Source organism: Schistocerca piceifrons, chromosome 6, assembly GCF_021461385.2.
Source record: "Schistocerca piceifrons isolate TAMUIC-IGC-003096 chromosome 6, iqSchPice1.1, whole genome shotgun sequence".
Taxonomy (NCBI): Eukaryota; Metazoa; Arthropoda; class Insecta; order Orthoptera; family Acrididae; genus Schistocerca; species Schistocerca piceifrons.
This window is the reverse complement of record NC_060143.1, coordinates 256,768,440-256,912,618: the sequence shown is the minus strand read 5'-3', so window position 1 is coordinate 256,912,618 and position 144,179 is coordinate 256,768,440.

The following is a 144,179-nucleotide window of genomic DNA, read 5'->3' as shown; positions in this document are numbered from 1 at the left end:
GTAGAGGCTGTAACATTGTCTAAAAGGAGTGAATAAATGAAATGAGTCTGTTCATTCGATAGCAAATGCGAGGATACACACATATTTCTAATTGATTGAGCTATACATCCTTTCCCTCTGTGGGTAGAACTTGTACATCTATAAGGCATTTGAGGTTTTGCTTTAAACAATATTCGGCAAAGGTTGAATCTGGCTTCTTTAACCTTCGACTTCTATGGTGTTATCTGAGCCCAGTACGGATTGACCACTCAGTCTGTCCTATATAGCAGGATTGACACTCATCGCAGGTGATCTTTTAAACCAACGTTTCATGATGGCCAGTTGTTTATCCTTTGAACTTAAGCGACATCTACCTAACATCTTTGGGACATAAAAAAAAAACACTTTGTCTTTAAAATTTTGTCTTATCCTACTATAAATTTTACCTGTGAAGGTAAACTGCACCGTTTCCTCTTCGGTCTATCTATGTTTTCTCCTTGGTATAGTAGGGACATGCTCCCCTCGGAACACGTGATTTACTTCGACTAAAGTCCATTACCACCGATTTACGTTTGGTTAAGTTAATCTAAAAACCACTTTTCATAACGTTATCATTCCATTGAATTGATATTCCAACTCATTTGCCGTCTCTTACAAAACTGCAATGTCATCGGCAGATGTCAAAGATATTATCTCATCTTCTTAAACTTTAATCCAAGGATAATAGTGCAGCCAAATGTGTAAAAAAGTTTTCTTGAATGTGCAGGTAGTTTTATATTTGTGCGCCTCTAGAGAGCTGTTTTACCTTAAGACATCTTTAGCAGTTGGGGACGAAAAGTCATGGAATAGTTTTATATGTCGATCATGACCAGTCTTAAATGATATTAAAACACACTTCATAAGTAATGCGTACTATACAGTTAAAGATTACTACTTGAACTCAGAGTCTGGGTTAACAAACACAGAGGAAAACTCCAACATCCTGTCATAGTACAATACACTATCACAATATAATCCTTTTTCAGCGCCGTAGAGTGCCTAAGATAAATAGCAAGTAACACAAGTGTCTTGTCATTCTCCTGAGCTCCACACTTATGGGGTGGGGGAGGGGGGTGATGATGGCTCAGTTTTCAGGATGCCTGAGGGTGAGCATGGGTATGGCATGGCCCATGGTAGTATGGTCCTGGAGCCAGTTTCGTAGTGAGAGTGAAGAAAGTAAAAGGAGCATAACAGCTGTTCACGGTGCTGGAGCCGCCAGCGGGCGTCTGAAGCGTGTGGGATGACAGTATACAGGGACCAACGACCTGTCATATCCTCGTAAACATCAGTATATGTTCTATATGTTTGCATACATAAGTTATTTATTTTTGCACTATTACGACAAACGTTACCATGCCTAACAAATAGTACACAGACGACATGGTCGGAAGGTAGTCTAACTTCGCACGCGTTCACATCATGGGTGGACATACAAATGATTAGATCTGCAATTCTCTGTGACATGTAGAACGGCCAGCAGAGTGCTTCAGTGTTGTTCGCGTTTAGTGTTGTTACTACCTCTCGAAGGGTATATAAGGGCGTAAACAGAGTCACATCGATTTTGATACAGGTACAGTTTACATGCACAAACATAAAAATATGTATAATAATTGTAGTTATTTTGCACTCGATAGAACGTTCTTCACAATGATCGAAGGCAAGAATTTCCTGTTATTACTGATAAATACAAAAGCTGTTTATGAATAACAGAAACATTTTTTATATAAGTTCGACGAAATACTGAAGCGAAGTTTGATGTTTTTTGTTTATGTTCCTGTCGAAGAAATTGCGTTTTCTAGAGCTTTATGATAAATCCGTACTGTTTTCTTTATTCTTACTACTACATTCCTCTGTTACACATTAAAAATCAACAATTTTCCAATAAAAACTGAATCAAACATTGACAAATTAAATTTTGTTTTTAGGTAACAGACAGGCGGATAACTGTGTAGGACAAAAATGCTGTAGGTTACCTGGGCCTTTATATGTCGCCAGTTTTCCGGTTTTAGGGGAATCTGGTAAGACGCTGATCGCATATTTTAACAAAGTGGCGATTATGAGGTAACGCGTGATAGTTATGCAACACACCTAACATACAGGTAATATGGATACAAACTTAACTGACCAAAGCTACCAGGAAACCTACTGTGGTCTACGCTTACTTATGATAATCTACAGAAGCCTACAGTGGTTTTAAAACTGTACGTCTGGGGTCTAAAGGCGTCAGCACACGGATGGTGGATTCGAATGTTGAACGTTGGGTGTGCCGAGTTTCTGAGTTACAGCGTGGAAAGAGCACGTTTCGGAGTCTTTCTGAACGTGCAGAGCAATATCTAACACCACAGATATTCTCAACGTGCGTTTGAACGTTGACCAGCGAACGAGAGGAAGAAACGCCACCTACGTCACCGGCGCCATGTCACCTCAGTGTAGAGTTTCGAAACTCCTTATTGGTTTTCAGCTGAAGCCCATACGTATATACGCCATTTCTAAGCATCAGAAAATTGATGATTGGTAATAAAATCAAGGGAAAGTCGTATTGATGGTTAAAAAATTTTGAACTTGTAAAACAGTGTCATATAATACTTACGATCGGTACAGCGCAATGAGTAGCGTCGCTGAATTGTAGGGTATGGGGAGATGTGTTGCTGGTTCATGTCTCACTTATAACAATATGTTTACTTTCGTGCATTAACATACAGCTATAACCAGCGGTGGAAATGCATTTGCAGAGAAAAGCACATAATGATATATATTGTATTTTAGGCCAATAGACATAACTAGTTATTGTAGTGGTTTTTAATGCCTTTACTGGTCAGGAATTTTACGCCGACTGTGTGTGACTGTTTCTTGTTGAATCGTCTGATCAGTCAGAAGTTGCTTTGCAGAGGAGGGTAAATGACTATTGAAAATATAATTGTTTTTGGATAGCGCAACATGAATTTCCTGAGGGACCGACGTTTATCATGCATTTACCAGTAGCATAAGGAGCGGAGAAAATATTTCATGGCGGCCGCTGTGGCCGAGCGGTTCTAGGCGCTTCAGTCTGGAACTGTGCGACCGCTACGGTCGCGGGTTCGAATTCTGCCTCGGGCATCGATGTGTGTGATGTCCTTAGGTTAGTTAGATTTAAGTAGTTCTAAGTTCTAGGGGACTGATGACCTCAGAAGTTAAGTCCCATAAAAAAATAAAAAAATTAAAAAAATATTTCGTCGTATACAACTTCCGTCCGATTTCGACGAAACAGTTCGTGACTTTGAACCATCAAACTTTGCAGAAAAATAAAAGCAAATCACGTACATATGGTCATGAAGTAGTGAGACATAGGTTCTATACTAAATAAATAGTCCATACACAAGTTCCATTTAACTTTGAATTTATGGCAATCAATAGGTAACGAACTTAGAATGCTCTTAAGGTCCAGATACACGTCGCACAATATAGCTTCTCACATAAATCTACTGCTATGCAGTATGGCACTTTCACATTTCACTAAAATAATATTTTTAAACAATAATAATGCGGTGGCAAGACATACGTGTCCGACACAAATTACAAGACACAGAAGAGGGAGTAACTGTTCATCGAGAACATCTCGTACATCAAAGGAATGTGTAAAAGTGTTCTTATTTTGTCCGCCTTTCGCGCAGCGACTTTCAAAGTCAATAGCTCAGTGCATCTCTGACGGCGCCTCCACAATAAACACGTCACGTCACAGGACGTTCGTTTTTTTTACATTCTCGCAGCGTTATTTGCTAACTGCAGCTGTTGCCGAGCGACTGCTCGGTTAGTGAATGATTTAAAGTGGTAGGGCAATCACATAATGTTACACACTGGGTCTATTTTTTTCTTACTGGCTTCCGAGTTTATTAACAGGTTCTGATTTTTTATTGACAGTTTAATAAAAATATATTGTGTAGCATTCGATGTTACGTAATTATAAGTGCGCGCTGTTTCTGGGAATAAGAGCGTTTGATTGGCTTCATCTACCAGACAGCATGCAGTAAGATATTTTGCGCTTTCTTGTTTTAAGTTTTGTATTTGACATGTTGTAAAGATTGTGCTACTGAATAAGAACATTGATCAAGTAATAATGACTTTATGATTTCATTAAACAGTGAGAAAGGTTAAATAACACAGGCCAACGATGGAAAAACTTTTTTGCTGAAAATACCTTATTCTTACGTTTTTTAGGGTGGGAAATCCAAATATGATACTTAAAAAAACCTGTATCACCCACCAGTTCTTCACATTTTACAGTTAAATTTATTAAATTAAGCGATTTTTTAAAGAATTTAACAGCTTTTATATAGTTAAAACAATTTAAAAGGGAGGTTTAATGGTAGATGACGTTGGTAGCACTGCTGAAAAACATTTGCTGGCAGAAAAAGGTCGATTCTATTTTTGTGTTAACAGATGGTGTTTTGTTTACAGTCAACCTAACCTCACTTTCCCTTTTCCTGTACACGTGCTCAATCCAATGTCTAATCGTGGTTGTAAAAATTCTGCTGACAGTTTTTATTATATTTGTGGTGAATTTGTGATTAAAAAACACCACAGACTTTGTAAAAAGGCTTATCTATCATACTTTTAATCTAAACTTGGTGATCAAGATAAATCTTGGGCGCCGCATAAGGTATGCTATGTGTGTGTTGAAGATCTGAGAAAGTGGTCCAAAAATGAGAAAAAGGCCTTTATATTTGTGATAGAAAAACGCTACCAAGGCCGATGGAACACCAGCATGATGGGGAACTACTGTTGGTCACTTCACAGAGAACTTCAGAATTTTTATACTATGTGATAAAAAGCATATTGCTCGAAAACTATGGGTGATACAAAGAAACAACGGCGTGATTTTGATTCAGGTCATAAAAATCTATAAAGATCAGCTATCAAAGTAAAAAAAGATTTTTTCAAAAAAAATCTTTCCTTCGACTGTGTAATTTTTACCGTTTGTGGAGAACTACTGTAAAGTTTTATCGCACCATTTTTAATCGAACTTCTTTAAGGTGATGTCCTTGTTGACTGGGCGTGGTATTGCACTTTCCTTTTTGCCTTATAACAAAAAAGTGGTTCAAATGGCTGTAAGCTCTATGGGACTTAACATCTGAGGTCATCAGTTTCCTAGACTTAGAACTACTTAAACCTAACCAACTTAAGGACATCACGCACATCCATGCCCGCGCAGGATTCGAACCTGTGACCATAGCAGCAGCGCAGTTCCAGACTGAAGCGCCTAGAACCGATCGGCCACAGCGGCCGGGGCCTTATAACATGGTCACAGATACTGACGTTCTTATTTGTGCATACTACAGACGGAGGAACAGGAATAGCATACGGAAAACGGAGGAAATGTACGTTTGAATAGAGGTAAGGTAGGAATTTTATGCCCGTCCTCTCGTGAAAAGTGTGATGCGAGAGTCAGATTCAGCTGACAACTGCCACTGGAGCGTGCTGTGATCGCGTATACCACGTTGAGAACACGTACCGTACGCACAAGCTGCATCGTTTCCAAGCGTTCAGGAGCACACTGAACACGGCACGCTTAACGTTGACGTTCGACAGTACGGTCCCTGTGCCGACGGTTTAAGTCACAATGTGTAGGCTCTACTTCTAGCCGTGCGGTGTCTTCCTTGGGTCGGATACAATAGTAGTAGAAGTAGTAGTAGTAGAGGGTTTTTTGGGGCACACGACAGCAAGGTCTTCAGCGCCCGCTCAGTAACATAGTGAGACGGGTGTCAAGAAAATACTCAGAACAGTAAGATAAAACAGAACATAAAACACAGGTAACAAGCTTGTAAAAATATGTGCCTACCCACACCGAAGCGTGGGATGAAGCATGGCGTCAGCAGTAAAACATGAACAACACAGGAAGAAAGTGGTAGAGGGAGCTAAAACAATGTAGCAGATGGAAGTGGCTGGCTGACCGCAAGGAAAAAAGGGCGGAGCCAGTCGCTCTGCAATACACTAAAACCTCCAGCCTAAAAGTTGAGGCCAGAGTTCAGACACATCCCAAAACTTTAAAACCCTCGACACACACGTCTCATCGTTAGCTAAAACACAAAGCAGATCCCCATCAACTTGTGCTTCCGCACTTGCGTCACGGTATAAAATGCAGTCTGTTAAAAATGTGCCGGACGGAGATGTGCACACCACAAGCATCACAAAACGGAGGATCCTCCCGTCGTAATAGAAAGCTATGTGTGAGAGGACAGTGCCCAACCCGAAGACGTGTGAGGGCCACCTCTTACCGCCTGAACAACCAGCAGAAGGAACGCCACGGCCGAGTTGTTGACTTGACTAACCGCAGTTTGTTGGCCGTCACCGCCAGCCATTGTTCGTCCCACAACTCCATGCACTTCCTGTGGAGTGCAGATATGACAGACTGCAAGGGGATAGGACACTGAACCACATCCTGCTCTCTGCAGGCCTCCTTGGCAGCCCGATCGGCCCGTTCATTGCCCCATATTCCTAGATGACCAGGCACCCAGCAGAAGGACACCTCATTACCCCGCCGTTGGAGCAAGTACAGCTGGTCATACATCAGCTGGACCATCGCCTCATTTGGGTACAGATTCTCTAGTGATTGTAAGGCACTAAGAGAATCGGAGCAGAGGAGAAATCGATCTCCCCGAACACGATTCATCTGCTCCAGTGCCTTCAGGATCGCGTAGAGCTCCGCTGCGAAAACGGTATACAGGGTGTTACAAAAAGGTACGGCCAAACTTTCAGGAAACATTCCTCACACACAAACAAAGAAAAGATGTTAAGTGGACATGTGTCCGGAAATGCTTACTTTCCATGTTAGAGCTCATTTTATAACTTCTCTTCAAATCACATTAATCATGGAATGGAAACACACAGCAACAGAACGTACCAACGTGATTTCAAACAATTTGTTACAGGAAATGTTCAAAATGTCCTCCGTTAGCGAGGATACATGCATCCACCTTCCGTCGCATGGAATCCCTGATGCGCTGATGCAGCCCTGGAGAATGCCGTATTGCATCACAGCCGTCCACAATACGAGCACGAAGAGTCTCTACATTTGGTACCGGGGTTGCGTAGACAAGAGCTTTCAAATGCCCCCATAAATGAAAGTCAAGAGGCTTGAGGTCAGGAGAGCGTGGCGGCCATGGAATTGGTCCGCCTCTACCAATCCAGCAGTCACCGAATCTGTTGTTGAGAAGCGTACGAACACGACGACTGAAATGTGCAGGAGCTCCATCGTGCATGAACCACATGTTGTGTCGTACTTGTAAAGGCACATGTTCTAGCAGCACAGGTAGAGTATCCCGTATGAAATCATGATTACGTGCTCCATTGAGCGTAGGTGGAAGAACATGGGGCCCAATCAAGACATCACCAACAATGCCTGCCCAAACGTTCACAGAAAATCTGTGTTGATGACGTGATTGCACAATTGCGTGCGGATTCTCGTCAGCCCACACATGTTGATTGTGAAAATTTACAATTTGATCACGTTGGAATGACGCCTCATCCGTAAAGAGAACATTTGCACTGAAATGAGGATTGACACATTGTTGGATGAACCATTCGGAGAAGTGTACCCGTGGAGGCCAGTCAGCTGCTGATAGTGCCTGCACACGCTGTACATGGTACGGAAACAACTGGTTCTCCCGTAGCACTCTCCATACAGTGACGTGGTCAACGTTACCTTGTACAGCAGCAACTTCTCTGACGCTGACATTAGGGTTATCGTCAACTGCACGAAGAATTGCCTCGTCCTTTGCAGGTGTCCTCGTCGTTCTAGGTCTTCCCCAGTCGCGAGTCATAGGCTGGAATGTTCCGTGCTCCCTAAGACGCCGATCAATTGCTTCGAACGTCTTCCTGTCGGGACACCTTCGATCTGGAAATCTGTCTCGATACAAACGTACCGCGCCACGGCTATTGCCCCGTGCTAATCCATACATCAAATGGCCATCTGCAACTCCGCATTTGTAAACATTGCACTGACTGCAAAACCACGTTCATGATGAACACTAACCTGTTGATGCTACGTACTGATGTGCTTGATGCTAGTACTGTAGAGCAATGAGTCGCATGTCAACACAAGCACCGAAGTCAACATTACCTTCCTTCAATTGGGCCAACTGGCGGTGAATCGAGGAAGTACAGTACATACTGACGAAACTAAAATGAGCTCTAACATGGAAATTAAGCGTTTCCGGACACATGCCCACATAACATCTTTTCTTTATTTGTGTGTGAGGAATGTTTCCTGAAAGTTTGGCCGTACCTTTTTGTAACACTCTGTATTCATCAGGGAGGCGAAGCCGGGTAACATGTTCACGGAACGCCAAAGAACAGCCAAATAAATTCTCCTGTTTTGGAGGCATCAGTGTAAACGATGGTGAAACCGTGATGCACATCTAAAACGTTAAAAAACAGAGATTGGAATCTAAAATCTGGTGTGCTATCTTTCTTAAAATTAGTCAAATCTAAAATAAGTTTGGGTCTCCGGAGGAGCCAAAGTGGAAATCTGCTCCAACCGCGACGCAAAACACGAAAACCAGCCATAGACATCGCAGCGAGGCAATCCTGTGCGCGAATCCCATAGGGCCGCGTCGCACGTTGCAGGTTATGAATAGGCCGTGCCAGAGGAGGCTAAGCAACGACATGGTATGCAGGTGTGTATGGTGTGGGCAAAGTTTTTTACGCCTGGCGCACTGTAAGTAGCAGTCGCCGCATATGAAGTGGCGGTTCACCAGCCTCTACACAGAGGTTTGGTATGGGGTTAGTTCTGAATGCCCCAGTGGCCAACCGAAGCCCATCACGGTGCACAACGACCAACATCTTTAAATAAGAAGGCCTCGCAGAGCCATACACCGTGTACCCATAATCGAGCCGAGATCGCACAAACGGCGTCGGATACAGATGTTTAGGGAAAGTGGATGTGTTAACGTGCAAAGGTGCTACTTGGAGAGCGTAAACGGCGCCGAGTATTTTGGGCCGCGCCGTCCTGCGCTCAGGGCGCGCGTCGTCCCGGCAGCTCGTTGCGTTAATGGCCGCGTGACGGGCCGCGGCCGGCCGTTAGGACCTCCTGGTGTTGCTTAGGATTACGGCGCGCGATGGCCGAGGCTGAGGCGGCCGCCGCAGGCTGGTCGTTACGTAATCCTCGCACGGCCGCGCTCTCACTAATGAACGGCTGGCCGGTATCACTCCACAAGGACGAGGGATTCCGTCGTTTGGCGCGGAACTGGCTAAGCACCGCGGACCCCGTACATGGGCAGCCAGCGCTCTGTAGCTAACCCGTAGGGCACCGTAGGGCCACAAAGGTGTGCCGTCACTGCATGCCCTGCATCTCGAGATTACTGCGCGTTAATGCTGCAGCCAGCCTGCTCAACGGCGACTTCCAGCTATTCCCCAGCGACATCTGACTCGCTGATAAGCCAACCCATTATAACCACTGTACACAGGAAGATTAACCGCTGAGTATTGGCGTGGTGGACGCGAGACATTGTAAGGAAAGTACAGGGTAGTTCTGGGGTACCAGACGACGACTGCATGAAAACTACAAGGCATACAGAAAAATGACGAACGTAGGTTGTAAAGTGGTAGTATAATTTTGCCACTTAACATACTACACTACTGCCCATAAAAATTGCTACACCAAGAAGAAACGCAGATGATAAATGGGTAATCTTTTGACAAATATATTACACTACAACTGACATGTGATTACATTTTCACGCAATTTGGGTGCATATATCCTGAGAAATCAGTACCCAGAACAACCACCTCTGGCCATAATAACGGCCTTGACACGCCTGGGCATTGAGTCAAACAGAGCTTGGATGGCATGTACAGGTACAGCTGCCCATGCAGCTTCAACACGATACCACAGTTCACCAAGAGTAGTGACTGGCGTATTGTGACGAGTCAGTTCCTCGGCCATCATTGACCAGGCGTTTTCAGTTGGTGAGAGATCTGGAGAGTGTGCTGGGTAGGGCAGCAGTCGAACATTTTCTGTATCCAGAAAGGCCCATACAGGACCTGCAACATGCGGTCGCGCATTATCCTGCTGAAATGTAGGGTTTCGCAGGGATCGAATGAAGGGTAGAGCCACATCTGAAATGTAACGTCCACTCTTCAAAATGCCGTCAATGCGAACAAGAGGTCGCCGAGATGTGTAACCAATGGCACTCCATACCATCACGCCGGGTGATACGCCAGTATGGCGATGACGAATACACGCTTCCAATGTGCCTTCACCGCGATGTCGCCAAACACGGATGCGACCATCATGATGCTGTACACAGAACCTGGATTCATCCGAAAATAATGACGTTTTGCCATTCGTGCACCCAGGTTCGTCGTCGAGTACACCATCGCAGGCGCTCCTGTCTGTGATGCAGCGTCAAGGGTAACCGCAGCCATGGTCCCCGAGCTGATAGTCCATGCTCCTGCAAACGTCGTCGAATTGTTCGTGCAGATGGTTGTTGTCTTGCAAACGTCCCCATATGTTGACTCAGGGATCGAGACGTGGCTGCACGATCCATTACAGTCATGCGGATAAGATGCCTGTCATCTCGACTGCTAGTGATACGAGGCCTTTGGGATCCAGCACGGCGTTCCGTTTTACGTTCCTGAATACAGCGATTCCATATTCTGCTAACAGTCATTGGATCTCAACCAACCCGAGCAGCAATGTCGTGATACGATAAACCGCAATCGCGTTAGGCTACAGTCCGACCTTTATCAAAGTCGGAAACGTGATGGTACGCATTTCTCCTGCTTACACGAGTCTTCACAACAACGTTTCACCAAGCAACGCCGGTCAACTGCTGTTTCTTTTTGAGAAATCGGTTGGAAACCTTCCTCATGTCAGCACGTTGTAAGTGTCGCCACCGGCGCCATCCTTGTGTGAATGCTCTGAAAAGCTAATCATTTGCATATCACACCATCCTCTTCCTGTCGGTTAAATTTCGCGTCTGTAGGACGTCATCTTCGTGGTGTAGCAATTTTAATGGCCAGTAGTGTATTTTAAATATAGAAATTTAATCTCCTCAGCAAGGTAAGGAGTTTGATATTATGCATGCCCTACTTCAAGTAAAATGATACTAATTTGCATAGTACGGAGAGTAATCTTCCCTAGGTGGCCGACACGAACTCGATACTAACAAGCATTCCCTACTTTTCATGTTAACAGTCACGTAATATAGCAATCACTTTGAATTGAAGTGGACGCTGGGAGTTCTGAACCGTTGAGAGAAGTAGGACATGGTACGCATTTCGAGAGGGGCCATAAACCTTCGACCCTTTGCAGCGGTAATGTAGGCACCATTAGCTAATAATGAGCGATTAAGCGAGCTTCTCTGACTCACACCTGCGTGGAATGGAAAGAAACAGCATAGCAGGGCTCTGCGTGGCCGCCCTTAGTGGATAAATAGGGGGAATTCGCATTTACGAAAATTGTTGCGTCACATAAAACAAAGTTAACAGCGGGACAGACTCGACGGGACAGAACAAGCGTAGAAAGACCACACCTGATGCCTGGGAAAGCAGCACAATGGGAGGCCTTTGAAAAGCACGGAAAACATTGTCGCCATAAAAAACAGGCCGCAATGGAAATCACCGCTGTTTTTAACAAACTCTCGCATATCACGTGTTGAAGGCGTGGAGAACACGACGGTGCACGTGGACAGCTCTTGTATGGGCGGAGTCTGAGAGTATAGGAGCGAAACATTAATGCTATAAAAATGGTTCAAATGGCTCTACGCACTATGAGACTTAACATCTGATGTCATCAGTCCCCTAGACTTAGAACTATTTAAACCTAACTAACCTAAGGACATCACACACATCAATGCCCGAGGCAGGATTCGAACCTGCGACCGTAGCAGCAGCGCGGTTTGAAGTGCCTAGAACCGCTCAGCCTCAGCGGCCAGCATGAATGCTATAGGCCAGCCAATACGCTTCTCAAGCTTCATTGGGCCAAGAAACGAGGCAAGTCGTACCACAACCAGCATTGGTGGCTATGACTTGAAGATGAACACAATACAGTGGGAGAAACAAAAAAGATATACAGACTGGGGCCGTGAGTAGAAGAGAGAGATCTCTTGAGACCAGGGCCGTTTGTAGACGGAACATTTCCTGTTGTGTCAGCCTAGAAAAGCTTTTGAGTGGAACATTTGCGATTACAGGATTCGACAATCTCATATCTCTAGAGTGGAGATCGACCCGAGTTAGTTACGTTCTGTGAAACAATTACAGAGGTCAGAGGTGTACACATCACCAAACCAGAGCGAGTGGACATTGCCACTAGAAAAAAAAAAAAACAGTTTTTCGCCTCACGAAAACTCAGGACAGTTTCCGACTGCTTGTACAGTCAAGGCCAGGACAGTATTGAGTTTTACAGGTGCGCACAGCGTCGACGCGCCATCGTCATCATACGCCAGGTCCGACCTCAGCAGCCGCCGACAAAATACAGTAAATATTGCGTTTGCTTAGGCGCTCAGTAACGGAGTCACTAGCTTTTGTGTGCATTTCAGTTCTATTGGAGATTGGAGTTGTGCACGTATTTTCTTCTCATTGCCTTGTTTCCAAGCTAAACGATCGCGTGTATGTTCACAAGGCTTAAAAGTGGAGAAAGGTATCGGTAAATATACGTTATTGTCCAGGTAAAATAGCATAGACAACAGGGCCTATTGAAGTGTTGTGAGTGTAATATTTTGGAGGGTAAATTGTTTTGTGATCATTGTATTGTAAGTTACGCTACGGGTTCTTTCCTCTAGACCGAGCGAGGTGGCGCAGTGGTTAGCACACTGGACTCGCATTCGGGAGGACGACGGTTCAATCCCGTCTCCAGCCATCCTGATTTAGGTTTTCCGTGATTTCCCTAAATCGTTTCAGGCAAATGCCGGGATGGCTCCTTTGAAAGGGCACGGCCGATTTCCTTCCCCATCCTTCCCTAACCCGAGCTTGCGCTCCGTCTCTAATGACCTCGTTGTCGACGGGACGTTAAACAACACTAACCTAACCTAACCTTTTCTCTCGTAGGAACGCTTTTGAAAGGTTGTTATGTGTTCATGTTTATCACGATTAATTTCATTTAGTTTGTGAATTCGTTGACAGGATCTTCCTAATTATAGAGGATTTTCCAGTGTCAGCAACTACAAACTTGAACCCAATGTGTATGGCGATTCTGTAATAAAAAGATTTATTACAGGTAATAGTTGTTTGTGTGTTGTAGAGTAGAGGCTACCCCTTCCTCACTGAAGGGGACATTTTGGGGCATGTATGACGCCTGTTATTCTGATGTCTAATCATGACTTCATCCAGGGATCTCCTTACCTTGCAAGGCCTGGGTTCACAGACACTTTAGTTCTGTCAGGTATCTGCATGCATTGAAAGTGGTATGGACGGGTCATAACAACCAGGGGAAGTACGTTAGAAAGTGGACAGTGCATCTCTCCAAGACTTGATTCACAGGCATGTCAGAACATATAGACAAGTTATTTGTTCTGTGTTGCAGTATCGAGCTACCCGGTTCAAAGAAATTAAAGTGACCATCGCCTCTTTTTGACGTCACAGTGCAACAACCACTCACTGATGCCAGGTGACAGCACTAGCAGTGGAGGGAATACAAGATTAATAAAACCGACAAACTGCAGGGGTGGGTTCCAGAGTAGAAATGGAGGAAAAAAGATCCTTTGGACATGTGTCCGGAAATACATCGTTGCCACGATAGTTGGCGCTGACGAATGAGTGTTCCCTGTGTGTTACAGGGTGTGATTGACGTAGTGTGCTGTAAGCAGCAGAATGGCCCACTACTCATGTCGGGAACAAGTCGAGATGGTGTCTGTGATGGCCAAGCAGATGGAAACGGTCGAGAGGCAGCCCACAGGGGAACATTAGCTGCTGAGAATCCTTGCGTTTGTTACAGGTGATAGAGATAGTAGCAGGATACACATAATCTTTCTTTGGCTTACACCATATAGGCGGTCTACTTGCCTGGAGCTTGTATTAGGGTTCGCCTTAGTATCCTGCAGAACCCGGTCCTCCAGCTCTGGTGTACACAGTTCGCCTCCTCCCTCCAAGTTTGTCTGTCTGAAAGGATCCATGATCACACATACTCCCAAAAAGGACTAGAAATGTTCTGTGATGTGTTTGGTGTCTGTGACATTATTTGTATTGATACAGCCATGCTGCCTTCCGACGTTTTCCATCTGCTTGGCAGTACACAAACACCATCTCGGCTTGCTCCCAACGTGAATAAGGGATCATTCTGCTGCTTACAGTACATTGTGTCAATCACGCAGCCTGCATCAGGCTAGGAACACATGGCACGTGGTGAGAGGAACTTTCATTCGTCAACGTCGTCTGCCGTGGCGACGATGCATTTCCGGTCACTTGTTCACATGATCTTTTTTCTCTGTTTCCAGTCAGGAATCCATCCCTGGAGTTTGTGGAATGTTGACCTTTTATAGAGTATGTCAGGGGGAAGCGGAAAACAGTGCAACCATTGTCGCAAAGCGAAACGGAGCTATTTATCCGACAACCAAAAGGGCTTGATCATTGGTGTTTGGGCTAATGGTGGAAGCACTTCCGAAACGGCTACGTTTGTATACTGTTCGTGTACCGCCATGGTTAAAATATACCGCGCTTGGCAAAATGGCGCTGTGCAAAACCGGCGCCGAGGCAACTGTAGTTCACCACAGACCATAGATGACAGGCGTGAATGACGGCTGCAAAGATGTGTACAAGCGAATAGACGTGCGACAGTTGAGCAACCGACGACCTAGATGAACCAAAGGGCTACCGTCAGTGTCTCCTCAATGACCATTCGGCGAACGTGTATGGGCCTCCACAGCAGGCACCTGTTTCATGCAGCGATCCCGACTGCTGTTCATGGGCGACGATAGCAGCCTTGATGCTCAATGAGTGGCGACGTGCCCTTTTCAGATCAAGGTTTATTCTGTCAAATAGATGGCCGTTGACGTGTTAGGCGTGAATCGTCTGAAAGCAAGTACCCTGCAACAATCTTTGGCTGGGTCCAGGCAGGAGAAGAGAGCGTTACGGTCTGGTGAATATTTTCGTAGCATTCCCTGGGTTATCTCGTCGATGTGGAAGACAAGATGGATCAACACAAGTATGTATATATCCTTCCTTACCAACACGCAGCTTGTTCTTCCTCGACATGATGGCGTCTACCAGCTGGACACACAGCCCGAATGTACGTGTGTAGTTCTAGAGCCCCAGGATGAGTTTACATACTCCCCTGGCCACCAACTTCCGTGGATTTAAACCCCATAGAGAATCTGTTGGACCACCTCGATCGTGTTGTTCGTCCATCGATCCTCAACCGAGAAATCTGGAGCCGCGAGCTACGGCACTGGCGTGAGTATGACTTCATATCTCTGTCGGCATCTTCGAGAACCTCATTGACTCTCTTCCTGCACGTCTTACAGAGGTCCACACTCCAAAAGGTGGTAGTTCGGGCTTCTGGCAGGTGGTACATTAATGTGACTGGACAGTGCTGTTCGCTCCTGCAGATATGTAAGGCAATGAACAGAGGGCGGCTGTCTCACCTTCTCATTCAGTTCGTGTCATCAGATTCAGTAAATAGTGGCACGTCACAAACTGTGCCTATACTGGGTGCGTGCAATGCGAGTTAAAGGCTTGGCGAGATGCTCTACCCACTGATATGTGTGTATTTTCTGCATGTGTTGTCATTTTCATGCTGTAGTCTTCTGAAGCCCTGAAGGTACTTATGAATAGCCCTGACGAATACGTAATCACCTAACAACAATACGAATCGCCAATAGGTTAATCCATTCACTTAAGTGATTCTCGCAAAAGTCAGACTGTTATGGTCCTGCACCTTGGAACGAACATCTCGGAAATGGCATGCTGGTCAGCTGTTCGCGTGTAACTGTCGAGAGTGGAAGTGGTTGCCAGACGGTGAAACAAGGAGTCAGCTACAAGTTGATGGAAGTCGGCGTCTCACCACAGAACGTGCAAGTCGGAGCCCTACCCACTGTTTAAGCACAGTAGGTGGTGACCTCTGCCACATCTGACCACAGAAAAGAATGCCGGTGTAAGCAAATGGGTCATTATGTATTGAATGATCTTTGTAGATACTGTGCGAGTTCGGCTGTTGCTCTGCCCAAATCTTCTTGTTCTGCAGATGTCTCACCCACATGAAACTTCTGGTCGGGGATTGCCGACACACTGGAACACCATTATTCGGCAGCCAGTACTTTTGAAGAACTCTGGCACAGAGGTGGAACGGTTCGAATGACTTATCTGTCATCAAAGCTCAGTTCGACTTGATGTCCAGCAGGATCAGAGCCATTACTGCTGTCAGAAGTGGCACCTCTGTGTAAATCTTCTGGCGAAGAAACTAACTAAAAAACGTGTCGAAACGTCGCACCGAAACTTACGTCTGACTTTCCGGATAGTGCAGTGTGTCGAGAAACTCTACTTTTTCAAATACTCACGCTAGTTATCATACGCTAACTTATAACTTTTTAGCTTTAAATAGACCACAACAAATCATTTTCCACTGTATACACTAAAAGTTTTTGTCCGAGCTCACCCTTATGGGCAGTGAGGATGAAAAATATACAGGGTGTAAAAAAATTAGGCTAACTATGACAGGTCATAGGCAACGGCCTTGCCGCAATGGATACACCGGTTCCCGTGAGATCACTGAAGTTAAGCGCTGACGGGCGTGGTCGGCACTTGGATGGGTGACCATCCAGGCCGATATGCGCCGTTGCCATTTTTCGGGGTGCACTCAGCCTCGTGATGCCAATTGAGGAGCTACTCGACCGAATAGTAGCGGCTTCGGTCAAGAATACCATCATAACGACCGGGAGAGTGGTGTGCAGACCCCACGCCCCTCCTACCCGCATCCTCCATTGGAGATGAAACGGCGGTCGGATGGTCCCGGTAGGCCACTCGTGGCCTGAAGATGGAGTTAACATGACAGGTCGTAGAGGCTGACATACGGGATGTGTTGAGAATAGAAACCGGTGTATGGAAACATCATTCAACAACGCTAGAAAGCGCAGAACATGTAGGAACCAATACCTGCCACTAAACAAACACTTCGACAGCATTCATGAGCTTTTGCTGACTACAGCGATGTTTTCACAGGCGTAGACGCGACCGACGCCACCTGATGTCCCGAACATTGCCACTCCCACTGCGAGATGCTCGACACGCGTTCTGTCAATGTGTCAACTCAGGTTGGCTACCGAAGCGGTGCCCTAGAGGCAGGCGTTGATCACTTCAAATTCTACGTTCTGAAGCGTACGTAGTTGAATGAAGTTTCGCAGTATGAATCCTTACCCTCAATCTTTTCCTGAAGATGTCTCAAAATTTGTCATTATCGTTTTGCTACATCATGTACATATTTCATCCATCATAGCATCGACATCATCATCATCATCATCATCAACAAAAAGAAAAGAATAACAACATCGACCGTTTGAAATCCTCTGATGGGTAAAGGGTTCTAGACTTAATTTTTCATTACTCATTAAAAATATCATTAGAATACTTTTTGAATCAAATTGTCAATAATATATTCACTTTTCTACGGCCTTCTTAGACAATGCTCACATTACTTCCTGCATTAACTTACCTGTTTACGTTGTGGCACTGTGGCGTTTTGCCACACTGCGGGCCACTATTCATTATATCGTTTCGAACTACGTACGCTTCCGTAGCTTTGCGAGCCAGAAGGAAAGACTGACTTCCCACTCCACAAATGACGGATGGTCGCGCCGTATGAACCGACAGTGTGGGAAAGCGATGATAATAGGCTGAGTTGTCTCTGACCGACGAAAGGATGCATATGAATATTTCATGTTTACATGATTACGAAACCAATCTCACAATTCTGAAGACTTCATCCACACTGATTTCTATATAACTACAAGCATAGTTTCAATTATTAAACCTCGACCTGCAAAGATTAACGAAAGAATTAATTTAATATTATGAACGATTGGTATACTTAACTGACCAGTCATAAATGTGTATGAAACGGTGTATCCCCGTACGGAATTTCAAACAAGTCTTGGTGCAGTCAACATGTGGTCGCTAGAACGGTTATTTCAGTTACTTTAAATTGAGTTTAATTTTAGCTTTGCCTCGAGAAACATCTTTATCCATTCTAGTACTGTCATCCAGACTGTGAAGACTGTGAAGATGTATAGATCACGAGTCCCGCATTTCACTTAAGAAAATAACATGAAGTTTTGTTCTGGATTTGCGACGATTTGAACGAAAGATACGTAGAAACAGACGGAGTACACTGTTTTGGGAATATTGTGGTGCTCGAAATGTTGTGATCAAATTCCGCGATCGTTACTGTGATCAGTGAATTAAGACTGGCTCACGCTTACGACTGATGGGCGAACACAAATTTTCCTTAATTATTTTGAATTAATAAATGGAAGTTCATCCCATGTGTCAGGACTTTACTGTTACAATGCAGTAATATCATCGAAGGCCATTCAAGAGGTGTCGTTATATCTCGTGGTATGAGCCCCAAGGGCTACAGAGAAAAAGTTCAGTAGGGACAGCGAGACAGCTTTAGAAGATGTAAGATAAGCAAACTTGCACAGTATTATCTACGGAAAAATCAGTTGCAGATAGAGTTTACCTTCGCAGGTCATTCAACATAGGCCTTCGGATGCAACCTTCCGCAAGCTACGACTCACGTCTTTACTGTGTGCGACGTAGTAATATGAATCACAACAGGAACTTCTTCTCAGTTTAAGACGCGAAACGCTGCGATATGTATTACTATGCAACTTTCGTAATTAGTTTTTGTTTGTGGAAGCACATGAACACATCATGCTTCACATTATATTGCGTAAATCACAAGATTTGAAATTGAAATGAAAGAGCGTCTCCCCCATTAAATGATTGTTGTGCATCAGAAATTTAGTGAAGATATGACGACTGCCGAAATCTTGAGAAAGTGCTCCTTGCCCTGCAGAAGATGTCATCAACGAGACTACTCTCTCAGTTTTCGTTAAGGGAGACAAATCATTTTCCCGCTCTGAAGACGGAGACCACTGATTCACCACAGTGAAATAATTTACGGTCTGTAAGCGATGTGGCGAGGATGAAACCATTGCAAAGAGGCCATAAATACATTTATCTCTCTGATTTATCAACTGAAGTGGAATAAATTGGATACTCAATCATTACGAGCATGTGATAATATCACGTTGAACTTCAAAACCTGTTACAGCATGATTTACGTAATGATGGAGTACCAAATCGCCTAACATTTCCCCGTACGAAGTTTCGAGCACAACCAAAACAATTATTTATCCACTCGTTAGGGTAGAAATTCCTCAGTACATTCATTAATCCAGTATTTACACTTTGTATAAATTCTTTGTGATCTCTGTTAACAACGTAATGATTTTAATTGAATCAACTGTGGGTTCTTGGTGAAACATTCTAAAATAACTAAGCAAACACTGTTTTTGCCTTTTGCCAAAAATTTTATTATTAATGTTACTGTACAACCTAGGTTTAGGGTTATGAGCCAATTTAAAGTAAATGGGCTTATAACCCGAAACCTAGGTTGTACAGCAACATTAATAATAAAATTTTTGGCACAAGGCAAAAAACAGTGTTTGTTTCGTTAACTAATGGTTCTACTGAAGGACTAATGACTAAAAATCCAGCAGCATGATAGCCTGAGAATTTACTAACGCTTATTTTAGTTTAATTTAGTTTAGTTCGATAAGTGAGCGAATGGAAGAGAGACAGGTATAGGGTCGTTGGGCATTTGAATGGTTTTCTCTTATTATTCGGTTTGAATTTCAGATAGTTTAAAATGGTTTCTTACAATATTGTTTCTTACAATATTGTTTCTTACAATATTTTAGTACCATCATTAATAACTTCAATGCTGAGCGCCCTACTACTTTAATAAGGATCGTTACCACCACAGTCATTATCAGTGTAACAGGAGTTCGAGCAATTAGGCTAACGGGAGTTTCAGCATCTGCAGAATTACACCAAAGTACGAAAGGATTACCAATTTGCACACTTCACATGTAATTGCACAAAGCCTAAAGCCTGAATTTTGCCTGCTGGATTCCTCTGAAATCCTCGTGTAAAACAGTGTTAACATCAACCGTATCTTTTACGTGGCCAGTGCTGCAATATTTAGCGGCCCATTTGGCCGAAACATGTTGTTATTTGGAAAGCCGTAAATAACACAGCATTATCGATCTTTGAACATCCGCCAATCCTCCGAAAGCTTGCAGACTGGTCCCCTTTGGCAATAAAGAAGAGGACTTAACGGAACACTTCAGAAATCGTACTTTTGCTTCATAATAAATTTTTAATTTAGAATTACAAAAAATAGATTATCAGGCACATACAAAAACGTTGCAGATTTAAGTAACATGGGCTAGTAAGAGAACAGAACTATTGAGAGGTACTTTAGTCTTAAATGATACTTTTTGTTTTGATTATTTAATTATGTGTTTATCTGCAGTTTCGGTAGCTTCACCTAGTACGTTCTTCTATATTCCTGACTTGAGATTTTAGCTTGTGTTATCCACCAGGAAATTTTTGTAGGAATTACTATAGTCTTAGAAATTACTATTGTGTTATGAAATTTCCCCAAGTCCAAAGGTCAATTGGTATTCAACTTCTTTTTTTTCTCTTAGGAGATTCTATTCGCGATAAGTAACAGTTGGTAGCTAACCATATGAACTTACGAAGTTTTAAGATTTCAATGTGTTGCAACATTCATAAAATTCGTTGAATTGAAACCAGCACAGTAATTTTGTAACCTAAATCTGACTTCAATTATAGGTTTCGTGATTGCAAAGAGTCAGTAGTCAACCTTGTCGCGGTTTTTATCGTGACGTCTGGTACTCAGTGCAGAAATAAGGCGTTCAATATGGACAGACTTGGACGCAACCTGTTGATGCCGCGTGTGGTGTTCAGAAGTGATGCTACATAATAGAGATCTTGATTAACATCCGTCCACATAAGAAAATAGATAAATAAATAGGTTACGTTTCACTGATGAATGAAGAGTTATATGCAACCTTCGATATGACAAGAATTATCACTCATCCAGTGTACTCTACCACATGCTTTGAACACACCTTAATAAATGGTGTAAATCGATGAACGTTTCAGGAAGGACGTAACTGGTGTCCCGCACGTTTAGTGTCGAATTGGGTATTTCATAAGATAAGGGACAAGGATAAACAACTTACATCTTACAGCAATACTTTAACATAATCGTCTGTGAACTACCGATGTTGGATTTTACCACAATGTTTGGTACTTGAAGAGGGAGCGTTACTCGTTGTAGGAACTACTACTCATTAATTGTATAGCGCAGCAAGACACAGGGTCCGGAGAGCCGATGGAATGTATAAAGAGAGATATCTCTACAGACGTGTTCGTCATTGAAAGAAGTTCATCGCTGTTGTTAAAAACTTGATCGTTTCGATTCCTGTTGCACTTGCAAGCGGAAAGATGGAAAAACGACGATCTATATGCAGCCGTACAAGCCCTAATTTCGCGTATCTTGCCTTTGCGGTCTATACGTGCATTATAGGTTGACTGTAGTAGAACCGTTCTGCAGTCATTCACATATGAGAGCCTCGAAATTTTCGTAATAGTGTTTTGCGAGAAATGGTTCAAATGGCTCTGAGCATTATGGGACTTAACTTCTGAGGTCATCAGTCCTCTAGAACTTAGAACTACTTAAACCTAACTAACCTAAGGACATCACACACATCCAGGAGTCGAACCTGTCTTTTGCGAGAAGAACGTCGTCTTCTTACCAGGAATTACCATTTGATTTCACGGTGCATTTTCGTGATACTGCCGTGTTGATCGAAGAAACTAGTTACAAATACATTAAAGTGTCAAATAAACAGTATAGGCATGCGTATCCAAATGTACAGATATGTAAACAGTCAGAATACGGTGCTGCGATCGGCAACACGCACATAAGACAACAAGTTTGTGGTGCAGTTGTCAGATCGGTTACTGCTGCTACAATGGCAGATTATCAAGATTTAGCTGAGTTTGAACGTGGTGTTATAGTCGGCGCACGAGCTATGGGACATAGCATCTCCGAGGTAGCGATGAGTTGGGGAATTTCCCGTACGACCATTTCACGAGTGTACAGTGAATATGAAGAATCCGGTAAAACATCAAATCTCCAACATCGCTACCACCGGACAATGATCCAGCAAGAACGGGACCAACGACGACTGATGAGAATCGTTCAATGTGACAGATGTTCAACCCTTCCCTTCCGTAAATTGCTGCAGATTTCAATGCTGGACCATCAACAAGTGTCAGCGTCCGAACCATTCAACGAAATATAAATGATATGCGCGCTCGGAGGTACTCGTGTACCCTTGATGACTGCACGACACAAAGCTTTACGCCTAGATTGGGCCCGTCAATATCGACATTGGACTGCTGGTGACTGGAAACATGTTGCCTGGTCGAACGAGTCTCGTTTCCAATTGAATCGAGCGGATGGACGGGTGTACGGGTATGAAGACAACCTCATGAAAACATGGACCCAGGATGTCAGCGGGTGAGTGTTCAAGCTGGTGGAGGCTCTGTAATGGAGCGGGGTGTGTGCAGTTGCAGTGATACGGGACCCCTGATATGTCTATATACGATTCTGACAGGTGACACGTACGTAGACACTCTGTCTGTTCACCTGCATCCATTCATGTCCATTGTGCATTCCGACGGACTACGTCGTTTCCAGTGGACAATGCGACACCCCAAACATCCAGAAGTGCTACAGAGTAGCTCTAGGAACACTCTTCTGAGTTTAAACACTTCCGCTGGCCACGAAACTCCCCAGACACGAACATTATTGAGCATGTCTGAGATGCCTTGCAACGTGCTGTTCAGATGAGATCTACACCCCTTCGTACTCTTACGGATTTATGGATAGCCCTGCTGGATTCATAGCGTCATTTCCTTCTAGCACTATTTCAGATATTAGCTGAGTCCGTGTCACGTCGTGTTGAGGCACTTCTGTGTGCTCGCGGGGACGCTACACGACATTAGGCAGGTGTACCAGTTTCTTTGGCTCTTCAGTGTATAACAGCATCTCTGTGAATGACATTGAAGCGTCACTTTAACCCGACCTGTGGGGGATTCTCGAGCAGTATACAAGAATGGGTCACACTAGTGTTGTATACCTGGTCTCCTTTAGAGATGGGTTACACTTTCCTAGAACTCCTCCAATTGACCGAAGCCTACCATTCGCCTTTCATACTACCGAACTTACGTGCTCGTCCCATTTCATGTCGCTTTGCAGCGTTACACCTACATACAGTACTCATTGACTGACGCTGTTTTTCTAACTCGTCTGCGTCACCTTACATTTCGCTATATGTAGAGGAAGCTACCATTTATCAAACTAGACAGAAATTATGTTTGAGCCTTGCTGGATCCTCCAACAGGCATTCTATGACGACACATTCCGGTACGCTACAGTTTTACCACCAAAGAGGCACAGACTACTGCTCTATCTGTCTATAAGATCGTTTATGTGACCAGAAGACTATCGGAAATATGCTGGTATCGGAGCACAAAAAATGAGAAAGTGTTCCTGTGTAAAAGGCTATGGCTGAAAAGTGGCGTGCTAGCTTTCTCATTCTGACTTCCTCTGCACCTTTAAATTTTTCCCAAAATGTGACAATGGGAGCATTTTTTCTGCTGGTTCCCTTCATTTCCCTGCTACAGTAGGGAATGTTACTCACAAGGAAAGAACTATGTAAATATAATATTTTGTTAGTTTACTTAGGTGAAACTGAAGTAAAGCAACTAATTTTACTCCTCAAACCCGGTTTTACGTGCACAAAAATTTTGCGTGTGGGTTTTGCTGAAACATGGGATTCCCAGAATCCTTCCGATGGTAACTGAGACACTTTACAGCATATTTCTCAGTGCTACATAACTTTATAAACTACGTTTTCGCCTCAGACCGGATTTTACGTGTGTGTTCTACGTCTACAACTAGGATAACTTTGAACTTCTATATCTCGAAAACGGATACAAATATTACGATAATTTTCAAGATTTTCGATAGCCGTCTCTTTGGAATACATTGCAAAAAATTGCTGTGTATATCCGTCTTGGAATCCGCGTCTCGGTTTCGGTACCCAAAAACCATGTTTTTGGGGGTGTGTCTCGATATTGGATAAATATTTTTGAAAAGGGGAAGATGGCACTTGTGTATAAATGCCTAGAGAAATTTGAACAATTTGGTGCAATTAGTTATTTAGACATCCGCTGTTGACGCGCTTACAAATGGTGAAAAACGCTTTTTTCTGGTCTTCTCGTGAACCGCTCATGAACTAAATTTGCCTCCATAGGACCCTTAAGGCGCACAGCAGATCACATCCAACGCAGAAAGAACCAACCGATTTGCTCCATTTGCCTAAGCTACTGAAATTGTCTGATATTCAAATGTTGGATAGTAACAGCAAGACGATCATTCTGCTGGGACCACAAATGGTCGCTAACCCAAAGGGTATCCAATACACTTGAAACTACATTGTATCACCTACAGAAACAAATGTATGAGCCCCGGAAAAATTCTGTTTTCATGCGCGGCGTTTTGGAACGTATTAGGTAGCGCATGGTGTCGAATGGACACCGATAACTGCGATCCTATCACACTTCTCTGGGGCACTCCTGTTGATACCTTTGATGAACGCTCTCCATCTAGGACAACATACTGGGTTCGATTCCTTAGATTCACTGCCTTATCTTAAAATAAAACAATTTCCGTACGCTCCGACATTCGTTTACAGTCTGCAAAAGGGCACTATGCCAAGTGTTTTCCAGTAATGTAGGTGTATGGAACCTCGCCGTTGCTCTTCATTCATGGTTAGCGGGATACTGCGGGAGACAAGGGCAAGCTGAGTTTCGTATGAGCGATGATTTCTAAATCCTTGCTGATTTTTGGTCATCAGATTTTATGTCTCGAGAAATTCATTATGTTCAAAATGGCTCCGAGCACTATGGGACTTAACTTCTGAAGTCATCAGTCCCCTAGAACTTAGAACTACTTAAACCTAACTAACCTAAGGACATCACACACATCCATACACGAGGCAGAATTCGAACCTGCGACCGTAGCGGTCGCGCGGCTCCAGACTGTAGTGCCCAGAACCGCTCGGCCACCCCGGCCGGCGAAATTCATTATGTCAGAATATGCTCAAGAATTCTGCCGCAAGCCTATGTTAAGGCTATTTGTCATAATTTTGCATGTTCGTTCCTTTACTCTTCTTATATACAGAAATAACACCCCACTTTTTTCCTGTGACTTGGGACTTCGCGCTGGGCGAAAGATTCTTGACATACTGAAGGTAAGTAAGGGGCCGTTGAGGACCAGCACTCGTTGTACAGTGTGGAGAGCACCAGCAGAGCAGCCGTTAATTCCCCTATCATAAACAATGATTATCGAAAATAGAGCTAAATAATTTCGAACCCGGAGTTCAATTTGCCAATAAATTATTCGGTACTGAGGCTAGTGGTTGCTAGTTTAGTCATGATTATCAGCTCAACAGCTTGATACTAACAGGTAACAAGACTTTAAAGTTGTTCCTATAAGCTGAAAGAAGTTTACGTCAATTGAAATCGAAATATCTGTTTCTGATCATTAAATTCCAATATCTAAGCAATCAGTAATAAATGGGAAACACTCTCCTAATGTTCTGCTAAACACACTGTAAGACAAAAGAAAACGACTCACCACGAAGGCATTATCCGAATGGAACGGAAATCGGTAGATGTGATGTACATGTACGGACAAACAAAAGATTGCAGTTTCAGGAAAACTGGATGATTTATTCAAGAGAAAGTGCTTCACAAATTGAGCAAGTCAATAAGTTGTCGGCCCACCTCTGGCTCTTATACGAGCACTTATTCGGCTTGGCACTGAATGATAGAGTTTTTGGATATCTTCCTGACTGATATCGTGCTAAATTCAGTCCAACCGGCGCGATATATCGTCAAAAAGCGGAGCTGGTTTGAGGGACCTACGCGTAATACTCCAAACGTTCTCGGTTGGGGAGAGATCGAGCGACCTTGCTGGCCAAGGTAGTTTTTGCCAAGCATGAAGACGAGCAACAGAAACTCTTGCCGTATGCGGGTGAATGTTATCTTGCTGAAATGAAAGCCCAGAATGGTTTGCCATGAAGGGGACGAAACGGGGCGCAGAATATCGTCAATGTACCGCTTCTGTAAGCGTGTCGCGGACGGTAACCGGAGTTGTCCTGCTACGAAAATATATGGCACCCTAGACCATTGGTCGTGGGGCCGTATGGAGCGCGACGTTCAGGTTGGTACCGTACCGCTGTCTGGGGCGTCTCCAGACACGTGCCCGGCCTGGAACCTCATTCACTGGAGCAGAATTGTCTTCAGTGCTGATTCCCGCTTCGAACTGAGCCCTCATGACCAGCGGTTACTTGTCCTGAGACGCTCCGGATAGCGGTGGGCTACCAGCCTGACTGTCGACCAACCTGACTGCCGTCCTACATGCGTCCCGAAAACTAGGAGTGATGGTGTGGGCCGCCATTTGGTTTCGTAGCAGGACCACTGGTTATCATCCACGGCACCCTTACAGCACAGCGGGAAGTCGACAATATTCTATGGCCCTTGCGTTGCCCTTCATGGGCAACTTCTTTAAGCTGATGTCCATGTTGATTAGGAATGGTATTGCATTTTCCTTTTTGTCTTATAACATGGTCACAAATACTGAAGTTCTTATTTGTGGCTGGCCGGAGTGGCCGAGCGGTTCTAGGCGCTATAGTCCGGAACCGCGCGACCGCTACTGTCGCAGTTTCGAATCCTGCCTCGGGGCATAGATGTGAATCGTGAATAAATCTTTCACTTTTTCTGAAATCGTAATCTTTTGTTCATATGTACATGTACATGACAGCTACTGATTTAAGTGAGATTCGGACATTTACTTCGTGGTGCGTCGTTTTTTTTTAATTTTTTCTTAGAGTATGTAGAATTTTATGTATCTGGTCCTAAACTACTGGCTTTCGACTTCATAAGAATCGTCAGTCGACAACTGAATGTCGTAAATACAAAAAATTATAATACATGGTGTTTACAAAGGAAAGTATTACTACATGCAGAAATAGTTACATTTTAAATGAAAATAATACAGTTTTTGTGATGATCATTATACTGATATATTGATGAAAAATTAAGTTGATTTTACAATTGTCACTTTATATTTCTATGGCTGAAACTTAATTTAACAGGGGCAGAAAAGGAAATCGAGTTTGGCAATTTGAAACCTTTATCACAGATTTACTGATTTCAAATATTTCCAGAAGTGTCATCTCGCTATTTTTCTCAACAGTGTGTAAAACTTCACATTGTGCAACGTATGGGTGGTTTTGTGTTGAAATATATTCCGCAATGGTTGAAGCTACGTGTCTTCAATTTTTTTTTATTTTTGTGACTTCTATGTAAAATCTGTGTAAGTCGCACCACAGACCACGAGCAACAGTAGCTAAACTATATATGATGAAGAAATGCAATCTTTTGACAGCTGCAGTAATGTTACAGCTCCAAGCGCCTGGTATGTATCAACAGAAGATTAGCATCTCATCGACAGAGAAACTTCTTTTTTTAATACTGTTCCTTCCATATTTTCCAGTCACGAAACGGGAACGTAATTTTTCCAGTATGTCCTGCTAATGATAACATGTGATAATAAAATCTGAGTGAAATGTAATATATAGGATGTTTGGGACGTACGTGCAGATATTGTTTTTCGTGACCGAGGGCAGTGTACTGAACAACATTAGATCATTATTTACTCCATTTGCTGGCTGTTAATTAGAGCTGTTTCGAGTAGTCGGTTCCTTAGATTGGTTAGTACCTCCAAATACACGTGGAAGGAGCAAGCCATTACTGCTTATTTTCCCCTGGGAGCAGGTCAGGTGCTACAGTGTGGACGCGAAGGCGCAAAACAGTTAGTTTATATTGACACACTTTGTGGTGCAGTTACGATAATACAGAAAACGTCAGGTAGTAGACTATATGACATGTTTGTGCAAGACTGTTACATGCAGAGAAAAAACAATAGACTGAAGTGAATATATACTGCATTAAAGTACCGATGATCCTAATACACTCCTGGAAATTGAAATAAGAACACCGTGAATTCATTGTCCCAGGAAGGGGAAACTTTATTGACACATTCCTGGGGTCAGATACATCACATGATCACACTGACAGAACCACAGGCACATAGACACAGGCAACAGAGCATGCACAATGTCGGCACTAGTACAGTGTATATCCACCTTTCGCAGCAATGCAGGCTGCTATTCTCCCATGAAGACGATCGTAGAGATGCTGGATGTAGTCCTGTGGAACGGCTTGCCACCTGGCGCCTCAGTTGGACCAGCGTTCGTGCTGGACGTGCAGACTGCGTGAGACGACGCTTCATCCAGTCCCAAACATGCTCAATGGGAGACATATCCGGAGATCTTGCTGGCCAGGGTAGTTGACTTACACCTTCTAGAGCACGTTGGGTGGCACGGGATACATGCGGACGTGCATTGTCCTGTTGGAACAGCAAGTTCCCTTGCCGGTCTAGGAATGGTAGAACGATGGGTTCGATGACGGTTTGGATGTACCGTGCACTATTCAGTGTCCCCTCAACGATCACCACTGGTATACGGCCAGTGTAGGAGATCGCTCCCCACACCATGATGCCGGGTGTTGGCCCTGTGTGCCTCGGTCGTATGCAGTCCTGATTGTGGCGCTCACCTGCACGGCGCCAAACACGCATACGACCATCATTGGCACCAAGGCAGAAGCGACTCTCATCGCTGAAGACGACACGTCTCCATTCGTCCCTCCATTCACGCCTGTCGCGACACCACTGGAGGCGGGCTGCACGATGTTGGGGCGTGAGCGGAAGACGGCCTAACGGTATGCGGGACCGTAGCCCAGGTTCATGGAGACGGTTGCGAATGGTCCTCGCCGATACCCCAGGAGCAACGGTGTCCCTAATTTGCTGGGAAGTGGCGGTGTGGTCCCCTACGGCACTGCGTAGGATCCTACGGTCTTGGCGTGCATCCGTGCGTCTCTGCGGTCCGGTCCCAGGTCGACGGGCACGTGCACCTTCCGCCGACCACTGGCGACAACATCGATGTACTGTGGAGACCTCACGCCCCACGTGTTGAGCAATTCGGCGGTACGTCCACCCGGCCTCCCGCATGCCCACTATACGCCCTCGCTCAAAGTCCGTCAACTGCACATACGGTTCACGTCCACGCTGTCGCGGCATGGAGCTCCGTATGCCACGGCAAACTGGCTGACACTGACGGCGGCGGTGCACAAATGCTGCGCAGCTAGCGCCATTCGACGGCCAACACCGCGGTTCCTGGTGTGTCCGCTGTGCCGTGCGTGTGATCATTGCATGTACAGCCCTCTCGCAGTGTCCGGAGCAAGTATGGTGGGTCTGACACACCGGTGTCAATGTGTTCTTTTTTCCATTTCCAGGAGTGCATCTTCACCTATACCTTCAACCTGAGGCGTAAGTCTATTATAGTAAATCGTTTAACACGAGAAAATTAGAGCTTCGACTTCGCTGTAGATCCCAGCCTGCAACATCACTTTATAACCCTCCTCCCTCTCCGGCTAATTAGGCTTTTCTATATTACCGTCTACGTAAGGTCCCTAATCTCTCGGGAAAAGACACCTGAAGAATAATGCAAAACCGAAAGAAATAAATGAAGTTATAACCGAATCGCCACTGCTCAGTATTTTAGCAATGACGATTAGAAAGAAAGTTCGGTTTCGGTTAAGTTTATATATTTTTAAGTAAATGAACTAGTTTTTTCACTAACAGTAGTTAGTGGAACATTTGGAAGAAAGGTTTTCGAAGTACATCATTAATGAAATAACCAAGGGTCGGCAGTTCCTTACCGGAACAAGAATAATTAAACTGGAACTGAACTTCATACTCTTAAGCAATCATACGTAAGAATAGTTATTGGAGTCATGACGTAGCAACAGTACCTAGCACACACTTTCAAGTACTTCACACCACACATGTCACAGTAGTCAGATAATAATCAAATAGTAACCATATACAACATATCATATTAATTTTCAAAGATCAATTAAAGTAAGATTGTTTACTGGTTCTGGACAGAAACTTTTTGTTACTTTACTCAGCGTAATACTGACTGGCGTAATTGTAACAAGCAGAAAGATTTTTTGAATGTTGCAGTTACTTCGATATTTCTTTTTAATAAAAGTTACAAATTATGCCACAAGCTATAAATTGAACTGTGCTTTGACAATGAAATCAGTGTCCAACTTACGTAAAGTTTTACTACCAATTTTTTATTATGAAAGTTACTCTATTTTTAGCAAATGAATTAATACTGGCTTTTGCCTCATTCTATTTCTGACATTATTCACACTACAATCAAGCCAAGGATTTCATTTTCATGCAATTGTCGAAAAGATGTAAAAGTTATGTTTTGATAATCTAATAAATTAATGTTCACTTCATTTTCAGTTCATTTTCTGTTTATCTCTGTTCATACAAAGGGATAGGATGGATACTTCTTGAATAAGGACTTAGGAAAATTATTTACTTGACAGCATGAACGAAATACAATGTTATTCAAGCAATAAAATTCGAACTACGCTGGACAGTCTATTACACTTCTAGTTATAGTAGTCTAGATCTTACTTCACTTCATGATGCCGTTGGTTTGCCGAGTGGCTTCATTTAGCTGTAAATAGCGCACAGGATGATCTTCTTGCCAGTCCATAGTCAATAACAAGGGCCCACAGTACTCTTGATGTTAAATGAATTACTCTTGCTGCATTTGTACTGTGCCCAGTAAATGCCGTGGCTTGCCCATATTAAACATCCGCCAAAACAATCACTTCAGTTATCACTGTTCCGCACTTCGGAAACAGACTTTTTGCCTCAGCGCTTTTGCATAGCTGCATCGACGAATACACACACCCAACGACACCTTCGTCTCCTCGCGACTCCCAGCTGCTACTTTTTTGGCGTTCTCGCACGCCCAGCGATAATGAATTTACAATTTATTACACTCTTTGACAATAGCTTTTCCCTGACTAGGCCAGCTTGTCTACTTACAAAATGTACACATCGCATGCGTATTCTCTTTCTTAAATAACAAATAGCATTTGCTACTTGATAACATATTTACAAGAATAATATTCAGCACAACTAATAAAGCAAACTTCGCAAAACACGTAGAAATTGTATGATCATCCACAGAATTGTGGTGTACAACTTTTTTTCTTAGCTTCTGGCTCTTGAATAAGAATGAGCTGCCATTCCTCCAAAGACATTACGGCAGCTCATTGCAAGTGTCCCCAGTAGTGAGCAAGCCGTCATAAAGACGAAGAGCAGACACTTCCCACATTAATGTCCATTAATTGATATCCAGATACTTTTGTTCCGATGTGTTCCTGTTGATAAGTACAGAAATATGTGTATGATTGGTTCATTACTGCGATAGTGTTGGTATAAAGAAAAGTAAGTCTATAGTTGTCGTTGGGAGTTAATTTCAGTACCCCACCCATCAGTAGGCATGTTGTTGTTGTTGTGGTCTTCAGTCCTGAGACTGGTTTGATGCAGCTCTCCATGCTACTCTATCCTGTGCAAGCTTTTTCATCTCCCAGTACCTACTGCAACCTACATCCTTCTGAATCTGCTTAGTGTATTCATCTCTTGGTCTCCCCCTACGATTTTTACCCTCCACGCTGCCCTCCAATACTAAATTGGTGATCCCTTGATGCCTCAGAACATGTCCTACCAACCGATCCCTTCTTCTGGTCAAGTTGTGCCACAAACTTCTCTTCTCCCCAATCCTATTCAATACTTCCTCATTAGTTATGTGATCTACCCATCTAATCTTCAGCATTCTTCTGTAGCACCACATTTCGAAAGCTTCTATTCTCTTCTTGTCCAAACTATTTATCGTCCATGTTTCACTTCCATACATGGCTACACTCCATACGAATACTTTTAGAAATGACTTCCTGACACTTAAATCAATACTGGATGTTAACAAATTTCTCTTCTTCAGAAACGCTTTCCTTGCCATTGCCAGCCTACATTTTATATCCTCTCTACTTCGACCATCATCAGTTATTTTGCTCCCCAAATAGCAAAACTCCTTTACTACTTTAAGTGCCTCATTTCCTAATCTAATTCCCTCTGCATCACCCGACTTAATTAGACTACATTCCATTATCCTCGTTTTGCTTTTGTTGATGTCCATGTTATATCCTCCTTTCAAGACACTGTCCATTCCATTCAACTGCTCTTCCAAGTCCTTTGCTGTCTCTGACAGAATTACAATGTCATCGGCGAACCTCAAAGTTTTTATTTCTTCTCCATGAATTTTAATACCTACTCCGAATTTTTCTTTTGTTTCCTTTACTGCTTGCTCAATATACAGATTGAACAACATCGGGGACAGGCTACAACCCTGTCTTACTCCCTTCCCAACCACTGCTTCCCTGTCATGTCCCTCGACTCTTATAACTGCCATCTGGTTTCTGTACAAATTGTAAATAGCCTTTCGCTCCCTGTATTTTACCCCTGCCACCTTTAATCTCCTTAAAAGTGATAACATACATCTCGTCTGATTTATGTAGTCAGATATGTGGATCTATAGTTGATGTGGACAAGATGTAACTTGCCAGTTTTTGCATTAATATCATTGCCAGAGGCGAACGGAACCGTAAGTGACAGAAGAAACGATTGGACCGAGTGTGGACTGAACTCTGGGCGTTTCGTTTCTTGTCTGACACTTAGCCAGACTGTCATTTTCTTTCTTTTCCTGTGATAGCACATATCGATACCACCTCTAAATCTACATTTATACTCCGCAAACCACCCAACGGTGTGTGGCGGAGGGCACTTTACGTGCCACTGTCATTACCTCCCTTTCCTGTACCAGTCGCGTATGGTTCGCGGGAAGAACGACTGCCGGAAAGCTCAAGGGCTTTGCGAAGTTCGCAACGCATTACAAGTTTCTGTCAGACAGGCAACGCTCTTCCGGGATCCGGCGGACCCAATGGAACCCATCCACTGAGCTACGCCTCCAGCAGCCTTGTACTACGAGCGCCCTCTTCCACTGCAATATAGGGCGGCTGGTGGCAGCCTCTTCAGGACGACACCATCGATTGTGCTTAGTTTAGCGAGAGCCTCATCGTTGCTTGTGTTTTAATAGTAGGATGTATTTCTTGTCACAATATTTGTAATCAGTCTTCGTTCACTTGGAGAAACACAAGCCGAGTAAATCATCTGTTTGTTGTGTTAAGTTCTTCGCTCATCATTTCCTACGACGACAGTAGTCGCTTCGCTCAAGAACTCATCTCTCCTTATTGGTGCATACTAAGTCAAAACAACATTCTGTTCTTTTTGTCAGGCCTCCATCCACACTTTCCAGGCCACCTTTCACCAAAATCACCTTCTTGGTTTTTGGAAAAAACTCCTCTTGAAAATAAAAGTCCACTTCAAACTAAGGCTCCTGCTTTTTTTTCTGCCCAGTAGGCAGGTCTTTAGATAATGTTGTGTCTCCATCATTCTCTGTCTTGTGCCATTCTTTCGGTCATTACATAACTATTTTACAGATTCACCATGCTCTCGCAAGCATCTGTCAGTGAACACTGTCTTCTTATACAGTGTTCTAGCCATTTCTTTTTTCTAGTCTTGCTTCATTATCCCTTTTTAATTCTTCTTCATTTATACCTCTTTCTGTCCAGCCTATCTTTTACAACCTCTTCCATAACCAAATCTCTAAGGCCTCCAGCCTTAATTCATCTTCTTTTTTCATCTTAGTTCCTTAAATTCCAGGTTCCTGACCCATAAAAAACCACGCCCGACAGAAAACATTTGGCTGCTCAGTTTCCCATGCAGAGGCCTCTAGCCGGCCGGGGTGGCCGAGCGGTTCTAGGTGCTACAGTCTGGATCCTCGCGACCGCTACGGTCGCAGGTTCGAATCCTGCCTCGGGCATGGATGTGTGTGATGTCCTTAGGTTAGTTAGGTCTAAGTAGTTCTAAGTTCTAGGGGACTGATGACCTTAGAAGTTAAGTCCCATAGTGCTCAGAGCCATTTTGAAACAGAGGCCTCTCCTTCCTGTTGAATGCTTGAGTATCCACTGCATTTCTGGTTTTAAATTCTTCGGTGCGTGTCCTGACCTCCTTTATTAAGGTGCCTAAGTATTTCAGATATCTGAATCGTTCAGTTATTTCCTATCTGTGTCTTACGGCTGCATTCTTTTCCTCTACATCAGTGATCATATCTTGCCATGAATTCTCATCCCATATTCTTAGCACGCTGGACTCAGACCTTCTATCATTTCGTTCAGTGTCAGTTGACCTTTAGCCAAAAGCTCCGTCTCACCAGCGAATTTTATTCATTCTACCCTTCTCCCAGCTACGGATATGAAAGCAAAATAAAATTATTTTTCAAAACTACAGTCTCTCGGAAACAAAATTTTTTGACACAGCGGAACTTTTTTCGGAATTAAATTCTTCTAAACTGATAATACTTTGGGAAACTAAAACCTCATTGGACAACTTACTCTTTTTGCGATCCAAATTTTTCTTGAAAAATAAAAGTTTGCTCATAGGAATATAAATATGAGCGCCAGTTGCCTTTACTGTTTTAATAATTCAAAGGAAAAATCTACCACGGTGTCAAAAAGCAATAGGCTCTCTAATATCTTCAAAATCAGCGACCCAAAATAGTTTTCGAAATATCTGAAGCTATTTTGCAGCACTCATTCCCCAAAAGTCGAACTATTTTGACAGGGTAGCCGTTTCTAGAATCCCTTCAGGCTCTGGGAAAGTTGTTCCCGCTCCGTAAAATGCAAACAAGGCTCACGTCCAACAACGCGTTGATTCTGATCGCCAAACAACGGCATTCGATCAGGAGTAGAAGCGAGTGTGTGTGTTCAGGCATTCTCTCGCGTCACCGCAGTGTCGTCGCGTTTGTTTACTGGACACACACTGGCCGTGCGGATGAAGTCCGGAGCGGCGCGCGTCTGCTAGTGGGGCCTGTGCTGGCGAAACAAAGGCACGACGCCTCGGCTCTGGCTGCCCACCTCGTTGGTGGCTGTGACGCCGCATCTCGTGGTCACGGCGAGCGGTGTCCTGTGACAGCAAATACCTTCTTTATGCTCTTGAGAGAGAATATAAGGAATTATGTCACAGACCAGACCACAGTGGTAACAGATTCATGATAAAGATGAGTTACATCGGTATATCAGTTAGCGCTTGTATCAATAATTAGTTGGTCCTTTAGTTACATGCTCTAGAATGTTTTTATCGAACTGATGTGGAATTAGTCCGTTTGCAAACTATTTATACATGGTTTGGTTTACTTTTTTCTTAATGCCATTATTAAATTTAACAAAAACGAAGATGTTAGTCTTAAACTGCACAAGTTACTAGCGAAACACCATTGTGTACTGTACGTCTCATGCCAACAATATTAAATACATATTCTTCTATGGAGTAAGAGCAGGTGTGCATAAGAAATTATTTCAGATTACATTTGAAGTTTTTCTTTTCTGTCTGACAGACATTTTATGGTATTGGAAAAATGATGAAAGATGTTTGTAGCTGAGTCACTGAAGTTTCAGTAACGAGTAATGAAGGGCCTTTTTATTGTTTAGTACCTCAGTCGGTAAACATGGAATCCTTATAGGATAACTTTGATATCTGTCTCTCTGTCCGCCAGACTTCTCAAAACCCGTTTTCTCAGGAACTCGTAAACGCATCACGCTGAAATTTATGTCAATATATTAAGGATACAGGGTACTTTTCCGGCTCAATATCATGTAAAAATCAACACCTATTTCTTTCAGGCACTGTTTATAATGTATACGTTTTACAGAGTTTTTGTTGATATCAGGTAATGCCGCACACTTTCCAAACAAATTAGAAGTATTTTGAATATTTTTGAACCTCCTTAGGGTTATTAAAAAAATTAAAAAGACATTGAAGCAATTTTTTTCCAAAATGCTTCCTCAAATTGATGTACCATTAAATCCAACGTTATACATTTGATGGATACTAAATTTTTACGAGATATGCATCAGATGATGGCTGAGGTACTAGGCCTATTTACTTCCACCTATTATGTATATTGCAACGATAAAAAATATCACATCTTACATTTTAATTTTTACAATTCTTTTCCTAATGAAAATGTTATTTTTTCTATCATCTACATTACATATATACTCCGCTCGCCACCAAGCGGTGCGTGGCGGTGGGCGCGATTCGCGCCAAAGTCATATTTCCCCCCCTCTGTTCCACTCGCGGATCGCACGAGTCTGAACGCCTCAGTACGAGCTCTTATTTCCCTTATCTTTGAATGGTGATCATTACGCGATTCGAAAGCTGGTGGTAATAATATATGCTCTACATCCTCGGTGAAGATTGGATTTCGGAATTTAGTGAGCAGCCCCTTCTGTTTAGCGTGTCGTCTATCTGCAAGTGTGGTGGTGGTTAGTGTTTAACGTCCCGTCGACAACGAGGTCATTAGAGACGGAGCGCAAGCTCGGGTTAGGGAAGGATTGGGAAGGAAATCGGCCGTGCCCTTTCAAAGGAACCATCCCGGCATTTGCCTGACACGATCTACGGAAATCACGGAAAACCTAAATCAGGATGGCCGGAGACGGGATTGAACCGTCGTCCTCCCGAATGCGAGTCCAGTGTGCTAACCACTGCGCCACCTCGCTCGGTTATCTGCAAGTGTGTCCCACTTCAAACTTTCTATGAGATTTGTATCGCTCTCGCGATGGCTAAATGTACCAGTCACGAATCTTGCCGCTCTTCTTTGGACCTTCTCAATTTCTTGAATCAGACCCAAGTGGTAAGGGTCCCATACAGACGAACAATACTCTAAGCCTGGACGAACTACCGTATTGTAAGCTATTTCCTTTGTTGAAGGACTGCATCCCTTCAGGAATCTACCAATAACCGCAATATAGAGTTCGCTTTACCCGTTACTTGTGTAACCTGATCATTCCATTTGAGATCATTTCGAATAGTCACAGCCAGATACTTGACTGACGTTACCGCTTCCAAAGACTGATCATTTATTTTGAACTCATACATTAATGGGGATTTTCGCCTTGTTATACGCAGTAGGTTACACTTGCTAATATTGCGAGATAACTGCCAGTCATTACACTACGCATTTATTTTTCTATAATTTAGTTGATTTTGCAATAAAGTTTGGGTCTACTACATAAGTATGGACTATTGCAATTTACAGAAAAAAATCTCAGCAATGCTTTATAAACTTTAGGAAATATTTGTACCTGAATTCCGAAAAACATAACTTGCAGGAAATTGCGAATGAAGATACGAGTCCAATTAAACAGTGCCTCAGAACGTTCCTGAAGCATAGGCTTCATCCTGCAGCATTTCTTCATCTTCAAGCTTCCTCTTGGCATTCCTTTTAGCATTTCTTGCTTCTCTGGTAACTTGAAGAGCGAATCTTTCAGCTTCATGCACCCGTTCTCTATCACACGCAAGCAATTGATCTTCCATATTAGAGCCACATTTTACGCCTAAATTTCTCAGGACATCCAACCTTTATATCACTGTATCATTGAAACATATCACTTCATCTAGCACAACAACTTTTAATGTGTTTAGTCCTACAAAAACATTCTTGGGTAATCTTTCCCATATGCAATGGTCGAAACTTTCACTTGTATTCTGAGTGCCTCCATGAAGACATATACTACGCAAAACAGGGTCACTCAGGTCCCTACAAATTGGTGTTATTTCATTCATAACAGGCTCAGGAAGAAAATGATTATGATGGTGTATTTTACCACTTTCTTTTGCTTTTTGGCAACCACTCCAAGAATCTGCTCCTTTAGAGCAAAGTCCATGAACAGGGTGGTCATCTGTGGATAACTTATGAAAGTAGGTGGCCCATACAGCTTTTCTCATTGCTGTGACATCATTCAGAGGTGCAGTTCATCTAATGGCCAGTCCATACTAACTCTGTAGAAGGTCTGTTTCAATTTCTGTCAATGTGCCTCGGCCAGACAGAGATTTTCCATCAGATACCAACTTTCATTTCTCTTCGTAGCTTCTTCAATCTAGCACCCACCCTCTTTTGCACATATCCACGCACCCCAGTTTTGTCACCAAGATATCACCATAAAAAATGAACTCATTAATTTTACTGAAAGCTTTAGAGTCCCAATCGCCTAGGTACTAGTACTTCGTATAACCAACGTTATAAACGGGCACCGACCTCTGAAATATTTTTAGAACTCCATCACACTCGATACCTCCATTGTAACCATCATAATTTTTAGAACATTGATCTTCAGTATGTCCTTCAGTGTGGCAGTACTTAGATAAGCTACTCAACATCAACAACTTCTCCATTCTACAGAGAAGTAGCACTTACAACACCATTCAAGGAACAATGTCCTCGACATTCTCATGTCCCATCAAGTGCAACAGCAATGTCCCTGGTTTCAATAATATTTACAATTTCTTCTACTGCACGTTTCATAGATGCCTTAGACACAACCCTCAGTGCACTTAATAGTATTTTTATGTATTTGCTGAACCTACTGGGAGGAGGAGGAAGGTTCAGCAAACCACAAAACGTTTGAGCAGCCTTTTTTTTCTTTTCCTATTGCACGCATTGCATACACTAGCTTCAAATTCACATCATATGAATTAGGCACAATGCTCGAAGTCATTTTCGAGGTAGATTTATTGCAGGATGTACACAGAACAACTAATTTTGACGCTAAACCCTTCCTGTTACTTTGTTGTTCAGTTATTTCCAGACAGCCTAGACCATCACATTGTTTACGTTTCGGCACTTCCTTTATCAAAGAATATAAGATGCCCACATCAACAACAACAAATCCACTACAAGCAGCGTCATTGTTAACACAAAAATCTGAATCACCAGCAGGCGTGCCATGTGGGAGTTTCTTCCCTGAATAACTGATACAGAGGTTACTTTCAACAGTGTGGCTTGCTTTGTTTGTGAACTGGTTACCACGGAATTTCCTTTTATTGAATTTCTTAATGCATGGCATACTTCGTATTTATTCCACACTAAAGTATATGTATTTCCACAAATATATGTGGTATTTGGGCAACAAACATGCAATGACCCGTGAACAAACTGCTTCAGTGAAACAAAAGTAAATATTAGCAAAGATAATCAATTACAGGCACTAGAAACCTGCACTGTTACCAACATATTCAATGTTTCATACGTATAATCGCTGGAAACAGAAAGTTCACAGTTCTTTTCGAAACAATACTGATTTCTGTAACAGAAATTGCCTTATCACCTCCAAACCTAATACAGGTCTCTACAGCCAATATGTACGCCAACATCTACATCGAAACTTCGCAATCCACCTTACGGCTTGTGGTGGAGGGTACCCCGTACTACTATTAGTCATTTCCTTTCCTGTTCCACTCGCAAATAGAACAGGCAAACACGGCTACCTGTATGCCTCCGTATGAGCCATAATTTCTCTTATCTTATCTTCATGGTCCTTATGCGCTATGTATGTTAGAGGCTACAGAATCGTACTCCAGTCAGCTTCAAAAGCTGGTTCTCTAAATTTTGTCAGTAGCGTTTCTCGAAAAGATCGTCCCCTTCCCCCCAGGGATTCCCATTTGAGTTCCTGAAGCTTCTCCATAACACTTGGGTGTTGCTCAAACCTACCAGTTACAATTCTATCAGCTCACCTCTGTATTGCTCTGAAGTCTTCCTTCAATCCGACCTTGTACGGATCCCAAACACACGAGCAGTACTCAGGAATAGGTCGCATTAGCGTCCCACATGAGGTCTCCTTTACAAATGAACCACACTTTCCTAGGATCCTCCCAATAAACAGAAGTCGACCATTCGCTTTTCCTACCACGATCGTCACATCTCCGTTCCATTTCGTATCGCTTTGCAACGTTACGCCCAGGTATTTAAACGACGTGACTGTGTCAAGCAGTACACTGCTAATCCTGTATCCTAACAAAACGGGTTGGTTTTTCCAACTCATCTGATTTAACTTACATTTTGCTGCATATCCTTTTAGACTCAGTCGACTTCGACACATTACTGTACGCCACAGCATCATCAACAAACAACCGCAGATTGCTGCCCACCCTAACCACGAAATCATTTGTGTATATAGGGAATAGAAGCAGTCCTATCACACTTCCACTTCCCGGGGGGACTCCTAACGATACCCTTTTCTCTGATGAACACTCGCCGTCGAGGACAACGTACTGGGATCTATAAGAAGTCTTCGAACCACTCACATGTGTGTGAAGGTATTCCATATGCTCTTACCTTTGTTAAGAGTCTGCAGTGGGACATCGTGTCAAATGCTTATAGGATATCTAGAAATATGCCTATTGCCCTTCATCCACAGTTCACAGTACATCACGTGCGAAAAGGGAAAGCTGAGTTTCGCACGAGCAATGCTTTCAAAAACACACTGATTCGTGAAGTTCCGCAATCTCAAGTTGCTTTATTATATTCGAAATGAGGATATGTTCTTGTATTCTACAGCAAACCAATGTTAGGGCTAAGGTATGTAATTTTGCGGGTCCGTTCTTTGGCTCTCCTTGTACACAGGAGTCTCATGCGCGTTTTTCCAGTCGCTTGGGACTTCGCGCTGGGCTAGAGATTCACGATAAATTCAAATTAAGTAAGCGGCCAATGCCGTAGAGTACTGTTTAAAAAATTGAACTGGGATTCTATGTGGACCTGGTGCCTTATTTGTTTCAACTCCTGATGTAAGGAAATATTATTATTATAATAATTATTATTATTAATAAGCATCAGATTGAGAAGGGGGAGCAACATATGCTTGCGTGGCTCCCTTTCCCGTTTAGAAAATGCCGCGTACCATTTTGGAACAGTGAGGCTTTGTGCGAGCGCTGTGCGATTTGAGAAGCGAAGTTTGGTAAGGCATTCCCGGACGTCACTCACACTGAAAAAGTACCTAAGGCCCAGTTTAAAACTGAGTTTGAAGAATATTACTAGGGGGGAATATAAGTTGTATGTTAACGTCGGCCTCGACTGTTCTGTCCACAGGTTCTAGGCGCTACAGTCTGGAGCCTCGCGATCGCTACGGTCGCAGGTTCGAATCCTGCCTCGGGCATGGATGTGTGTGATGTCCTTAGGTTAGTTAGGTTTAAGTAGTTCTAAGTTCTAGGGGACTGATGACCTCAGAAGTTAAGTCCCATAGTGCTCACAACCATTTGAACCATTTGTTCTGTCCATATAATGACACGTCGGATACTGCTGGCTCTGTGAAAAAACTTGGCACATAGAAAGGAAATGATTAAGGTTGTCCAACTACCAAGGCAAACACAAATTTAGAGTAATTGACACTATAATCACGAACTTGGATTTAACATACACATAACATGTTAACACTTACGTCAATAACAATGACAGAGGCTGAGTGGTTTGAAAAGTTTAGAAATCACGTACAAATGTCCATTCATTAACCATTCTGCGTTTTTCACACATACTAGTCCCACATGCAACAAAAAGACAGTATATCTCTGTAAGTTTTAACAAATTACAAATCTATGTAATGTCTTCAGAGTCTGTCTTTAATATCGATGTTTTTGCATGCGCGCTGAATTAGTCCATAGTTTCATTGGCGCTGGATTCATTTCTCCTTGTAAATCGTCAAAATACATCATTACAATGCGTAGTTATATATTACACATTGGCAAATAGATGGCCCTTGGCCTCTTTCATTACTCAGATCAGTGTTTTGTGTGACGAAATGTGGTGGTATGAAAATACAACATTTTAAACTCCTTCAGTTGTTTCTCTAAGCCAGGGGTTCTTATTATTACATCGTCCATAAGTGAGTCTGTTCGATGGTCAAACGACGGCATGTTTGCACGATTCTCCGGCATGAACGATTTCTTGAACGTGAAATTTAAAACTTGGGCGTTCGTTTTGCTATATGCAACTGCCTCACCAGACTGGTAACCAGTTGACTTGATGGAAGCCTTAGACCCAATTAGCGATTTTACATAGGACTAGAATTTTCTCAGGTTCCCTGCCAGATCTTTCGCTAAGGTATGACGGTGGTAGTAGTTGTATGCTTCGCGCATGCCTCTTTTCACAGACGCACAAATGTCTCCTAACCTTTCCTTGACGTCATTTGCACGTTCTCTTTTGAAGAGAGAGTCAACACCCTCTACTTCCTCGGTAGTTTTCGAATCTCGTTATTAAACCATGGTGGGTCTTTCCCGTGCTTAATCCACTTACTAGGCACATATTTAGAATCTGCTTAGACTTTGGCCATAATTCCTCTACTTCCATCTTACTGGAACTAAGTGATGTCATTTCACTGTCTAAGTGAGACGCTAACAATTGCTTATCTGCTCTTTCTAGCAGAAATATTCTGGTAGCGTTCTTGACTGATTTATTAACTACCGTAACCATCATGATCGCTAACGCCCGCTTGTATACTGAGGTTATCGATACTGTCCGGCCTATTTGTAGCTGCAAGGTCTAAGGCATTTCCATTCCGTGTGGACTGCCGAGCTAGCTGCTCAAGACAGTTTTCAGAAAACGGGTTCAAAAGTACTTCTAGTGATGGTCTATCTGTGCCCCCATGCAATAAACCCTTAGACATTCCAGTCTATACTTGGTTAGTTAAAGTCGCTTCCAATTACCACTTGGGTGTTTACGCGCTACTGACCCAGACATTCTGTGAATGACTCTGTAACTATCACAGCAGACTCGAGTGGCCGGTAAAAGCATTCAATAATTAACATGGTTTCACCTAGACCTGTTATAAGCGACCAGAGAACTTCACTGTCTCACTCAACTTCTACCTCAATAGAAACAATATTTTTATGAACTCCAATGGGCACTCCCCCTCCTACGACCTCTAATTTGCTTTCCCGATATACGTCCATGACTCGCTAATCATCTCAGAGCTTTCCACTTCGGATTTCCTGGAGGACAGTAAATTGGGGAACTTGGTTAAGAATACTTCGACAATTTACTGATAAAATTTTGACAGACGAAGTGTCTTTATTCTGAACATTCCCTGACTTCCCTTTCTGCGTGTTGACTGGCGAGTATTTATCAGAGTACCTCAAACTACCGCCTAGTCTAAAAATTCCCCATGTGCCCTCCACAAGTACTCTACTACCGGTGTAGCAGTTTCCTTTGTGTAGGGCAACCCTGGCCTGTGACGGGGAGTCCTCCAAATCCACAACTGATAACGCAGGTCTAGAAATCTGCTGCCAAGAGCGTCACAGATGGACGTATCCTTTGGTTGAGACCCTTCACTCGCCTCCAACACGAAGGACACCGATCAACTCTGGGAACAGTGTTGCAAATTGCGAGCTCTGCTTGCACCCCATGACTGAGGCCAGCAGCCGTCACCGCTTCCGGCAGCGGCCCTGTATGAACTGAAAATGACCTCAGAACCCTTGCGACAGACTACGTTAGTGCCCACGTGAGCCACAACTTGGAGACAACTGCACCCTGCACGCTCGATAACCGCAGGCAAGGCCGCCACCACACCTGAGATGAGACACCCTCGACAGACGTAGCGAGTGCACATTGGCTTTCTTTCCAGCCTTGAACGCTGTCTGCCTAAGTGGCTCCATACCCCGCCAGACGTTGGAGATACCGATAACTACACTACTGGCCATTAAAATTTCTACACCACGAAAATGACGTGCTACAGACGCGAAATTTAACCAACAGGAAGAAGATGCTGTGATATGCAAATGATTAGCTTTTCAGATCATTCACACAAGGATGGCGCTGGTGGCGACACCTACAACGTGCTGACATGAGGACAGTTTCCAATCGATTTCTCATACACAAACAGCAGTTGCCCGCCGTTTCCTGGTGAAACGTTGTTGTGAAGACTCGTGTAAGGAGGAGAAATGCGTACCATCACGTTTCCGACTTTGATAAAGGTCGGATTGTAGCCTATTGCGATTGCGGTTTATCGTATCGCGAAATTGCTGCTCGCGTTGGTCGAGATCCAACGACTGTTAGCATAATATGGAATCGGTGGGTTCAGGAGCGTAATACGGAACACCGTGCTGGATCCCGACGGCCTTGTATCACTAGGAGTTGAGACGACAGGCATCTTATCCGCACGGGTGTAACGCATCGTGCAGCCTTGTCTCGATCCCTGAATCAACAGGTGGGGACGTTTGCAAGACAACAACCATCTGCACGAACAGTTCGACGACGTTTGCAACAGCATGGACTACCAGCTTGGAGACCACGGCTGCGGTTACCCTTGACGCTGCATCACAGACAGAAGCGTCTGCTACTCGACGACGAACCCGGGTGCACGAATGGCAAACGTTATTTTTTCGGATGAATCCAGGTTCTGTTTACAGCATCATGACGGTCGCATCAGTGTTTGGCGACATCGCGGTGAAGGCACATTGGAAGCGTGTATTCGTCATTGCCATAGTGGCGTATCACCCGGCGTGATGGTATGGGATGCCATTGGTTACGCGTCTCGGTCACCTCTTGTTCGCATTGACGGCACTTTCAACAGTGGACGTTCATTTCAGATGTGTTACGACCCGTCACTCTGCTCTTCATTCGATCCCTGCGAAACCCTACAATTCGGCAGGATAATGCACGACCGCATGTTGCAGGTCCTGTACGGGCCTTTCTGGACACAGAAAATGTTCGACTGTTGCCCTGGCCAGCACATTCTCCATATCTCTCACCAATTGGAAACGTCTGGTCAATGGTGGCCGAGCAACTGGCTCGTCACAATAAGCCAGTCACTACTCTTGATGAACTGTGGTGTCAAGTTGAAGCTGCATGGGCAGCTGTACCTGTACACGCCATCCAAGCTCTGTTTGACTCAATGCCCAGGCGTATCAGGGCCGTTATTACGGCTAGAGGTGGTTGCTCTGGGTACTGATTTCTCAGGATCTGTGCACCCAAATTGTGTGAAAATGTAATCACATGTCAGTTCTAGTATAATATAATTGTCCAATGAATACCCGTTTATCATCTGCATTTCTCCTTGGTGTAGCAATTTTAATGGTCAGTAGTGCAGCAACCCCCTCCCACCCGTGCACCTGTTCGGACGCTGTGAAGGAGCGGCCACCTGTCACTCACAGGATGAATGGGCGAGGCTGGAGGATCAGTCTCAACCCTGGCCCTCCGCTTCGAGCGATGCGAACGCGTTACCACTCGCCATTCACTCTGCTGTGAGAAGGGATCCACTGTGTCGGGTACACTATGAAGTGTCTTGGTAGCAGAGCCCGTAGACGAAATGATCGACACCTGAGGTGACCCATGCGACGCGCCAGATTCTCCACCCCCCTTACACCCCTTGCTTGGAAGCAGCCTGAAGGTGACTGACCGTAGCCAAAAGCGCGTTCGGCTGTTTGGGAACTGCGGCCAGCTCCTCCTGCGTCTGCACACAGTATGCGCACATCCTACTTATCCTAGCAAGACTAGCTGAAGAAGTAAATTATCAAAGCAGATGTAATCATAGAGATGAAACCTGTTAACCTGCTGATGTGTAACCGATTGACGCTGATGCCTCGCTGAGCTATGTAGCTGGTGGTTCAGAAGAAACGAAAACTGCGCTACAGACTGTCCGAATTTATGCTTACAAAATGCGAGCTAACACCTCTTAGATGGAAACACGGGCAAAATTTAATAAATGTACTACAAGAAAAAGACAGGAAAAGATGAACACTTAACATGCCGCTCCGTCTATCTGTATCAGCCGAGTGCTGGAGTGTGACGCCTCTCTTCAGAACAAAGCAAATGAGCAACTACTGCCCTAAGACTAAACTAATTTATACTTCCAAAAATCTCTTAAACAGAAAAACACACAAGAAATTTCGTAAGTACGAGGGCTATTCGGATAGTAAGGAACGATGGATCGCGAAATGGAGACCACAGTGAAAATCAAAACTGTTTTATTTGCAACAGTTAGCTACAGCTTCCAGCTACTTATCTCCATAGACGCCCATCCAACTTAGACGTTTGTCGTACGTTGTACCAACTTTTCAGTACCCTCGTTACAGAAGGCAGCCGCCAGTGCTTTCCGCCAATTCTCTACGCTGGCCTACAGCTCGTTGTCTGTGCCAAAATGTTGTCTTCATAGCCAGCGGTTCATGTGAGCAGAGATGAAACTCAGAGACAGACAATTACGGGCTGTATTGTGGGTAATCAAACATTTCTAATTGAAAACGGTGCAGGAGCATCTTCATTGCCCCTGGAGAATGCGGCTGAGAATTGCCTTGAAGAAGAAAACGCACGGCAGTTATGTAATGTTGGCTGCAGAGCTTCAGGCGAAATTTCTCACCAGGTTCTCGTACTTGGCGGGTGACACTACTGTTCTAGGTATCTTAATGCGCTCCCTGTGCGCTCAGAACTAAAGAGAACGACGTAACGCGATCGACGGGCATACTAGAGACACTGCCCAACACACCTGTGGAAAACTTAATCGGATTTTCGTTGTGGTTTCCATTCCGCGACCGATTGTTCTTTCCTTTCCGCATAAACCTCATATATACGAGGAAAAGACAGGAAAAGATAAAAACTTAATTTTCCGCACTGTACACCTCTACCAGCCGACAGTTTGAGCCTCACCCAAGCTCTGACCGCTTACGTTGCTTTACATGGGAAATTACCACGTGAAGATTAACACCATAGCACAACTAAATCAACGGATCAGAAACGCAGTTGGTGAAATCTCTTCAGTTACCTTGAACAGTATATTTTGGTCTGTTTAACAATTTTGTCTCTCCCTAAAAAGTGTATAGGGATTTTATTTTCATCCTATACAGGGAGAAGAAAAAATGCTGCTCTTGGAGGTCGGCAAGGGATTCCTCATCCAGGTTCAGGATAAACGTTTATCTGGCAAAATCAGGTCGGGTACCCTTCGAAAAGACATATATGGAAACGAGGAGGGCAAAAGTCACAATGTATAGAGGAACTAGTCGTCGTAGCTCACTGGGATGCCTGCTGGAAGATCAAACTCTCGTCAACTACGGAGCTATGGTTCGAATCCTCGCCAGCTTATTTTTTATTTTTTAGACGTACATTCCTTAGTTCTCGTCGTTTACAAGTAGAACTCACTTTTTCACGTGACACTACTCTATCACATGATAGTGGCATCCATTAAACTGCATGTAGATATCTACTAGCCACACAGTGCACAACCACAATAAGTCGTGTGAAGTTCATGGCTTCCCGACGGAATACACAAACGATGAATACGTCGATATGCTTTTGGTGCTAGTTGCATTCGATGACTAAGCTGCTCGTACATATTCTGTACAGTACACTCAAAAGTGCCATCCCAGTAATAATGTGTTTCGTCGAATAAGGGACACAGGTCGTCCAAGGACTAGACATATTCCGTGGTTCTTGAAAATATTCACCAGTCACTCCGCGGAAGTTACCTGAAAAAGCAAGGCAGTTCCAGACATCTAAAACACTGGTTGTTGAAGTGTCGCACGGCGAAGAACTGCATCCACATCATTGCACCTTAGCTCAACACCGGCGGCCAGAAGATAAAATACGACGAGTACAGTTTTGTGAACGGATTTTGTATCAAGCGGAAAATAAATAACATTTTATAAATAGCGTGAAATGGGCTGACGAATATAGCTTCACTCGCGAAAGTATTTTCGACTACCACAACAATCATTATTGGTCGGAACACAACCCGCATCCCACCTGTGAACTTGGCTTGTGGGCTGGAATCGTCGGAGGATTGCTTTTGGGCCTTTACCCATATGCCAGACAAGTTGAATGCGCCCCTGCATCGTACGTTTCTATACAATACTTTCTCTGACGCATTAGCAAACGTCCCACTTGGAGTTCGGCGACAGCAATTGTTTCATTATGGTTGTGCACCGCCACACTTCGGAGTGACTGTGTGCTCATACTTAAATGAAGCATTCCGATGGAAGTGGATTGTTCGTGGACACCCAATGTTCTGGCCTTCGCTAGATCATAATTAACTAGATTTTTATTTGTGGGTACACTTAATGGAACAAGTTTATTGTACTCCGCCCACGGATGTACACATCCTAATAGTTTGTGTGCATGTTGCTTTGGCAATGGTGAGTGCAGGTGTATTGCGTAGGGTCAAAGTATGATCGAGCGAGTGGCGAAATGTTCGCAAATGCAAGCTCAACATTGCTCGTGTGTGTACGTACCGGCTCTGTGAAGATAAGGTTCGACATCAAACGTACGGAATACGAATTATTGTGCGTAGCATAATGTGTAATCTAGTGTAAGCCTACCTGTTGTGTTTTTGTAGCTCATTGAATACAGACAATGTTACTGTATCCAGCATTTTTTCCTGTTAGTTTTATTTGTATCATGGACTAAACGAAATGGTCGTTCACGTCTGTAAGAAGTTCATGTTATGTCGCAAAGTTTAAATGAAGCCAACAGTAACAGAAAGAAACACACAGGATACCACACTGTGAGAGTGTAAGCCGGATACAGTGTGATGCTTTAAGTGAAAAAAATTTGCTGCGAACGTGACTCGAACATCGCCGAGTCTGCATGTTGTTCCACATGACATTTCCTCGTCCCATTGAGCTAAATGGACAGCTCGAGCAGAACGAAGACTTCGTGCTATTTCCTCTGTGCAACTCCACAGGTCTGGCCTAAAACAGACTCATGCTTGTGCCTGTGCGATTCCCTGGACATGTAGAGACTGACAATCATTGAACTATATGAGAAAGACGTAAATTAATTACAAACTACCACGTGCACACACTTTATTCAACGTGTAACGGTTCTACATATATTCAGATTTATGTTATGAGATGTTCGATATGCCTGCCACCATTGGCGATAATGTGTCGCGGACGAATAGCGAAATTCTGTATGATCCGCTGAAGTGTCGGAACATCGATGCTGTCGATGACCTCCTGAATGCCTGTTTTCAGCTCAGCAATGGTTTTGGGGTTATTTCTGTGCACCTTTCCGTTAATAAGGCCCCACAAAAAGCAGTGCCACATGTTCAGATTCGGAGAACCCGGCGCCCAATCCACATCCATTCCCGTGGCCTCTACGTTCCCCAGAGCCAGAATGCAGTCCCCAAAGTGCTACTCCAGGACATCAAACACTCCCCTGCTCCGATGGGTTCGAGCTCCGTCCTGCATGAACCACATCTTGTCGAAATCAGGGTCACTTTGAAAAATGGGGATGAACTTTTTGTATTTCGCCTGGAAGGCGGTGCGTGGATCTGCTGTAAACTGAAGGGTAGGACGAATGTAGGAAGTGAGTAGGAGCAGGAAAAGATGAAATGCTTCAGTACAGTGTTTGAATTTAAATCACCTTTACTTTAGGAAGAATAAGAATACATAACTTGGCACTGAGGAGCAGGTAGGTGCGAAGCCGGATGTCTCAAAGGTAACTGAAGTTACGCAGGCAAAATCTGTAGTGGCTACCCACCATGAAATTGAGACAATGCTGCTTGGTCGTCTACTCGGAATCAAAAGGGTAGAATCCGGGGTGGCGCTCGTAGAGCTGCACAGCACCGGCTAGAAGGCGCTGTCGTCTGTGTCGGTGTCGTAGTGCCAACCTACGAATTTACACCTACGCCGTGGCGTCGTAGCTGTCGATACCACAGAACTCCTCTTCCAAAACCATCACGTGCCGTTTGGTAGTCACCGTGCCAACAAGGAATATCGCATCGATTATTCCTTGACTGGACACTGTTCACCACACAGTCACCCGTTGAGGATGAAATGTGGATTCTCAGTCCCATCAAAATGAAAGTTGGCTTCGGCGTTAAACCAAACCACACATGCACATACTAATTCCCATCATGCTCCGCGACCATCCGTCCTAACGCAAACCGTTTAGAAGTTATAATGATTTTATTTCTTATAGTTCAAATGGAGGGATCTGAGCACTATGGGACTTAACATCTATGGTCATCAGTCCCCTAGAACTTAGAACTACTTAAACCTAACTAACCTAAGGACATCACACAACACCCAGCCATCACGAGGCAGAGAAAATCCCTGACCCCGCCGGGAATCGAACCCGGGAACCCGGGCGTGGGAAGCGAGAACCCTACCGCACGACCACGAGATGCGGGCTCTTATAGTTCAATAACTGTCACCTTGTAAGAACGAGGTTAGGGAACCTAGACATAGGACGGTCAATACGCAGACAGAATGCCTCAAACTCTATTAACAATACCGCAGACCAAGTATCCCGAGAAGCACAGGCTCTTATAAACAGGAGAGACCATACGCTAGAATAACACAGCCGCTACATCTGGCAGATCAGCAGAACATAGGAAATGACACAGACAGTGACTCAGATGCTACATCAGACACAGGAAGTGGAGATGAGATACGCATACAAACATAGTAAAAGCAAGCAAAAATGTGAGCTGAAAATGTAACTGTCTCTATAGTTGGTTGTTACACTATTTCATAATATGTAACACTATCTGAAAATGTGACATTTCTTCCCCTTTCACTGCATCATATGTGACTGGCTCGAAGTTTTACCAAAACCTCGCACCTGATGCAGCTGACTACGAGATATTAAAACAACTCCAAATCTCCACTGTTACCTTATGTTCGGACACACGTTGTAACCTAATTAATCAATACATTATTAATTAAGTATTTCACAGTCAAGAAAACATTTCTTACAGATTTTACCAAACACGTAGAAGGTACAAAGGGAAGAAATGCCACATCATATCTAAGCTAAATTTACTGCCATCTCTTATTTCTTCCATTAAATATAATTTTAATTTTAACTTAAAATACATCCACAACACATTATTTATCTTATATATTATCATTATATATATTTACCTTTTATATGTTTTATTTTTTATTTTATCCTATTGTCAAATACTCAAAAAAGTACTAGTAATAAAATTGTATTTGTATGATATAACACGTAAAATCACAAAACGTAAATATATAAATAAAATTCTCTTCTTGGAAAGGCTGCACGCATTTACAGCGTAGCCAGAGCCTCGTTTTTTACGCATTTATGACGAATGGAAAAACTGGCAGAAAGCGACCTCGGGGAAGATCAGTTTGGATTCCGTAGAAATGTTGGAACACGTGAGGCAGTACCGACCCTAAGACTTATCTTAGAAAATAGATTAGAAAAGGCAAGCCTGCGTTTCTAGCATTTGTAGACTTAGAGAAAGCTTTTGACAATGTTGAGTGGAATACCCTCTTTCAAATTCTGAAGGTGGTAGGGGTGAAATACAGGGGACGAAAGGCTATTTACAATATGTACAGAAACCAGGTGGTAGCTATAAGAGTCGAGGGGCATGAAAGGGAAGCAGTGGTTGGGAAGGGAGTGAGACAGGGTTTTAGCCTGTCCCCGATGTTATTCACTCTGTATATTGAGCAAGCAGTAAAGGAAACAAAAGAAAAATTCCGAGTAGGAATTAAAATCCATGGAGAAGAAATAAAAACTTTGAGGTTCGCCGATGATATTGTAATTCTGTCAGAGACAGCAAAGGACCTGAAAGAGCAGCTGAACGGAATGGGCAGTGTCTTGAAAGGAGGATTTGAGGACAGCGTGGAGGGTAAAAATCGTAGAGGGAGACCAAGAGATGAATACACTAAACAAATTCAGAAGGATATAGGTTGCAGTAGGTACTGGGAGATGAAGAAACTTGCACAGGATGGAGTGGCATGGAGAGCTGCATCAAATGACTGGAATGAAGCCCAAAACAACAATGTTAAACCCACTGCGGGATTATGTGTCGCTAGACACACGTTTTCCTTGAAATAGAACGAGGAATCGCATGCCGACCGCAAAGTGCGGCATTTTCTCTTCACCCTGTATACAGGGTGTCCAAAGAGAATTATTCAAGGATATACCAAAAACAATCATTCGAAATAAAATAGTGTAGTAAACACAGGTTCTAAAATGCATACATTAAAAGTTATGAGCACTTGTTCATCTTCGATACTGAGAAACAACTCTCTTCTACTGTAAACTCTTTGTTTTCCATACTTTGGGAGGAGGCAGCTCGGACCAAAACAAGAAAAAATTGTTTAGTAAACGTGGGCTGCACAATGCATATGCATGAGCACTTGCTCAATAGAAGAGATGTGTTTCACAGTAGCGAAGATGAACATGAACTCGTAGCTCTTAACGTATGTATTTTGGAGGCCATGTTTACTGGAATTTTTTACTTTGACCGTTCCTGTCACATCCCTGAATACAGACCATTCCTCCTGGGACACCCTGTATATATATCGTGTGTTTGTAATCAAGATGATGGACTGTGTGTAAAGATTGATGAATGAATGAAGAGACGAAACGCTCGCTCTGTCCATCTGTCACCGAGTCGCCGCTACTCCCCTTGAGTTTTCTGTGACTCCGAAGGCGGCATTGTTCGGCGATTGACGAAACTGCGAAGGCCCGTGGATTTATGGCTCGGGCGCATCACCGGGCGCCCGACTGCGAAGTTTGCTTAGCTTCAGCTTCGGCTTTATCGCCGACATTAAAGTCTGCCGGCGCCATCTGCGCCCCTCACTCCCTAGACGCGTTACGGGCCGACAACTTCAGATGTGGAGGCGGAGGGGGCGGGCGGCCCGCCGATCGCACCCTCTGTCGCCAGCGATGTTTTCTGTTTCCTCCAGAGAAGAACTGCGATCTCCACTTCCGGTCGCCAAAGCAGAAACGTCTTTAATTCTTCAACAGTCATCCAAATTCAGACATCTCTAACGCTCGCCGTATCGCCTACAGAAACTATCGTCGGATTACCTCTTAAGATGATGTTTATTTATTCTGTGCGCAGCTTATATTCGAAACATTGGAACGTCATTCCTGACTGGAATTAGAGCGAAACAGGACCGATCAACATGTGTTCTGAAACGCATCGTTGCCGTTGACGAATGAAAGTTCCTCTGAGTACGTTCCGTGTGTGACTTGTGAGTTGCAGGTTGTGTGATTGATGGAGCGTACTGTAAGCAGCAGAATGGTCCCTTGCGCACGTCCGCAATAAGCTGAGATGGCGTTTATGTACGGTCGAGAGGCAACACGGCTATACCAAAACACAGACACCAACCACCTCACACAAGGACCATATTTAAAAGGATATTGAAACGAACCCTACTACAAGCTCCAAGCAAGTGGCCCACCATCATGGTAAAAGTCAAAGTACGATTATGTGTATCCTGCATGACATCCGCTTCTATCCCTATCACCTGCAATCCCATAGAAGCCACTTTGAACATATGTTGTGACGTGGATGTGATGCAGCTCCGTATTGTCTTCTGGGACGATTTGTTGTCGTTGCTCGCACGCAATCCATTTCCGCATATAATTTCATAAGACTTTTTTCCTTCATTTCCAGTCAATTCGTCACTGCAGTTTGTCGGTTTTTTAACGTCCACCCTGTATATACTGTTTTCGCAAAGCCGGCCGGTGAGGCCGAGCGGTTCTAGGCCCTTCAGTCTAAACCGCGCGACCGCTACGGTCGCAGGTTCGAATCATGCCTCGGGCATGGATGTGTGTGATGTCCTTAGGTTAGTTAGGTTTAAGTAGTTCCAGGTTCTAGGGGACTCATGACCTCAGATGTTAAGTCCTATAGTGTGTGTGTGTGAAATCTTATGGGACTTAACTGCTAAGGTCATCAGTCCTTAAGCTTACACACTACGTAACCTAATTTCTCCTAAGGACAAACACACACACCCATGCCCGATGGAGGACTCGAACCTCAGCCGGGACCAACCGCACAGTCCATGACTGCAGCGCCTAAGTCCCATAGTGCTCAGAGCCATTTGAACCATTTGTTTTCGCAAAAACTGTCATTACTTTACCTATGTAAACCTGGACATTTACTCACTGAAGAGCCAAAGAAACTGGTACACCCGCCTAATATCGCGTAGGGCTCTTGTGATCACGAAGAAGTGGCGCAACACGACGTGGCATGAAATCAAGTCTAAAGTAGTGCTCAGGGAACTGACACTATGAATCCTGCAGGGCTAGCCATAAGTACGTAAGAGTACGAGGGGTGGAAGTCCCTTCTGAACAGCACGTAGCAAGACATCCCAGATATGCTCAATAATGTTCTTTTTTGGGTAGTTTGGTGGCCAGCGGAAGTGTTTAAACTAAGAAGAGTGTTCCTGGAGACACTGTGTAGCAATTCTGGACATGTGGGGTGTCGCATTGTCCTGCTGGAATTGCCAAAGTCCGTCGAAATGCACAATGGAATTGAATGGTTACAGGTGATCAGACAGAATGCTTATGTACGTGTCACCTGTCAGAGTCGCATCTAGACGTATCAGTGATTCCATATCACTCCAACTGCACACACCCCGCACCATTACAGAGCCTCCATCAGCTTGAACAGTCCCCTGCTGACATGAAGGGTCCATGGATTCATGATGTTATCTCCATACCCGAACACGCCCATCCACTTGATACAATTTTAAACAAGACTCGTCCAACCAGGCAACATGTTTCCGGTCACGAACAGTCCATTGTCGGTACTGACGAGCCCAAACAAGGCGTAAAGCTTTGTATTGTGTAGTCATCAAGGATACACGAGAGGGCCTTCGGCCCCAAAAACCCATATCGATGATGTTTCGTTGAATGGTTCGCACGCAGACACTTGTTGATGGCCCAACATCTGCAGCAATTTGCGGAAGGGTTGCAGTTACGTCACGTTGAACGATTCTCCTCAGTCGTCATTGGTCCTTTTCTTGCAGGATCTTTTTCTGGCTACAGCGATGTCACAGATTTGATGTTTTACCTGATTCCTGATATTTACTATACACTCGTGAAATGGTCGTACGAGAAAATCCCCACCTCATCGCTACCTCAGAGATGCTGTTTCCCATTGCTCATGCGCCGACTGTAACATCACGATCAACGTCACTTAAATCGTGATAACCTGTCATTGTAGCAGCAGTAACCTAACAACTGCGCCAGGCATTTATTGTCTTTCATAGGCGCTGGCGACTGCAGCGCCGTATTCTGTCTGTTTGCATATCTCTGTATTTGAATACGAATGCCTATACCAGTTTCTTTCGCGCTTCAGTGTATATCGGTGAGATCCAGTTACTGTGTCGAGGCCATTGCACAAGGGCTTTTTAGCTGTTGCCCTTGATAAATGTAGTAATTCGACCTACGGAGAATGAACCTAAGTTAAGCCATCATCATATTGTACGTAAGACGATGTCCCTATCAGCAAACTTCAGAGAAGTAAGTTCTGAAGTGCCATGGGATAGGCACTTGGATGTATGTGCAATGTAACTTTTATATGTACATAATAATGCTCATTCTCTCGTCTGTCTGTTGTTAGTGAATTTATTCCAAAAAATTCCAGGTGTTGCTAAATAAAGTACTGGTGCAGCTGTGTAAAGTTCGTGGCTGGCTCTTTGGCGGAGTGGTTAGAGAAAATGACTGACATGCGAATGACCCCGGTACTATTAGAGGTTTTCCCTTGGTGGAAGGACTGGATCAGGGTCCACTTGGCCTCATGAGGGCGGTTTAAGGTCTAACCGAATGAGAAGTAGCGACTCCAAGCTCTGCAAAGCCGACAGTGGCCGAGAGATTGGTGCGGAGATGAGGAGGGAGCGGAGCCGTGAGATCGGAAAAGATAGGGCGGAGCCGGTTGAATCTAATAGTAGGGGTGGATGGGTTTCGTTGTCAGCTAGTGGCAGTGTCTCAGAAAAGAGTTGGCAGAGGGTAAGGAGACTGTGGCGGGCAGAGAGTAGAGTTGATGTGCACGGCAGCACACCAAGATTTGTCATGGGGTTGTTAGAGATGCGTTTCTGGGAAGTATAGGCACATTGAGGTGTTCAATGTGGTTGGGGAAAAAAGAGATGAAGTGACGAAGGATTGTCGTACGAGAAAGTAAGTGGAATTAGAAAGCAAGGCGAAGTGCACGACGTTTAAAGATTTGGAGGTCTAGTGGAATGTTGGTAGGGCAGATAATCAGGTGACATTTGCGCAGGAGAGGATAAGTCGTATCATGGTTTTGTAGGTGTGGAACATGATGGAAGCATCCGTGTTCGGTTGGTTAGTAGTTTTAGTCTATTGTGAGCTTCCTGTAGGATGCTTAATACACGGAGTTTCCTCGTTATTTTGCGATCGACGATTAGTTTCACATATTTCAATGTGGTGGTTAACTGGATATAAGTGGTACTAATAGTAAGGTAGCTGTCGTGGATTCGCAAACTGCATGTGGTTCGTCCTATAATTATTACATGGATAATGGAGGGATTAATCACGAGAAGCCACTGGTTGCATCTGGATGTGAATTGGTTGAGATGGATCTGAAGGGAGCGCTGCGACTTCTGGGAGATAGGAAGGCGGTGTCATCAGAATACTGAAGGAGGTGGGAAGGAGGTGCTGGTTTGTGTATGTCACCAGAGTAAGTAATATATGGGATTGGAGATAGACCAGGGCTCTGGAGGGCATCTGCAGCAGGACGAAAGATACGGTAATTGGTATTGTTAATAGAGATAAACAGCAGACCCACACCGACAACGATAGTTCAGGTATACATGCCGACGTCGCAAGCTGAAGATGAACAGATAGAGAAAGTGTATGAGGATATTGAAAGGGTAATGCAGTATGTAAAGGGGGACGAAAATCTAATAGTCATGGACGACTGGAATGCAGCTGTAGGGGAAGGAGTAGAAGAAAAGGTTACAGGAGAATATGAGCTTGGGACGAGGAATGAAAGAGGAGAAAGACTAATTGAGTTTTGTAACAAGTTTCAGCTAGTAATAGCGAATACCCTGTTCAAGAATCACAAGAGGAGGAGGTATACTTGGAAAAGGCCGGGAGATACGGGAAGATTTCAATTAGATTACATCATAGTCAGACAGAGATGCCGAAATCAGGTACTGGATTGTAAGGCGTACCCAGGAGCAGATATAGACTCAGATCACAATATAGTAGTGATGAAGAGTAGGCTGAAGTTCAAGACATTAGTCAGGAAGAATCAATACGCAAAGAAGTGGGATACGGAAGTGCTAAGGAATGACGAGGTACGTTTGAAGTTCTCTAACGCTATAGATACAGCAATAAGGAATAGCGCAGTAGGCAGTACAGTTGAAGAGGAATGGACATCTCTAAAAAGGGCCATCACAGAAGTTGGGAAGGAAAACATAGGTACAAAGAAGGTAGCTGCGAAGAAACCATGGGCAACAGAAGAAATACTTCAGTTGATTGATGAAAGGAGGAAGTACAAACATGTTCCGGGAAAATCAGGAATACAGAAATACAAGTCGCTGAGGAATGAAATAAATAGGAAGTGCAGGGAAGCTAAGACGAAATGGCTGCGGGAAAAATGTGAAAACATCGAAAAAGATATGATTGCCGGAAGGACCGACCCAGCATACAGGAAAGTCAAAACAACCTTTGGTGACATGAAAAGCAGCGGTGGTACCATTAGGAGTGCAACGGGAATTCCACTGTTAAATGCAGAGGAGAGAGCAGATAGGTGCAAAGAATACATTGAATGCCTCTAAGAGAGTGAAGATTTGTCTGATGTGATATAAGAAGAAACAGGAGTCGATTTAGAAGAGATAGGGAATCCAGTATTAGAATAGGAATTTAAAAGAGCTTTGGAGGACTTACGGTCAAATAAGGCAGAAGGGATAGATAATATTCCATCAGAATTTCTAAAATCATTGGGGGAAGTGGCAACAAAACGACTATTCACGTTGGTGTGTAGAATATATGAGTCTGGCGACGTACCATCTGACTTTCGGAAAAGCATCATCCACACAATTCCGAAGACGGCAAGAGCTGACAAGTGCGAGAATTATCGCACAATCAGCTTAACAGCTCATGCATCGAAGCTGCTTACAAGAATAATATACAGAAGAATGGAAAAGAAAATTGAGAATGCGCTAGGTGACGATCAGTTTGGCTTTAGGAAAAGTAAAGGGACGAGAGAGGCAATTCTGACGTTACGGCTAATAATGGAAGCAAGGCTAAAGAAAAATCAAGACACTTTCATAGGATTTGTCGACCTGGAAAAAGCGATCGACAATATAAAATGGTGCAAGCTGTTCGAGATTCTGAAAAAAGTAGGGGTAAGCTATAGGGAGAGACGGGTCATATACAATATGTACAACAACCAAGAGGGAACAATTAGAGTGGACGATCAAGAACGAAGTGCTCGTATTAAGAAGGGTGTAAGACAAGGCTGTAGCCTTTCGCCCCTACTCTTCAATCTGTACATCGAGGAAGCAACGATGGAAATAAAAGAAAGGTTCAGGAGTGGAATTAAAATACAAGGTGAAAGGATATCAATGTTACGATTCGCTGATGACATTGCTATCCTGAGTGAAAGTGAAGAAGAATTAAATGGTCTGCTGAACGGAATGAACAGTCTGATGAGTACACAGTATGGTTTGAGAGTAAATCGGAGAAAGACGAAGGCAATGAGAAGTAGTAGAAATGAGAACAGCGAGAAACTTAACATCAGGATTGATGGTCACGAAGTCAATGAAGTTAAGGAATTCTGCTACCTAGGCAATAAAATAACCAATGACGGACGGAGCAAGGAAGACATCAAAAGCAGACTCGCTATGGCAAAAAAGGGATTTCTGGCCAAGAGAAGTCTACTAATATCAAATACCGGCCTTAATTTGAGGATGAAATTTCTGAGGATGTACGTCTGGAGTACAGCATTGTATGGTAGTGAAACATGGACTGTGGGAAAACCAGAACAGAAGAGAATCGAAGCATTTGAGATGTGGTGCTATAGACGAATGTTGAAAATTAGGTTGACTGATAAAGTAAGGAATGAGAAGGTTCTACGCAGAATCGGAGAGGAAAGGAATATGTGGAAAACACTGATAAGGAGAAGGGACAGGATGATAGGACAGCTGCTAAGACATGAGGGAATGACTTCCATGGTACTAGAGGGAGCTGTAGAGGGCAAAAACTGTAGAGGAAGACAGAGATTGGAATACGTCAAGCAAATAATTGAGGACGTAGGTTGCAAGTGCTACTGTGAGATGAAGAGGTTAGCACAGGAAAGGAATTCGTGGCGGGCCGCATCAAACCAGTCAGTAGACTGATGACCAAAAAAAAAAAAAAAAAATAAAAATAGAGATAAAGAATGGGCGGTTGAATAAAGTAGATCAAGAAGGACGGACATTGGTATTGGTCTGGAATTTAGAAATTGAAGTGCTACATGTGGTCATATGATTTTTCTAGATTAAGAACTGCATAAATGGAGGACTTACGATTATTGCGCTGCTGTTATAGCAGATGGACTATACAACAGATCGTAATCTGATGAGAAATTGTGGCAGAAGCTACTCTGGTTTGTAGGTAGGATTGACTGTAGGTGGCTATTGATGTCTCGAGACGGGATGCGTTTAAAGAGGTTGCTAAACGCTGAGGTGCGGCTGACGAGGCGTTGTGAGTAGGTTCCACTAGAGGGTTATTGGTGGCTTACGGAAGATAGGATTGTGGAAGTTTTACACGGCTGTAACGAGTTCCAGGTGCTGGTAGCAGTCGTGATCGAGGACAGTGTTGCGGTGTTGTGGAGGATTTGTTTAATGTCGTTGATGTGGTATGTTCACTGCTATGATTTGCTGTCGAAGTACTCGAAAGTCGGTTCAGGGGGTGGTACAGAGTTACCTTTACGTAAATAGACTGTACGGAATAGGTGGTATTCAAAATGAAGGACAGAAAAGATATCGGAGAGACAGGATGCGACGTGACAATAGAAGTTAATCTTTTTTTTTTTTTTACACGCTGTGATTCGTAGTGCCATTGTGGACGACCATCCAGACTTCATGGTGGAAGGTACGTAGCTGCTTGGATTCGTTTTAGTATAAATAAACTTTTGGTGTCAACTTCTTAGGGCCTGTTTATCGGTTCGTAAGATATCGCCAGTTGATGGAATGGGTGAGAATGTCATAGTAGCAAGGAACCTCTCATCTCATTCCGATGTCACGGGGAGAATATTGTCCTGCCCAGAGTTCTTATGTGGTACACCGAGATACGCAAAGTGTCTACTTTGTAGTACAGGGTCGTCGTCCGCTTGCGAACTGCAGTATCTTAGAGAGAACAGTAGACTTATATAATCGAAGCTTTGCTGTGGACTTATATCAGTACTCTTTAAAAAAGGAGCAGTTCCTTTGCCATACCAGAATCTTTGTTCCTGAGAAAGTCAGTATGTTTGTGGAGAAAGAAGTGTTTGTCCGTAGTGAGACCCAGGGAATATGCCGCCCATGCAGTCTCAAGTTAGTAGGCATCAAGGGACGTTTCTCGCTGAAGCAGATGGGAGTCGTCTTGGCGGGATTTAGTTGCACATTATTGGTCTCACACCTAGCGGCTGTGGCATGAGTTGATGTACACTACAGGCTATTAAAATAGCTACACCACGAAGATCACGTGCTACAGACGCGAAATTTAACCGACAGGAAGAAGATACTGCGATATGCAAATGATTAGCTTTTCAGAGCATTCACACAAGGCTGGCGCCGGTGGCAACACATAAAACGTGCTGACATGAGGAAAGTTTCAAACCGATTCCTCATACACAAACAGCAGTTGACCGGCGTTGCATGGTGAAACGTTGTTGTGATGCCTCGTGTAAGGAGGAGGAATGCGTACCATCACGTTTCCGACTTTGATAAAGGTCTGATTGTAGCCTATCGCGATTGCGGTTTATCGTATAGAGACATTGCTGCTCGCGTTGGTCGAGATCCAATGACTGTTAGCAGAATATGGAATCGGTGGGTTCAGGAGGGTAATACGGAACGCCGTGCTGAATCCCAACGGCCTCGTATCACTAGCAGTCGAGTTGACAGGCATCTTATCCGCATGGCTGTAACGGATCGTGCAGCCACGTCTCGATCCTTGAATCAACAGTTGGGGACGTTTGCACGACAACAACCATCTGCACGAACATTTCGACGACGTTTGCTCTCTCTGGCTCTGAGTACTATCGGACTCAACTGCTGAGGTCATTAGTCCCCTAGAACTTAGAACTAGTTAAACCTAACTAACCTAAGGACATCACAAACATCCATCCCCAAGGCAGGATTCGAACCTGCGACCTTAGCGGTCTTGCGGTTCCAGACTGCAGCGCCTTTAACCGCACGGCCACCTCGGCCGGCACGACGTTTGCAGCAGCATGGACTATCAGCTCGGAGACCATGGCTGCGGTTACCCTTGACGCTGCATCACAGACAGGAGCGCCTGCGATAGTTTACTCAATGACGAAACTGGTTGCACGAATGGCAAAACGTCATTTTTTTGGATGAATCCAGGTTCTGTTTACAGCATCATCATGGCCGCATCCGTGTTTGGCGACATCGCGATGAACGCACATTGGAAGCGTGTATTTGTCATCGCCATACTGGCGTATCACCCGGCGTGATGGTCTTGGGTGTCATTGGTTACACGTCTCGATCACCTCTCGTTCGCATTGAAGGCACTTTGAACAGTGGACGTTACATTTCAGATGTGTTGCGACCCGTGGCTCTACCCTTCATTCGATCCGTGCGAAACCCTCCATTTGAGCAGCCTAATGCACGACCACATGTTGCAGGTTCTGTAGGGGCCTTTCTGGATACGGAAAATGTTCGACTGCTGCCCTGGCCAGCACATTCTCCAGACCTCTCACCAATTGAAAACGTCTGGTCAAGGTGGGCGAGCAACTGGCTCGTCACAATACGGCAGTCACTACTCTTGATGAACTGTGGTATCGTGTTGAAGCTGCAGGGGCAGCTATACCTGTACACGCCATCCAAGCTCTGTTTGACTCAATGCCCAGGCGTATCAAGGCCGTTATTACGGCCAGAGGTGGTTGTTCAGGGTACTGATTTCTCAGGATTTATGCACCCAAGTTGCCTGAAAATATAATCACATGTCAGTTCTAGTATAATATATTTGTCCAATGAATACCCGTTTGTCATCTGCATTTCTTCTTGGTGTAGCAATTTTAATGTCCACCAGTGTAGAAGGCGTCGGATGTTGGCGTGAATGTGTCACTGGCTGATGAAAAACGCCGTACCATACACACTGTGCAATTTGTACCCCTGTGACACTTGTCGGAAGTTAGTTCTACATCTCAAGATTTCATGCAACTATTATGTGCAAATGTTCACGAGACGCTTACCTGAGTTGCCTGAGGGACAGTATTGAGTCACTTCTCCACAACGCAAGCTGGTTGTTGTAGTGGAGCTCAGTTCCAACTCTGCAACTGAAACATTCCTGTAACGTGACATCATGGGGACTCTGACTGTCTGTGATGTGCCTTCCGTGAAGTGCACGGTTCTTCAAACTGCCACATGAGTCGCTGCGTACCCGGCCTCGGTCGACTGCGGTCGTAAATGCCACGCGCCAGGGCTGGATGCCAAGCGCCCATCGGAAACACGAAAACTCGCCGATTTGCTGTCCGTGCTGCCGTTAATCAGCGCGTGCCCAGCTCTGCCCGGGCGGTAGTACGGCCGCAATTAGTAAACGGCCGTTGAAATGACTGCCAGCTGTAATCAGGCACGAATTACACCCAGCAGTCCGCGAACAACTGCGTAGCTGGGGACTGAGGCACTGCTGCGGACAAACAAGCCTGGTTTATGCTAAATACTGCCTCACATGTCTGTGATAACAGTTTGAAGCTCCTCAACTTGCCCTACATGTCTCACGGATACCGGGAAACCCTCTCTTATTTTTCCAATTGGAATTCTAATAATGACCTCTTAGCATAAGCATATGCACTGAGTTTCCGTCATGCTACAAATTACAAAGCGACTGTACCTAACGGTTGCTACTTAGTAGTTGTTCGGCCTAACAGCCTCCAATACGAGCAAACCATTTGCGACTTTGCTTGATATTGCTCATACCTTAGGTACTTCGAGTGTCCGTGGCTCTGTTTGGCAAGAATAGCTCGATGTAGTCGTAGAGTAGAGCTGTGCACATCTGCTTCCATGCCCCATAGCTAATTTCCTCCATATAATAACATGTAGCTGTGATCACGTTATCAAATAGTCTATGCATTGCCTAGAACTGCCAATTAATAAAATACACATAAATACAAAGTAAAAGTTGAATGAATAATTTAATAACAAGGGTTCAATTCTAACGTCCGTAAATTCTAACGTCAGGAATCATGCTGAGTAATGTTTAATTCAATAAACGACATCTCAAATAAAGAAGAAGTGGTACTACGATATTCAGTTAAAATACAGACTGAAAATACGCTTATCAAATGCATTAACGTTACGTTGAGAACGTTATGAGAGCGGCAACAAAATCCCCATACTAAATAGTCATCAGAGATACGAGAAAATGAAGTCCATTTCGTAATCACAGTACACAAAATATTCACCAGCTCAGAGTTCAACTCTAGGGCGCTGCAGTCATGGACTGTGCGGCTGGTCCCGGCAGAGGTTCGAGTCCTCCCTCGGGCATTGGTGTGTGTGTGTGTGTGTTTGTCCTTAGGATAGTTTAGGTTAAGTAGTGTGTAAGCTTAGGGAGTGATGACCTTAGCAGTTAAGTCCCATAAGATTTCACACACATTTTTTTTCAGAGTTCAACAAGATGATTTACAATTTACAAAAGCGATACACAGAAGAATAACAATCTGTCTGTCCTCAGTTCCGTAACTGAAGCGATAAATTTAGAGTCCTACTCTGGAGCACGTTCAGATCTCTCGCAATATAAAGTCCCTCCGGAAGTTAAAGTATGCCGGCAGCGGTTTACTGCCCAGAATCAGTCACCAATAGGACCGCATCATGAATATTTCTGCAGGCGGGACTTCCTTCTTCAATAACCTGACATGAAGGCTCCCAAACCGCTCCCTTGACTCTTCACTCAAAAATTCCCAGTCTCCAGTTCACTCCGGTAGTCTTCCACTACCGTCCACTTCTCCATTGGCTGAAGGCCGTCTCTTTCAAAGATACGTCGCTCTTAAGCTCTACAGACGTGATTTCATTCATCATGACCACTTTCCCGCACTAAACTAATATATTACAACAATATTTAGGTAAATAAAAGTTATAAACATTCTGTCACACTCAGATAATTTACAGTAATTACAAATAAAAGTTTGTCCGTATATAAATAAGCCATTATTCTTGTGCAGGAGCGCTCACGATAAATGACATAAGATTGACGTTATTTATTATTTAAATAAGTATTGATACCTTATTGACAGATGCATCTTCTGGTTCTCTTCTGAATTTACTGGCAAAACAGTAAACTGTTAATTAAATAAAAATACAAGTTCATTTGTTGTGTAAATGTGGAGAATACGATATTCTGACAAACATTTGGATAATAAAAACGTAATAAAATCAAAAAATAAAATAGATACAGGTATGTAGCTTTCATAGCATGAAGTGACTATAAGTTGTTGATTCAGAGGATCATTATGAAAATGTTTATTCACTGTGAAATATTAACTTCTTTAATTTTAAAGATGTTGAAATATTGTTGTGGTACTGGATATGCCTCATTGTTCTGAGATCGCAAAGGTATTCAGATTTGCATTAATATATGATTTGCAATAATATGTGATTTAAGCAAGTATTCATACCTTCGTGACAGAAGCATCTATTGGTTCTCTTTTGAACTTACTGGCAAAACAGTAAAGTGTTCATTAAATAAAAGCACATACAGGGTGAGTCACCTAACGTTACCGCTGGATATATTTCGTAAATCACATCAAATACTGACGAACCGATTCCACAGACCGAACGTGAGGAGAGGGTCTAGTGTAATTGTTTAATACAAACCATACAAAAATGCACGGAAGTATGTTTTTTAACACAAACCTACGTTGTTTTTTAAATGGAACCAAGTTAGTCTTGTTAGCACGTCTGAACATGTAAACAAATACGTAATCAGTGCCGTTTGTTGCATTGTAAAATGTTAATTACATCCGGAGATATTGTAACCTAAAGTTGACGCTTGAAACCTCCGACGTTCAGTTCCGTGTTGTAACAAACACGGGCCACGGTCGGCGAGCAGCATCTGCAGAGACATGTTTACGATGACGACCGTGTTTACGAGTGTGGCTGTAGTGCACTGTTGTGGTTTGGTTCAAATGGTTCAAATGGCTCTGAGCACTATGGGACTTAATATCTGTGGTCATCAGTCCCCTAGAACTTAGAACTACTCAAACCTAACTAACCTAAGGACATCACACACGTCCATGCCCGAGGCAGGATTCGAACCTGCGACCGTAGCGGTCGCGCGGTTCCAGACTGTAGCGCCTAGAACCGCTCGGCCACCTCGGCCGGCCTGTGGTTTGGGCTAGCTGTCGCAGTGTCCGCATGTAGCGCTTGCTGCTGTTGTTATTCTGCATTCGTCTCCGCAAGCAGACCAACTGTAGGACACCGTGTTACCAGACGTCTGTGATAGTGTAGTGTTGTAGGATCTGTGACCATGGTGTATTCGAACTCTGAAAAGGCGGAGATGATACTCATCTATCGCGAGTGTCGACGAAATGCAGCTGAAGCCTGCAGGGTGTATGCAGAACGGTACCCGAACAGAGAGCATCCAACGTGCCGCACATTGCAAAACATCTACCGCCAACTGTATGCAACAGATATGGTCGTAGCACGCAAACGGGTCCGTAACAGGCCCGTCACAGGAGAAGCGGGTGCAGTTGGTGTGTTAGCTGCTGTTGCCATGAACCCACACATGAGTACACGGGACATTGCGAGAGCCGATGGACTGAGTCAAAGCAGTGTCATGCGCATACTGCATCGTCACCGCTTTCACCCGTTTCATTTGTCGCTACATCAGCAATTACATGGTGATTACTTTAATCATCGAGTGCAATTCTGTCAATGGGCATTAACAGAGAATGTGTTGCAGTTCTACCTGTTTACCGATGAAGCGGGTTTCACAAACAACGGGGCAGTGAATCTACGGAACATGCATTACTGGTCCGTGGACAATCCTCGCTGGCTCAGACAGGTAGAGCGACAGCGACCGTGGACTGTAAATGTATGGTGCGGAATCATTGGCGACCACCTCATTGGTCCTCACTTCATTGCAGGGGCCCAAACAGCTGCAACATACATCGCGTTTCTACAGAATGATCTGCCAGCGTTCCTCGAAACTGTCCCACTGGAAACGCGTCGACGTATGTGGTATCAGCATGATGGTGCACCTGCACATTCCGCAATTGACACTAGGCTGACCCTTGACAGGATGTTCGACGGGCGTTTCATAGGACGTGGAGGACGCATAAATTGACCAGCCCGTTCTCCTGATCGTACACCTCTGGATTTCTTTCTGTGGGGTACGTTAAAGTAGAATGTGTACAGTGATGTGCCTACAACCCCAGAGGATATGAAACAACGTATTGTGGCAGCCTGCGGCGACATTACACCAGATGTACTGCGGCGTGTACGACATTCATTACGCCAGAGATTGCAATTGTGTGCAGCAAATGATGGCCACCACATTGAACATCTATTGGCTTGACATGTCGAGACACACTCTATTCAACTCCGTAATTGAATACGGAAACCACGTGTGTACGTGTACCTCACCCCTCATGGTAATGTACATGTGCGTCGGTGAAAAAGACCAATTAAAAGGTGTTAGCATGTGGACGTAATGTGCTGTTCCAGTCTCTTCTGTACCTAAGGTCCATCACCGTTCCCTTTGGATCCCTACGTAATTCAGTGCTCTCCGATACACACGATCGAACAGCGGGGGAGTGGTACTCAAGCGTCAACTTTAGGTTACAATATCTCCGGATGTAATTAACATTTTACAATGCAACAAACGGCACTGATTACGTATTTGTTTATATGTTCAGATGTGCTAACAAAAGTAACGGGATTCCATTTAAAAAACGTAGGTTTGTGTTAAAAAACATACTTCCGTGCATTTTTTTATGGTTTGTATTAACCAATTACACTAGCCCCTCTCCTCACGTTCGGTCTGTGGAATCGATTCGTCAGTATTTGATGCGGTTTACGAAATATATCCAGCGGTAATGTTAGGTGACTCACCCTGTATATGGCAAAATATAAGGTTTCATGCTGAGTTCACTTGTTGTGTACATGTGGAGAATACGATATTCTGACAAACATTTGGATAATAAAAACATTTAAAAACGTAATATATCAAAAAATAAAATAGATACAGGTATGTAGCTTTCAGAGCATGAAGTGATTAAAAGTTGTTGATTTAGAGGGTCATTATGAAAATGTTTATTCACTATGAAATATTAACTTCTTTGATTTTAAAGATGTTGAAATATTGTTGTGGTACTGGATATGCCTCATTGTTCTGAGATCACAGAGGTATTCAGATTTGCATTAATATTTGATTGTAAATGTAAGAAGCCGTCTTACAGTTTGTCTCAAAGCCTTCCATTTATGGGAGCATAAACGTCTCCCTTAAGCAATCTACGCATCGTCCAGATTCCCAATGCAGGTTTTTCCGGTCTCCAGCCTCATCGCTGGCTGGAACGGCGCAACCGCTGCAGTCCGTACTCAGCCCCGGGCCCAGAAGCGTTAAGCCCTACATCAAATACGCCTTATCTCGTAGCAACGCTGGCCGGCCGACTAGCTCACCTAAATGCGCTTAACGTTACACACCTCCACTTAATGTAGCACATTGGCTTGTTGATTTGGCTCATTAAGTCTCACCAAACTTGACATACTTACAGAACATAATAAACACGTGCTAAACATAGTAGATAGGATATACTCCTTGTTTGTCAGCCCAAAAGTGTAAATAAATTCGTGATGGTGTATGAAACAGCTTATATTTCCTAGAATATGTCATATTATCAGCTTCAATTATCAAAATGTAACACAAATTATGAAATTATGGCACATTAATTAATTGCCAAATAAATACATAAATTTAAATAAACTCCCGAGTCAGCCCTATCTTTTCAAAACGTTTTAGCGTTTTTGCGCTCATTTGGTAGCGCCTTTTGCTTTCACCACATTGTAGCATTTCACTAGCACAAACAGAGCACGTGATCGGTTTTCTGACGTCGAAGTTCAGATCATTCACAGTCCAGCCGCCTCTGCAAAAATTTGTGACGCCCTTGGCCACGTAATGCGCCGGAACATGCGTCGGTCCCATGTTATCGTTAGTGCTGAAGGGCAATAGCTGTCGAAACACGACTGTAGTTACTTACCAACAATCATACAACTTCCCAGTCCCCATAGATCAAGCACTGAACGCCCTCTCCAGTGGAATCGATACTTTCACAAACAGAATAGCAAGTAAAAACTGATTTATCGCACAGGCAAAACGATTCAGCTCGACATTTCAAGCACTCTGTCCACGTTACCACCAGAAAACACTCTTTTCGTGAAAACACGCTTTTCGTGAAAATTGCTCGACTAACATTTTGTCATTTCTTAACAATTTTCTATGTCAAATTAAAAACTTTAAAACTAATATTACCCTGTGCAAAAATCACTCACTTACATCTACTTTTCTCAGTACCTAAACTGCACTATAAATTCATCCATATCCTATTTGCGTAATAAAACCGTCATCCGTAGGATTATTCTCACGACCTCTATAAGAAGTTATCACCAACATTTCCTTATAGAAATATATTAATAGCCCCCTTTCAAAATAGCATACATCATAAAATTAACCCACGTAATACAAAACCTAAATCTTAGCTTATACTTTGCACGTAACTACATGTCTTGCTCCCACAAACAAATAAAATTTTAAGGGGGTCCGATGACCTCCACGCACCTAATTTTGTGTGAAATAAATATGCTACATGCATCACACTAGAAACTCATCCAAAGTACTACATGCAACACATTTCTCCTCAAATCTTATGTACTGTATAATTTATTTCTCTATTTCGCAAATAACGAACTTAATTATGTTCTGCTGACATCCGCGCACCAAGAGTCGTGTGGCTAATGTCGACACTCTCCTTGCTCTGAGTTGCGCCTTCATACTTCTTAAATTCACCAGTTTTACCCATTACACCAAACAGAAATAGCCCCCAAAATGCTTACAAATTAGACATGAAAACACATTTATATTACACACATATTTTTCCACAGCACGTTCTTCAGTCACCAGTTGCAACTCTGCCACTGTTGCCTTTTAATGTATCTCGGCAGTATGAGTATCTTTTAAGTCTCACTTTTTACGTTTTCTCACCTGCTCAAATTTCAGCCCTCTTTTTTCCTTCTCCAACGGATTCTTATGTTTATATACAAAATTTGTGACTACTGCTGGGACACAAATTTCAAACACAAGAAACGCCCACTTCCTTTCTCCATCCATCAAATTTGATCATTTCACTTATAGGTTGCAGATTTGTAATTTCACCCCCGCTAAACACTTTTCCCTCAAACGGTGATTTTCAATGTGCCTTCCTTTCTCATCCATATCTGTTGTGCACACTGGAACGTCAGATCAATCCTCAGTCTCTTTATCACCATCAAATAATTCATTTAACATTTCCTTCGTCCCAGTTTCGTCTTTCCTCCCTTCAAGATCTCCTGCTCATTTATATTTCTTCTGTTCCCACCAGTAGGGCAGTAACATCTACAAAAATTTTCCATACCATCTCGAATAAAAGTGATGAGCGTATGGCATTGGTGGCCGGGAGACCCCTCGCATGGCGGTTCGGCCGCCGCTCCACAAGTTCTTTAACGCCACTACGGCGACTTGCGAGTGAATGAGGATGAAATGATAATGAAAGACACACAACACCCAGTCATCTCGAGGCAGAGAAAATCCCCGACCCTGCAGGGAATCGAACCCGGGACCCCATGCGCGGGAACCGAGAACGCTACCGCAAGACCACATTGCTTTTTTTTTTCAAATAACATTGCAAATCTAATAAAAGCTCATCCGACCACACTACTCTTCCCATTACAACAGCTGTAATATAAATAGCAAAGAAAACGACTGTGTTAGAAATTAAAAAAAAAAAAAAAATCTGACCAGCGGGACTTGATCCAGCGACCACGGGACTCGAACGCCACACACTGTTTTTTTTATTTATTTATTTATTTTTAAGGAAGGTCAGGGCGTGGTACACGCCGCACTAGCAGTGGGGTCTCTTCACGGCGAGGCCCAAACCCCTCCCATCCCTTTTTTCATGTCCCCTGTTGGGTCAAAGCACTAAGTGTGCAGAAACCTTAACACAAAACTCCCATTCTCCGATGTAAAAAAGTCAAAGAAACCTCTTCCTGAGTAGAAACTGAACACTGATAAAAACTTAACAATTCTTCTTGACTCACACAAATACTTTGGAAGTCGAACACGAGCAATTCTGAACAAAATGATTTGAAAAAACTCTTCGTGTAACATAGAAGTTTCGGAAGCAAGGTAATAGTAAATAATAATAAGAACACAAGTGACTTTTATCTTCTGTTCGTTCTCGTTCAAGGTGTTGTAGAGGTTCCACATATTTAACCGACACCCATTCTTTCAAAAATGATTTTCAGCATGTTCCGGTAGTGCTTCTTGTGGTTGCGACATGTGCTGATTTTTGTGTATTCACACTTCATGTAAACGCGGAATTCTATCTCGTTGTCCGACCCAAGTTTGTTGATGACATAACTAACATATTTTCCCAGTAACCAGCTAATGGTGTTGGTTTTTAATTTCGGAAAGTACGTCATGTCTGTTCTCAGGAGGAGCGATGGCGTTATAGATTCCGTCGAGGATCTGGTGAGAAAGGCGATTTTTTGCCTGATCCAATTCCAGTTATTCACATTGCCGCCACAGGTGAATCTGTGGATGATTGTATCCACCAGATTGCATTTTCCACAAAGGTGTGTCTGGTTTAAACCGATCCCATATAGTCTCTCGTTGGTGCTGATGACATTGTTAACTGTTTTGTACCATGCGGAAATAGCGTCTGTAGATAGCCCGATATAGTTGATGTTCCGCCATACAGCTTTCCAGTCACAATTAGGGAATTTCTTTTCAATTTTGTTTCTGCCCTCATTGAACTTCCTTTCAAGTATGATGTCACGCGCCGTTATACATGTGTTGCTTCTGATTTCGTCACTAAGATAACTTGCTTCGAGGAAAAAGTTCCTCACATACTGCAGACCGGCATTAATTCTTCGCACATCAATCGGTGCTTGCAGGCTATGGGATGTCACAGTCTCAAAGAGCTTTGCGGTTTTACATTGTGGAAGTTCTCTGAGTATATGGAAAGTCCGTTTGAGGAACAGAGCAGACGCTTTATTTCGAATATCCACCAAACCGAGGCAAACGAGTCGCGGACACCACCTCGAATCATTTATACGGTAGTCACATTCTTCCTTGTCGTACTATTCAGCACTAACATTTTATCCTACACAAATATTTTCCCTCTTATCCACCTCTATATTCTTTCAGTCCACCTTTAAATCACATTCAAAATCCTTGTTTCATCATCCTCGTACGCATCAAATACACTGTCCCCTTCCTCTGAAGTATCCATATCAATAGCTGCAACATTCTCACATTTAACTAGACGACTTAAACTTCGTCTCCCTTTCACAGAACCTCTCTCATTTCCAACCGAGCGAGGTGGCGCAGCGGTTAGCACACTGGACTCGCATTCGGGAAGACGAAGCTTCAAACCCGTGTCCTGCCATGCTCCTTTAGGTTTTCCTTGATATCCCTATATCGCTTCAGCGAAATACCGAGATGGTTCCTTTGAAAGTTCCTCACATACTGCAGACGGGCATTAATTCTTCGCACATCAATCGGTGCTTGCAGGCTATGGGATGTCACAGCCTCAAAGAGCTTTGCGGTTTTACATTGTGGAAGTTCTCTGAGTATATGGAAAGTCCGTTTGAGGAACAGAGCAGACGCTTTATTTCGAATATCCACCAAAACCATCCTTCCCTCATCCGACGAGACCGATGATCTCACTGTTGTTCCCCTCCCCCAAATCAACCAACTCATTTCCATCGAATCACTACAACTTCATCACCATTAACTCCATTAACATCTACCGATAACGCATAAGCTTCTTTACATAAAACATCAATTACATCCGTCGATACATTGTGGAAAACACAACCAATAACTCTGTCAACCTAGCATATGAATTGCCGCTACTGCATCGTTGCACATTAGAATTCACATTATGCATAAATTACGCCAAACTCTAACCCCTTCTCCTTTACATTTTCCCCATTCTTAGATTTCTCCAATACTTTCCATTCTGATCTGCTACCTAACACATTATTTTTACATTCACCCTTCCACATCCACACATAATTCATGTTTCCATTAAAAGGCCTCGGTTCACTTCCATCAATAGGAATAAATCCACAAATTCCTTCCTTCGAGATGTCTAAATCAGTGGCCAAACTCCTTAACTACAGCTCCTAAAACATAACCTTTACCTTCCTTTAACAGTAAATCACCCACATCCGCCGATACACAATAAAATTCATCACCAGCTGACGAGACTATTGCTACGCCGCCTTCACAAGTACCTTCACGTACTTATGTCTATGTACCACAAAACTCTGACAAGACTACTCCTACGCCACCTTCACAGATAGCTTCAACAACTTCCTCCGATACAAAATCATCTAAATTACTTTTACTTACATTACTTTAATTGTTGCACTGACTAGTGCATCATCAGAATTCGTCACACAATCCACCTTCACCAAAATCAGATTCACCTCAGCCTCTCTTCTGATCATAAAATATTTCAACAAACGTACATTTATTTCATCATTCACTTAACTTCCACAAAATAAGTTTTTCAGCCCCATATCCTCATTATCAAATTTCTCTACAAATTTTACAATCTTTCTTGAGCACTCTTTAGGGTTACGCTGCATAAAATTATTTCCCATTTTATTCTAACTTGTTATAATCTCCATCTCCAACATTTGTGATTTCTGTAACGAATTTTCGGCATCCACAGAATTTTTAAAATAACGTGTCCTTTTCAACGCCGGTTTATTTCACCATCTCGGACCTGGGATGTGGCGATCTCTAATTTCTCGACTCTGTATTCCGGCGTTGCATTCCGTAAGGCTTCCACGTCTAAAATCTTGGTTCCTGGTTTTGATTTCCGTTATGAAAATTCCTATTTCCCATTAGAAAATTATTAGCCACTGCTGGCCTGGAGCACCGACTACAGCCAGTCCTTAGCCCTGCGCCCGCTATCGTTCAGCCGTACATCAACTGCACCTTACCTCGTAGCAATTCTGGGCGGTCGATTAGCTCGCCTAAATACGAGTAACGTTACAACACGGATGATAGAAATGTAGAAATGTTACAGTTTCAGTCACGAAACTGTGTTGTCTAAAGAAGTGTAAAGCTTCAAGTGAAATTGAGAAAATTTTGAATATATCTTAATTAATCCTTATAAATGTGAAAACCATGGCGGAATATAACTGTAACAACCTATACACACTAATAGTCAACAACTGTTCTAAAAACATACCCGACTCCTCACTATTAGAAAAGAAAAACGGGTTGAGGAAGTGAAGGAATTTGCTACACAAGTAAACAGCAAATGCTCCCACAATCTCTAATAGACCAAATTCGACATTTACGTTATTCTCAATAGCCATTAGTCAGTGCTGTGTCAACGTATAGTGAGATAGTTCATCTCCTTAGGTCGCCTGCTGTAGACACCCTAGTAGGAGAACTTCAAAGATAAACGATGTAGATCCCTTCTTTACTTTTTTTCCCTTCAGACTGCAGCCTTTCCTCTATTTCAGTACCCTGTGCACAGATTTAGTATTGTATCCTTATTGTCCAAAACTCTGAGCCATATGTCAAAAGAAGTGTAACTATTCCTTCACAAAATTTTATTTTTGTTTCCTCTGTACTTTGTTACATAGTGTTCTTTGTGTTGTATCATACATCATCTGATATTTATTTAATTGATTCAGTATGTAATTTTCAGACTGGTAGCTTACGTCGCAATCTAAGAAGCTAAAATGAAAAAAAACTGTTCTAAAACATGTTCGTTTACCACTATTTTGCAACGTGCAAGATCTTCTCCTTTAAAAACCACCACCTTAATATGTGAGGAATATAAAAATCGTGGTCGTTTCATATTTGATATAGTCAACGTACTGCCATTTCCAGTTTGTACTAGCACTCTTGTAAAATTATTTGGTCGTCTATGAGCACCATCGTGTTTATCCAATTATTTGTTCCTATCTTAATGTCTCAATTGGCCTTGGTTTTACACTGTCTAACAATGTCATCAATACAGATATTCATAAGTGTGCAAGAAGCTACAGCCTTTTGTTGTGGTTTCTGTTTCTTGGTACAGGCTTCCAATAATTTGTATTAAGTGTTTGGGGATCGCTCATCTTTCTAAAATTCACTACAAAAATGATAGATCCAGCCTAATCTATCTCGTAGTCCACAAAACCAACATGTGTTTTCATATTAAAATCCGTCCTTTTCTCTGTGGTTTGTCTTCTTTAGTAATCTTTCCACAAGAAGACCTTCCACACCGTGACAAATGGTATCACATGCTAGGTCCACTTTCCAATTGTGTATGGGTCATGGGAAGAATGATTGCTGAGATACGCCTGTGCGTGCTATTGTTAGTGTAATCTTATCCTGACCTTACTGTATAGCCTACTTGTATAACCATTTTTATCAGAGAGTTCATCATTATAGATAAATGCATCACCTGCAAAACGTCTAAAATTATATCAATATTGTCTGCAAGGGCATTAATATACAACATGAACAACAAGAATCCCAACACACTTGCATGGGTCACACCTGAAGCTACTGCCAATTCCTTAAATGACTTTCCATCCAATATAAAATGCTGTGTCCTCCCTACGAAGAGCTGAGCTGAGAATTTATTCAGATGATGAATTAACAGAAAGAGAGAGAAATGGCTAGAACAGGATGCTAGAAAGAAGACTAACAAAATTGCTGAGTGACATATAAGTATTTTCCCATTTTCTGCCGCGCGTTGATTTTATTAGCTCGTTATTTACACACAACGAGTCTCGTTTCGGCAGTTTCCTATTTTCAAGTAATCCTACAGTATACAATATAGAGTTTAAATTCTTCATTTGTGTGACCATAGTGTCCATAGCTGCTTTATAATTCATGAGAGTATTTTTGATCTGTCGTTGCACCTACAAAAATGCGTGATTTTTTCACCACACGTGTTTCGCTTTATCGTGGTAAAGCACCATCAGTGGTCTGTAATTAAGTTTATTTACATTTTGATTTGCTTTTTAGACCGAAAAACAGTTCGTTAAGAATAGGTTGGTTTCTACTTTCCTGACGTAAGCGAGAAAGCAGCCGAAAAATCACCGTAAGTACAAACCAACCTATTCTTAACGAACTGTTTTTCTATCTAAAAAGCAAATCAAAATGTAAATAAACTTAAGTACAGACGACTAATAATGCTTTACCACAATAAAGCGAAACGCCTCTGGTGAAAAATCACGCATTTTTGTAGTTGCAACGACAGATCAAAAATACCCTCATGAAATATAGAGTTTCTCTGCATAAATTTATCAAATCATAAGTTTGATGGCTTACGTCTATTTTGCTATATAATTACGTTTTTATGTCTCAGAATATAGTGTGTTGGAGTGTCTGTTAAGATTGTTTCTCAGTTTCCGCGTTGTTAAGTTTGCCAGACCTTTAAGTATTCTGTGCTATTTTTATTTGCACTTACGATCGTTTGACACTACAGTTCATTCCAGTGACACATATACATTAACAATGAATTTACAATTTTTATTTGCAGAATTTCAGTAAGGTGTATCTATATACAAAGATCGCAATATTCTATGATGTCATGCACTGTGCAAAGGTATAATTTTTGTTGCGAATTCTACTATTTTTTATTTATTACTTAGCATCATGAGGCGCTGAAAATCGTCTTTCCGTTTTAGGAAGTCTGTAAAGTTTTCTACATATTGCTTGTGTTTAGTTGTCAAAACAAATTATATTTTTGCACAGTATTTGAAACCGTAGAATTACACATTCTTCATAGAAAAGGTAGCTTCGCTGCCCCTATGGCCTTTATGCAAACCGCAACACCTTCAAAAACCATGCAAGAGATTTTCAATTCTCCCGCTCACTATGTATAAAGTATTAGTCCTACAAAAAAAATGATCTGGATCTCTTTGTACGAAATTTAATATAGTCAAATTTTGCACTGGAATATGTTTTCGACAGAGGCTATAGTTCACTAACTGTTCAAGAAAAACGTAAAAATGTTTCCTTCAAACGCGCTTTTCTCAAATAACTAGAAAACTGTGGCCTTCAGCGAAAACGTTTCCCAGCTAGCGAGAGAATATGACACTCTTTCATGTAGTATTTGAAGGTGCTGCAGGTTGCATAAAACTCATAGATAGGTGTGGCTGAATCACCCTATGTAGCTATTCTCACATAAATTCCACTAATATGAATTGTAAATTCATTGTAAACATATATGTGTCATTTCAACGGATTGAATTGTCAAACGTAAGTGCAAGTGCAAATAGGAAGTGCACACAATACATTACGTTCTGACAAAATTCAACAGCATGGAAATTTAGAAACGATGCCAACATACATTCCAAGACACTATATTCTGACAAATAATTATATTCAGTATCTACCAAAATATCTGTAAGCCATCAAACTCATATTTTTTATAATTTTGTACAAAAACATTGTATATTGTATGTTGCAGAATTACTTGAAAACTGCCTGCAGGAGATTCGTGGTATGTAAATAACGAGTTAATAAACACAGTGTACAGTACAAAACGGAAAAACACTTAATACGTCTCTATTATCAAAACAACAGTAATGCTGCAGCTGCCTTTCGAGAATGTCGCCATCTGAAAGGATTACAGAAAGATCCTCTTTTCTCCACCCGCTGTGCGGAGCATGATGAAGAAGTTCTAATCAACCGGAGAACTAGGCGGCGCTCCGGGAAGAGGCCAACGACCGATTCCACCACAGGTGGTTGATTAAATCGCTGTTGCTATGGCAGACAACGCTGTGCGCAATTCCCGATCGTCGGGCAGTGCGCGTACTGTGTCACGACAGTTGAAAAACCCGTGGTCCACTGTACGGAAGGTGCTATGAACTATTCTGAAACTGTATCCGTACAAGATTCATATCGTACTGCAACTTGCACCATAGGACGCACAACGAGCTATTGACTTCGCTCTCCACTTTCTCTCAAGGATTGAAGTTTACGAGGGCTGGCCCTGGACCATCCTGAGAACAGACGAAGCTCATTTATCTCTGATGAACTGCCTATTGTGGGGCTCTTCACCTCCAGTAAGTGTGCATGAAGTTCGTCTGTTTGGTCAACGTGTCACCGTATGGAGCGGCTTCACGGCTACGTTCATCGTTAGCCCATTCTTCTTCGAACAGGTCGGTGCTCAAGGACCAAAGACGAGCAGTGTGACTGGCCAGCGGTACTGCGATATGTTTCGCCAGCATGTCTTACCCACCCTACAGGAGAGACACGCGCTGCACTCAACAGTTTTCATGCAAGACGGGGCCCCATCAAAAATCGCTCTTGAAGTTCACCTGCTTCTCCGAAACACTTGGCAAGCACGATCGCCTGATCTCACTCACTGTGATGTCTGGTTCTGGGGCTACCTGAAGGACAGGGTTTACCAGCGGAATATTCACACGTGTGCTGATTTGAAGCGCAGCACATCAACATAGGTAGCGAGCATACCTAGGTACATGCGTAGTTCTGCTGTGTAGATTGCTATCCTGCGCTTTAAGACTCATCTGGACACTGATGGGCGCCATATTGAGTCCCTTTTGTAGCAGTAATGATACCGGTATTAATGGTATGAATGTATCGTAGTAGCACATTAAAAGTGTTTCCTTTGATCTGATTCTGCATTATTTCTCTTCCCCATACCCTTGACGTTAATGCTACCAAGTTTGGCCCTCGTACGGTAATTAGTTTCCGTGTTAAATGCGGGAAGTTTAGTTATTACTACCTGGTGTTAAAAAGGAAATCACTTCCTAATAACAACTTAGAAACTTGTGGTAAGGTCTTATTGGAGCAAACTACAGAGGTCATCGGTCCCTAAGCCTACACACTACTTGTTGTTGTTGTGGTCTTCAGTCCTGAGACTGGTTTGATGCAGCTCTCCATGCTACTCTATCCTGTGCAAGCTTCTTCATCTCCCAGTTCCTACCGCAACCTTCATCATTCTGAATCTGCTTAGGGTACTCATCTCTTGGTCTCCCTCTACGATTTTTACCCTCCACGCTGCCCTCCAATACTAAATTGGTGACCCCTTGATGCCTCAGATTATGTCCTACCAACCGATCCCTCCTTCTAGTCTAGTTGTGCCACAAACTCCTCATCTCCCCAATTCCATTCAATACCTCCTCATTAGTTATGTGATCTACCCATCTAATCTTCAGCATTTTTCTGTAGCACCACATTTCGAAAGCTTCTATTCTCTTCTTATCCAAACTATTTATCGTCCATGTTTCACTTCCATATATGTCTACACTCCATACAAATACTTTCAGAAACGACTTCCGACACTTAAATGTATACTCGATGTTAACAAATTTCTCTTCTTCAGAAACGCCTTCCTTGCCATTGACAGTCTACATTTTGTATCCTCTCTACTTCGACCATCATCAGTTATTTTGCTCCCCAAATAGCAAAACTCCTTTACTACTTTAAGTGTCTCATTTCCTCATCTAATTCCCTCAGCATCACCCGACTTAATTCGACCACATAACATTATCATCCTTTTGCTTTCGTTGATGTTCATCTTATATCCTCCGTCCATTCCGTTCAACTGCTCTTCCAAGTCCTTTGCTATCTCTGACATAATTACAATGTCATCGGCGAACTTCAAAGTTTTTATTTCTTCTCCATGGATTTTAATACCAACTCCGAACTTTTGTTTCCTTTACTTCTTGCTCAATATACAGATTGAATAACATTGGGGAGAAGCTACAACCCTGTCTCACTCCCTTCCCAACCACTGCTTCCCTTTCATGCCCCTCTACTCTCGTAACAGCCATCTGATTTCTGTACAAATTGTATATAGTGTTTCGCTCCCTGTATTTTACCCCTGCCACCTTCAGAATTTGAAAGAGAGTGTTCCAGTCAACATTGTCAAAAGCTTTCTCTATGTCTACAAATGCTAGAAACGTAGGTTTGCCTTTACTTAATCTATTTTCTAAGATAAGCCTTAGGGTCAGTATTGCCTCATGTGTTTCAATATTTCTACGGAATCCAAACTGCTCTTCCCCGAGATCGGCTTCTACCAGTTTTTCCATTCGTCCGTAAGGAATTCGTGTTAGTATTTGGCAGCTGTAACTTATTAAACTGATAGTTCTGATAGATCTGTATATTATCGTCCTTAATAAACGAACCATCCTTATCTATCCTGTGTTCTATATGGCTGTGTGCGCCGCCATATTGGCGGGTGACCTTGAACGGGACTTAGCCGCAGCACGAGGCGCCTGGCAGGATCGCGCTAGTTTTAACTAAGCGCGATCCGCTGGAAAGACCTGCTTCCGGTGCCGCCATTGCGGTTTATCAGGGCGCTACTTCCTGCCGCGCCTTGTTTGAACTCAGATCCTTCAGTGCTCTGTCAAACTCTTCACGGAGTATCGTACCTACCATTTCATCTTCATCTACATCCTCTTCCATTTCCATAATATTGTCCTCAAGTACATCGTCCTTGTATAGACCCACAAAATACTCGTCCAACCTTCCTGCTTTCCATTCTTTACATCTGAGCTCTTGATATTCATACAAGTGGTTCTTTTTTCTCCAAAGGTCACTTTAATTTTACTGTAGGCAGTACTTATCTTATCCCTAGTGAGATAAGCCTCTACAGCCTTACGTTTGTCCTCTAGCCATCCCTGCTTAGCCATTTTGCATTTGCTGTCGATCTCATCTTTGAGACGTTTGTATTCCTTTTTGTCTGCTTTATTTATTGCATTTTTATATTTTGGCCTTCCATCAATTAAATTGAATATTTCTTCTGTTACCCAAGGGTTTCTACTAGCCCTCGTCTGCTGCCTCCCTCCTCTGCTGCCTTCACTACATCATCCCTTAAAGCTACCCATTCTCATTCCTTTCCCCCATTCCTGTCAATTGTTCCCTTATGCTCTCCCTGAAACTCTGTACAACCTCTGGTTTGGTCAGTTTATCCAGGTCCCGTCTCCTTAAATTCCCACCTTCGTGCAGTTTCTTCAGTTTTAACACAGAGTTCATAACCAATAGATTGTGGTTAGAGTCCACATCTGCCCCTGGAAATGTCTTACAATTTAAAACCTGCTTCCTAAATCTCTGCCGGCCAGGGTGGCCGAGCGGTTCTAGGCGCTTCAGTCTGGAACCGCACGACCGCTACGGTCGCAGGTTCGAATCCTGCCTCGGACATGGATGTGTGTGATGTCCTTAGGTTAGTTAGGTTTAAGTAGTTCTAAGTTCTAGGGGACTGTGACCTAAGATGTTAAGTCCCATAGTGCTCAGAGCCATTTTTGAACCTAAATGTCTGTCTTACCATTATATAATCGATCTGATACCTTCAAGTATCTCTTCTTTAACTAGTTAATCTAACTTAACATAACTTACGCTATGGACAACACACACTCCCATGTCCGAGGGAGGACTCGAACCTCCAACGGGGGGAGCCGCACGAACCGTGACGAGGCGCCTGAGACCGAGCAGCTACCCCGCGCGGCACTTCTTAACATTCTGGAACATTTTGCAGAACATTAGGAAGATCATTCTTTTTTACTAGTAAGTAAGTATTGGCTGAAAACCACAAAGCAAACCAGATTGCAGAAGCCCACTGACGAGTTGGGTAGACAGATCGAACAAGCGATGTGCCTACTCCTGCAAGTGAAGAAGAAGATCTGTCCCAAGCCCTATGTTGAGTTTCGTCTCTGCTAGCCTCGTGGTCGACAGGAGGTTCATCCCTTATCTTGCTTCCCTTTTTTGACTGTAGCAGGTTTGTGAAAACCTTTCCACGGTGTCGGTTTTTAAACAGGGAGGGCAGTGCTTGAGCCGCGAGCACGTTCGCTTTCGGAGTGGAGACCTCACACGCGCCGGCTGACACGTGTCGTATCGCCGGTCCGCAGCGCCGCTTTCTCTCTGTGTGCCTTTTCCATCTCCCAGTTCTGGCCGGCCAGGGAAGCCTACGTGCCTCGCGCGGTTGCCTATCTCTCCCGCCAGCCAGGGGCGTTTCCCGGACCAGGGGGCAAATTAAATTTCGGCCTCAATTGGTGGAAAGTCGTCCCTGGTGCTTCCCTACGCGGCCATTGTTGCGGTAATTCGCCTCGCGCTTCTGCCTGACTTTATTGGCTTACATTTGCAGCTACTACGGGCCGTAGAAATTCAACGGAAAGACCCCCGTGTGAATTCAGCGTGCGTGCTTCCAGCATTGTGTTACGCCTCCGTAAAGTAGTTAACAGCGGATATTACGTCCCGCTATCGTTAGCATTTTGAGTTCATCGCATTAGGGACTTTACGGCCGTCCACAAGCTTCTTCGTTCATACTCCTGAGTTAAAGTAACATACTACGCGATGCTGCATTTTGTAACATAAAGCATTCTTTTAATAGCGTCCCAAGAGCTGCACTGTAGACGTCCACAGGGGAAACTGGAGTCAGGCCGGCTTCATGTAAAGCCATCATGTAAAGCCTGATCCTGTTTTCGAACTTCAGGAACTATGTGAAAACAGGAAATTTGGGATTAACTGTATTCATTATCAGACAAATTCTAAAAAAAAAAAAAAAAAAATGCAGGGAAACCTGCAGAGGATCGACACTTAGTGTAAGAACTGACAGTTAACCCTCAACATAAATAAATTTAGCGTGTTGTTCATAAATAGGCGGAATAACCCATCCCTACATAGAGTGCTCAGAAACAGTCTGAAATGCTTAGGTGTTGCAGGGTATATTGTGCTGAGAAATGATTGTTAAGAGAAAAAAATTCAGTACGCTGCACCGTTTCCGAGTTAATTAGCACTGAAATGAGGCAACCCGGCCGTTAAGCGCGCAAATTCAAGCAACCCCGCCAGATACAATTAGCGTCAGTTGTTCTCATAGCGTAGATGACAGTGCAAGAGACTGGTTATCCTTTGGCTCGGGTTCTATCCTTACTACCATCATACGTCCAATTTTTGTATCGCTCTCGGTTTAAGGGGACCAAACGAACAACACGGTTGGCGTTATCGTCTAGCCGACAGGTTGAATTTGCGCGCCAAGTTACCTGCTTGGTTAACTTTACTGCTAATTAATTTGGAAACGGCCCAACGTATCGAGTATTTTAAACATTTATTTCTCAGCAAGGCTTACCTTCCAACATCCTTATAAGATTTTCAGACTGTTTCTGACGACCCTGTATAGCTACAAGATGTCTGTACAATCACTGGAATCAGTAAAATCCGTTATATATCTCGGGCTACACATAGAGAGCGATTTAAAGTGGAACGATCACATAAAGCTAATAATAAGAAAGCTAACACACGAAATTTCGAATCTGGAGACGCAAGAAATATTCACCGCCAGTATTTGGCCTCTAACTGTGGTGTTAAATTTCTGGTCACCAGACATTGCACCACGGTCCCCAGTTGAAACTCAGTGGCCTGTGCAAAATTAACGATTCTGTTAAGCTACTACAATTCGTGAGTTGTATATTAGACGATATGTTACTGGTTAGGTGTACTTACTTTGTACTCCGGTTGTTGTTATTCCGAGTTTGGCGTAAACAACAACCGGAGTACAAAGTAAGTACACCTAACCAACAATATATCGTAAATTTACAACTCGTGAAATGTGGTAGCTAAACAGAATTTTTAATTCTGCACAGGGCAACTGCAGCATTCAAAGTGCTGGCGATGTTTTAACGATGTACTTACTGAAGATTCAAATACGTATAACGCCAGCTGAACATGGATGAAAGCACGAAACCCGTATTGGCATAAATAACAATGCATAAAAAAAGGCTGGTTGCTGTATTTCTTAATATAATTCTCACCTTTCTAATGAATTGGTATGTCAACTATTGTTAACATTTAGTCAAGCTCGACGTTCTTCAAAAACTCTAGTGTAGGCTTGTGCATTACTGCATTCTCTAACACTCATCTGAAACCGTTACACGATTATCTAACTTCCAACAAGACAACAAACAATGTTTTAAAGGAATTGTTTCTCACGCTTAAATTCTTCCAAGGGCTTTTAACGGCGTATCCACACCATCCAGTCGATGCTATAAGATAAAAGTAAAAACTTGAGACCAGCAAAAGATTCATAAAAAACAACGTGTGGAGCAAAGTTGTTTACGGGTGTGAAACAAGGACTAAGGGGAAAACAGAAATGAAACTATTAGATGACTTTTGAAGATCGAAAGAATTGATGAAGGAAACAATCCAGACGTTCTCTATCGTGTCAAAGAGATAATACACCCAACAAAAGACGTAATTAATCGAAGACAGACAGTACTTTGGCACATATAATACACGATACGTTTCTAAGAAATGTAGTTAAATGAGTAGATGAAAGAAAGAATCGCAGAGCCGGTAGTTTCGACGTTGCCGAACGGTTATTCTACTGAGTAGTTGCTCTCTGAACAGCATCCCACACGAGCAACCAGTTGCGATTTTACCCGATGTTATTCGCACCTTTGGTAGCTGTGATATGCACGGCTCTGTATAAAAAGAATAACACGATTTGGTCATAGAGTCGAGGTGTACGCGCCTGGTTTGATGCTGAGCATCTAACTCGCTGCAAATAATAATCCGTAAATGTGATACTGCAGTCCAATAGCCTATCCATTGCCTAGACTTGCTAATTAATAAAATAAACCGGAATATTAGAAAATAAGTGAATAATTTAATGAAAACTTTTCTATTCTAACGCCTGCAACTGATTTAGACAAAAGAGAATTTTTTTTTTAATAACGTTTATTTATGGAAGTATATCTCAACTAAATGGAAAATGGTTCTACGATATCCATTTAAAATGCAGGCAGAAAATATCCGTATCAGAGGCGTAACGTTGCAGAATCCTCAAGCTATATAGCCTTCCAACATGCGCGAAAACTAAGTCCAATTCATGATCAAAATACATGAAATATTCACCAGCTCAAAATAATTCAGAGTTCAATATGATGATTTAAAAATTAACACGAGTGAGATAACAAGTAGAAATATACTCTATCTATTCTCATTTCCACAAAGCAACTGGAAGAAGTTAGAGAATTGAAGTTCCCGGAATCGATCACCTACACGTTCAAATACCATACAGTACCACCGGCAGGTCTCTCTTTTCAAGAACTCTACATAAAGAGCCCATAATCGCTCCCTTCAGTGCACCACTGGAAAAGTATACCTTACCAGTGCTTACCTGTCCATTGGATAACGGACATGTCCACCAAAAGTTCAAAAACTTCTGAAGTCATTAGTCCCCTAGAACTTAGAACTATTTAAACCTAACTAAACTAAGGACATCAAACACATCCTTGCCCGAAGCAGGATTCGAACCTGCGACCGTAGTGATCTCGCGGTTCCAGACTGCAGCGCCTAGAACCGCACGGCCACTTCGGCCGGCCCACCAAAAGTATATCGTTCTTAAGTTCTACATAGATGATTTGACTGAGCTTGACATCTTTCCACACTAAACTAACACACTACAACAATATTTAAATAAAAGAAATTTTATAAACGTTTGGTCACATTCAGATCATTTACAATGAATATAATTAATAGTCTGGTCATAAATAAATAAGGCAGCATTCTTGAATCAAGAACAACTGCCAAGATGAGAAACATAGAAGTAGATATCCTCGGTGGTAATCCGCTGAATTACAGGCCTATATCACTAACGTTGATTTGCAGTAGGGTTTTGGAACATAAACTGTGTTCGAACATTGTGAAGTACCTCGAAGAAAACGACTTATTGACACATAGTCAGCATGGATTCAGAAAATTCGTTCTTGTGAAAAGCAACTCTAGCTCTTTATACTCATGAAGTAGTAAGTGCTATCGACAGGGGATGTGAAATTGATTCCATATTTTTAGATTTCCAGAAGGCTTTCGACACCGTTCCTCACAAGCGTCTTCTAACCAAACTGCGTGCCTACGGAGTATCGTCTTAGTTGTGCGACTGGATTCGTGATTTCCTGTCAGAAAGGTCACAATTCGTAGTAATAGACGGAAAGACATAGAGTAAAACAGAAGTAATGTCGGGCGTTCTCCAAGGAAGAGTTATAGGACCTCTATTGTTCCTGATCTATGTTAACGACATAGGAGACAATCTGAGTAGCCGTCATACATTGCTTGTAGATGATGCTGTCATTTACCGTCTTGTAAAGTCATCAGACGATCAAAACGACTTGCAAAATGATTTAAATAAGATATCTGTATGGTGCGAAAAGTACTAATTGACCCTGAATAAAGAAAAGTGTGAAGTTATTCACATGAGTACTAAAAGAAATCCGCTAAATTTCGATTACGCGATAAGTCACACAAATTTCAAGGCTGTAAATTCAGCTAAATACTTAGGGATTACATTTACAAATAAACTAAATTGGAACGATCACATAGATAATATTGTTGGTAGAGCAAACCAAAGACTGCGATTCACTGGCAGAACGCTTAGAAGCTGCAACAGGTCTACTAAAGAGACTGCTTACACCACGCCTGTCCGCCATATTCTGGAGTACTGCTGTGCGGTGTGGGATCCGCATCATGTGGGACTGACGGATGACTTCGAAAAAGTGCAAAGAAGCGCAGCTCCTTTTGCATTATCGTGAAATAGGGGAGATGGTGTCACAGACATGATACGTGAATTGGAGTGGCAATCATTAAAACAAAGGCGTTTTTCGTTGCGACGGTATCTTCTTATGAAATTTCAATCATCAGTTTTCTCCTCCGATTTGAAAACATTCCGTTGGCACTCACCCACATAGGGAGAAATGATCATCACGATAAAATAAGAGTAATCAGAGATCGTACAGGAAAATTTAAGTGCTCGTTTTTCCCGCGTGCCGTTCGAGAGTGGAACGTTAGAGAGACAGCTTGAAGGTGGTTCATTGAACTCTCTGCCAGGCACTTTATTGTGAATAGCAGAGCAATCATGTAGCTGTAGATGTAGATGAGAAGTGAAAAAGAAAGAAAATTTATTTTTTGAGGACGAAGACTAGCGTTATCACTAGTGCAAAACGTTATCAAAAGCTGAAATGCACTGTCTAGACCACATGAGCTAACTGAGCAATCTGGGGATACAACGCTGAGTTTGACATGGAGCATATCGGTCTTCAGAAAAGATATCACAAATGAGCAGAAAACACGTCCCGTAATTCCATAACGAATCGGCGTCTGTCCGCGGTGCTGCAATTCTCTGAAACTGAAGTGTGTCAGCTACAGCAGTAGACGGCGTAACACAGTCTCCGCAGGCTCTTCCCGGGCTTTGAAAGGAGACGTTAAAGTAAAGCGGGGCTATTCTGCCCCTCGAATTGGCGGCCTGGCCGAAGCTGAACGCTTTCTCTGCGGTGGGACCCACTCTGTCTGAGTGGTTCTCCAACCGGTGTTGTGGTGAGAGGTGCTAGCCTTTGCCAGCTGATCGGAAGATTCGATTGGCTGCCGTTACTAGCGCTTTTCGTAAACAGGTAGCGCAGGGCTTCACGACTGAGGATTTGTAGGTACGTTGTAAACCTGTTACGCTGAAAATAATGTAGACTAATACTTTGATACACTGATTTATTGAATGGGAATGAAAATCCAGGTTCTTGTTTTACACAAAGTGATTACAGATTTTGTCAAAATCTAAAGCTTATAGAGACGATTGATAGTCTCACTGCGTAAGCTACAGAATCGTCCATTCGTGCTACTGAACTGTCAGAATGTAAGTACCGAGTGGCTATAATAACTGACGGTGTTCTGAGTGCTCTAGAGCGGGTTGTATACATCGCAAGACGCTGAAACATTGTAGGTGTGTTCATTAATCGGTACGCTCGTGAAGTGCGATGAAAAAAAAATACTACGAGTAGTTCCACTTCCCACCACCAGGAGAAAATATGGTGCTGTAAGCAGTCAGAATGTGAAATGTTTCCTGTTTTACTGTCACTATGCTGTATCGTGCTTAGCGACGCTTCTTGATTTGCTTGTGAAACGACAGCTGATGTAAACGGTTAAGAAGGTTGAAGTTTTCCGTACCAGTAAGAAACTCAAAGGCTATTCAGAAGAAAGACCGTGCTCTGCTGGTGAGTTTTTTTATCGGAATAGCAGCGCTGCGTTGCGGAATATCGCAGACAGATAATGCTGTGAAGAGGCACCATGTCAATAACTTAGTTAAAGAATAAAATCAAGAAATTTCAAGAAGCAGGTGAATTAGGTCACTCGACAGGGAGATGGAGGAGGCCGTTGAACCATGGCAGTTGTTGATGAATTTCCTGCAGCTACAGTCGACTGAGCAGCACATGCTTCAAACCCTGCAACCAGTCCTCGTGTTCTGTCGCAGGAATAACCTCTCCCCTGATCAACATTTCACAAAATTTTGCGGCGGATTTTGTACTGGTACCCCTACACGATTAAGAATGAGCACCAAACGAAGCCCCACGATAGGCTACAACGCAGTGACGTCGTTTGTTGTTGTCTTCAGTCCTGAGACTGGTTTGATGCAGCTCTCCATGCTGCTCTATCCTGTGCAAGCTTCTTCATCTCCCAGTACCTACTGCAACCTACATCCTTATGAATCTGCTTGGTGTATTTATCTCCTTGTCTCCCTCCACGATTTTCCCCTCCACGCTACCCTCCAATACTAAACTGGTGATCCCTTGATGCCTCAGAATATGTCCTACCAACCGATCCCTTCTTCTAGTCAAGTTGTGCCACAAACATCTCTTCTCCCTAAACCTACTCAATACCTCCTCATTAGTTATGTAATCTACCCATCTAACCTTCAGCATTTTTCTTTAGCACCACATTTCTAAAGCTTCTATTCTTGTCTAAACTATTTATCGTCCATGTTTCACTTCCACACATGGCTACACTCCATACAAATACTTTCAGAAATGACTTGCAGACACTTAAATCTATACTCGATGTTAACAAATTTCTCTTCTTCAGAAACGCTTTCCTTCCCATTGCCAGTCTATATTTTATATACTCTCTACTTCCACCATCATCAGTTATTTTGCTCCCCAAATAGCAAAACTCCTTTACTGCTTTAAGTGTCTCATTTCCTCATCTAATTCCCTCAGCATCACCCGATTTAATTCGACTACATTCCATTATCCTAGTTTTGATTTTGTTGATGTTCGTCTTATATCCTCCTTTCAAGACACTGTCCATTCCGTTCAACTGCTCTTCCAAGGCCCTTGGCTGTCTCTGACATAATTAAAATGTCATCGGCGAACTTCAAAGTTTTTATTTCTTCTCCATGGATTTTAATACCTACTCCAAATTTTTCTTTTCCTTTACTGCTTGCTCAATATACAGATTGAATAACATCGGGGAGAGGCTACAACTCTGTCTCACTCGCTTCCCAACCACTGCTTCTCTTTCATGCCCCTCAAGTCTTATAACTGCCATCTGCTTACTGTACAAATTGAAAATAGCCTTTTACTCCCTGTATTTTACCCCTGCCACCTTCAGAATTTGAAAGAGAGTGTTCCAGTCAACATTGTCAAAAGCTTTCTCTAAGTCTACAAATGCTAGAAACGTAGGTTTACCTTTCCTTAATCTAACTTTTAAGATAAGTCGTAGGGTCAGTATTGCCTCAGGTGTTCCAATATTTCTACGGAATCCAAACTGATCTTCCCAGAGGTCGGCTTCTACCGGTTTTTCCATTCGTCTGCAAAGAATTCGCGTTAGTATTTTGCAGCTGTGACTTTTATCCTTCGTATTTTGGAGTGCATGAAAACAAATTAGATGTAGCCTGGGAATATTCCTTGGTCTGACGAGGCACATTTTGCTCTACAAGGTGCCGTGATTTCACAGAAGTGTCGCATGTGCGGTTCCACTCCTCCAGGTGTTGGGCAGGAACATCTACTGCACTCAGTTTATGTGACTGTGTGGTGTAGTTTCACAAGCTCTTTCATTTCAGTCCGTTTATCCTCGAGGAGATGACACCTCGCACGCATGTTAGGTGTACAGTGACCTCTGCACGTTACAAGGACTTTGCAAGAACGCAAATGTGGCCACTTCACTATTTTCATGCAAGACGGGGCGACACCATATGTCGCTTGGCAAGTGAAACATTTGCTTCGAGAAACATTCGGTAACGACCGCATCATCTCTAGGCGGTTTCAAGATGTGTACCAGATCCTCCGACAAAGTGACTTCTGTTCTGGTTGTTGGGATATCTGAAAGGTCGTGTCTGTCAAGTACGTATCCGGGCACTTCCTGGTGTGAAGGATAGCATACGACGACATATTGCTGTGATTACAACAGATATACTGCGATTAACTGTCGACCTTGCCGTGTCACGCATGCAGCATGTTGCTGAGTTGGGAGACAGTAGGGAACACTTGTAACTTATGACCAAGTCCTAGTAAACGAACCAGAACCACCGTTATCATTTGTTTGATGATTTTTCCCATTTTCCTGCTCCCATACCACATGCGGACTACTTTCAGCGCCATATTTTCACCTGCTGACAGAAAGTGGAACTATTATTTTCTCAGAATACTCCGCGAGCGTGCTGATTAATGAATATACCTATAATTATGGGCTAAAATATTCTGACCACCTGCTTAATAGCTTGTTTGTCTGTCCTTGGAACGAAATACATCACTGATTCTGCGTGTCAGGGATCTGACAGTTTGTTGCTAGGTTTGTGGAGGCATATCGCATAGAAGTCTAATCAGAGGTAGTGTAATTCGCGTAAATAACGGGCCGCTGATTTGTGCACGTTGTGAGGGCGCCCGATAGCGACATCTACATCAGGCAAATGTGGTCGCCGGGACATTAGCGGGAGTTTAGTATGATGCTCCTCAAATCACTGTAGCACGGTTCTGGCTCCGAAACACGGACAGTTGCCGGCCGCTGTGACCGATCGGTTCTAGGCGCTTCAGTCCGGAACCGCGCTGCTGCTACGGTCGCAGGTTCGAATCCTGCCTCGGGCATGGAAGTGTGTGATTTCCTTAGGTTAGTTAGGTTTAAGTAGTTCTAAGTCTAGGGGACTGGTGACCTTAGATGTTAAGTCCCATTGTGCTTAGAGCCATTTTTGAACGGACAGTTATACTGCTGAAAGATGACATCGCCGTCGGGGAAGACATCAAGCATGAAGGGAAGCAGGTGGCTCACAGCTGTCATTGTCTTCGATTACTGTCACAGGTCCGATGCAAGCTCAGGAGAATATCTCCCATAGCACAGTACTGGTCCCACTCGCCTGCGTCCGTGGCGCGCTGCACGTTTCAAGCCGCCGTTCACCTCGATGACGGCATTTGTGTAGACCACTATCGACCTAGTATAGCAAAAATATGATTCACTCGAAAAGCCGACACGTTTCCATTGATCGATGGTCGAATCCCTAAGGTACCTTGCCCACTGCAATCGTAACTGACGATGTCGTTGGGTCAACTGAACAGGGGGGGTGGGGGGGTGGGGGGGGGGTGGGGGGGTGTTGCTGCGTAGCTCCATGGTAAACAATGTACAATGACCGGTGTGCTCCGCAACACTTGTGTTTGCACCAGTATTGTGCTCTTCCGACAGAAATGATAGATCCTACTTCAAGAGTAGACAAGCTTCCGAACCCAACGTTCTGTGAAGAGTCGTGAACGTCCACCCACTCAGCGTCTAGTGCCTGATTCACTGTCCTACCTCTTTATGTGTATGCTCACAGCAGTAGCATGTGGACATTGCACCAGATTCGCCGTTATCGAGATACTCGTTCACAGGCTCTGCGTAATAATAATCTGCCCTTTGTCAGAGTCGCTTATCGCAATGTATTTCCCCATTTGCAGCCCGTATCTTGGCTAGGGTGATCCCCTGACCCCGTCCGTGTCTGCTCTGCTTTCAAACTTTTGCTAGCGCGTGGGGGGGGGGGGGGGGGGGGGGGGTGTTGCTGCGTAGCTCCATGGTCAACAATGTACAATGACCGGTGTGCTCCGCAACACTTGTGTTTGCACCAGTATTGTGCTCTTCCGACAGAAATGATAGATCCTACTTCAAGAGTAGACAAGCTTCCGAACCCAACGTTCTGTGAAGAGTCGTGAACGTCCACCCACTCAGCGTCTAGTGCCTGATTCACTGTCCTACCTCTTTATGTGTATGCTCACAGCAGTAGCATGTGGACATTGCACCAGATTCGCCGTTATCGAGATACTCGTTCACAGGCTCTGCGTAATAATAATCTGCCCTTTGTCAGAGTCGCTTATCGCAATGTATTTCCCCATTTGCAGCCCGTATCTTGGCTAGGGTGATCCCCTGACCCCGTCCGTGTCTGCTCTGCTTTCAAACTTTTGCTAGCGCGTGGGGGGGGGGGGGGGGTGTTGCTGCGTAGCTCCATGGTCAACAATGTACAATGACCGGTGTGCTCCGCAACACTTGTGTTTGCACCAGTATTGTGCTCTTCCGACAGAAATGATAGATCCTACTTCAAGAGTAGACAAGCTTCCGAACCCAACGTTCTGTGAAGAGTCGTGAACGTCCACCCACTCAGCGTCTAGTGCCTGATTCACTGTCCTACCTCTTTATGTGTATGCTCACAGCAGTAGCATGTGGACATTGCACCAGATTCGCCGTTATCGAGATACTCGTTCACAGGCTCTGCGTAATAATAATCTGCCCTTTGTCAGAGTCGCTTATCGCAATGTATTTCCCCATTTGCAGCCCGTATCTTGGCTAGGGTGATCCCCTGACCCCGTCCGTGTCTGCTCTGCTTTCAAACTTTTGCTAGCGCGTCGCGGTGGGCAGTGGTCATATTGTTTTGGCTCATCAGTTGTAGAGTGTTTCAATATCCTACAAGTATACAGCCCGCACTGTAGCACTCGGACGTCCGTCAGTTTAATCTCTTCTTTCGGTCTACTGTACTAGATACTTACCTTTAACGAATTCTGATGTAATACATCGAGCTTATGAAGGGATTTTAAGAAATCTAGCCAGCTGAATACCATACGTCAGAGCCATCCGTCGAACAGAGGCGTTAGCACAAACCGCTAAGACAGTAGATTAAAAGTTTAGCTGCACTCCGTTCGTGTCATGTCATTTTCTATTCCTACACGTCTACCACTCGGTCGTATCGCTACCACGAACCGCTATTCTTCAGAAGGAAATAATAACGATAATCACATTGGCACGAGGGGACTTCGAAAATTAAGCATACATCTCATCGTGCAGCTGTGCTGGGACTGGTAACAAATAAAATTGCGATAAATTAATCAATAGAATTGTTGCTACCTAACCACCAGAGACCGAGTACACTACCTTAAACATGTATATGGTTCATAAGTAAATTCAGTATTCTGTCATGCACTATTCCTTAGAGCTCTTACACAGGGGGATTCAAAAGTAATGTCCCATAGGTCAAATAGGCTGAAGTAAAACTCAACCGACAAACTTTCAGAGGAGGTAGTATGGATCAAAACGATAAAAAAAAAAGTGCAGTAAGTAAGGCCTCTAAAATGCGTACCTTAAGAGCTATGAGCACTTGTTCGTATGCAGTTCAGAGCCTTCCGGAATCCTTTTTCTGTGTTTTGGTCCATACTACGACCTCTCAGCCGCGCGGGATTATCCAAGCGGTCTAAGGCGCTGCAGTCATGGACTATGCGGCTGGTCCCGGCGGAGGTTCGAGTCCTCCCTCGGACATGGGTGTGTGTGTTTGTCCTTAGGAAAATTTAGGTTAAGTAGTGTATAAGCTTAGGGACTGATGACCTTAGGAGTTAAGTCCCATAAGATTTTACGCACACATTTAAACAACCTCTCTAAATATGGAAAGCAAAGAGCTAGTAATAGAAATTTGTTTCAGAGTACTCAAGATGAAGTGTTCATTGTCATTATGGTATGAATTTCAGAGCCCATTATTTCTTGTTTTGATCCATACTGTCACGTCTGAAAGTTTGTCGGTGGGAATCTGGTTCAACCTTTTTGTCCTATGGTATGTGACTTTTGAATCACTCTGTGGAAACGTAGATCTTTCATGAGATACATTAATTTAGAAGAGATAGTGAAGAGTTTATATAAGAACGTAAGCTGATGAATGGACTAACAGATAAATGGGATATCAGAAAATGAACCCTCATGATGGAGCGTAACCACTGATTTAAGTTCACTTTCAGTTAATTCAGATCAGTTATATAAATGTGTGGTGTCACGTACTCATATAACTGATTCTCCAAGATGGGCAATGGATCCACCCTCTTCAGTGCGGATGTACAAGTACGTCCAACCTGCTCCTGGAATCTCAGAGCAGTAGGCCTGGAGGAAATGGACAGGGACTCCAGGTCCCCTACACACCCCTCGGTGGGTGTGTAGGCCGGCCATGAGTCGTGCGGAGACAGTCCGCGCCGTTGCAGTAACACTGTGTCCCATGTGATGCAGTGGTTAAAGCATCTGCCTAGTAAGCAGCAGATCCCGGTTTCGAATCCCAGTCCGGTACATATTTTCACTCGCTGAGGCTAATTCCGCGTAATGTCCTGATGCAGTTAACGGCAGTAATCCCTTCCCGTTCCTTTCTCCCCTCCGCGCCTTCAATTTACTTATAATATTATTCAGATCAGTTACAAAGTTACTTCGAATGGTGGCCTTAAACAGGCTGACATTCTAACAGAGTAAAGCGACAAGAAATCAATTGATTGACTTAAACGATGAGGAACAGCGTTCGCAGGCGCTAACGAATGCAAACCGAAGACGTTGTGCAGTGCACCAAATCACTGAAAGGGAATTGAATTACTAAAATTCAAGAAGTTCATTCAAGACTGTATACGTTAATCAGTTGATAAGGGTTAAAGTTCAGTCACTAATAGTTATACTGGCACACACTGTTCATATATTTTCTGTCCCAACACTTAAACTCATGCAGCTGGCCGCCGCTCAAAAATGGTTCAAATGGCTCTAAGCACTATGGGACTTAATATCTGAGGTCATCAGTCCCCTAGACTTAGAAACACTTAAACCTAACTAACCTAGTGACATCACACACATCCATGCCAGAGGCAGGATTCGAACCTGCAACCGTAGCAGCAGCGCGGTTCCAGACTGAAGCGCCTAGAACCGCTCGGCCATTCGCCGCCGCTCACACTTAATCAAACAACCCTGTCCATCAACATCAAAAGACACCGAAACGTGCTCTGCCGCATGTTTAAAAACTTTGTCACGTGAACAACAACCAAAGTCAGGTGATTATCTTACATCTAGACCAACAACCTTATGATTGCATTTTTACAGCATTTACATTTCAGACATACACTTCATATAAATTTAGCTAATTAGCAGTCTGATAATACATCATTATCTGCTAAACATTACAGAACGACGAACTTTCATTCAGACTTCATACATCGTTACGGAACGGCGAAAGCCATTCAGGTTCATGTCTAATCGAGTTGCTGCTTCAATAATATACTACTCAGTCATCTTACGAACATTAACTTAATAAATTCTCATTAAATAAACTCAAACACATTGTGATAACAGAACAATTCATTCATGCTGATGCTAATCGATACTGTGTACGTGGAGAACTGTTCGGTTTCGCGTTTGTTTTCTAAGATACTAAATAATTTATTTACAACTATTTGTGTATTTGTTCAGCAATAAGATGAACGTTGTCATTTCATATCTGGCGCCAAAACCTACCCAGCTGTATGCTGTACGCGAGTCTGTAATAATTGTTAATGGTTTTACAAACAATTTTACATATAATTTCTAATAACTTTCTTAATATTTGCTTTATAAATGCGGGAATAATTTTAGTGCCTTCATCTCAATACTGCTACTTCAGTACTGTCATTAAATTTCCAGTAGCATGTCTGAAAGTGGTTTTCGTGTTTGTAGTGAATGTTCAAAGCTTTTAGTTTTAGCACAATCAGAGTCTGGCCATTTTGCTCAGTGTTGATAAGCATGCGGCAGCGCAGGGATTTCCAGGCAGCGGTTAACAGACGTATACCATTCTGCGAGTGAGCTGCCGCAGCAACTGGAATACATTCCAAAGCCGAAGAACGCGAGACAGTATGATTCTTGTGAGCGAGACGTCTAAATTGCACACAGATTCAACGAGTATTACAGGCGACATATGGACCGAATGGTGGGTGCCGCGTCCAACAGTAGTGAGGTGGCGCCACAAATTTGACTCACACCACACAGACGTGGGTGACGCTGATTGGGAAGGAAGGTCGTCTACAACGCCAGCCAGCGACTGATGATGTACAGGCAGCGAGGAACAGATTCGTAGCAGTCACAGCCTTTCCAAAGATCAGGACGTGCATACAGCGGTTCTCGAATGGCTCCGCGACTAAGAAGCAGATTTCTTTCGTTGAGGAAATCAACGATTGGTTCAACATTCCATCGTCTTCAGAGACTTCGTGATTATGTTGAAAAGTAGTGTCATGTATCTGTGTCACTTTGAAGTGTAGTGCAACATTCAATAAAAGTTCATAATTAATAGCATCCGCTACAGTTGTAAAACATTTTGTTTTGCAGAAGAAGGATATCAAGTTTTTAACATTGGTGTGTGGTTGGTACGGTTCTAGACGATCTTGTATGCAGTACCGTGTGCGAGATTCCGGGTATCTCGCTTTAAGCGGAAGCAAGTTAGTGACATCCCCTAAGCATGCACTACTACCCTGTTCTTCGAGAGGTTTTACATCTGGCCTGGTAATACATGCCACGTACCAGAGAATTACTATATTAACCTCTTTTAGTTGATTCATGTGGACATTCTATGTACCAGAAGATGGGGCTGTAATATGAGACTGTAATCCTGAAACGTGATTCTGCTTTCCTCTTTGCAAACTATATGCCATAATAATGTACAATTTACTTTTTGAATACGCGTAGTATTACCTACCAGCATTAATGCCTGATACCTTTAAAACTACGTAAGCGGATAACTGTGTACTTTTTGGACTTATTCTAACCTTTTTCTCTCACATATCAAAATGTTCCACGGAATTTTATTGCGTTGTAAGTGGATTTGCTATTAACATCACAAATTATTATTGAGCTACACCTCCTGTAGCTTTTTGTAGCGAGAGGCAATAAAGAATCATGATGAAATTATCGTTTACTTATCATTACATCCACGCGGGTATCAAAAAGTTATCGCAGAGAAGTCATCATAATTATTCGCCTTCACTGATAGGCTGACAACATTTTGGGTAGAATCTATCACAAAAGCGTGAAAGACGTAGCATAAGCGTTTGATTTCTAATACTGATACCAGAAAATATAACATTTAACGAGAATGGGCATTCAGATTTCTTGACGCAAAACCATGCATATTTCAACTTAGATACGGATACTGGAACTGTCAACTGATAGGGTACTAGCGAGTGGAGAGTTATTTCTCACAGGGCCTGCACAACAGAGAAGTAAGGGTCCATACGTCAATCACTTCAGGAAAAATTCTGTCGCAACGCTGTCCTCATTAATGTGCAATTATTATTATTATTATTATTATTATTATTATTATTATTCCTTTCCGAAGCAACACCATTCCAGCACCAGCTCTTCAAATTCCACTTGCAAATAACGCTTCGTCAGGAACATTGTCCAGCTCTCTGTGGCTTGAATGGTCCAGATTCTCGTAAGCTCTCAGCAACACTGATAAATGTGTTCCAGTTAGGGTGACACCTGTTGTAAAACTTTTCTCTATACATTCGTTCCGTTTTCGGAGCACTCCATCGACCTGCATCGTACAAGGAATGCATATGTACTGCACCGTATATCCAATACATGTGTGCTGTCTCCTATAATGAGTACTGCCCCATGTTTGACAACCATCCATAAACAGTAAACAGAGCTAAATTCCACCGTCTTCATCTCCCATGAAACCATGTATTATTTTTTCAAGGTAGAGCCACAAACGTCATTTCGGTCGACAGTTGCTTGCAATGAAATACGATCGTTCTACAACCACGTGACTCACGTGCAATGCCCGTTTGGCATCTCGTAAAGCTGAAATATTCATTTCTAGTCACTTATTACTTGTCTCATGGTACTCGCTTTAGGTCCCCCCTTACTTACTGTACTTTAAGCGATCAGTCCTAGAGGACCGCGTGCAGCTACAAAGACCTCTTCCACTAGATACAATTTCCTGCTTATTGCCGCCAAACACCCTCTATGCCGATCTGCAGCAAGTTCTCATTGATTCCATCTCTCCATCTCTCTTTGGTGTTCTTCATCAAGAAACAAAATACGTGGATTTCAGAGATCGTCAGTGTGTATCCATCGAAGCAACATGACAAGCCCACCTAATAATTATGCCTGTTTCTCCATTCCCGAGTAGTCTCATCTTATACCGAATCATTGCTGTCAAAAACCTCAGTCCGCAGCATCAGTTCTCGTATCATTCTTCCTAAGAACCCATGTCTTCCTACCGCACAACAAAGCTGGTCAAGGCATAACGACGCAGAACTTCGGGACGGTATTCTTCAGAGCCTTCTTAAATTTTCATATATTAATCTCATTCATTGTTTGGGTTCCTTTACATCTTGAGTGTTTAAAATGTATAACTTGGTTTATTTTCTTGTCCACTAAAAGCCATGATTTTGCTCTTCTATTGAAATTTTCATATTTGTAATCTACAAAAAGATTTTTGAGTACCATCGTTCTTCTCTTGTGTCAAATGGCTGACAGCGAATAGCAGCGTATTCAAGTAGCTTCCGCGCGCTAGATGTATTTCATCGCGGTGATACTTCATTTTTTTAAGTACAAAGTAGCTGCCGTTCGCTAGGTATATTTCATCGCAGTGATATATTTTTCATTTTTTAAACTACAACTGGTGTATCGGAGTGCACTGAAAAAAGGGGGAACAAGTTGGCCCCTTGATTAGTCCTGTTTCGTTAGCAGTTTCTTCATTGACCTCGTTGCAGTATGTAGCTAACAAGAGTTTGAGTTTTGATAACCCGTACCATCCGATGCCAGTAATAACTACCATCCTCTGCGCAATTAGATCTGAAGATGGCTTTATATTGGGCGAAATCAGTCTAAATTAAAAACTTTGATCTCAATTGATTTTTTTTTTTTCGTAGTAGTTAATGACTACAATTTTAAAATTTCTTTGTCAAATTTTATTCAATGCTCCGTAACGCATCTGCTTCTCCCACTACTAATTTTCTTTCCTTTTGTCTTCACATGTTCATTCTGTTGTATCCCGAACAGCACGATGAGCCGTCTGAAATTCGGCTCATTGCAGAACTCGGTTGTTCTTTAGACAAAACCCAGTGAAACTGAAGGGGGCAACGGTGTTCCGAAGCGAGGGTATTCAGGAGGTATTAACGTTTCTGGCAGCCTTAGAGTCAAGAAATAACGTCCGAAAACCGCAGTTGCAACCTAGGGATTAGAGTTATTTTTAATTTGTTTGTCGGATAATACGTCCCTTACAAAGGTATAAACTATTACGTGTACATGTACGTGTACGATGCTCAGTTGCATAGTTTTAATTACTGCCTCGAAAAGTTAAGATTACGAAATTAATGTTTTGTTTACTCGCAGGTACACGTCTGCAGTCCCGCTACGCAAAAAATGAAATGAGTGTAATCCGCTGAATTACAGATCCATATTACTGACGTAGGTTTGCAGTAGAATTTTCTATACTAAGCTTGTGCGACCCCTTTTGTAGTACTGCTGAGCAGTGTGGGATCCGTATCTGATAGATTGACGGAGGACATCGAAAAAGTTCAGAGAACGGCAGCTCGTTCTGTATCAACGTGAAATAGGGGAGATTGTGCCATAGATATCATTCGAGGGAATGGCAATCATTGATATGGCATTTGTCGCTGCGGCGAAATTCCAATCACCAACTTTCTCTTCCGAATGTGGAAATATTTTCCTGGTGACAACCTCCATAGGAAGGAATGACGATCTCAATAAAACAAGAAAAATCAGAGGTCGCACGGAAATATTTAAGTGCTCGTTTTACCGACGCGGTTCTCGAGAGGTAGAGGAGTATTCAGAGGGTGGTTCGATGAACCCTTTGTCAAGCACTCAGTGTGAACTGCAGAGAAGTCATGTAGATGTAGACCTTGAAATAATCGCGCCATCACACCGCAGCACACCACTAGAGGAGCTGAGCAAGATGTCACAACCTGTGAGTAACTTAGAGTATCGTGTACTAATTAGTTTTCTGCATTTGAAGAGAAGCGACACTGCAAGAATCCATGCTGAGTTTTCTGAAGTGTACGGAAGAATGCTTCATCATATGACAAACTGGTTAGATAGCGCAGACGCAGAGCAATCAATGCTTCCAAGATCCACATCAGCTCAATCTGCACACAACACAAACATGCTGATTCCTTGGTGTTTCAAATTTTGTCCCAAGACTCTATTCTCTTCCTCTTTCCTCAAATTCAGGAAGCATTTTGTGGCACACATTTCCGGAATGACGACAAGCTCATTTTCGATTATAACGTTTCCTGAACAGCAAAAATGTAGATTTCTACAACCACGACCTGCATCAAGTCATCCATTTTTGGAAAGTATGGGCGAGAATCAAGGGTTGTGCTTTCTTATTCGCAGCTCGATGTTTTCGAGGTTGCAATTATAGCTCTCTTACGTCAGAGAGTGCGTAATAAACTGAAATTTATGACAAGCGCAGCACTGTAAAAAGAAAAAAAATTTTCACTCTAGCAGTATGTAAATACAGCTCGCCCACTGCGAGCAAGAGCATCGAAACGTGCTGTTTTCAATCACGAATTTTAACGTTTAAAGATAATTACATTATGTCAATCTGAGCTAAATTTTCACCTTTTTCCCCTAATGCGCTTTTAATTTTGATCACAGCTCATTTACACAGTTCCAGTTTCGTGGTTTTGACACGAAACGTTCGCGTTACGAATCGTTAAAACTCGGAGTTCCACTTCGAAGTGTCAAAGGGAACAAACCATTGTCATTACAATGCTAGGATCAGTTTCCTTGTCATTTATAATTAATTACACAGTGCGTCACGGTTTTGTGTACGTGACATATAAATACTTGTCCTGCATACGCTGAAATAATAGAATTCTAGAGGCAGTATCTGTTCAGTTACTAACGTAATTTAACGACAACACACGTTTCTCTGTTGATATCCTATACTGGAACATGTTATAAGCTGAAACATTGTGGCGTTTCTTAAAGTAAAATCCTGTCTCTCAAACAGTCAACACGATTCCGGGTAAAGACACACATGCACACCTGTGTTTCTTTTATTCATATTTCTTGAAAATCGTAGACGCGGGTGCTGATTTAGCTTTTCCAGATTTCTAAATGGTTTTCGACGCTGTACCCCATTATAGAATGTCGAATCAAAACACTTTTCAGCCGTCTAAATTTCCAGCTGTTATTTTATTTGAGCAACCAGTTTCGGCGCAACATTACGCCATCTTCAGGCCTACTGACCGGAGTGTAGGAAGATTCCCACCTGGCCCTTATTTTGACTGGATCAGAGGTGGACATCTTCCTACACATCGGTCAGGGGGCATGAAGAAGGCGTAATGTAGCGCCGAAGCTGGTTGTTCAAATAAAATAACAATTGGAAATTTAGACTACTCAAAAGTGTTTTGAGTAAACATTCTATAATGAACTGCCGAGGTCCTGCAACTATCCGTATAAAGATGGACTGCCGCGCGCGATAACCGCGTGGTCTGTGCTGCCTTGTCACGGTTTGCACAGCTACCCCCGTCGGAGGTTCGAGTCCTCCCTTGGGCATGGGTGTGTGCGTTGTCCTTAGCGTAAGTTAGTTTAAGTTAAATTGAGTAGTGTGTAAGCTTATGGATCGATGACCTCAGCAGTTTTGTCCCATAGGATCTTACCACAATAATTCATACAAAAATCCACAAAAATGGACTTACAGAGACTGTGACTCATTGTCGACTGACAACCAAGATATCATCGGATGGACTGTTCTCCACAGATAAATGACTGGCTCGGAGTATTTTTGTCTAATAGCTCTCAGAACGCTAGATCGGATGGAGAATGTTCAACAGATACATAAGTAAAATAGACTGCGCTCCAAGGAACCGTAATACAAGTACGGTCTCTAATGTTCCTAATACACATGAACGATTTATCAGACAGGATAAGCTGAAAAGCGTTTCAATTCACATTCTATAATGAGGTACAGCGTTCCCAAACTTCCAAATGGTTTTCGAAGCTGCATACAGTAGAGCACCGAACAACCTAAATCGAAACAAGGCCCCTTGCGCAGACGACGTTCGTTCAGAATTATTGACAACCCTGGGCGAGCCGGCTATGACACTATTCCACCTGGTATGCGAGGTATACGAAATAGGTGAAATAGCCTGAGGCTTCAAGAAGACTATAATAATCTCCTTTACAAAGGAGATAGGTTCTGGTAAATACCATTATTAGCGAACCATCAGTTTAAGAAGTAATAGGTGTAAAATACAGACACGAAACAGTAGGCAATACTAACCCTGTGACTTATCTTAAAAGATAGGTTGAAGAAATAAAAACTTACATTTACAGCATTTGCAGATTTGGCGAAAGTTTTTGACATTAAAGACACTCTTTGAAGTTCTGGAGGTAGCAGTAGTAGAACACACCGAGCGTGCAGTCTGTCCCCAATGTTATTCAATTTGCGCATTGAGCAAACAGTAAAGGAAACGAAGGAGAAATTAGGAAAGGGAAGTGATGTTCAGGGAGAAGGAATAAAAGCTTGAGGTTTTGCCGATGACATTGTAATTGTGTCAGAAACGTCAAGGGACATGAAACGGCAGTCGAAGGGAATGAATAGTGTCTTCAAAAGAGATTATAAGATGAACGTCTACAAAATTAAAAAAGGGGTAGTGGGTTGTAGTGAATCGGGCGATGCTGAGAGAATTAAATTATGAAAAGAAAGTAAGTGTACTTAATGAGTTTTGCAATATAACCATCAAAATAATTGACAATGGTCGAAGTACCGCAAAGGAACTAAACTGCAGCCTGGCAATAGCATGGAATGCATTTCTGAAAAGAGAAATTTTTTTATAGCGAAAGCGAATTTAAATGACAGGGAATATTTTCTGAAGGTATTGTTACTGAGTGTAGCGAGCACTAATGTGAAACGTAGCCAGTAAACTATTCAGACAAGAATCTTTTGAAATGCGGAACTTTAGACGAATGCCAGAGATTAGTTGGGTAGACAGAATAACTAATTCAGAGGTTGTTGTTGTTGTAGTTGTTGTGGTCTTCAGTCCAGAGACTGGTTTGATGCAGCTCTCCATGCTACTCTATCCTGTGCAAGCTTCTTCATCTCCCAGTACTTACTGCAAACTACATCCTTCTGAACCTGCTTAGTGTATTCATCTCTTGGTCTCCCTCTACGATTTTTACCCTCCACGCTACCCTCCAATGCTAAATTTGTGATCCCTTAGAACATTTCCTACCAACCGGTCCCTTCTGCTTGTCAAGTTGTACCACAAACTCCTCTTCTCCCCAATTCTATTCAATCCCCAATTCTATTCAATACCTTCTCATTAGTTATGTGATCTACCCATCTAATCTTCAGCATTCTTCTGTAGCACCACATTTCGAAAGCTTCTATTCTCTTCTTGTCCAAACTATTTATCGTCCATGATTCACTTGCATACATGGCTACACTCCATACAAATACTTTCAGAAACGACTTCCTGATACTAAAGCTATACGCGATGTTAACAAATTTCTCTTCTTCAGAAACGCTTTCCTTGCCATTGCCAGTCATTCAGAGGTATTAAGTCGAATTTAGGAAAAGAGATTTGTGGGACAACTTGATTAATGAAGGGATCGATTGATAGGACGCATCCAGATGCATAAAAAGAAAAATTGGTTCAAATGGCTCTGAGCACTATGAGACTTAACATCTGAGGTTCATCAGTCCCCTAAACGTAGAACTACTTAAACCTGACTAACCTAAGGACATCACATACATCCATGCCCGAGGCAGGATTCGAACCTGCGACCGTAGCAGCAGCGCGGTTCCGGACTGAAGCGCCTAGAACCTCACGGCCTCAACGGCCAGCCAGATACATTAAAGAATGATTAATTTGATAATGGAGAGAATTGTATGGGGCGGTGAAAATTGTAGAAACCATGGCTCAAATATAGCAAGAGGATTCAAATGGGTATCGGTTGCAGTAGTAATAGTAGAAATGATAATGTTCGCAGAGGGTAGACTGCGATGCAGAGCGCCGTCAAGCCTGTCTTCGGACAGAAGACCACAACAACAAAACCAACATATACAGGGTGTTACAAAGAGGTACGGCCAAACTTTCAGGAAATATTCCTCACACACAAATAAAGAAAAGATGTTATGTGGACATGTGTCCGGAAACGCTTAATTTCCATGATAGAGCTCATTTTAGTTTCGTCAGTATGTACTGTACTTCATCGATTCACCGCCAGTTGGCCCAATTGAAGGAAGGTAATGTTGACTTCGGTGCCTGTGCTGACACGCGACTCATTGCTCTACAGTACTAGCATCAAGCACATCAGCACGTAGCATCAACAGGTTAGTGTTCATCACGAAAGTGGTTTTGCAGTCAGTGTAATGCATACAAATGCGGAGTTGGCAGATGCCCATTTCATGTATGGATTAGCACGGGGCAATAGCCGTGGTGCGGTACGTTTGTATCGAGACAGATTTCCAGAACGAAGGTGTCCCGACAGGAAGACGTTCGAAGCAATTGATCGGCGTCTTAGGGAGCACGGAACATTCCAGCCTATGACTCGCGACTGGGGAAGACCTAGAACGACGAGGACACCTGCAATGGACGAGGCAATTCTTCGTGCAGTTGACGATAACCCTAATGTCAGTGTCAGTGAAGTTGCTGCTGTACAAGGTAACGTTGACCACGTCACTGTATGGAGAGTGCTACGGGAGAACCAGTTGTTTCCGTACCATCTACAGCGTGTGCAGGCACTATCAGCAGCTGATTGGCCTCCACGGGTACACTTCTGCGAATGGTTCACCCAACAATGTGTCAATCCTCATTTCAGTGCAAAAATTCTCTTTACGGATGAGGCTTCATTCCAACGTGATCAAATTGTAAATTTTCACAATCAACATGTGTCGGCTGACGAGAATCCGCACGCAATTGTGCAATCACGCCATCAAGACAGATTTTCTGTGAACGTTTGGGCAGGCATTGTTGGTGATGTCTTGATTGGGCCCCATGTTCTTCCACCTACGCTCAATGGAGCACGTTATCATGATTTCATACGGGATACTCTACCTGTGCTGCTAGAACATGTGCCTTTACAAGTACGACACAACATGTGGTTCATGCACGATGGAGCTCCTGCACATTTCAGTCGAAGTGTTCGTACGCTTCTCAACAACAGATTCGGTGACCGATGGATTGGTAGAGGCGGACCAATACCATGACCTCCACGCTCTCCTGACCTCAATCCTCTTGACTTTCATTTATGGGGGCATTTGAAAGCTCTTGTCTACGCAAACCCGGTTCCAAATGTACAGACTCTTCGTGCTCGTATTGTGGACGGCTGTGATACAATACGCCATTCTCCAGGGCTGCATCAGCGCATCAGGGATTCCATGCGACGGAGGATGGTTGCATGTATCCTCGCTAACGGAGGACATTTTGATCATTTCCTGTAACAAAGTGTTTGAAGTCACGCTGGTACGTTCTGTTGCTGTATGTTTCCATTCCACGATTAATGTATTTGAAAAGAAGTAATAAAATGAGCTCTAACATGGAAAGTAAGCGTTTCTGGACAAATGTTCACATAACATATTTTCTTTCTTTGTGTGTTTCCTGTAAGTTTGGCCGTACCTTTTTGTAACACCTTGCATTTATGCATTCAGTAAAACACGGATAGAGGTAAGTGTGATGGCGTCCTTACTTGTTACACGGTTTTCCATCAGCAATGATACTGGTGGTGGCGGACACGAGAACTCGAACAATGATAGACATAGGGAGACGCGAACGAAGGAGACGCAGAGAACGAATATAGGGAAGACCGCGGGCAGCTGATGGTAACAGCTGCGAGGTCACTCGAGGTGAGCGGGCTGCTAAGCACATTACAGGCTTGATGGACGGTACTTGTCAGGTGGGTGGCTTAGCCTCGCTAATCTAATGCGGTCCCACGCAGGGACCTGTGAGTTGGGCACATTTGCTCATCGCTTTTTCACGGATTGCGCGAGCGGGAGTGCGCGCGCACACACACACACACACACACACACACACACACACAGGCACCCACGCAAGCACACCCAAATCGTCAAAAGGGGCTCAGCACGGTTGGTGCCCTCTATACGACACAGCACTGTGAGTGCTCGTGATTTAATTATTTCACTCTGAAACTGGCCACCTGTGCTGTCAGCTTTGTTGGCTACTGATGCCTAGTTCGCTGTGACCACTTCGAGCTTTCCCGTGTGCAGCACATCAGTAGAAACTAATATATTTATTTATTTATTTATTTTAGGTTAGTTCTATGAGAACGGCAGCAGATGACTATGTTAAGTCCGTGAAGTATGCGCTTGAAAATTGGTGACCTTACATGTTCATGACATCCAGCGGATGTTTACAAAAGCTGTTACTTATCGTATTTCTTACGATCAAGGTAACAGAGTAGTGTATAGCGATAGCAGAGAGAGAAACTCGTTTCTAACGGTTCCTTTATGTAACGATACGGATGAAATACACTACTGGCCGTTAAATTTGCTACACCAAGAAGAAATGCAAATGATAAACGGGTGTTCATTGGACAAATATACTAGAACTGGCATGTGATTACATTTTTACGCAATTTGGGTGCATAGATCCTGAGAAATCAGTACCCAGAACAACGACCTCTGGCCGTAATAACGGACTTGATACCCCTCGGCATTGAGTCAAACACAGCTTGGATGGCGTGTACAGGAACAGCTGCCGATGCAGCTTTCAAAACGATACCACAGTTCATCAAGAGTAGTGACTGGCGTATTATGACGAGCCAGTTGCTCGGCCACCATTGACCAGACGTTTTCAATTGGTGAGAGATCTGGAGAATGTGCTGGCCAGGGCAGCAGTCGAACATTTTCTGTATCCAGAAGGGCCCGTTCAGGATCTGTAACATGCGGTCGTGCATTATCCTGCTGAAATGTAGGGTTTCGCAGTGACCGAATGAAGGGTAGAGCCACGGGTCCTAACACATCTGAAATGTAACGCCCACTGTTCAAAGTGCCGTCAATGCGAACAAGAGGTGACCGACACGTGTAACCAATGGCATCCTATACCATCACGCCGGGTGATACGCCAGTATGGCGATGACGAGTACACGCTTCCAATGTGCGTTCACCGCGATGTCGCCAAACACGGATGCGGCCATCATGATGCTGTAAACAGAACTGGATTTATCCGAAAAAATGACGTTCGTGCACCCAAGTTCGTCGTTGAGTACACCATCGCAGATGCTCCTGTCTGTGATGCAGCGTCAAGGGTAACCGCAGCCATAGTCTCCGAGCTGATAGTCCATGCTGCTGCAAACGTCGTCGAACTGTTCGTGCAGATGGTTGTTGTCTTGCAAACGTCCCCATCTGTTGACTCAGGGATTGAGACGTAGCTGCACCATCTGTTAGAGCCTTGCGGATAACATGCCTGCAATCTCGACTGCTAGTGATGCGAGGCCGTTGGGATCCAGCACGGCGTTCCGTATTACCCTCCTGAACCCATCAATTCCATATTCTGCTAACATTCATTGGAGCTCGACCAAAGTGTGCAGCAATGTCGCGATACGATAAACCGCAATCCCGTTAGGATAGAATCCGACCTTCAAAGTCGGAAACGTGATGGTAAGCATTTCTCCTCTTTACACGATACATCACAACAACGTTTCACCAGGCAACGCCGGTCAACTGCTGTTTGTGTATGAAAAATCGGTTGGAAACTTTCCTCATGTCAGCACGTTGTAGGTGTTGCCACCGGCGCCAACCTTGTGTGAATGCTCTGAAAAGCTAATCATTTGCAAATCACAGCATCTTCTTCCTGTCGGTTAAATTTCCCGTCTGTAGCACGTCATCTTCGTGGCCTAGCAATTTTAATGGCCAGTAGTGTAAGTACAATCTAACGTGTTTACGTATAAGTTAAATGGCATTAATGTCTTCTATATCCAACGAAGAGGAAGTGAACTGAGGTGACAAAAGTCATAGGATAGCGATATGCACATATACATATGGTGATAGCGGCACGTACGTACGCATGGAATGAAAGGGGCGAGCGCTGGGGTAGGGGGGCGGAAGGCGTCATTTGTACTCAGAGGATCCATGTGAAAAGGTCTATGACATGATAATTGATTTCCAGAATGATAACGACGTGATTATCCATGTACAGTGAGGTGACGTCATGGCATAGGGATATGGACATACACAGATGGCGGTAGTACCACGTACACAAGGGATGAGATGGCAATGCATTGCCGGAGATGTCATTTGTAATCTGGTGATTCATGTGAATAGGTTTCCGACGTGATTACGGCCGCACGATGACAATTAACAGGCTTGAACGCGGAATGGTTGTTGGTGCTAGACGCATGGGACATTCCATTTTGGAAATCGTTACGGAATTCAATATTCCGCGAATATTAGTTTCTGTATGGTGCCGAGAACACCAAATTTCAGGCATTACTTCCCACCACGGACAACGCCTTCACTTAACGACGGAGGGCGATGGGGTTTGCGTAGAGTTGTCAGTGCTAACAGACAAGCAATATTGCGTGAAATGACCGCGGAAATCAATGTGGAACGTACGATGAAATTGGGATTTAATGGGCTACGGCAGCAGACCACTAACGCGAGTGCCTTACCTACCAGTATGACATCGCCTGCAGCGCCTCTTCTGCGCTTTTTACCATATCGGTTGGGCCCTAGACACTGGAAAACCGTGGCCTAGTGAGATAAGTCCCGCTTTCAGTTGGTAAGAAAGAGCCGATGGTAGGGTTCGAATGCGGCGCAGACCCCACGAAGCCATGCATCCAACTTGTCAATAAGGCACTGTAAAAGCTGATGGTGCCTTCATAATGGTGTGGACTGTTTACATCGAATGTACTGGGTCCTGGTTATATTCACCTACTTGAAGGCCATTTTCAGCGCATCATGGGCTTGAACACTATGAATCTCCTAGAATTATTGACAAACAGCCAACAGAAATTCGGAAATATCGTTTTTGTTAAACACTACCACCTCTTTATTCTCACAAAGTAATTACTGCTATCGACAGGGGACGTCAGGTTGTTCCAGAAGGCTTTTGATACCATTCTTCTCAAGCCACTTCTAACAACCCTACCACAACTAAAGTCAAAAATTAATTATGATTGTAGCGTTGCTCACGCTGCTAAATATTGCATTTTCGAGCAACAACAAAGTTATATTATGTGGCAGGTGTCATTAGAGCACAGTTAATAGTCATTTCATGAAATAATGGATAAACTAGGCACTCATCTTTTCGTGTTTCCCACGCTGGTCTCGTTGTGAACTCATGGCACAATTGTCGAAAATCTAGGTAGTGATGATTCCAAGCTCAGATGCAAAGAGGCCTAGGTGTTATTCTGCGATATTCAAAAGTTTTATAGATGTGTTTCATAAACCATTCTTCAAGATTAAACTTTTGCAAGTTAGGACAATGGTGATGTAAAATAGTAATCAGCACTCCGAATTTAATTTACACTTCTTTTTTATTACTTTTCTTGCAACATCACTTCACAATATAAAACATACTTGAAAATATGTTCCTCACTGTTAAAGTTCACATTTCATAAACTGACTACAATTTGCGTCTCTTCAACATGACGACCAAGACTTGACTCTCTAATAACCGCTTACGTGCCCAAAATTCAGAGTTACAAGTACGTCAAAGATCATGGTGACAAAAGAAAGAACACACATAAGAATAATATCATTGCAATACAAACATATCGATGTATCAAAGCACTTCTACATTAATGAAATCAAATCTGAATGTTGTCACAGAATTACGTTAACTATTTTACAAAAACACAGTAGAATATTGCTGGTACCGAGAGGTTGAGGTGAGGTGCCGTAATGGTTACGAAATTCAAGTACCATTACACACTTCCAATGAAACTGCCGCCGGCCGCGGTGGCCGAGCGGTTCTAGGCGTGGAGTCCGGAGCCGCGCGACTGCTACTGTCGCAGGTTCGAATCCTGCCTCGGGCATGGATGTGTGTGCTGTCCTTAGGTTAGTTAGGTTTAAGTAGTTCTAAGTTCTAGGGGACTGATGACCTCAGCTGTTAAGTCCCATAGTGCTCACAGCCATTTGAACCAATAAAATTGCCTATATATGCAGTATCATCTCAGTTGTGTAACTGGAGTCGTGATTTGCTGTCAGAAAGGCCACAGTTCGTAGCAGTCGACAGAAAGTTATAGAGTAAAACAGACGTAATATCTCGCGTTCCCCAAGAAAGCGAATACGAACTACCTTCAGCTGTAAAAGGGATTTCCCGCTCTACACGGGCGGTCGCCTTAAACGCTTTCGGCATCCGTGAACGAATCACAATCAGACCCAAACTTCCATATGTCGTCGTTCCTGCATCACCATCTGCACTCGTACGCACATTATGTAAATCCCGCACAGGGGAGGACATTTTAATTGAAAGTCACTGCCTATTGTTAAGAAGAACGCTGCAATCGTTCTTCTTAACGACACTTTCATGGCAATATTGTAATTATTTATGTTTATTTAGAACAAATCGCAGGTCTCTTATGCTTCCTCGGGGCACGGCACCAGGTTATATAAATGTTTGAGAAACGTGTTAGTTGCATAATTAAGAAAAAATTCTCCAGTAAGTTAATGGCACTGCATTTCCATCAGTGCTAAAGATAGGGTAAAAATTATCACTTCTTTGCAATATCAGGACCTGAAGATAAATTAGCACGTGAGAGGGATAGGTATTTGTAGAAGCAGTCATCGTCGTCATCATAACTTTTTGTTCCTCATTGAGACGCAGGACAGGTAGAGCACTGCTCCATTATGCTGGCTTTTGTGATAGGACAGACTTCGCGTACCACACGCCACTGCTCCAGATTTCATTCTCGAGCGCTCTGCTCCCAGTAGCCCTCGGGCTTTTTCCCCTTCCCTTGCCCTCAGCGTTCCTATTGAATACAAATTTGGTGACGTCATCTTCTTGCATTCCAACCCAGTGCCATTTCCGCACTTTCCCTGTGATGATAACTGGTCTGCCTCTTAAGTTTCCAGAAAATTTCATCTGCCGTCATGTTGGTCTGCTCATTCCAGATATGAAACGGAGACAATTATTGATAAAAGTTGCAGAAGTAGTAATTTCTAGAAACTTGGGAGAATAAATTTCAGTCACACACAAACGTATATGAGGTTAAATGGATGTATATGTTACGTATGTATGGCTGCTATTAATTATGAAATAGTATACATCTGATAACTGTTATTGCAGTTATGCAAATTCATCGCTGAAATGTGTTTTGGACCCGATTATGGTCTGATCGCAGACCGAAATCGATAGTCTCTAATAAAATATACTAACACAGATGTGCATTGCGTAATGCAACTTTTGTCAATAATTGTCTCCGTTTCATATCTAGAATGAGCAGACCAACATGATAGCAGATGAAATTTTCTGGAAACTTAAGAGGCAGACCAGTCATCACCACAGTGAAAGTGCGGAAATGACACTGGGTTGGAATACAAGCAGATGACGTCACCAAAATTGTATTCAATAGGAACGCTGAAGGCAAGGGAAGGGAAGAAAGCCCGAGGGCTGCTGGGAGCAGAGCGCTCGGGAAGGAAATGTGGAGCAGAGGCGTGTGGTAGGCGGAAGTCGCTCATTGCACAAAAGTGAGCATAACAATGAATTAGAATACGCCGTCCGTCCAAAAAGTTCCAAGACTGATTTTATTTCTGGCGCACAAGCAACTGCAGCGCATTAGTAATTGCTGTTGCTGCTTGAATTAACAAATGCAAACAAATTCGGCCAATCAGTTCTAAGCAGGCAGTATTAAGTAGTGGAAGTGCGACCGTAGTGTGTCACAAATTGTAATGGGGCAACATCTCTAAATCAGGTGTTCAAGAGGCGTGCAGAATTTGCTGAAGAAGAGAAAAGTGTGTGCTAAGTTTGTCCTACGTACCTTGATTCCGGAATGAATACAACAACACGTGGAGACTTGTTGCACATTACTGAAGTATCAAAATCTGTCAATTATTTATCGGAAATAGTCATCACGGTTGACGAGTCTTCATGTTATCGATACTAACCTACCACAAAACGATAAAGTGCACAAATTCACATGAATAAAGACGTCATTCAAGCCAATGTGTGGCACGAATTCAACAACATCCCGAAGAAGGAGTTTTCTGACAGTTTCATATCGTTGTGTGAACGTACCCTGCGTTGCATTCACGCGGGGAGAGAATATGTGGAACAAATTAAGCATTAAAAGCACCATGTTAACGTTTCTCTGTTTTGTATTAATACAGTCTCGAAACTTTTTGGACGTACTACCCTGGCAGACCATATGTTTCAAGAACACTGAAAAGGCAGGTTCCGCCTTACTATATTTCTGAAACAACGCTGTAACACATTGTCTTCTAATAATGTAGATTGGATTGTTTTGTATCCCGCCTGGAAGGCAGCGCATGGGTAGGAGAAGGAGCAGGAAAAATACGTCGGTACTGCAGTGAGTAAAAATGGTTTACTGGTGCGAGAAAGAATACATAACTTTGTACAGATGCGATGTCTTAGACCCGTAGTATGGAGAGCAAACTGAAGCGAAGTTTCCTGGCTGGCTGCACCTGATGAAAATGGGCGAATCTGTAGTGGAGCTCTTAGAGCTGCACAGCACCAACTAGAGGACGCTGCCGTTGGTGTCTAGTGGTAGTGCCAACCTTTGAAACTTTGTGGCATCGTTACTATCGATACCAAAGATTGGACGGAGAAACTTCACACATATGTGACTGACTCCCAGAATCTATACTGTAAACTAACTATCGCGGATTCCAAGCCTTCACGCAAAACTGAACGTTTCTAAAACTACCAAAATTACGTTAACAGCCGTTTTAGAAGCCTTGGCGGTTTTGCCAACATAAGTGCCGTGCCTATGACTGGGTGCCTCCGGAGATTTGACGCGAAGGGGTTCAGGTTTGAGAGATGAATTTTTATTCGATTCATATCAGCTGTCCACTGAAAACGTCAGCCAGATAAGCCTGTATAAACTAATTACGTAAACGTTCTTTGTGATTGTAAGAGGACTAGCTCCACAGCCCTGAAAATGCGTAAAACGTCAGAGATCTATGTTTACTGTGAGACTAACGCGGAACATGGTGAACAGACACGTTTGCAGGTTGCCTATCCAGCGACTTCCAAGGCTAAAAAAAGTTTGATCGGCAATAATTCGCGCAATTATTGACCGCATTTAAAAATTTAAAAATGCTGTCATAATCTACCGATTAAAAGGTATAATCTTATGTTTAACACAATAAGAGAAGTATTATAGTTATAAACGGTGTGTTAGTCTTGAGGAAGCCTAACTGACGGCGCACAAATATCCGGAATTTATTCTTCTAGTATTGAAAATGAAAACACTTACCTACCTCCATGGAATGACACAAATAATTTCAACCTTTAAGGAGTTTTTTTCTCGCTCACACCCACCACAAAATGCCTATTGGCTTCTGTCTCGGATTCTTCGGCCGACATTCATCAGATTTCACCAACGGTAATGGAGGGTGAAGCTTTGGCAAAGCCAGTCACTCGTGCTGGCGAAACGTCAGTAAAATCATCAGATGAACGTTGGTCGAAGAATCCGAGACAGAAGCCAACAGGCAGTTTGTCAACAAGTGGCCACGAAAACCTTAACTATTTCCACCACAAAATGATGAATGGTATAACGTTTGTCGCTTACTACCTTTTCGCTGTTTATGTAGTAATAATTCAGCATCAGACATGACGTTTTAATTTATTATTTCTGTACTACGGACTGTATTTGTAACACAGTTCGCAGACAGCTTCCTGAGATACCACTGAATATACCTCTAAAATTATGTTATCGTACGACACACAATTCAGAAGATATGGCGTTATAAACATTGAGATGCATGAAGAACTAGCTTTCCCTTCAAACGGAGTGTAAATTACCCGAATTTTATCCATCCAGTGTTTCATAATGAGAGCACTTAGCGACTTCGAAGAAACATTAAGGATAATTTGGTTCAAATGGTTCCAATGGCTCTAAGCACTATGGGACTCAGCTTCTGAGGTCATCAGTCCCCTAGAACTTAAAATTACTTAAACCTAACTAACCTACGGACATCACACACATCCATGCCCGAGGCAGGAATCGAGCCTGCGACCGCAACGGTCTCGCGGTTCCAGACTTTAGCGCCTAGAACCGCTCGCCCATCCCGTCAGGCTAAGCGTAATTTCAAATATTTACTAAACCTTTTCTCGCTTAGGTTCAGAACGTCAAATATTTAACACATTAACTGATTTGTAAAGTACTCTGATATTTGAAGTCCCTTTACACATGGGAGTTCGATTCTTGGAACAATCGGATGTTTACTGGCTTTTTGCTATCAGTTTGCATTATGTTATACTGGACGGCTAATACTGAACGGGAAGGAAAACAGCATCGGGTGTGCCCCAAAGAAGTGCAATGGAACCACAAAAGATCTCAGATATATTACAATCTGGTCGATCGTAAACAAATGTAGGACGACGTGGACACAATCCCCACTTGGTGTAATAAACGGCATCTCTATTTACATGTGAATAAACACAAGCCGGCCGCGGTGGTCTCGCGGTTCTAGGCGCTCAGTCCGGAACCGCACGACTGCCACGGTCGCAGGTTCGAATCCTGCCTCGGGCATGGATGTGTGTGATGTCCTTGGGTTAGTTAGGTTTAAGTAGTTCTAAGTTCTAGGGGACTGATGACCACAGATGTTAAGTCCCATAGTGCTCAGAGCCATTTGAACCAATAAACACAACCTAAAGCCTGACAACGAGAAAGAAGCCGAGAGTATTCGATTACAAGGCTGGGGGAGAACATCTTCAGCACGTTTCATCGTATGAGTATTTAGAGGTAATACTAAAAAGCCACATTGGAAGGTTGCAGGCTTAGTGGTGTGGCGAAAGAATATTAATTCCATCTTGGTATCGCTCTAGATTAAAACTGAAGAAACTGCAAAAAGTGGGACTTTAAGGAGATGCGACCTGGATAAACTGACAAAACCACAGGTTGTACAGAGTTTCAGGGAGAGCATAAGGGAACAATTGACAGGAATGGGGGAAAGAAATACAGTAGAAGAAGAACGGGGAGCTTTGAGGAATGAAGAAGTGAAGGCAGCAGAGGATCAAGTAGGTAAAAAGACGAGGGCTAGTAGAAACCCTTGGTTAACAGAAGAAATATTCAATTTAATTGATGAAAGGACAAAATATAAAAATGCAGTACATGAAGCAGACAAAAAGGAATACAAACGTCTCAAAAATGAGATCGACAGGTAGTGCAAAATGGCTAAGCAGGGATGGCTAGAGGAGAAATGTAAGGATGTGGAGGCTTATCTCACTAGGGGTAAGATAGATACTGCCTACAGGAAAATTAAAGAGACCTCTGGAGAAAAGAGAACCACTCGTATGAATATCAAGAGCTCAGATGCAAACCCAGTTCTAAGCAAAGAAGGGAAAGCAGAAAGGTGGAAGGAGTATATAGAGGGTCTATACAAGGGTGAGGTACTTGAGAACAATATTGTGGAAATGGATGAGGATGTAGATGAAAATCAAATGGGAGGTATGATACTGCGTGAAGAGTTTGAAAGAGCACTGAAAGACCTAAGTCGAAACAAGGCCCCGGGAGTAGACAACATTCCATTAAAACTACTGACAGCATTGGGAGAGCCACTCTTGACAAAACTCTACCATCTGGTGAGCAAGATTTATGAGACAGGAGGAATACACTCAGACTTCAAGAAGAATATAATAATTCCAATCCCAAAGAAAGCAGGTGTTGACAGATGCGAAAATTACCGAACTATCAGTTTAATAAGTCAAGGTTGCAAAATACTAATGCGAATTCTTTACAGACGAATGGATAAACTGCTAGAAGCCGACCTCGGGGAAGATCCGTAGAAATATTGGAACACGTGAGGCAATACTGACCCTACGACTTATCTTAGAAGATAGATTAAGGAAAGGCATACCTACGTTTCTAGTATTTGTAGACTTAGAGAAAGCTTTTGACAGTGTTGACTGGAATACTCTCTTTCAAATTCTGAAGGGGGCAGGGGTAAAATACAGGGAGCAAAAGGCTATCTAAAATTTTTACAGAAACCAGATGGCAGTTATAAGAGTCGAGGGACATGAAAGGGAAGCAGTGGTTGGGAAGGGAGTGAGATAAGGTTGTAGCCTGTCCCCGATGTTATTCAATCTGTATATTGAGCAAGCAGTAAAGAAAACAACAGAACAGTTCGGAGTAGGTATTAAAATCCATGGAGAAGAAATAAAAACTTTGACGTTCGCCGATGACATCGTAGTTCTGTCAAAGATAGCAAAGGACTTGGAAGAGCAGGGAATGGACAGTGTCTTGAAAGGAGGATATAAGGTGAACACAAAAGCAAAACAAAAGTAATGCAATGTAGTCAAATTCCGTCGGGTGATGTTGAGGGAATTAGATTAGGAAATGAGACACTTAAAGTAGTAAAGGAGTTTTGCTGTTTGGGGAGCAAAATAACTGATGATGGTCGAAGTAGAGAGGATATAAAATGTAGTCTGACAATGGCAAGGAAAGCGTAGAAGGATGTAGGTTGCAGTAGGTACTGGGAGATGAAGAAGCTTGCACAGGATAGAGTAGCATGGAGAGACGCATCAACAACAACAACAACATCGCTGTAACTGGAAGAACGCTTTTTTTAAACAAAACCTAAATCTAAAGAGATTATAATTTGTTTCGGTAGAATGTGAGGTTCCAGTTACTGGAGTGAACAGCTGCCATTCAATTAACCAGGGCAGACCGCGTGACAACGACAATGGTACAGTTTATAGGATGCCAAGAGCGCCTCAGACAAAGACAAATTAGCGTCTCGTCGATTCTTCATTCAAGTATAGTAGTCCAGGTCTTCCGCCCTCGTTAGTACAAGCTGTCACTATTTAGAACTAACGTTAATAAACTGAGAGAGATTCGGAAGTAGCAGATTAGTAACAAATAAAAAATTATGAACCATCAATTTTTATTAAAAGGCGTATTGTTCTCCCTGAATCTGTACCTCTAATTAGCAAGGGCTTGGTAATTAGAGTAGTGTTTCGCAGCTAATTTTTTTTCTTTTTTGACGAGAATGCACGAAAGACAGCTTATCTGGCGAATACCTTCCTTGCACGCCATAAACAGACTGATCAGACGTCCTGATTTTGCCGGGACAGTCCCAAGTTTCACATAAATGTCCTGATGTTTCGGCAAAATCATTCAGCTCGTACAATTTGTAAGTAGCCCGTTTATATGTTTGTATGCTAGCAGCGCTATAGACTGACAGAGCTCTGCGCCTTCGCTAAGACACTCTGTGGTTGGAGGGACTCGCAGTTGGATGTTAATAGTTAGCAGTGTTGGAGGTTAGCAGTGTTAGCGCGAGTGGATGGTTTGGACGAGTGTCCGTCATGGAGATTTAGTATTGGTTGGAAATGGATTGTAAAATGATGATTAATTTATTTGCCAATGCTTAGACAATGGAATTATTGACGATTATATAATTTTTGGAACTGTATGTCAGATGATTAAGGTAAAATCTGCTAAATACACTGTTTGCTCTGCAACAAAATCTCTCCTTTGCTAACCACATTCCTGTTAATAGTTAGAGCCTACGGTACGCAGAATCTTTTTGTTTAGCTGGCTGAAGTTGCTGCTTGCTGTATTCGCTATACTTAGTGTCATGAAGATTTTTCTTGAGGTAAATGACTGATGAGAAAGTGTAGGTTATTGTTAGGATTTCTTCTAATTCTCGGCCATTCTTTTGCGTTCATTATTTGCAGTCAGATTGCGTTGCCTTTGTATATTGTGGGTTATAAAAGAATAGGATGAGTTGTATTTGTCCGGGAAAATTGTGTAAGTCAGTGTGGAAATGATAAAAACAAGTAAAGAGACCGTAGTAAAAGATAGAAGTTTCTAATTGTCCTGGCTTTTGAATGAGAAACAAAATGCGTGGAACAATAGTTGTGAATTAAATAAGTATTTGTGACAGACAAGTTTCTTAGCAGTGGAACATTATAGAAATACAGATTTTCACAACATATTGGCTTACCGCATTTGGTTTAACTAGTCTTACGTCTAAAAAAAGAGTAAGAGATACGTTGAAATGAAAAAAAACAGGTGTTACCTACACCCTCCTCTACCTTTGCGACCTTCCACTTTATGGAGCTCGAGACAATTAAAACCAAAACCAAAGAATGTATAAAAAAGCAACACTTCAACCATTTTGCGAAGAATCTTAGCGATGCAGTTGCGTTAGCAGTGCGTATTGAATATAGTTTGGTATGTACGCACGTGAGCCCAACAGTCTGCAATCAAACGAAATCTTAAATTTTAGTACGAAATATATAATTTGTAGCTGATTACTGATGTTTGTCATTAACTTTATTATGAACCAGATACTTACTACAGAATAAAACTATTCGTAATAAGCAATTTTTAGTACCCAAAAAAAGATTACCAGAAACGCTATGAATTTACAACGTATATACACTACTGGCCATTAAAATTGCTACACCAAGAAGAAATGCAGATACCAACGGGTATTCATTGGACAAATATATTATACTAGAACTGACATGTGATTACATTTTCACGAAATTTTGGGAGCATAGATCCTGAGAAATCACTACCCACAACAACCACCTCTGGCCGTAATAACGGCCTTGATACGCCTGGGCATTGAATCAAACAGGGCTTGGATGGCGTGAACAGGTACAGCTGCCCATGCAGCTTCAACACGATACCACAGTTCATCAAGAGTAGTGGCTCGCGTATTGTGACGAGCCAGTTGCTCGGCCACCATTGACCAGACGTTTTCAATTGGTGAGAGATCTGGAGAATGTGCTGGCCAGGGCAGCAGTCGAACATTTTCTGTATCCAGAAAGACCCGTACAGGACCTGCAACATGCGGTCGTGCATTATCCTGCTGAAATGTAGGGTTTCGCAGAGACCCAATGAAGGGTAGAGCCACGGGTCGTAACACATCTGAAATGTAACGTCCACTGTTCAAAGTGCCGTCAATGCGAACAAGAGGTGACCGACACGTGTAACCAATGGCACCCCACACCATCACGCCGAGTAATACACCAGTATGGCGATGACGAATACACGCTTCCAATGAGCGTTCACCGCGATGTCGCCAAACACGAATGCGATCATCCTCATACTGTAAACAGAGCCTGGATTCATGACGTTTTGCCATTTGTGCACCCAAGTTCGTTGTTGAGTACAACTTCGCAGGCGCTCCTGTCTGTGATGCAGCGTCAAGGGTAACCGCAGCCATGGTCTCCGAGCTGATAGTCCATGCTGCTGCAAACGTCGTCGAACTGTTCGTGCAGATGGTTGTCGCCTTGCAAACGTCCCTATCTGTTAACTCAGGGATCGAGACATGGCTGCACGATCCGTTACAGCCATGCGGGTAAGATGCCCGTCATCTCGACTGCTCGTGATACGAGGCCGTTGGGATCCAGCACGGCGTTCCGTATTACGCTCCTGAACCCACCGATTCCATATTCTGCTAACAGTCATTGGATCTCGACCAACGCGAGTAGCAATGTCGCGATACGAGAAACCGCAATCGCAATAGGCTACAATCCGACCTTTATCAAAGTCGGAAACGTGAAGGTACTCATTTTTCCTCCTTACACGAGGCATCAAAACAACGTTTCACCAGGCAACGCCGGTCAACTGCTGTTTGTGTTTGAGAAATCGGTTGGAAACTTTCCTCATGTTAGCACGTTGTAGGTGTCGCCACCGGCGCCAACCTTGTGTGAATGCTCTGAAAAGCTAATCATTTGCATATCACAGCATATTATCCTGTCGGTTAAATTTCGCGTCTGTAACATGTCATCTTCGTGGTGTAGCAATTTTAATGGCCAGTAGTGTATAACTGTAAAATATTGTGTAACGAAGTTTGCACTGCCGCTCTGGTCTTTAACCAAGGATTTTAAATGAAATATTTGCTCGCATGAACGTTATACTGCTGCACCAAACGACAGGAGCTCAATACTTAGAACGTGCGGCCAGTAGCGCATGTCCGTGACTGAACAATGGACACAACACATCTGGAACTCTTGCAAGTGTAAAGCTATGCAGTAGAATCTCTTACCCATTATAGTGAAACGGCATTTTGACTTGATAACGCGGACCTTCCGTCGTTCCAAAGATCGTCTCAATGAGGGATTGTAGTGCACACACGGTCGATAGTCAGTTCCTACACGACATGTTACATCCCTGTAAATAGAGCACGATAATAACACTTGCTATTCAGATGCTGTTTTTGACACTCGAAGTAAAGTTTCCAGCGGAACGTTCGTGTACGTGACCTGCCCCAAAGGTAGCCCAGTAGAGAGTTGCAGTTACGAGCGCTCCAGTACCGAAGCTGGCACCCCTCAACGCTGGACATACATTTCCGTGCCTTGAGTCACACGAGACATAATCAATTTTGAAAATAAATCAGTGCATACTAAATCTGAGGGAAGAAACAAATTCATTAGCTTCTATACTCTGTTACATTCTTTCGCACGTTATGAAAATACACTGAAGAGCCAAAGAAACTGGTAAACCTTCCTAATATCGTATAGCGCCCCCACGAACATGTCGTGACATAGATTCGACTAATGTCTGAAGTCTTCGTATATCCATAATTGAAACGGACGACTTGGGCCGTCAGCTAGTATAATATATGTTAAAGAATGACGAAATTCCTCCAGTTGTATTAAGGTGTTGGTTTTATTTGCAACTAGTTTCGATGTTGCTACATCATTTTCAGGCCCATAATTGTTGACAGTAACCATATGTGTCCAACACTAGTAGTCAGTGGTGAGATAGGCGTGTTCCATGGGGAGGACAGGGAGTTACTACCTGCCTTCCCCATGGAACACGTCTATCTCACCACTGACTACTAGTGTTAGACACATATGGTTACTGTCAACAATTATGGGCCTGAAAATGATGTAATAACATCGAAACTTGTTGCAAATAAAACCAACACCTTAATACAACTGGAGGAATTTCGTCATTCTTTAACACACAATGTCTGAACTAGTGATGGAAAGAACTGACACAATCAATCCTGCAGGTCTGTTCATAAATCCGTAAGAGTACGACAGGTGAAGATTTCTGAACAGCACGTTGCAAGGCATCCCAGATGCGCCCAATAATGTTCATGTCTGGGAAGTCTGGTGGCCAACGGAAGTGTTTAAACTCAGAAGAGCATTCCTGGAGCCACTCTATAGTAATTCTGGACTTGTGGGGCGTCGCATTGTCCTGCTGCAATTGCCCAAGTCCGTCGGAATGCACAATAGACGTGAATGGATGCAGGTGAACAGAAAAAGTGCTTACGTGCGTGTCACCTGTCAGGCCGTATCTAGACGTATCAGGTGTCTCATATCACTCCAACTGCACACGCCGCACAACATTACAGAACCGCCACCAGCTTGAACAGTCCCCTGCAACTAGTTTCGATGTTGCTACATCATTTTCAGGCCCATAATTGTTGACAGTAACCATATGTGTCCAACACTAGTAGTCAGGGTCCATGGCTTCATGAGGTTGTCGCCTAACCCGTACACGTCCATCCGCTCGAAACAACTTGAAACGAGACTCATTCGACCAGGCAACATCTTTCCAGTCATCAACAATCCATTGTCGGTGTTGACGGGCCTAGGCGAGGCGTAAAGCTTTGTGTCGTGCAGTCAAGCCCATATCGATGTTGTTCCGATGAATGGTTCGCACGCTGACACTTGTTGATGACCCAGCATTGAAATCTTCAGGAATTTGCAGAAAGATTGCACTTGTATCACGTTGAACGATTCTCATCAGTCATCGTTGGTCCCGTTTTTGAAGGATCTTTCTCTGGCCACGGCGATGTCGGAGATTTGCTGTTTTACCGTATTCCTGATATTCACGGGACACTCGTGAAATGATCTTACGGGAAAATCCCCATTCGCTCGCTACCTCGGAGATGCTGTGTCCCATCGCTCGTGCGCCGCCTGTAACACAACGTTGAGACTCACTTAAATCTTGATAACCTGCCATTGTAGCAGCAGTAACCGATCTAACAACTACGCCAGACATTTTTTGTCTTAAATAGGCGCTGCCGACAGCAGCGCCGTATTCTCCCTGTTTACATATCTCGGTATTTGATAATGCATGCCTATACCAATTTCTTTGGCTCTCTAGTGTAGTTCTTAACCTACAGGGACTATTGCACTGCGTTCGTAATATAACGAGATAGCATTGCAAACCAGTATGGGAGTCCCCCTTCGACATAGGTGTTCCGCGCCACTTTTTCAGCTCACGTATGATTGTTCTAGAACTTTCAAGTTACTCTCTGATTTTCCGCACAAATGATACAGCCATCACTTACTTCCGACCAAAAACCGATTCTGATAGCTGGAGTCGGACGTCTTTGTTGATCTTACCTTTTGAGTTCTTGTGGTGATATTTCCATAGAAACTTTCATCCGCTTACACATATTCCTTTATATCTAACCGAGAAATGAAATACCGATTTTCATAAATTTAGCTTAACATTTTTATTAGAACGAAATATTTGCCTAAAATGTTTCATCCTCTATTTGACCACCTAAGGGATTAAATTTCCAACATCACTGAAACACACATTTTTTTTAAATTTGTGACTGAAAAGTCAAATACCGCTTTTCATAGACGTAGTTTTAAAAATATTTTTGTAGTTCTTTAATAATGATTTATTTTCAGTCAAACATTCGCCCACTCTTTCACTCCCTTAGGGGTTAAATTTCCAAAAATGCTGAAACACGAATTTCTTTATTTCTGCCCGAGGAACTAAATACCAATTTTCGAAGGTCTGTCTTCAAACTTGCCTTTATAGCGACACATTTTCAAAACACATTTCACCCCCTCTTTCTCCCTCTCAGGATTTCGAAAAATTCCTTCTTAAATCAACACCATTTGAAAATTTCAAGTTTCTATCCACAGCGGTTTGAGCTGGGCTACCATGAGTGAGTGGGTGAGTCAGTCAGCCGGTAACTTGCGTTTTGTATATACAGACAATTATTAACAACATAGATCGGATTTTAAGTACAGGTACATAAAATACAGAATGGGAGACATTTATACAATACTACGCAACGTAGTTGGTACGTTATAATATATAATGGCAGAATATAAAATCAGTATTAGCGAAGGCGTATGGAAGTCTTAGATTTTACGGAGGGTTTTAGGGAAAGTCCAGTTCATCTGTAAATCCAGTCAGTCTCAGGCAACCAATTCCAGAATTTACACGACGACACCACGAACCACCAAAAGCTGCTTGAATGTGTGTCTACTTATTCATGACCATTATTCGTCGACCACAAGCAGGCAAACATGACAGCAGTTTTTCGTAATTCTTAATATCGTTTTTTAAATACTTGGAGCTATGCAAAATTGTTTACAGAAAAGCAATTCCAGAATGCTGCTCCAGCATTGAAGTCCATATTAGGCAGGCACGACTACAAACATAAGACGAATTCAGCGACTTTCTGCTGCGATCGTAACAGGTCGGTGTAGTCCATGATGAAATGTAACAGAGATTCTGGAAGAAATTGTAGGCAGTCTCGGAAGACTGCCAGCACTGCTCTCGCGAAACCCTTTTCAGTAAATGTAAAGAACCTGTATTCAAGGACTACTATGATCATACTGTTGTCACAGTCGAATATTTCGCGTAGGAATGATGAAATTACGATAGTGGTGGCACTGGACATCCTGATCAGAAATTCGCTGACGTCAGCATATTTACGTGTGCTGTCATATTTCAGCTGAGAGAATTGTTCACGTCATATGAGCATCCGCACTTGTTTATCGTCATGACATCAGCAACATTGCATCAGGCCACGTGCCAAGGAGGACAAAGGGAGGGGAAGGAAGGGTTCCCTGCCCCCTGTGTGTCGCCGCTCGGCAGCCAGTGGTATGTGTGTGGTCAGCATAAAGCACCCCTCGCCCCCTACCCAAGTGGCCCCACTTGGCAACCAATACTTGCAATTTTGGTGCATGTTGTCAGCATGAAGTGCAGGGGTTAGTTGCAGTATTCGCGTTTTTCATGGGAGCGAGAAGTGCATGTGTAGGACCCATCTGCACATACCACTGCTTTAGCGCTTTTCCTGGGAGTGAGAGTCAGTTGTAGTTCATACATATGTCCAATGTACATATTGCTGCGTTTCCATTATCTGGTCCACCTGCATGTGCACCTGCACATATGCAGAGCGCAGCATGCCTGCACACGTACTTATAATTTATGCCATGTTATCAATTGGATTAATAGGATTTATTGTATGAGCACATCATAGATTTACAGTAGGAATGGATGTTGACACACGAGCATACTTCACATCAGCACTAATAATTATTGCTGTACCTACAGGAATTAAGGTATTCAGATGACTAGCTACATTACATGGAACTAAATTCAAGTTTATCCCACCATTATTATGAGCTCTAGGATTTATTTTCCTATTTACAATTGGTGGGTTAACAGAATTAGTAGAATATCAAAACAAAACCCAAGCACCTGCATGGCTCCACACCCGTGCTCAGTAGCGAACACATGACATCAGCAAATACTAGCTGACATGTATGAACAAATTAGTTTCTTTGTATGTCACTGACTCCACCAGCATGCCATCCTGAATATGCTGGTACTCTTTACCATTTTTAAAACGCATATCCAGTCCTCCACCACGTAAGTAGTGTAAGCAGTTACAGTAAGTATTCATCTATCTAAAATCTACCTTTTCATCAATCTAAATAAATAACGACATAATAACGAAAGTAACGAGATAAACACATATTATTAATAACTAGAGATGGAATGACCAAAAAATGCTTGTTGGTAGTCTTCTTATTCAACCTAGCTGAACACTGCCATTGGTAGAGCTTCATACTGCGCAGCAACATTATTATAAAAAAACATTGCTCAGCCAAGCTTCACATCATTGGCTGCTGAGCAGGAGCATTCGGAGCGAGATGGGGAAAGGTATTTCGTGTTGACAACATGCATGCCATTGGCTGCCTAGAGAGGAGACGTAGGGGTGGGGGAGGTCCTCCCCTACCCACCCCCTTCCCCACCTAGGCATGTAGCCAGATGTCACGATTCCTAGTATCGCGCTGTAGCTAAGCAGGTTCTCATGCTGACGTGACATACGCGACTGTCTCAGCTACACTACTGGCCATTAAAATTGCTACACCAAGAAGAAATGCAGATGATAAACGGGTATTCATTGGACAAATATAGTATACTAGAACTGACATGTGATTACATTTCACGCAATTTTGGTGCATAGATCCTGAGATATCACTACCCACAACAACCACCTCTGGCCGTAATAACGGCCTTGATACGCCTGGGCATTGAGTCAAACAGAGCTTGGTTGGCGTGTACATGTACAGCTACCCATGCAGCTTCAACACGGTACCACAGTTCATCAAGAGTAGTGACTGGCGTATTGTGACGAGCCAGTTGCTCGGCCACCATTGACCAGACGTTCTCAATCGGTGAGAGATCTGGTGAATGTGCTGTCCAGGGCATCAGTCGAACATTTTCTGTATTCAGAAAGGCTCGTACAGGAACAGCAACATGCGGTCGTGCATTATCCTGCTGAAATGTAGGGTTTTGCAGGGATCGAATGAAGGGTAGAGCCACGGGTCGTAACACATCTGAAATCTAACGTCCACTGTTCAAAGTGCTGTCAATGCGAACAAGACGCGACCGAGACGTGTAAACAATGCCACCCCATACCATCAAGCCGGCTGATACATCAGTATGGCGATGACGAATACACGCTTCCAATGTGCTTTCACCACAATGTCGCCAAACACGGATGCGACCATCATGATGCTGTAAACAGAACTGGATTTATCCGCAAATATGACGTTTTGCCATTCGTCCACCCAGGTTCGTCGTTGACTACACCATCACAGGTGCTCCTGTCTGCGATGCAGCGTCAAGGGTAGCCGCAGCCATGGTCTCCGAGCTGATAGTCCATGCTGCTGCAAATGTCGTCGAACTGTTCGTGCAGATGTTTGTTGTCTTGCAAAAAATTGTTCAAATGGCTCTGAGCACTATGGGACTTAACTGCTGTGGTCATCAGTCCCCTAGAACTTAGAACTACTTAAACCTAACTAACCTAAGGACATCACATACATCCATGCCTGAGGCAGGATTCGAACCTGCGACCGTAGCGGTCACGCGGTTCCAAACTGAAGCGCCTTTAACCGCACGGCCACACCGGCCGGCTGTTGTCTTGCAAACGTCCCCATCTGTTGACTCAGGGATCGAGATGTGGCTACACGATCCGTTACAGAAATGCGGATAAGATGCCTGTCATCTCGACTGCAAGTGATACGAGGCCGTTGGGATCCAGCACGGCGTTCCGTATTTCCCTCCTGAACCCACCGATTCCATATTTTGCTAACAGTCATTGCATCTCAACCAACGCGAGCAGCAATGTCGCCATACGATAAACCACAATCGCGATAGGCTACATCCGATCTTCATCAAAGTCGGAAACGTGATGGTACGCATTTCTCCTCCTTACACGAGGCATCACAACAACGTTTAACCAGGCAAAGCCCGTCAACTGCTGTTTGTGTATGAGAAATCGGTTGGATACTTTCCTCATGTCAGCACGTTGTAGGTGTCGCCACCGGCGCCAACCTTGTGTGGATGCTCTGGAAAGCTAATCATTTGCATAGCACAGCATCTTCTTCCTGTCGGTTAAATTTCGCGTCTGTAGCACGTCATCTTAGTGTTGTAGCAAATTTAATGCCCAGTAGTGTATTATACGACACTGGGGATAAGAGCGCGATGATGCCGATGTCAGTGAATTCCTGGTCAGAATGCCCATTTACACACTACTTGAGATGAGAGACGTCACGGCTGCAGAGGCACGAAGACAGTAATTTTTCCTTCGCTCAGTATGCGAGCAGAACGAGACATACAAGCTAGCATTTTGTGAAGAACTCTTCATCATGTAGATTACAGTGGGTTACGAAGTACACGTCAAGTGGATCACGAAGTGTACATAAAGTCGTAGTTGTGAAAGAAACAAACCCTTAATAGCTGCTCCATATAAGAAAGCAGCCACATTTAATGTCAGACCAAATATGGCGTAGTTCCTGTTTCCTGCTCTTATTTCAGCGTAATGGACGCTTGTCTGTGGGCCCCAGCACAGCTTTCTGAACCGAAGAGCTGACACAATTATGGCCAAAGAACGCTACCCCACCCCCACTGTCAGAGTAGCTCCATCTCCCCTTTCTTCTTCGAAGAGGCCGCATCTAAGTGGTCCTCTCAGACTTTCTGCGCAAAGCCGCTGAATTCCCCGGTCAAGCAGCCAATTTATCGAGTTATAAGGAAAAGAAAGCACCGTCTTCTATAAGAGTCACTTCTTTCCATCCGGGGTATTTGTACCGAAATTACCTGTTTCAGACCTCCCTTCGAAATCATTCTTCGCCCATTCATCAGTTTATCGTTCGGAAATCCCGGCACCATCAGTCCTTAATAACTGACGCAGTATTTCCGACTTCTTCGACGCATCCTTGCGGGGGGCTACATATTAGGAATTTGTTCTCAAAACTATAGCAGCAGGTAGTAGTATACTACTTCCTCGCTTTTTTTTTTTTTTTTTTTTTTTTTGAGTCATTTTACCTCTACCAGTGGAATGAAATTCGTGGCCTATAACGATATCCAAAGTGTGTATGCAAACGCTCTTCGCACCTTAATGATTAAAAATATGGTGCAATCACTTATTAAGACTATTTTTTGCACACTCTACCTGATCAACACTAACCAAAACGGCCTTCCTGTGCTGGTACTGCGAACGGCTGAAACCAAGTGGAAACTACAGTCGTAATTTTTCCCGAAGGCATGCAGCTCTACTGTATGGTTAAATGATGATGGCGTCCTCTTGGGTAAAATATTCCGGAGGTAAAATAGTCCCCCATTCGGATCTCCGGGCGGGAACTACTCAGAAGGACGTAGTCATCAGAAGAAAGTAAACTGGTGTTCTACGGGTCGGAGCGTGGAATGTCAGATGCTTAATCGGGAAGGTAAGTTAGAAAATTTAAAAAGGGAAATGGATAGGTTAAAGTTAGGTATAGTGGGAATTAGTGAAGTTCGGTGGCAGGAGGAACAAGACTTCTGTGTGATATAAGATGAACATCAACAAAACCATAACGAGGACAATGGAACGTAGTCGAATTAAATCGGGTGACCCTGAGGGAATTAGATTAGGAAATGAGACACTTAAAATAGTAAAAGAGTTTTGCTATTCGGGGAGCAAAATAACTGATGATGGTCGAAGTAGAGAGGATATAAAATGTAGGCTGGCAATGGAAAGGAAAGCTTTTCTGAAGAAAAGAAATTTGTTAACATCTATTATAGATTTAAGTGTCAGGAAGTCGTTTCAGAAGGTATTTTTATGGAGTGAAGCCATGTATGGAAGTGAAACGTGGACGATAAACAGTTTAGACAAGAAGAGAATAGAAGCTTCGAAATGTGGTGGTACAGAAGAATGCTGAAGATTAGATGGGTAGATCACATAACTAATGAGGAGGTATTGAATAGAATTGGGGAGGAGAGGAGTTTGTGACACAACTAGACTAGAAGGAGGGATCGGTTGGTAGGACATATTCTGAGGCATCAAGGGATCACCAATTTAGTATTGGAGTGCAGAGTGGAGGGTAAAAAGCATAGAGGGAGACCAAGAGATGAATACACTAAGATTCAGAAGGATGTAGGTTGCAGTAGGTACTGAGAGATGAAGAACCTTGCACAGGATAGAGTAGCATAGAGAGCTGCATCAAACCAGTCTCTGGACTGAAGGCCACAACAACAACAACCTGATCAACAATACCGGACACCTATTAGTGGATATTAATGTGGGGTGTGTCCAACGTTGGCTTGGACTCCGCAGTGAACGTTGCCAGACATTCAGGTGTCTGAATGTACGTGGAGAAATCGCAGCCCATTCTTACTCAAAAGCTGAAAACCGACAAGGTAGTGAGATTTGGACGCTGATGTTTTGTGCGAAGTCGACGTTCTAACCCACTCCAAAGGTGTTCCATTGGATTCGGGTCTGGACTCTGGTCAGGTCAGTGTATTTCACGAATGTAACTGCGCACCAACCGTTGCCTAACAGATGCTGCTTGATGGGAGGTTGCACTATCATTCTGATACAATCATCGTCTCCTGATTGGCGTTTTAATAAGAGCAATAAGGGGACCACACACAGTCCATGAAAGTCACCTTTTTTTACCGCAATATCAGCCCCTCCCTATTTCATGTTGGCACTACACACAATAGCAGGTAGTAGTCTGTCAGCTTATGTTACATATACGTCCAGTAACGCTCGTATCCTGTGACCCTCTATAGACGTGGATATCTGATGATTGAAATAAATTCGAAACGCGTCAAGCGAGCGATTTGACTAATAAAGTCATTTTTACCGGTTTTGTTACTTTTGTGAAGCGTCCTATTCAGCTCCAATACGATATTACAGTATAACGATGGTCGCCTGCCACCTACGAGACTTCGCGTCTCCACTATATCGCAGGTAATGGAAATGACGTTGTGGCTAGGGCCTCCCGTCGAGTAGACCGTTCGCCTGGTGCAAGTTTTTCGAGTTGACGCCACTTCGGCGACTTGCATCTCGATGGGGATGAAATGATGATGATAAAGACAACACAACACCCAGTCCCTGAGGGGATAAAATCTCCGACCCAGCAAGGAACTGAACCTGGGCCGTTGGGCATGACATTCCGTCGCGTTGACCAATCAGCTACCAGGGGCGGACATACCGCAGGTAACGCTGTCCAAGCGTTCACCAAAGACGAACCCTTCCATCGGTCTGCTACAGGATATAGCGTGATTCATCTTTCCAAATCACCTGTCTCCAGTCATTCACTGTCCAGCAGCGTCCCTCTTTACACCACCTCGAGCGTCGCTTAGTATTCACTGACAAATATGTGGCTTATGAGGAGCCGCTCGATCATTCCTTTTAGCTCCCTACGCACAGTCATTGTGCTAGCTGGACTACTGGAGCTCAACAGTGATTCCTGCCGCTGATTTCAAGCGATTTTTTTTAAAAACAGACTCCGCAATGCTCGAACGTCCCTGTCCGTCAGTACACAGAGGTCGTTCTTTCACGTTTCCACTTCAGAATCAGATCACCAACAATCGACTTGGGCAGCTGCACAAGGGTTGATAGATCCCTGATGGATTTGTTACTAGGTGATATACAACTGACTAGTCAACATTAGATGCCACTGAGATCTCCTGACCAACTCATTCTCCTGGTACTGCTTGTCTGCTGGCAAAACGATATTCTCCGCCTCATTTTGTAGTGCCGGGACCGCTCCTCGCGACACCTAGTGGTCAATTCCGCATTACATAACAGTGTCTGGACACTTTTCTTTAGGAGGTGTAAGTCTCTTTACGCGAGTCTATGTGATCCTGCAAATCGTTATTCCATAAGTATCGGCAGGAAGGGTGAGGTGATGAAGTAACTGTTTAAGCAAATTATTCAGTATATGCACAATTTAATTGAATTAAGCCATTAGTCGTTACGTGTTCACCACTCATTACAACATGAAACCACCTGTAACGCAAAATACCGGAAGTCAATTTGTGTGTTGTCTGCCACCGGAAATTGCAGGCATGTACACACCTCAACCCTGCCCTCCCTGACAAATCCTCCAAGTACTGATCAGCCTTCCACTGCCTTACTGGTAGCCATCTCGCCCCACATTACCCTCTTCTCCACGACAACAGCCCCTTCCCTGACAACCTCATGAACGCTAACCATTTTGTATCCCACCTCTCCAAGGTCTTCTCCATTCCTGACGATCCTCATTTTGATTACTCCCTCTTCCCCATTGAGCTTTAATGCACTGATACATCTGTCGCATCACTCGCCCCTAGTTTCCAGTACTTAGATCAGTTACCTCTGTCAGACATGAACACTCCTATTGCTGCACACGACATCAAACTTGTCTTCCGCTCCAAACACAACACCACCCCTGGTCACGACGGTGTCACCTACCGCCACGTCAAGGAATCACCCCCCTCCTTCCTGGCTGCCCTTTCTACCCTTTATAACATCCTCCTCTCCACCAGCTTTTCCCTGACCTGTAGAAAACTTCCCGTGTCCTGCTGTTCCCTAAACCCAACAAACCCTCCTCTGTCACCTCTTCTTATCGTCCGATCTGCCTCACCTCCAAGTTCAGTAAAGTCTTAGAGTACTTCCTCTCCTGACGTATTCATCACCACCCTAACCCGCACCACCTCCTTCCCTTTACCCTGTGTGGCTTCTGGACCTCCTTACCAATCTTCTTTCCCTCCAACTTAACTCCCATCACTCTGCTGTCTTTGTTTCCATCGACCTCCAGAACGCCTGCGACTATGTCTGAAGTCCCGGGCTCCTCTTTAAATTCCAGACCTACGCTATACCCATCAATTTCGTCCATCTGATTGCTTCCTCTCCTGTCATCCCTCCTATGTCACTATCCACAATGCCAACTCCCGTACTTTCTATCAGGCTGCCATTCCCCAAGGTTCCGTCCTTTCCCCTCTCCTCCATCTCTTGTACACTGCATATATGCCCAAACCTTCCCTGCCTGTTCACCTCCTCCTGTTTGATGATGACATCGCCTTCCTTGCCCTTTATCCTACCTGTGAACAGTCCCAACGTACCCTTCAAACCCACCTGAACCAGTTCACCACCTGGTGCAACCAGTGGCTCCTTTGCATCAACCCTTCCAAGACCCAGGCAATCATCATAGGTCATACCACTCACACCTTCCAGCTCCACGATTTTTACACCATTTACGGTTGCCCTGTCCACCTCACTCCTGCCCTGAAATGCCTTGGCCTCACCCTCAACGTCACCTCACCTAGAATCCCCATCTCCTTACAATCCGTCACAAAGCCCACAATAGACTCCACCTCCTGAAACTCCTGTCCAGCCGGACATGGGGACTGCATCCTTCCACAATCCGCCACACCTACAAATCCGTGATCCATCCCATCCTTTCTTATACCAGCATCACTTGGATTTCTGCCCCTCCAAAAGCCCTCCAAATTCTTGAATGCTATGCACTCTGCCTCACCTTTTGTATCTGCCTCTGTCCCCCACGTGGATCATCCACAACCCCATCCCTTTCCCACAACTTCTCCTTTTCCTCTAACACATCCGCAACAGCCTGTACATTGCCTGCCAACTCGATCCTCCCATTCCCTGGTTTCATCTATCCTCTCTGTCCCCAGCTCGTTGCTACATCTTTACCGTTGTGGAGGAATGGTCAATATTCAGGCATGTGTCAGGAACGATCAATCGAAGCAAAAAAATGTGTAGTAAAGAATTGCCTGTTTAGTGCACATTTTAACAGCTGTCAGCGCTTCTTCGATACTGTGAAACGATTCTCTTCTAGTGCAAGCTCTTTGATAGTTTAACGTGGAATGATTTTTGGAACTACGTCTTTTCCTGTAGAGGCTTCCAGTAGTACTTGTTATGCCCAAGCCAGGAGTCACAGAGCACAAGTGACTTCGCCAGAAAATGTGGATTGAAATCTGACAGAGAAAACGTCTTCATATGTTATTTCGTCATCTTCCCGCTCACACGTGCATGTACGAACACACGTGGTGGACACCGTTCTCCTCGCATGTGCGTGGTCGTGCGGTAGCGTTCTCGCTTCCCACGCCCGGGTTCCCGAGTTCGATTCCCGGCGGGGTCAGGGATTTTCTCTGCCTCGTGATGACTGGGTGTTCTGTGATGTCCTTAGGTTAGTTAGATTTAAGTAGTTCTAAGTTCTAGGGGACTGATGACCATAGATGTTAAGTCCCATAGTGCTCAGAGCCATTTTAACCTTTGAACCTCACATGTGACCCAAACTTTCCATTTTGTTCTTAAAAGAATAGGTAGAGTCTGTCTGCCAATCGTCCATCCCTTGATGTAGCAACATCGATCGTGTAGCTGTGTGTTGCAGTACTAGCTAATCGCAACGTCGAGACATTGTTTCTCTCCCCTTCCATGGATATCATTCTTTCCGAGGAAAGCTCATAGTTGGGCCCTGATCATAATTCCATACAGGACACGTTTGAATGTGGTGACATGCGCATTGACTTAAGCAGCAAACGTTTGAGCTGTTTGAATCTCTCTTCTTTGTCGTCCTTATCATTTCGTGTTTGGAACATAGTAACACGGCGTGATGTTATCCGAAAATCATTTTTCTAATTAGTAATAAATTCCAATGCCGCTGTGAAGTCTGTACACCCGAGATATTTATCTGCGTCCAACGTCCGATGTTGTAAATGTCAATAGTGTATGGAAGAATCGCATTCTCGAGCTTCATCTATATTTGCCAACACACACTGTTTGATGACATTGGACTGCAGCGTATTTCTTTGAAAACTGTATTTCGTTTCCTTTTCTTTGTCACATAGTCTAGTACACTTTTAATGTTGCTTTTAGCCTTCATTTTATGATTTCTTTTCGGGGGCTTGTCATTTGTGTTGAAACCATTGACGTGATAATCATAGTATATGTTCTCTGGCGTGGTGATATCAAACTCTGTGATGACACTTTCGACTTTAAACATTCTATCAGGAGAAGATTGGAATTCACTTTCACTGTTTCCATCGCCTCTTCTCGAACTTGCCGTATCACTAACGCTTGCAGCATTGTGTTCGTCGTTATCATCACTAGCATCATAATTACGTGTTATTGTTACAACAGTATGCGTTTCTAAACGGTGATAATATTTTTGAACACTAATAGGTACCAGAAAACATGCGAATAATTCATCTACTACACCAGTGCCAACTTCACGAAGAAGAGTTCGCCTTAACAGAGCCTCAACCAACTGCAATACATAAGCGGGTTTGATTACCAGTCTCCGAATCATACGACGCTTCACTACACAGATAAGTTCAAATTGCAACTTCGCAAAATGTAGCTTCAGGTATACACTGCACCGTTTCTACTGGACTCGAGTGAGCCAGCGGCGTGGAGAGGTCGAATTCGTCACAGCATACTCAGTGGCCTCTAATGGATGACTGTAATGGTTTTCAGATGAAGAAATATGAGCGATGCAGTTGCGGACCTTTAGTCCCCTCACGGAATTGTGGTGTAAATGTGTTTTTTCGAGACCGAATACTTCCCTTGTGAGTCACGCCTTCTAGGATACTTCAGTCTGTGTGAACTACTCACGACTCACTACTTGTGGGGTCATGTGCGCAAATGCACGAAAGCGTGGAATGCATACATATCGGTGCCCCGTGGGTTCAAAATGGTTCAAATGGCTCTGAGCACTATGGGACTTAACTTCTAAGGTCATCAGTCCCCTAGAACTTAGAACAACTTAAACCTAATTAACTTAAGGACATCACACACATCCATGCCCGAGGCAGGATTCCACCTGCGACTGTAGTGGTCGCGCGGTTCCAGATTGTAGCGCATAGAACCGCTCGGCCACCCCGGCCGGCGCGCCCCGTACATACGAATGCTGCTCTCACATACTCCACCCTCTCCCGGATAGCCAGTTGTGTCTTTTCTCTTTTCTTGGCATCCAGCAGAGAACTTCCTTAGTTCATCTATCATCCAACCGCCTTCTATATGCCCAGACGAAATCTGTTTATTTTCGTTACAACAAAGCGCATCAGTCTATTCCCTGCTGCGTTTGGATGTTTTCCTGTCTCTCGTAGTTATTCCCAAGTCTTACTGCTGCGAATAATACTGTAGGAACTTCATAATTTGGCAGAGTTGGGGATCTGTCAATGCCGGATTATCAAATATACCGGATTATTAAGGTCATTTTAAAAACATCGTTAAAAAATGGGGATACAAGCAAAACCTGTAGGCTTAACGTACAAAGTAAAATTATTAAACTCAACAGGAGAGATCACAATAAAAGTTAAACGTATGTATTACTTTCCTGTAAAAAAAAATAGAATACTATACTGCTCGATTAAATCAGTTCAATGCTCCAAGTTTTACAAAAGTTCAATATGCATAAACAATTTTGTGTACGCATGTCACGAAATAAAACAAGCAGCAATGGTTTGAAAAGATCAGGAAGAAGCTAATTAATAAAAATTGTTACCGAAAAGTGGTGCGTTTTAATTGGAATCACTATTTATAGGAACAGCTCAGATATCTGACGTTACCTCTGATGGTTAAGCCGAACTTTTCTTTTTTCTGAGCCGTGTCAAACGTTCAGGAATACTAATTTGCTTCTTGAACTGAAATCCCTTTTGCCAATAATTATTTTTTATGATGTGCAGATTCAAAACTTCAGAAGCTTCGTATTGTTGGCTACTCACAGCGAATCTCACAAAAGTTCTTAAGAGTTCTGAAGTCTCCTCTCAATAGATGTGAGTTGTAGGCGTTTTTTTCTCTCTCGCTCTGTTTCTGGTGCCTCCTATGGGTTGAAAACACTGCAATGTCACATCATCAGCTTTTCTTCGATGGCTAAACGTCAGTCAATGTTGATCCATTCTTGGGAATAACAGGTCATCCCCGTTTTCAAGAAGGGACGACGAACAGATGTGCAGAACTATAGACCCATATCTCTAACGTCGATCAGTTATAGAATTTTGAAACACGTATTATGTTCGAGTATAATGACTTTTCTGGAGACTAGAAATCTACTCTGTAGGAATCAGCATGGGTTTCGAAAAAGACGATCGTGTGAAACCCAGCTCGCGCTATTCGTCCACGAGACTCAGAGGGCCATAGACACGGGTTCCCAGGTATATGCCGTGTTTCTTGACTTCCGCAAGGCGTTCGATACAGTTCCCCACAGTCGTTTAATGAACAAAGTAAGAGCATATGGATTATCAGACCAATTGTGTGATTGGAGTGATGAGATCCTAGATAACATGTCATTCTCAATGGAGAGGAGTCTTCCGATTTAAGAGTAATTTCAGGTGTGCCACAGGGGAGTGTCGTAGGACCGTTGCTATTAACAATATACATAAATGACCCTGTGGATAACATCGGAAGTTCGCTGAGGCTTTTTGCGGATGATGCTGTGGTACATCGATGAGTTGTAACAATGGAAAATTGTACTGAAATGCTGGAGGATCTGGAACGAATTGGCGCATGATGCAGGGAATGGCAGTTGAATCTCAATGCAGACAAGTGTAATGCTGCGAATGCATAGAAAGAAAGATCCTTTATCATTTAGCTACAATATAGCAGGTCAGCAACTGGAAGCAGTTAATTCCATAAATTATCTGGGAGTAGGGATTAGGAGTGATTTAAAATGGAATGATCATATAAAGTTGATCGTCGGTAAAGCAGATGCCAGACTGAGATTCATTGGAAGAATCCTGTGGAAATGCAGTCCGAAAACAAAGGAAGTAGGTTACAGCACACTTGTTCGCCCACTGCTTGAATACTACTCACCCGTGTGGGATCCATACCAGATAGGGTTCATAGAAGAGATAGAGAAGATCCAGCGCGCTTCGTTACAGGATCATTTAGTAATCGCGAAAGCGTTACGGAGATGATAGATAAACTCCAGTGGAATATTCTGCAAGAGAGACGCTCAGTAGTTCGGTACAGGCTTTTGTCGAAGTTTCGAGAACATACCTTCACCGAGGAGTCAAGCAGTATATTGATCCCTCCTACGTATATCTCGCGAAGAGACCATGAGGATAAAATCAGAGAGGTTAGAGATTTCCACGAACAATACGAGACTGGAATAGAAGGAAGAACCGATAGAGGTACTCAAAGTACCCTCCGCCACACACCGTCAGGTGGCTTGCGGAGTGCTGATGTAGATGTAGAAACTACTCCAGCTGAAAACGCACTAAGTTCATTTATCACTGGTACAACTTCACAGCAATCAGTCGACTGCTGATAAACATTTACAACGCTTTCCATCTCGACTTCCTCGACCAGCGAAGCAGACAACTGCTACTGAGGAGCCGCCTCCCGTAACGGTTCCGATGTTCCTCAAAGGAGTCCAACTAGTACCGCGCCGAGCACAAAACAAGAAAAAAATTTCTGATATGTGCCAGACCATCGGGTCTGCCGGATTATCAAGTGCTAGATTATCGCGGTGTTACTATAGTTGGTAATATACACTGACTGTAAACTTTCCATTGCAGGACACCGGATGTTTATAAGAGGCCATCAGAAAGTTTCCGTTTGAGGCCGTTTCTGCAGCGTATATGCAACGTAGTGTGACTCCGATGTGAATATATAAGCAACGACACGTGGGCAAGGCATTGGAGTGGCATTCGTGACGTGCATGCGGCACGTGCGGAAAAGTGATTGCGGCGATATTATTATGATATGCGTCCAAACAGAATCAGCGTTCTGTAATCCTTTTCTTGGCTGCCGGAGAACGAACACCGGTAGACACCAATCGGAAAATGAAGAATGTGCCTGGGGCAGCACGTATGTCGGAAACTACCGTTGTGAAAAACTGTGACAAGGGGCTCTGCCGTTTCTTGATAAACGCACTTATCCTTGTAGGAAATGTAACGCAAAAGTTGCGTCAATTGAAGTGGGAGACATTCGAGCACCCGCCCTATAGTCACGCATGTATTACACCTTCAGTTCCTTAAAAAAGGTCTTGAAGGGTCGACGACTCCTGTAGAACGAGGCTGTGCAGCGGGCAATTGTGGATTTCTTCCCTCGTGAGGGCATCGCTTTTTACCGAACGGATGACTGATTTCTTCCCTCGTGAGAACATCGCTTTTAACCGAACGGATGACTTCAACCTACTGCGTCGGTGTAATGATTGCCTCAGTGCTCAAGATGATTTCGCTTGACGGACATACTGATTCTGGACTGTTCGGCCTTCGAACGGAAACTTTTTGATCGTCCCTTACAGTTCTGAAAGCCCTGTTTAGTTTACCGAAAGCACTCCAGAGCATTTTCTTACACTTCGGCTTATTTGGACTCCCGTTCGTCGTCCTCTCCTCCGTTAGCAAGGATACATGCAGCCACCCTCCGTCGCATGGAATCCCTGATGCGCTGATGCAGCCCTGGAGAATGGCGTATTGTACCACAGCCGTCCACAATACGAGCACGAAGAGTCTTTACATTTGGTACCGGGGTTGTGTTGACAAGAGCTTTCAAATGCCCCCATAAATGAAAGTCAAGAGGGTTGAGGTCAGGAGAGCGTGGAGGCCACGGAATTGGTCCGCCTCTACCAATCCATCTGTCACGGACTCTGTTGTTGAGAAGCATACGAACACTTCGACCGAAATATGCAGGAGCTCCATCGTGCATGAACCACATGTTGTGTCGTACTTGTAGAAGCACATGTTCTAGCAGCACAGGTAGAGTATCCCGTATGAAATCATGACAACGTGCTCCATTGAGCGTAGGTGGAAGAACATGGGGCCCAATCAAGACATCACCAACAATGCCTGCCCAAACGTTCACAGAAAATCTGTGTTGATGACGTGTTTGCACAATTGCGTGCGGGTTCTCGTCAGCCCACACATGTTGATTGTGAAAATTTACAATTTGATCACGTTGGAATGAAGCCTCATCCGTAAAGAGAACATTTGCACTGAAATGAGGATTGACAAATTGTTGGATGAACCATTCGCAGAAGTATACCCGTGGAGGCCAGTCAGCTGCTGATAGTGCCTGCACACGCTGTACGTGGTACGGAAACAACTGGTTCTCCCGTAGCACTCTCCATACAGTGACGTGGTCAACGTTAACTTGTACAGCAGCAACTTCACTGACGCTGACATTAGGGTTGTCGTCAACTGCACGAAGAATTGCCTCGTCCATTGCAGGTCTCCTCGTCGTTCTAGGTCCTCCCCAGTCGCGAGTCATAGGCTGGAATGTTCCGTACTCCCAAAGACGCCAATCAATTGCTTCGAACGTCTTCCTGTCGGGACACCTTCGTTCTGGAAATCTGTCTCGATACAAACGTACCGCGCCACGGCTATTGACCCGTGCTAATCCATACATCAAATGAGCATCTGCCAACTCCGCATTTGTAAACATTGCACTGGCTGCAAAACCACGTTCGTGATGAACACTAACCTGTTGATGCTACTTACTGATGTGCTTGATGCTAGTACTGCAGAGCAATGAGTCGCATGTCAACACAAGCACCGAAGTCAATATTACCTTCCTTCAATTGGGCCAACTGGCGGTGAATCGAGGAAGTACAGTACATACTGACGAAACTAAAATGAGCTCTAACATGGAAATTAAGCGTTTCCGGACACATGTCCACATAACATCTTTTCTTTATTTGTGTGTGAGAAATGTTTCCTGAAAGTTTGGCCGTACCTTTTTGTAACACCCTGTATATTGGCGGCTAATTCTCGTTGAATACAAGATGTATAAACGTGCTAGGGGAACATTTGGCTCTGCCTCAGCGCAGCTCATTAATTCGGATTTTATGTTGGGTCGTTTGCAAACAATCATTTCAGGTCGTCGATATGAAGTGCTGCAGGGCCATACCGAGTTTGGACACCGGCCAAGTTACAGCCGCTCCAGCAAGCACCCCGCTAGTCACCCGTAGCAACGCAGTTGTTTTGCTCCCGTAGAAAAGACTGTATCGCAAATAAGCAATAAGCGCCATGTTTAGCCAGGGATCATTCTTTCCATAACGTCCAGAGACCGAAACGTTCTGGAAGTATTGCCATTTAGAACGTTACATCTTTTTATTTTTTTCTAAGTTATACGCTGTCAGGACGTAATGCTACATTCATTCGAATAACTGAAGCCCCGAGAAAGTTGGTGCAATGGTTATAAAAATCAAAAAGACTTGAGTTCGGGAGGGCTGGGTTCGTATCCCTGTCTGGTCAATCAGATTTCAGTTCCCCGGTCATTTCTTCAATCGCATTAAGTAAATGCCAAGATTGTTCCTCTTCCACCCTCATGTATTATGACTTGCCCCACCGTCCACGATGGTGTAATTACCAATAGTATGATAAACCTAAGTAATCGTTTTCGATTTTCACCATGTAAACAGAATGAGTAGTACACATACACTAGCTAAAAATATGATTCATTTCCCATGCCATTATTATGTAATAAGGACATGTAGCTTAACCTACTATTATAAAATCTGTACCGTTAATTGCCGGCCTCTGTGGCCTAGAGGTTCTAGGCGCTTCAGTCCGGAACCACGCGACTGCTACGGTCGCAGGTTCGAATCCTGCTTCGGGTATGGATGTGTGTGATGTCCTTAGGTTAGTTAGGTTTAAGTAGTTCTAAGTTCTAGGGGACTGATGACCTCAGAAGTTGAGTCCCATAGTGCTCAGAGCCATTTGAACCATTTTTTTGTACTGTTAATTGTTTACCAACATGCAATCTTGATTCGACCAAATGAATTTGCTACCAGTGCTATTCGTACAGCACTTAGTCCATTTGTTCTCAACAGTTCTGAAATTTAGTACGTATCTTCTGACAATTAGTCCAGTTTTCCAGAATCCTAGCTAGCATCTCGTGGTCGTGCGGTAGTATTCTCGCTTCCCACGCCCGGGTTCCCGGGTTCGATTCCCGGCGGGGTCAGGGATTTTCTCTGCCTCGTGATGGCTGGGTATTGTGTGCTGTCCTTAGGTTAGTTAGGTTTAAGTAGTTCTAAGTTCTAGGGGACTGATGACCATAGATGTTAAGTCCCATAGTGCTCAGAGCCATTTGAACCATTTTTTTCGAGAATCCTAGGATGGTTCTGTTGAATTACGTTCACTGATATGAAATGAATGAAAAAAATAGGTATCACTTCCCTGAACATGCTAAGACTTGATATTATAGCAATTAAAATCGTTCATAAATGTAATTAATATGTTCGTGGCAAATAAAACTTTGAGTCATACCGGAATTGTATCGAGGAGTAGCCTTGACTACCAGGCTGATAGACAGGGGTAATATCTCTGACAGTCAAATTCTGAGTGCAGCTCGCAGATGTTTTCAGACAGCGTGATGCTCAAGGTGACTGTTCGCTAAAAGTGGAAAATACGATTCCGATTCCCAGGTTGGCACAGTTTTCATTTGGTTTGAGGTAATGAAAGATGAATAAATTTATTCATGTTATATTGAATGTTGTGAGGGCTGCGGCTGTATTGTAAATTTATGAAATCATTTCTACTGTTTCAGTCACTTATTTGCTAATATTTAATTAGCACGACGCGTTTCGGCGGCATGTTGTCATTATCAGGTGCATTCCAGTAGGCCAGAATGGGAGAAGTTTCCAAGAATATGTACTGAACATATAAATGCCTACCGCACTAACAATTATAATACTAGTATACATTAGCAATAGCCACCCACATAAAGGACACTGGTCACCCTTTCCATAATATAGTGCATTACCTTCAAATACTAAATAAAATGGACAGCAAATGGACTTTGAAAAAGAATTAGAAATATTTATTCATTGCACAGTACATGATAACATCTTACTGAACTATAAGCTAGAAAGTAGGAATAGTAATTTCTTCAAAAGGTCTCCAGTTTTCAGAGCTTATGTCAATGGAAGTACTGGCTTTAACAACAACAAATTGTATTTACCGAGTTATCATAGTATCTAATTTGGCCATGATATAAATACCTTTAAATAAAAAAGGTTTCGTCATCACTGTATGTTAGTATCTTAACAATAGAATCTAGTTTATCTCATTAGTTATGTCTTTGGAATGATGTAAAAATCTGTACATGGAAGTGTTAAGCTGTGACGTTTTTGTCATTTTGCTCTGTGTGCCAGACAACAAAATTACTAACAAAAATGTAAGTAAATGCATTAACGAAATTGTATAAACATGCAAATTACTTAATATACACTCTAAAATATCTTTCTGTACAGAGTTCTATTTCGACACATAACTTTACCGGCACCCCTAGCAAATGAACATAATCACACTTCAAATTAATATAATTCACATAATGCATAATAGCTGGAATCCACCTAATGATGGAAGCATGCTGCCGAAAAGCAGTATGCTAACTAAATTAGTAAAACAGCGACTGAAGCTGTAGAAATTATTTGATAAAGATTCTAAGACTATTCCTTTTCCCGTTAGCTGAAGGCTGTCGTTACAATTCACTGCTTTTCTATTGTATAACGTGATATGAATTTGTACATTATCATTCATCGTCGATCAGACTTTAAGCCGGTCACTGTGGCCGAGCAGTTCTAGACGCTTCAGACCGGAACCGCGTTGCTGCTACGGTCGCAGGTTGGAATCCTGCCATGGGCATGGCTGTGTATGATGTCCTTAGGTTAGTTAGGTCTAAGTAGTTCTAAGTGTAGGGGACTGATGACCTCAGATGTTAAGTCCCATAGTGCTTAGAGCCATATGAAACATTTTAAACACTTTAATTTTCGTGCGTTCCTTACACATTTTTTTGGACGCGAAAAGGAGAGAGAGCAGGACATGTGCAGTTTCCACGAGGGGCTTCAGAAAGTGAGTTATATATTATCATGACAGAGCAAGTAACTTTTATTTAATGCGGCACTACGTTTCAAAATGACACAGACACGTGACACTGTTTTTCAACATAGTCACCAAATCTCTGTAAACAATTAATGGAACGTCCCACGAATCATAGGCCTGGACTGTGTGACGGATAAGCATAACCCACGTGCGTGCCGCCTTTGTGAAATTGTTGGCACCTTTTCGCTACAGCTGGAATCGTCAGTGTATTAGGTCTATATATATCGTCAGAATCCATATGCCGGTGAATCTGTGTGCTGTTTAAACATTTTGCCCACAGATTCTCTAGCGTACTTCAGCTTTGGAGGACCTTTCCAGTTGCCGCGCGACTGTGATGTCTCTGGACAAAACCTGGAACATGTTCTCTCTTCTGACAATGTGCCATTCGTGTTGCATAATGATCTTTGCTTTGTATCACATGTATAACTTACTTTCTGAAGTCTTTTCTAAGTGTTATAAATGTACGAAACAGTCATACTGCATGAACGATCGAATTTGTTATTGCTGTACAATTGAAACGTTCCCAGAGAAAAGAAAGAAATATCACACACGCTTTATAGAGGATGATGCAGCAGCAAGATAAAGGCAATCATCGGCCCTACTAGGTGGTCAAACTGAATCTGCTACTCGCCAATAAACGCGGGGAGGGAAATGGGGTACCTGTGTAACTGCCCTGGGCAAAATCCACTTGAAGTGGTGTATTCTTATTAACTCACTCAGACCCGTTATAGACAATAGTGGTAAGTTCTAGTGATGCTGAGGATGAAGTAAAAGAGAACAAGAAAATTTGCGACAGACCCAAAACTAACTGAGGAGACACCAAGGTAGCGAAATACGACCACTAATTTTCCCAATGTGTATAAACGATTTATGACATCGTGCATCAGTAATCACTGAGGCGAGGGTCACCAGCCCTTTAAAGAAATTTAAGGAAAACCAAGATGGAAGCAATGGGTTCCAGATTCATCTTTATTTGCAACAGCATTCAGGGTTTCAGTTTCTCAAATCAATTAATTTGCTCAAACTATCTTAAGATTTTTAAAAACACAGAGGTATTAATTACACCGGTTAATATAAACCCAAGAACTCTCTAAAACGGGCATTTACGTTAAATTTTGAGCAGCAAGAAGTGCTTTACATGATTCAAAATTTGTCAAATTCAATTTTAAAAATTTCTAAAATAATAAATAATCAGCCCAAGTAAAACTCGAACTCTTTAGACAACACAAATTTTTCAAGTTCAATTTTACCACAAATTCTAAAATTATGTATAATCAGCCCGATTACTACCAAGTAGTAAGAATTGACAGGATGGGCATTTAATTTAAATTTTCAAAAGTATGACATCAAAAGTTTACAATATTTTCAACCTTGAATAATCAAGTGCCTGGGATCAACATTGAACTGAGAAAATCCTCTATACAGGGTGTTACAAAAAGGTACGGCCAAACTTTCAGGAAACATTCCTCACACACAAAGAAAGAAAATATGTTATGTGGACATGTGTCCGGAAACGCTTACTTTCCATGTTAGAGCTCATTTTATTACTTCTCTTCAAATCACATTAATCATGGAATGGAAACACACAGCAACAGAATGTACCAGCGTGACTTCAAACACTTTGTTACAGGAAATGTTCAAAATGTCCTCCGTTAGCGAGGATACATGCATCCATCCTCCGTCGCATGGAATCCCTGATGCGCTGATGCAGCCCTGGAGAATGGCGTATTGTATCACAGCCGTCCACAATACGAGCACGAAGAGTCTGTACATGTGGAACCGGGGTTGCGTAGACAAGAGCTTTCAAATACCCCCATAAATGAAAGTCAAGAGGGTTGAGGTCAGGAGAGCGTGGAGTACAGTACATACTGACGAAACTAAAATAAGCTCTAACATGGAAATTAAGCGTTTCCGGACACATGTCCACATAACATCTTTTCTTTATTTGTGTGTGAGGAATGTTTTCTGAAAGTTTGGCCGTACCTTTTTGTAACACCCTGTATAAATTAGGGCCCCTCTTAAATACATATAAATAGATAAAAGAAAACTCAGACCCCTGAAGCGAGGCAACTCTAAAACATAAATAACATTTAGTTACGGCATCCAACTGCCGAGAATGATCTGAACAATCAAAAGACTAACTAGGCTCTAAGGAAAAAGGCAATATGTTTTACTGTAATAAATGTTGCTTAAGGAACACAAGATGAGTTAGGTATAAACACGGCGAGCAGGAAAGAGAAGTATAATGGGAAAAAGCTATTGTGCCATGCCCCGCGCCCCCTCGGCTGGACTACCGAGAGGAAACTGCACAGGCGAAATGCGGGCCAAGGGACGTTCAGACGACTCGGAACGTATTTAGCACTGGGTAAGCAACTGCAACCTGCCCGCAGTACCGACTGTTACAACAAT